This window comes from Medicago sativa, chromosome 7 (genome assembly GCF_051527215.1).
Source record: "Medicago sativa cultivar Bolivia chromosome 7, Bolivia_mono, whole genome shotgun sequence".
NCBI lineage: Eukaryota > Viridiplantae > Streptophyta > Magnoliopsida > Fabales > Fabaceae > Medicago > Medicago sativa.
Genome location: NC_140755.1, coordinates 33985228 through 34129406, shown reverse-complemented (window position 1 = coordinate 34129406; position 144179 = coordinate 33985228). Strand labels below are relative to the sequence as shown.

The window sequence follows — 144179 nt, the reverse complement described above, 5'->3', positions numbered from 1 at the left end:
CTTTGAAAATGGAATTCTTTTTGAAAAATGATAAAGTGAGACGAACTTTGCGTACTTTGTGATTTTGTCGCATTTGATCGGTGAAACGCACATGTATACACTACTGCACTCATATGTGATTTATGTGTATACATAGTTGAGGCAATTGAGCTTGTTTACTTCGTTTTGAAGATTTAATTGGAAAATGGACTTTTTATGAAAATGAGACGTACTTAGCATGATTTCGTAATTTCTTGAAGTTGACCTAGGATACTCATATGCCTAAGCTACTATGAACATATGTGAGTAGTGCATATGCTTTTTTTGAGGCAATTGAACATGTTTGCTTAGTTTTGGTTGAATTTCTAGAATTGTTTTAAAGTTGTGAACAATAGACGAACTTTGTCGAATTGTGTCCTAATGGTATGATAACTTAAGGAATGTCTTGTAATCGTGTTTATATGATTAGAGTAGAATGAAATGAGGGTGGGTTGATGTTTGTTGTGTTGAATTCCTTAATGTTGACTTTTTGGTCAAGGTGTTGACATTCTTTGAAGATGTTGAACTTCATGACGGTATTTTACGCCGTTGTTTATGTCGATGAATTATAGCATGATAATTACGTTGTTGGTTATTGATGTGTTGAATTTATACATGCTAAATGTTGATGATTGGATGTGGTGATTTCATGTATTGAATTATATCGTTAAATTATTACATGTAAATGATGGTGATATTGATGGTGAATGCATGTATGCAAGATGAAGGTGATTTAGGATATTATATCCAATGAAGGTGAAAATGATGGTTATTTTGTTTTGAACATATGCATGGTGTGTCATATGTTCATGCATCATAAGTCATAGGATATTTATATCGAATGAAGGTGATCGAACACTTTGTATTCAAAATGAAGATGATTATGATGTTGGTGAATGGTACCACATGCATATAGGAATCGTGTCTAGGTGCATTGCATCATTTGGCATGAGTCCTATTTGATTATGTGCTTGATGAACCTTGGTGATGATAATTGTGTATTGGTGAGCTTGGTGAATTTTTGCATTGGTGAAATTTGGTGAATGTTGTGATTTATGTGGATTGGTGTATATGTGCATTGGTGGATTTTGTTGATGGTTGTGAATAATTGAACCAGGCTATAATTGTGTGTCTTACTTGCTTGTTCTTATATGACTTATCGGAGGTTTATTGAAGGATTCTCTAAGTTGACGTTGCCATTGATGCAGTTGACTCAGAAGGGGCAAGCTTATGTTTGGGATGCTAAGTGCAAGAAGAGTTTCCAAAAGTTGAAGAAGAGGTTTACTTTAGCTCCAATGTTGATTTTGCCGAATCCGAAGTAATAGTTTGTTGTGTATTGTGATCCGTCTAAGATGTGTCTTGGTGGAGTGTTAATGCAGAATCTTCAGGTTGTGGCTTATTCGTCGAGGTAGTTAAAAGTGCATGAGAAGAATTATCCAACTCAAGATTTGAAGTTAGCGGCGTTGTGTTTGTGTTGAAGATTTGGAGGCATTATTTGTATGGTTCTAAGTTTGAAGTGTTCAATGATAAGTCAATAATTAGTGTTTTTAATGGGTTATTTGAGTCTATTTTATTTAGATTTTATGTTTTTTTATTTACTTTCTAGAACTATTTTACTTCAATTGCAAGTTATATAATTTAAGGAACAAATATATGAAAGATTGAGTCTTGGAGCAAAAGAAAGGGGATTTGGAGCTGATTGAGGCACAAAATATGAAGATCTTGTGCAAAAGTATCAGGCACGACTGTGCCTAGCAATGGTGTGGTCGTGCCTTCAATGTATCAAAGGAGGCCACAAACCAGAAGGACAAGCACGACCATAGCCTCCAGAGGCCCGGCGGTGCACGACAGTTTCCCCCCTTTTAGTTGTTTTGCCAGTCAAGATGGCATGGCCCGTGCCTGTGGTGGCACGACCGTGCCAAGGTTCCAGCTACCTTTTTTAGTTTATTTCTGACCTAAAATCCCATGGATTTCTTGTGGAACATTCTAGTGATGTATTTCTTGGGGCTGAAGCTAGTTTTAGGCTATAAATAGAGCAACTGGCAGACATATCTATTCATCTTTTGTTGGATATTTGTATGTTGGCTTCAGTTTTGCCTAAAACAAATATTCAAGTGTGATGTTGGTTACGATGTTCCAACATCCAGGCAAGGTTCAGCGTGACCTGTTCCTGTGCCTTGATTTACGCACGCGTTTTATATTTAAGGAATCCACGCCTTTATTCTTGTTGGTCAAGCTGCATGTTTTTGGTACAGAATCAGTGGTTTGTTATTTCCTAAAGTTGTGACAACAATTTAGGAAACTTTGGATGTGTTTGGATTGTTCCTAATAATGTGCCTACATAATAGGAGTTTCCTTTTATGGTTATGTTGTTCGTGATATGGATCACCGGATTGTTCTGAAGTCCAACAAGTTTACTAGACTACAAGACCTAATTCATGTTCGAAGCCGTCATTACAAGATTAGATCATTTTTAGGGTTTTGAGTCATTGTTTTTGTGAGCCTTTCTTGTATCACCCTGATACATGTTAAGGACTGTTTTTTATTGAGTTGTAATTTGTTCACTCCTCTGAAGCTTTGAATCAAAGAGGTAGGTAGTTTGTTCACTACTCCAAAGCTGTGAAGCACGAAGTTAGGTAGATTGTTTTGAAGGTAACTTCATCTTTTGTTGTGTCTGTAAACTGAGAATCACAGGGGCTGTGATCATCTGTTAGGGAGTGAGATGGGATCTCAGATCTAGGAGTTCCTAGGTTGAAGTCAATACGGGTAGGTCCTAGGTCTTTAGTGTAAACTAGGAGTTTGCTGAGAGCTAAAGAATAAGGACTACACTAGTGGATTTCCTCCTGGCTTGGTAGCCCCCAGAGTAGGTGACGTTGCACCGAATTGGGTTAACAACTCACTGTGCAATTTACTTTCTTGTCTTTTATTTTGTTGTTTTATTTATGTCCACTGCTAGCACGATGTTCTAAACATCTCATTCAACATCCGTAATCTGTGCTGAGTGTTGGAACATCTCATAGAACATTTTGTTGCTAGCCAGCCAGAATTTCAATTGGCATCAGAGCAGGCACCCTTCCTGTTTTAGGGTGAGATCCAGAGAAGATACTTTCTGGCATAATCGACAAGGCAGGAGGATTTGTTAACAGACCACCTTTATTGGATGGCTCCGACTATGATTATTGGAAGTCACGCATGAGTGTTTTTCTCAAATCCATTGATAGCAAGACATGGAAGGCAGTGCTGAAAGGTTGGGAGCATCCTGTTGCTCTTGATAAAAATGGCAACAAGACAGCTGTTCTGAAATCAGAAGAAGAATGGACTACAGCTGAAGATGAATCATCGCTTGCAAACTCTAGAGCCTTGAATGTCATTTTGAATGGAGTAGACAAGAACATGTTCAGAATGATCCAGCAATGCACTGTGGCTAAGGATGCTTGGGAAATTCTCAAAACTGCTCGTGAAGGTACATCTAAAGTAAAAAGTTTAAAACTTCAAATTCTTACCACAAAATTTGAAAATTTAAAGATGATGGAGGATGAGAACATACATGATTATTACTTGAACATTCTTGATATTGCTAATTCTTTTAACTCGCTTGGAGAGAAAATTTCTGATGAAAAGCTTGTTAGAAAAATTCTCATATCTTTACCCAAGAGATTTGATATGAAGGTGATTGTGATTGAAGAAGCACAAGACATCTCCAGTATGAAGGTTGATGAGCTAATATGATCACTTCAAACTTTTGAATTAGCTAACGGATTTAAGAAGAAAAACATAGCCTTCGTTTCTAACCCCGATGAGGAAGATGTTCAATGTGAAATGGTGGCTGATGAAATTATTTTAGATGCAATTATGCGTCCTGGTAGTGAATTTAACAAAGTGTTGGAGATGATTGACAAAAAGTCAAGGTCAAATGTTCAGAAGATCTCGTCTAACATCAGCAGAATCAGAGAGTCTCAAAGAAGGGATAGAAACAATGGTGAATATTTCAATCATGTAACAACTTTGACAGGAAGATGTAAGTCTGATAAAGATGTCCCAGAAAGCGATAATGAAAGTGAATCTACTAAGCATGCGACTGCCATGACTGGTAGAGTTGTTTCTGACACTGGTTCATATGATGAAGAGTTAGCTTAAGATGAGTTAGCTGCTTCCTATGAAGGTTTATATGCTAGAAGTGCTGAGGTATCCCAGATGCTAGTAGATCAGAAGAAGATAAATAGTCAACTGCTAGCTGAAAGAAGTAATCATCTGGCAAAAATCTCTGAACTCAATGATGAGGTAACACTTCTGAACTCACAACTTGAACATGTTAAGAAACAAGTAAGGATGATGACAACTGGTACTAATTGTGTTATGGATAAAATTTTAGAAGGTCAAGTTAAAGGAAAACCAAATGGAATAGGTTTTGATTATGAACCTCTAAACCAGAAACAACAGAACATGAATTTTGCCTATGCCATAGAAGACCATGGGTTGATAAGAAAGCAAAAGCAGGACAAAAATATCAAATTTGTAGGTGCTGTAGGAACAGATTCTGCTTCTACTAGCAAGCCAATTTTGGAGAGGATACTTGTGCCTGCAGATGTTTTGTGTTCTGGACCGGCCAAAGAGATTCGTGGCCCATTTACTTAGGCCCAATATCATTCAAAGCCCAAACCCCACGTTTGGCATTATTGCTCACAACAGACCCCCTCGCCTGAAGGGGGTGCACGAAGCAAAGAGACCGGTTCAAACGAACCCCAACGTCTCTCTTGCACGTTGTGCACGTTCCTGCAATAAAATCTCTGGAGGTTACACATCCCACGATTTCGTAACCGCCAGAGCCAGGTGTGCCTCCTTAACGGCTCTGCAGCCCTCCACCTCTATAAATAGGGGACTCACCGCAGTCCCCAAGGTAGAACTCTATCTCCTTCTAAAACCCTCACTCTCTGATCTCTACTGACTTGAGCGTCGGAGTGCCTGCAGGTACACACCCCCCATCCGCTCCAAGAAGCATCCTCACACATTCCACCACCGTCACAACCACCGCATTCAAAGCACCGGCAGTCTCCTTCTGATCAGGTACGATCATTGGCGCCGTCTGTGGGAAATCACAAGCTTCCCCGTTTTTATCCCTAAAAACCAAAGCTTTCACAAAAAACTACCATGGCTGCCAACGGTGCCAAATCCCAGCTACAAAGTGAGGTGCGTATTCCTCAACAGGTTGGCGTAACATCCTCACCTTCACCTGTGGATACACCCAGGGAGGACTTAACTCAGGTACTTCCTATCCAACAAAGGCCTCTGCTAGATCCCATCCGCCCTACAGAGACGCCAGAAGACGCAGCGTCAACCGGCGTACTCATCAGCAACCTGATCCGCACGGTTCAACGACAAACGTCGTTAATCGAGGAACAGAACCGCCGGCTGATGGATCTGAAACAAGCATGTTCGACAGTCCAAACCCGCCGATCTCTCTCCCCAATGCGTAACAGAAGAGGAGGGAGCCCCGGCTGGTCACGTTCCAGATCCCCTCGACATTTGGCGAGCATCAGATCTCCATCCTACTCCCGGAGGTCGACAAGAAGGTCCCCCCGACGGTCTCCACCAAGGAGATCCCCTCCCAGAAGGGCCCCGTCGCGAAGATCCCCTATGCGCCGCACTCCACCCAGGAGGTCTCCACCTAGGCGCAATAGATTCTCCCGGTCACCTTCCAGTTCACTGGACACCCGTGATACCCGAACCGATCATAATGCTTACGGTCCGTTCACACGGCATATCCGGGAAGCTCCTATCCCTCGCGGACTGGAAAATCCGCCGCAAATGGACTCGTACGACGGAACTACCGATCCGGATGAGCACATTGAAAACATCGAAGCAGTTCTCACTTACCGATCGGTGCGGGGCGCCGTTAAATGCAAGCTCTTCGTCACTACTCTGAGGCGAGGAGCCGTTGCGTGGTTCAAGAACTTGAGGAGAAACTCCATCGACTCTTGGAGTGACCTCTGCAACGAGTTCACCACCCAATTCACCGCGTCAAGGACGTAACCAAAAACGGTGGCTTCTCTCGAAGCCATCGTCCAAGGAAGAAGCGAACCTCTCCGAGACTACATCGAGAGGTTCAATAAAGAAGCCGTCCAAGTCCGGGGCGCAAATGAGACAATGAAGCTATACCTCATTGCCAAAGCCCTACGCGACGAGACGGACGTCAAGAAAGCCGTCCTCCTGGATCGCCCAAGGACTCTCAACGAGTTCCTAGCGATCGCCAAGATCTACATCGCCTACGAAGAGGCTTTGTACGCGGACAGCCTCAACAAGGTCAGAAAGGAGGAACCTGCTGCTGAATCCTCCAAAAAGCCCTTCCATGAGAAAAAGAGGGAAGGCAAAGCTGCTCGCGAAAGCAAGAGACCAAACGGTCACTTCACCGAGTACACTCCACTGGCTATGTCAAGGGAGAAAATCCTCTCCGAGATCGTTGTAGCCGATCTAACAGAAGTCGGCATTAAGCCGCCAAAGGCTCCAACTCAGGAGAGGAAGGGAGTCCACAAAACAAAATACTGCCGGTTCCACAGGTGCCATGGACACACAACCGACGACTGCATCCATCTGAAGGACGCCATCGAACTCCTCATCCAAATGGGTCGACTCAAACAATACGTGAAAAATCCAGAATCAGAAAGGAAAACTGTCGATCTCGTCGGTGACAGTTCTGAACCTGGCCGGACCATCGCCATGTCCGTGGAACATCTAGGGGATTTCCTAGACAACGTGGAAATCACCCCATATTCATGCACCTGGGAACAGTTTCCTACCGCCAACATCGTCACTGGAGGGACGCTGAACATTTCCATGGGCAGCATGAAGAGCAAGTTCCAGGAGCTCATGGACGTCAACACCATGACCCCATCCATCCGAGGAGGAAGGCCACCCTTGGCTTTCTATGACTCCGAACTGCCTGGTGGAGCTTCAAATTCTGCCATCCCTTTGCTCGTGCGAGCATCGATGGCCAATGCAGATGTCCGACGAGTCCTGATAGACACAGGGGCCTCATGCGACATCATGTACACCAGCCTGTTCAGAACTCTCCAACTGACGAAGAAAAACCTCTCTCCCTATGTTGGGGATGAACTCTATGGCTTCAACGGCTCATCCACTCAACCATGGGGGTACGTGGAGCTACTGGTCACCTTCGGCGAAGAGGAGGCCAAAAAGACAATAAAGATCCCATTCCTGGTGATCGACTGCCAGTCTCTCTACAATTGCATTATAGGGAGAACTAGGCTCGCCCAGCTAGGGGCCGCATGTTCAACCGCTCATCTGAAGTTGAAATACCATGCGAAAGACGGCATCATCGCCTCACTCAGCGGAGACATCGAAGCTGCAAGAAGATGTTTCCTCGAAGCCAACAAAACCCAGAACTCGGTTTCCCAACCCAGCAAACCTGCTGAGGGCAAAGGGAAAGCTGCTGCGAGTACCCTGGACGCCAACTTGGTCGAACTTGACCCCAGGTTCACCAAGGAGGACCTGAAGGAACAAAAACGGGAGAAGAAGGATCCGCGCAACGTGAAACTTCTTCGACCTGTTCCTGATGGTGAATTCGAATTGGTCCCGTTCGGCAACAACCCCTCGAAGAACTTCAAGATTGGAAAGGATCTCCCCGAACTTGTCAAGAACCAGCTGGTCGCCTGCCTCAGGAAAAACGCTGACCTGTTCGCCTGGAGCGCAGCTGACATGCCCGAAATCGACCCTAGCGTCGCCTGTCACCAACTTACGGTGGATCCCGGAGTTACTGTTGTAGCCCAGCGTCGTAGGAAGCAGTCTCCTGAGAAGTCAGAGGCTGCAGAAAAAGCTGTAAAAGACCTCCTAGAGGCAAAGTTTATTTTCGAGGCTAAATACACTACCTGGCTCTCCAATGTTGTACTTGTCAAAAAATCTAATGGAAAATGGCGTATGTGTGTCGACTATACCGATCTTAATAGGGCCTGCCCTAAAGACGCATATCCTCTTCCTAACATCAACAAACTCGTTGATAATTCCTCTGGCTATAAACTTTTATCCTTCATGGACGCCTATTCTGGGTACAACCAGATACCCATGGCTGAAGAAGATAAAATGAAAACAGCCTTCATGACCGAATCAGGGAACTATTACTACAACGTAATGCCCTTCGGTCTATGAAACGCGGGGGCTACTTATCAACGGATGATGAACAGAGTTTACGACAAGGCACTTCTGGGCGACATTCTAGAGGTTTACATGGACGACATGATCGTAAAATCCCAACAAGAGGTGGATCATGCCGCTCATCTCAAAAGAGTGTTCGAGCAAACTCGGAAATACAACATGAGACTCAACCCAGAAAAATGCACGTTCGGAGTCCAAGCGGGTAAATTCCTCGGTTTCTATCTTACAGAAAGGGGAATTGAAGCAAATCCAGACAAATGCCGCGCATTTACTGAGCTTCCAACGCCCCACTCCAAAAAGTGCATCCAAACACTCAACGGAATGCTGACCGCTCTCTAGGTTCGTGGCCAAGTCCGCTCAACACGCACTTCCTTTCTTCAAACTCTTGAGGAAAGAAACGAAGTTCGAATGGACTGACGAGTGCGAAGCTGCCTTACATCACCTCAAAGAAACGCTTTCTGCGCCACCAGTGCTATCACGACCAGATCAAGGTGAAGTACTGTACCTATATCTCTCTGTTTCCTCTGACACTGCAGAGTACGAAGCCTTCCTAGCTGGCTTGCGAACCGCCAAAGACATGGGGGCCAGAAGGGTGAAAATCTTTACCGACTCGCAACTAGTGGCTTCCCAAGTCACAGGAGAGTTCCAGGTAAAAGAAGACCACCTCCAAAAGTATGTCCAGTTAGTACTAGAGAAAATGAAAGAATTCGACGCCGTAGAAGTAAATCACGTTCCCCGCGAACAGAAATCTCGGGCAGATATTCTTTCGAAACTCGCAAGTACACGAACTGCGAACAGAAACAAGACAGTAATACAAGAGGTCCTCGGCGAGCCAAGCATCCGGAATAGAGGGACTCTGCATAAAGAGGTCAACTCGGTCATCGAATTGGAAGATTGGAGGGGACCCATCTCTCGATACATAGAGAATGGCGAGCTCCCGACCGATCAGCAAGAACAAACAAGCTTGAAACGGAGGACCTGCTCATTCACTTTAGTGGAAGGAACCTTGTACAAAAGAGGTTTCAATATTCCACTAATCAAGTGCCTAGGACCCAATGAGACCCAAGAAGTCCTCGCCGACATCCACGACGGCGTCTGTGGACAACATCTTGGTGCAAAAGCTCTCGCAAAAAAGGCCCTACGAGCAGGATACTATTGGTCTACCATGCTGAAAGACGCCCAAGACTACGTGAACCTCTGCGATAAATGCCAGCAACACGAGGACATGCACCTAGCACCCCCTGCTGAGCTAACGTCCTTGGTCTCACCTTGGCCTTTCGCATGGTGGGGCATCGACCTTCTGGGACCATTCCCCAAAGCCGCTGGGCAACTAAAATATCTGGTCGTCGCAATCGACTACTCAACCAAATGGATCGAAGCAGAACCATTAGCCAAAATCACAGCTAAAAACATACTCCGCTTCTTCAAGAGAAACATCTTAGCAAGATTCGGAGTGCCAACATTAGTGATATCCGACAATGGTACACAGTTCACGGACCAACGGTTCCAGGACTACCTAAGGAATATCGGCATCGAGCAAAGCTTCACCTCCGTCGAACACCCTCAAGCCAACGGCCTCGCTGAGGCTGCAAACATGGTTGTTCTGCGAGGAATACGACGGAGGCTAGACGCGACCAAAACACAGTGGGCGGAGGAATTACACGCAGTCCTCTGGGCCTACAGAACTACTCTCCATTCCACAACTGGCGAGTCACCTTTTCGACTCACGTACGGGACGGAAGCGGTCTTACCCATTCAGCTAACCGAACTCACATGGCATACGGACGCTAGCACTAACTTCCCGGCCAACACGACAAATCTACGTGAAGAACTCGAATTCGTCGACGAAGTCAGGATAGGGGCAACCTTGCGAGAGGCAGCACTAAAACAGAAAATAGCTGCTCGCCACAACAAGAAAGTCATCAAAAGAGAATTCGAAGTAGGCGACCTCGTCCTCCGGCGAAACCAGAAGGACTCCGAAGAAGTGAAGCTCGCTGCCAACTGGGACGACCCCTTCAGGATCCGGATGAAGACCGGGACAGGAGATTACGAACTCGAAGACCTCTATCAAAATGCAATTCCAAGGACTTAGAATGCAGAAAAACTCAAAAAGTACTAAACTTAGATGCCAAACAACGCCAACTCACTCTAATGTATGTACTTAGTTCGATACAACGAACTCATCGCTCCCCGTCGAGCCAATAAACGGAAGAGGAAAGTCGTGTCACTCCGAATCCAAAAAGAAAAAGGATGAGAGGATTTTACATAACAAATTCTCTTACAACTCAGTATGTACGCTTACCGCTGCGGCATCACTGCTCGGCATGTTAGGTAGAACCCCAGCTCGTGATGGGTGTTTCACGCCTCAGTGGAGGGAACTTAGAAAAATTTCTCTCGTTCATCTGCTGTTACACGTCCATAACTTTGGACACATATTCAGATAAACAATCTCTTGGATGTGCAAACACTTCTAACTAATACTCCGCGTAAACGGTTAGAAAACTTCTTGCCTGAGCTCTTCCTTGCAAAACTACGCAAAGGTAAAAACTTTCCAAGCAAAGTCAATTATTACCTGGAAAGCAAAAGACACAACTTTGATTTCATCAAGTCAAAGCTACCAAACGCCGGGCTGGCGTACAAGACTCTCCAGTCATTAAGTCACTTCGTCGAAATAATGACTGTAGGGGGGGGGGGGGGGTAGCCCGCCCCGCTCTACTTAACTTAAAGAGCTTTGTGATCCAAAAGCAGACAAGTTCGAAAGTTGAACAACTAAGAGCACACGAATTATTGCAATCTGTCAAAAACACAAGGCAGATAGATAATCCGCTCTCGACAGCAGCTAAGAGCGTACGAATTATTACAGTCTGTCAAACATACAAGATAGATAGATAATTCGCTCTCAACAAATACTTTAAACAGTAGTAAAGCCTCACGCAACGACCATGCAAAATTTAGAACATTGTACTTGAAAGTAAAACATACAGAAACAAGTATAATTGAGAATGAAACAATCATATTATAAGGTGCTAAGGGCGCACAATGTCATTACAAGTTGGTTGTTGAACAAGAGATTAATTACAAGGCCTCATCAGGCCTGGGCTTCATCAACACGCCCGTCTTCTTCCTCAGGATCGGGAGGCGGAACGATCACCCCGCCTTTCACCTCGCTAAGAGGGTGAATTCCTTCGACATTCAGCTCAATGCCAGGGTTCGTCACCTTCAACTGGGCCACCGCCCGATCAAAGCCAAGCTGGAGGGTCTCCACCAAGCTTCCTTCCAGCTCACCAATCCTGTCCACAAGGCCAGCGTGCTGCAGGACAGCAAGGTCTTCTGCCTCATCATCCCCAGGGAGGTCTGCCTTCTCCAGAGTCTCTTCCAAGGAAGCTTTCTCCTCAGCCAGCTTCCGAGAAGATGTGGTCGCCTGCTCGAGAGCAGTATGAGCTCCGGACAACTGCTCCTTCAAAGAAGCAAGCTCACGGTCACGCTCTTCAGCGACGGACCTCTCGCTCCTTTGATCTTCCTCAAGAGCAGCGAACTTGGCGGTCAAAACATCCCTCTCCCGCACCAGAGCGTCGACCCGAACCTCACTGTCCAGAGAAGCGTTGTTTAGAGCAGCAACTACCTCCAAAGCCTTCATAGTGGCAATAACCCCATCAGTTATTGCCTTACTCCGGCCAGCTGGACCCAGATCCTGGATAATCCTCAGCTCAGAATCATCCAAGAAAAGGGTCGACTGGGGACCACACAACTCCGGCTCGGACCACACCTTCGGCAACTGAAGGAAGTCTCCCTTCTCAGAACGGACGGGAACGGCCTTGATCGGCGTGATTGGATCCTCAGAGGACACCCTCACCCTCTACCTATTGGCAGGATCCTGCACCAGCTCCTCAGATGGCTCCTCCCAGTCCAAATCCACCACAGGACTAGGGGTTGAGCTAGGACCAGACCCAGAAATCAGATGCTCCAGAGACTGGACATTTTTACGCTTTTTCTAGGCCGAGAGCTTCTTGCTGGCCGCATTCACGAGGTCTCCCAAGTCTTTCTTCATTTTCTCTGCAAACACAAGACAAAAGAAACTTATCAGTTAGGAGAAACAGAACAAAAGGACAGCAAGAAGACAAGACAAGAAAATAAGCTACCAAGACAGGCATCAGAATTATCAGAGGTCAACAACTCATAAGCATTGATGAAGCAGGGTTCTGTTACTGGGGTCCCGTCCGCATTCATCAAAGGGTCCCCCCATCGGTCAGTCTTAACCCTTTGGGGAAGGGACTCAATGAAAGCCCAGAGATGTTGACGAAGGCTTTTCTCTTCATCAGGCAAAGTGGCAGCGGTTTGACCGAAGTCCTTTGGTTCATAAGCAAAATGGTCCTGAGACCAGCATAGGTGGAAGTAAGAACGACGCTCCTGCCCGCCTTCCTTAGCAGCCTCCAAGAGATTTTCCAAGGCGGCCGCACTCTTAGGCCGAACCAGAAAGAAACGCTCTTTAAAACTCCGGATCTTCCCGGCACAGGCCTCAAACATCTTCTGGGTCTGGCAGAAAGAAACCCAGTCCGTACCCCGCTGTACGGTGAAGAAGGAGAAAAAGACATTCTTGGAGGCAGGGATGCGAAGATAATCGCACAACAGCTCAAAAGCCCTCATAAAGGCATAAGAATTTGGATGAATCTGGGTAGGTGACAGCTTGGTCCAGCGAAGCACCTCCCGCTGGAAGTTAGAGAAAGGGAGCCAAAAATCCATGTCCTTGAAAATCACTTCACACATGGGAAATACGTAATTTTCATACTCCGAACACACCCAGTTGGACGTGCTCGGCAGAATCAGCTCCCAATCTCTACCCTCACCGATGAGGTCAAAAGGTGCTTCGTTCACACCATCAATGGCAAACACCGATTAAGTCTCTAAAGGCTCCTCTTCGGGCCTCATAATGACGGACGCATCAACTCCCTCGTCAGCCATGACTGATCTGGAAAAAGCAAAGGGAAAAGTGAATCTAACAGTCAGATCCACCCTTCCTTCACCTATCAGGTCGGCCATGGCAAGGAAGGGATCAAATCGCTACCATAAAAAAGCTAAGAGGTCTAGAAAATCAACTCACGCATCGAAGGGATCTACCCTCAACGAACAGACCCAAAGCTTATGGAAGAAGCACAAGTCTGTCGCCAATGTTTCTCTAAACACTAACCAGAAAACAGACAGCATACCTACAAACTCTTTGATGCACGGTGGAAAACGCCTGAACCAACGGCGGAAACCACCGAGTCAAACTACTCCTGCCCTAAGAAGCATGCATTCCTACGGTTTCTAAAAGCAGAACAGAAACTAAAATACAAAAGTAAAAGAAACGAGTCTCAGAACTCTACCTATGAGGAAGAAGAGATTGAAGTTGCGGTTGGGATGCGAAAACTCGAAAGAACTTTGCCTATGGAAACTGTGAGAAATCTCTAAGTCTCTGAGAAATTTGAAAATACAGTGACTCTCCAAAACAACAATGGAGCTATTTATACTCGTTGCACGAACCACCCAAAAGTCACAAAGTCTATTCGGTGCATCCCTTCACTCGCTACTCCTCCTTTAAAGCACTGCTTCGACGGTCCTGATTCAATCATACCCTTCATCCAAGGGCTATGATCCTTCACTACGTTTCTCCAAACGTCAGGATCCAATCAACGGTGATGATGGCACCTCGGAAATACAACCCGAGAACATGCTGGAAACTATAGGCACTCAAGTGCTACTAACAGCCTGAACACGTGTCACTCAGAAACCAAAGGTCATGTTTCCTCAACTTCTTCCTCGAGATGCAGGCATTAATTACGGAATGACATCCGACCAAACTGCCTGACGAGGGAATCTTTCCATCCGATCTCACCGCCGGACATACGTATATCGGACTCCGCCACATTGACAGGCGAACTTACATCGTTAGAGGGAGAACAAGCGCTTCGAGACAGGCGAGCCTATCTGGCCCAAAGCCTCAGCATTCTCAATCCGCCTCGCTAACGAGATCCATCTCTACCTCTAGCACGGGGGTACATACCAACTGAATTTCCTTTGAGATCGGCTCCTTACGAGCAAAACGCCCGCACTTAAGTCATCACTCTTTATCAAGAGCAACGACTTGGGAGGCTACTGTTCTGGACTGGCCAAAGAGATTCTTGGCCCATTTACTTAGGCCCAATATCATTCAAAGCCCAAACCCCACGTTTGGCATTATTGCTCACAACCGATCCCCTCGCCTGAAGGGGGTGCACGAAGCAAAGAGACCGGTTCAAACGAACCCCAACGTCTCTCTTGCACGTTGTGCACGTTCCCGCAATAAAATCTCTGGCGGTTACACTTTTGACGATTTCGTAACCGCCAGAGCCAGGTGTGCCTCCTTAACGGCTCTGCAGCCCTCCACCTCTATAAATAGGGGACTCACCGCAGTCCCCAAGGTAGAACTCTATCTCCTTCTAAAACCCTCACTCTCTGATCTCTACTGACTTGAGCGTCGGAGTGCCTGCAGGTACACACCCCCCATCCGCTCCAAGAAGCATCCTGACACATTCCACCACCGTCACAACCACCACATTCAAAGCACCGACAGTCTCCTTCTGATCAGGTACGATCATTTTGGTAGGGAGAAAGGAGATGATGTGGCAGATAACAGAGTCCGGCAGGTTGCTGATTATGTCGACGATTGGAATGGAACGCTGAGAAGACATCACAATTCAGATATGGAAGGATGAGGGCATGAGGAGAGTAAGGGTTTGCAGAGAGGGTTTTTGTGTGTTTTGTTTACGGGAATAAAAAATGCTTCACGGTGCGATCAAATTTTTCACTCTGATGAGTCATGACCGATAAGTGGTGCGAAGTGAGGTTAAATTTTTTTTTTTTTAGGGGAAGTGAGGTTAAATTTTGTTGGGGGTTTGAGAATATTTGATTGCGAAATAAGAGCAAAACAAAATAAAAATAAAATTAAAACAAAATCTTTTTAATTTTTTTTAGAATATTTGACTCAAAGTCAACAACATAAACTAAAAACAAATCTTTTTTATATTTTGATAATATTTTACTTCAAAATAAAACAAAAAACAAATCTTATATAATATATTTTTTTCTATGAAGATATAACTAAATGGGTTAAATATGTTATTGATCCCTACATTTTGCCCCTCTTTGGAGAATAGTCCTTACATTTCAATAAATGTTTTTTAAAATCGCCACATTTTTGCTCTGTTAGCACAAATTGTCCCTACTGTCTATTTTATTAACAGAACACTGATGTGGCATAAGGGTGGACCCATTTTGTGTCTTGTGTGATAGGCATATTACAAAAATAAAAACTAATAAGCCAAATGATCTTCATCTTTCACTTATTCATCTTCATCAAGGTTAACGGTGTTGTGCACATGATTTGTACTCATTGACCTTCCTGGTCGGGTTGTCGTCCAGCTGATCGGATTTGAACTCCCCGTCAGGGGTAGGGCGCTCGAAAGGTAACTTCGCTTCCAAAGGGAAAGACATCTTTTTCCCTTTCTCGCGTTCATGTCTGCGTAAATTGTGGCCACGTCTCCGTTATTATTGTCATATTTCATCTTTAAATGGATCGTCGGCGTGACTACGTCGAGCGCTACTAAGACCGGTATGACCAGGAATGGTGTGTCGACCGTTCATTCATCCATTTCTCCTCCAATTGTCACGCTCAATATGAAATATCCCCACGAGCGCGTGCTCATCTCATTGAGGCCGTGAAGATCGGTGCCAGTGTAGGGCTTTAAATCTCTTATTTTCAGGCCCAACTTTTCAAAGGTGTCTTGATCCATGATGTCGACGGAGCTGCCTTCGTCCACCAAACATCTTACGACGTCGTGGTCTTGAATGGTCACGACGATGACAAGCAGTAACTCTTCGTTCGACACTTCATTCACTTTTTTGTTTTCGGTGAAACTCAGCAATGGTCTCTTCCTAGCTGCCTTTAGGGGTGTCCCATGTGTCTCCCTTACTTTGACTATTTTCCTTTTGGCCGTCCCCATCGATGTGTCATTTGGTGCTGAGAATCCGTTCATTATTGCCTCGAGAAAGATCTTGCTTCCATCTTTTTCGGCCCCACTATCGCTTTCAACGTCTGTTTGTTCTCTGTCAGCAGCACTCCACATCTTTCTTGGTTGTGATTCGCCTCCTTCAAAGGATCGTTTCTTTTTCGGAGACTTTCTCGATGAGTTTTTCCGGTGTCCCTTATCAATGAAGCAGCCTAGTTTTCCTTTCTCTATCAAATCTTCAATTGCTTCTTGGAGCTGGAAGCACTCTTCCGTGTCGTGGCCCCGACTTCAATGGTAGCGGCAGTACTTTGCTTTGTCGGTTCTTGCCGATTCCTTTAGGGACTGTGGTGCTTTGATGCCTGCTTCTATGAATTCCGTAGCGTAGCATTCTCGTAAGATAATTTCGCGAGACGCGTTGAGTGGAGTGTAGTCTCTGGTGTGTGGGTGTGAGCCTTTAGTTTTCTCTTCAAGTATTTTATATCATTTTATGCAGTTTGATTTTTTAACAGGAGGATCTAAAGTTCGACGATTTTTTATGTATATTATTTGGTTTTCATGTGCTTGAGTAGTTTGGAAGAGAGAAATAATAGAGTATTTAGCCAAAAGGACATATCTATTCATCATCTTTTAGATATAATTAAGTTACTTTCCTATTATTGACCGAAGACAAAATATGTTAACTTAGCTTTCGGTTATCATGGCTGGTGGCTCAGCTCCTTCTCTTATTCGGATATTGAGTAATAACACATTTTCTTTTATCGGTCGTTTGTGTCCTCTATTTGTAAGACTGCGATGTTTCTCTTTAATAATTCTTGTGTTATAAGAAACACTTTAATCGTTAATATAATTCATTTTGCCTTGATAATAAAGAGGGTAGTGCTCCCAGCGCAGTTATCAAGGATTCAAAACAAGAAATTATTATATAAAAAAATCAAATATTTTGATTTCGAGTACTTTTCCGGGAACTCGTTAACATTTTCTAAAAAAATCTTGTAAAAAAAACATTTCCAAAAAAATAAATACAAAGTTAATAATTGAAACGTTTCACTACTCCCTCCGTCCTAACTTATAAGAAGAAAAAAAACTCATTTTCTTTGTCCCAAATTATAAGCAAAAAGACCAACTTTTATCATATTTAATTATGTTTTTTTTCAAAAAATTGCAAAGTGCTTTCAATTTGCTCTCTTTTTCATTTTCTCTATAATCAACTACCAATGAAAATTGTTTTTACATCTTCCTATAAAACTTATTTCAAAGATAACACAAAAAACTATGTTACAAACTACTATGTTTTAGTTTTCTTAATAAGTGTGATTTTTTTTGTTTTGTTTTGTTTATGGGGTTAATTATGTTTTAGGTCCCTATAAATAGGCGTGTTTCCAACATTAGTCCCTACTTAAATTTTATTAAATTTTTGGTCCATAACATTTTTTTCCGTTAGCAAAATAGATCCTCGCTGTTAATTGTTGCTGATTGAGCAAACGGTGAAGCACGCGTGGATGCCACATCAGACTTTTTTTTGTTGGGTTAAAAATGCTTTTAGTCCCTATAAAATCGAGGCATTTTAAGTTTAGTCCTTACTTAATTTTAATAGTTGTTTTAGTCCTTAAAAAAATACTATGCATTCAGTATTAGTCTCTGCTCAATTCAAATTTGTTTAATTTATGCTTAAACTCTTAAGTTTTTTAACAATTTTTTGTAGACGTGTTAAGAACATTACTAAAAGTTCCTCCGCAAAAAATTATCGCAAAAATTGATTTATATGTCCAGATTTTATTACTTTTATCTTTAACTTTTATCGTTTTCAAAAATTCATATTTAATTCGTTTCATGTTAAAAAATTCTAAATTTTAGTAATTGAACCTTTCATAGTGATCTAAACTTGTCTCAAAAAAATCGTTCAAAAATTTAAGAGTTTAAGGATAATTAAACAAACTTTGTTTTAGTAGGGACTAAAATTAGAACTAATTTTTTTTGTAAGGATTAAAAAGCCTATTAAAATTAAGCAAGGACTAAACTATAACTTGAAAAGGTATTTATAAGTAGGAGGCATCCCTCACAATACAATCTGCTTTTGTAGAATTAAATTAAGCATTACTCTTTGGTTGATCTGTAGGCATCTTGTATACTGCCACTAGTTTTGCATGAAATGGGAGCATATGGGTTGGTTTGAATTAATATGGAATTATTTTCCCACGCTCATTTAATATTTTGAACATGGTTAATGATATTAGGTTCTATTCAAATAATCTATGCCGCTTCAACATCTTTTGTTCAGCGTATTTTTAAAAAAAAGAATAGCTTATTCTTCGGTATCTCACATATGGGTTTCATGATTCTAGGAATTGGTTCTATAAGTGATTCTGGGCTCAACGGGGCCGTTTTACAAATAATATCTCATGGATTTATCGGCACTGCCCTTTTTTCTTGGTAGGAACTAGTTATGATAGAATACATCTTCTTTATCTTGACGAAATAGGCGGAATGGCTATCCCAATGCCAAAAATATTCACGATTTTCACTATCTTATCGATGACTTCTCTTGCATTGTCGGGCATGAGTGGTTTTGTTGCCGAATTGATAGTTCTTTTTGGAATAATTACTAGTCCAAAATATCTTTTCATGATGAAAATACTATCATAACTAGTTTTAGTAGGTTTTTTAATCCCTACAAAAAAAATTACTTCTAATTTTAGTCCCGGCTAAAACAAAGTTTGTTTAATTATCCTTAAAGTCTTAAATTTTTGAACGAGTTTTTTGAGACAAGTTTAGAACACTATGAAAGGTTCAATTACTAAAATTTAAATTTTTTTAACATGAACCGAATTAAATATGAATTTTTGAAAACGATAAAAGTTAAAGATAAAAGTAATAAAATCTGGACATATAAATCAAATCTTGCGATAATTTTTTGCGGAGGAACTTTTAGTAATGTTCTTAACACGTCTACAAAACATTGTTAAAAAACTTAAGAGTTTAAGCATAAATTAAACAAATTTGAATTGAGCAGGGACTAATGCTGAGTGCATAGTATTTTTGTAAGGATTAAAATAACTATTAAAATTAAGTAAGGACTAAACTTAAAATGCCTCAATTTTATAGGGACTAAAAACATAGTTAACCCAACAAAAAAAGTCAAATGTGCCATTCATGTGTGCTTCACCGTTTGCTCAATCAGCAACAATAAACAGCGAGGACCTATTTTGCTAACGGAAAAAAACGTTGGGGACCAAAAATTTAATAAAATTTAAGTAGGGACTAATGTTGGAAACACGCCTATTTATAGGGACCTAAAACATAATTAACCCTTGTTTATATTATGGGACGGAGGGAGTATTTCAAAAGATTTTCAAAGTTTCTTGGAATTCGGAAGGTTTTTGACCAAAGTTACATGTTCGACCGTTCCGTTCTATGCGTACTATGCGTACTAGTTAACACGTTCAAGATGCTCAGACCATTCAAGAAATTTTTAATACTTACCAATCTGCTTCTGGTCAACTTATTAATTTGGACAAATCAGAAATCTCTTTTAGCCGAAATGTACTTGATAATCGTAAAATCTTGTTCCAAGGTTGGATGCAAATTAAGGCTGTTGAGTGTCACTCAAAGTATCTGGGGCTACCTGCTTTTGTTGGTAGGTCTAAGAAACAGGTTTTCAATTTTGTCCAAGGTAGGGTGTGGAAGAAGCTGAAAGGTTGGAAAGAAAAATTTCTATCAACTACTGGGAGAGAAGTTTTGATCAAATCAGTGGTTCAAGCTATCCCTACGTATGTGATGAGTTGTTTTCTACTTCCGATGGGTTTATGTGAGCATATTGAAAGTATGATCAGTAAGTTCTGGTGGGGTAGCAAACAAGGTGAGCGTAAAATTTATTGGATTAAATGGGAGACATTATGTAAGGAAAAAAAGAAAGGTGGAATAGGCTTTCGAATATTTCATGAGTTTAACCTTGCAATGTTGTCTAAACAAGGTTGGCGTATTATGCACAAAGACAACTTATTGATCTCACAATGTTTGAAAGCAAGGTATTCTCCTAGAAGCAATTTCTTGAAAGATTCAATGGGTGACTGCCCAAGTTATACATGGAGAAGTATTTTGCAAGCACGAGTGGATGTTATTGAGAAAGCTGGTATTTGGAGAGTAGGAGACGGTCGTCTAATCAATATATGGCAGGATAATTGGCTTCCTTACCAAAATGGGCGCAAGATATGGTCCCCTAAACCCCCTAATTGTGATATTAAGTTTGTCGCAGATCTCATTCACCATGATATTCGATGTTGGAATGCTCCTTTAATTAATGAAATTTTTCTCCCTTTTGAGGCTCAACAAATTCTTCAATTGCCAATTTCTTTCTCTCAACTTCAAGATGAATTTGAATGGGGTGCTTCACGGTCAGCTACTTTTTATGTGAAGAGTTCATACCATTTATTAAAAGCAAGGCGTGAAACATATGGCTCACATAGCTCAATGCAAGACAATAATCACCAAGTGTGGAAAAAATTATGAAAAATAAAAAGTATTCCAAGACACATCCACTTTTCTTGGAGGATTATACATGAAAAACTACCAGTAAAAAACGATCTTTTTAAAAAAGGAATAAGTAGCGATCCATTGTGTGTTCTTTGTGGGGAGCATAATGAGACAATTTCACACCTCTTTATGGAGTGTCGTTGGTCAAAGTAGGTATGGTTTGCTTCCTCTTTAGGTGTGGTATTTAATTCACATGATTCGAGGTATGTTCCTTTTCATAAGTGGTTGGAAGAAAATATTATTGATGTCGATGAGGATATTATAGTCCATGTTTTGACATTGTGTTATGAGATATGGTTTTCTAGAAATAAGAAATGTTTTGAGGGAATTGATGTTGATGTGGCTGCCATTGTTTAAAAGGCACAAAGATCTATTGTGTATTTTAAGAGTGCTAGTACGGTGTTGGTGGAGACACTAAGTAGAGGTCCAATATTACCAATATCCGATGTTCATTGGACACCTCCTTTTAGTGGTTTCAATAAGCTTAATGTTGATGCAGCAGGTCCGGTAGAGGGTGATAAGTGGGGCATTGGTGTTGTGGTGAGAGATAATGAAGGTGTTGTCGTTGGTGCTAGTTCATGGCAAGTCTTTTCATTACCAGATTCAGAGGTTGCAGAAGCTTTAGCCATGCAGAAGGGTTTGGAATTTGCAAAAAAGACATGTCTTTTCTGAATCTTATAGCAGAATCAGATGCTTCTATTGTGGTTTTAGCATTGAATGCTCACCAACTTTCTTCCAACTATGCTGGCTCTATTATTCGTGATTGTATTAGTTTTAAGGGTAGTTTTCGTAGTTTAAATTTTGTGCATGTTAGACGTGAAGCCAACCAAGCTGCTCATTATTTAGCAAAATATGCTCTTAAGAATTTAGATTGCATATGGATCGAAGAAACCCCGCCTTGTATTTCTGCAGTCTTGACATTTGATTTATTGCCAGACTTTTGTTAATGAAATTGTCTTTAACGTCAAAAAAAAAGGTCGTTATTGCAATGCTGTCTGGAAAGGACTTGCTAAAGTTTGGTGGTAACATTCCGTCGATTAAGGCTTGGTGTGCATAGTGGTTTTGGTAGAGTCAATTTAGAACAATCTCATTATTTACTTCCCAAGAACAAAGTCAATTTGCATGGAAGAAATCGGGTTCATCAAACCATCAATATGAATTTTCATGGAAGAAAGGCTTGGTGTGCTACCAGTTTCGTACTGTATTACTCGGCAGGTGTATGGAAGGAAACCATTGTAGGGAGATTGTATTTTTGGACTTTATGAAGATGCTTTGATAATCACTTGCAAGTATGTAGGACATGAATAACTGAGAGTTGTAAGCTACTAATGTTTTATTAAATGCATGAAGAGGGGATGTGGTAGAAGTGAACTCCAGATAGATAATGTAATTTCCAAGTCTTTTAAAATTTTGTTGGAATTAAAGTGATGGTGCACTTATTTTGAAGTTAATGATAATATGAAATGGAGATGTGTCACGACCCAAAATTCACAATTGTGAGCGGCGCACGAATTAAAACATCCTAGTCCGGCAAGCCTATTGACGACACTTGACAAACTATAATTTAAACAATTTTCAAATTTGTCTTTCACTTAAAATGGTATCCACTGAAATTTCGACAGAGTATCCTCTGTATTTTGAATACTTTCAAAGATATGAATCTTGTCTATATACTTGTATTTTCAGCAGAATCTCAAAGTGACACAACTAGATGTTTGTACAACTCAAAACAAAACATTTCTAGACTACCAATAGCTGCAGATACATTGACCATTTAGTTTATACATATAGGAAACCTACCAAAAGAATGACGTTGAAAGATCTTTAAATCTGCTACAAGCTTTCTACGCACTTGACTTTGAAGAAGAAGGGGTAAGTCACAAAGACTTGGTGAGGAGACAACAATCACCACCAACTAGAAGGGAAACACACAAGAGCACGAATAGTTAACTTTCTCAAATCTCATATCAATTTACAAAATTAGTAACCGTATGAAATTCTATTAATCCAAAATCAAATAATATTTGTGAATCCAATGTCACCAACATAACAAATATATTGCTCTTAGCTTGTTTAACCAAACTATAATAAGATGAACTAAATTTATTAAGGAAATTTTTATAACACCTTTTAAACTGTGAGTTTATCTTTCTGGTATAACCTTACTACAAGCCATCACATATCTAACATTTAGAAGCAACATGAATATCTCTGCTTGCAATTACCTTGTATCATTGTACGTGAAAATCATTATCATGAATAAGAATATTTCTAGTCTCAATGTTGTAAAGATGTGGAAATAAGATTACAAGCCTTTATAAAATATAACGCCGAAAATCATAACAAAAGTCTTTAAAAGTATATTGTCGAAAATCATAATAAAATCCTTTTAATATATATATATATATATATATATATATATATATGTGTGTGTGTGTGTGTGTGTGTGTGTGTGTGTCGAAAATCATGATAAAAGCCTTTAAATAATATATTGTCGAAAATCATAATAAAAGCCTTTAAAGAAAGTATAGAAAAGTCCATTTAGTGAAAATAATTTAAATGGGTGAATCGAGAATTAGCTCCATCTCGTTGATAGCCCTCTCCTCCTAATGGTGGCCTTTCCATTGGGGCGGCTCCATCTAACGGATAGCTCTTTGCTCTCGACTCAAAACAAGTGTAAAACATTTTCAATTAGGGAGTTTACCTATCATTGATAGCCCTCTCCTCCTAATGGCGGACTTTCCATAGGGGCGGCTCCATCTAACGGGGTAACTATAGCTAATTGAAATCACATACTAGGTGCACCTAGGTCGTCATCATTATAACCGTAATTTTCAAAACACCATTCTTAAAATACACGTTTAAAATCATATTTCGCAACATAACAAAACTTATGTCAAAATACGTTCATCAAAACTCAATCGAAAATCTACTACTTATCATCAAAACTCAAACAAAATACGTTAATTTAACTTTCAGTTATCATGGTTGGTGGCTTTCTTTTATTAGGGATTTGCCCAATAACACCTTTTTTGTATGCGTTATAAGAAACACTTTTATCGTTAATATAATTCATTCTGCCTTGCTAAAAAAGAGGGGAGTGCTTCCAGAGCACTTATCAAAGATTCAAAACAAGAAATAATTTTATAAATAAAATTCAAATATTTTAATTTTCAATACTTTCCGGGACACTCGTTAACATTTTTTAAAAAAATCTTGTAAAAAAAAAATCCAAAAAAAATAAATACAAAGCTAATAATTGAAACGTTTCACTATTTCAAAAGATTTTCAAAGTTTCTTGGAATTCGGAAGGTTTTTGACCAAAGTTACATGGTCGGCCGTTCCGTTCTTCTCACATTCCTTCGCGCTTTTACATTGCCCTTTCACTTCCGATTCTTCTTCTACTATTTTTGATTTGTACAAATAGGTGACAATTTATGGATTTTCAGTCCTTCAAATTTTAATGGCGGAAGATATAATAAGCAGTTTACCAGAACCAATTCTCTGTCACATTCTCTCTTTTCTCGAAACCAAAGAATCCGTTGCCACAAGTATTCTTTCTAAGAGATGGAAGTATCTATGGCTCTCAGTCACCACTCTGTATTCACCAACACGATGGGGGCTGACGAAATCACCCATTTTCGCTTTAACGACTTCGTCTACTCTATTTTACTGTCCCGAGATCCCGCACTTCCCATTAAGACATTCTGTCTCGAGGTTCTATACGTTTTTAATCCACATGACCGCCACGACCCCTTTAGCAGTGTTTCCAAATGGATCAACTTTGTGCTACAATGTGGAGTTGAATACCTTCATCTCCATGTGTCTATGGTGACTTTACCCATCAGTATTCTCAATTGCAGAACTCTTGTGGTTCTCAAGCTTTCTTATTTCATCGTGGAAGAGGGTTTTTCTTCTGTTCTGCTTCCTTCTCTCAAAACCCTTCATTTGAAACATATTTCGTTGCCTAAACTTGAAGATTTTATGATCTTTCTAAGGGGATGTCCTAATCTTGAGGATTTACATACAGTTTTTCTGTCTTATGATTCTAACGAATCCGATGGTGAATCCCTAACTGATGAGTGGAAGAGCTTTTTCTTAAGTAACTTGACGACAGCTGATATTGATTGCTTTCCTGATTATTTTCCGTTGAACGTAGTTCACAATGTATCTTCTCTGTGCTTCGAAGTTAAAGAGGTTTGTTTATGATACTTACTGATGTTGGCATTGAAAAGAAAAATGTTGTTGATGTGTATTTGGTTTTTCTTTTTGTTTTCTGTGTGCGATAATTTTTACTTTCATTTCTATTAATTTAGGTTTCTACATATTTGAACTAGGTGTATTACATTGATGATTTGATTCCTACATTTCATAATCTGACCCAACTGGAGCTTATTTGTATGGATTATTACACTTGTGAATTCATAGTGGAAGTTCTCAAGCATTGCCCCAAGCTTCAAAAGCTTGACATTGACCAGGTTTGTTATAGATCGTGTGATTTATTTATTCATTGCATCGGCGTCTGTGTTGGTAAACTTACTTGTCTCATCCAGTGTGGAACATATAAAACACAGTTATGTTTTTTATTTTATGTGCATTATTAACAAGGCGACGTAGACGACGAACATAGAGAAGAAAATTGGGTAGACCCAAATGTTGTTCCGCAATGCCTCTCATTACACCTTAGAACTTGCAATCTCTTCAATTTCTTAGGCCTACAAAGTGAGCTTCTGCTAGCAAGGTATATTTTGAAGAATGCAAGTGTTTTACAAACCATGAAAATCTGGACCTGTGGACGGCCTAAAATTAGAAGAAAATTATCTTCATTCCAAAGGGCCTCTTCAACGTGCAAACTCACAGTTTATCATGGTTCATGATCCATGTAAGTATTAGATACTCTAATCATTCCTGTCATTTAATTAGCTAATTAACTTCTAGTTCTACCATGCAATTCCTAGATTTGGTAGTTCGGACTAGAACTCTGATTGTCATTAACTTTGTCTTTGGTGCTTGAGTCAAGGAAAAGTGTTCCTTAAATCATATAGTACTGGCTTACCTATTTTTGTTTTTATTGTTTTTAAGACTTCATATCCATTTTGTGTGTAGTTTTATGCGTAACTCTGATTCAATGGTCATGGTAAAGTGTTCCTTAAATAATCTTTTATTTGCTTACCTATTTTTATTTTTATCTGTTTATGACTTCAAATCCACAATGATTGATTTTGTAAGTAGTTGTATTCTAAATTCTGATTTGATGCATAAACATATGGTAGGAGGGAGCAATTGTTTCGTCAAAAAAAAAGGAGGAAGGTGCAGTTGTAAATGAGTGTCTCATTTTTGTCATGTACCTTCTTTTTTCTTTTTAATAAGCATGGACAACGATTAAACAAATTAGTTGTATTCTCAAAGGATTCTTTATTTATCTGTCTTTTGATAGTGTATTAATGTTTTGATTGTCACATGAAAAGGACTTGGATAAATGATCTTTTTGAAGACTTCTTGATCCGTGTAGTTGACCTTGACTAACAGGAAAACGTGTTTCTGTTAGTGTTATGTTCCGATTGCATATTTCCGTGTCTTAACCAAATTTGACCAGAAATTAATTTCTTAAATGAGATAGTATTGTATTTACAGTTAATAAAGGATTGTAGACAGTCTAAAATCTTAAATATTATAATTACGAAGAATGAGCCTCATTGCATGTCTAACTGTAGCAATTGACACACGGGCAGGGCACATTGTTTTGGAGAGATCCATGGATTGGTGAGGGTATGGTACTAAAAGATAGCTTTGAGAGATTTTTTCTCATCATAACTGAAAAAGAGGTCAAAGTAGTGGATTTTTGTGGGGAATGAGAGGGTAGGGTGGAGAGAGGTTGAAATTGGAATTAGAGAAGAGAGCCTTTTAATTGTGAGAATTGAGTTTGTTGGTTACATGCCGCATAGTGATAAAAGAAGAGCGTTTCAATGGGGCTGAACATGAATACTGGAGCTGGAATGGTGTTGCTGGAGGAGTATTTTCTATGTGAAGAGCATATACGGTGTTCAAAAGGGGAAGCCGCACACCCAAAACCCTTTTAGGATAAGTTTGTTCGGCACAAAGATGTTCCTCCAAAAATGTCTTTATGTTGCGGAAGTTGTTTTAAAACAGGTTACCAATAAAAGACAGTCTAGATAATGGGGAGCTGTTCTGCAAGATATGAACTTGTGTATTTGCGAGAGTGGGGCCGTTGAAAACCTCGTATGTGTAATCTCTAGCATAGAATCTCAAAATCATAATCAGTCGATTTTTATAGAGTTTAGAGTCCTTAGAGTATTGTTAAATAGCCAAATTAAGCATGGAACGTATCCTTTCATTTCACTGTGCTACGAGGAAGGAGATAGTTCTCCAAAAGAACTTGCACGTTATGATTTGTAGTGATCCATGTTTCATTGCAAACATTCTGTTAAACTCATATTATATGATGGATCAAAGAAAAGGTTGTAATGAACCTAAATTAGGAAAGGCAGAAAGTCACCAAAGCTTTTCTGCTAATATTTAGACCATAAGGGGAAAAAACACATCTATTTCTTTTGCACTATCTTTTGCACTGTAGTCATTTGTTCTTGTTATTGTTTTATGTATCTTGCATTATATTCTATTTTCAGATTTTATCAGCCACGGAGATAAGCCATAGCATTAGCACTATTGTTTCCCTAACTAAGATACTTGAGCACTGATTTATTGTTAATACAGTTGGTTGTCTGCATGATAGGTTCTGTGAAAATGGTAAATACACTTTATTTTGGTTTGTATAAAATGGTATTGTTGCAGCAATGAATTAATTTCCCAGTCTGTGTGCAACAAAGCAAGCTATTGCAATAATGGTTTAATTTTCCTTACCTCCATTGTTCATAAACAAGATTATGTTAGATTTTCACTTGTCTTTTTCCATGACTAAAGTCATTATGATTCTTGATATGAAGAACAATGATTGAAGAAATTTCTATTAGATTTTGACTTGTTTTTTCTTACCTATTGATTTCAGAGAACATGTAGAAATATGGAAGGAAACCATCTTTTGTAGGGAGAATGATTTTGGACATGGTGGCTATATGCACTTTATGAAGATGCCTTGATAATCTATTGAATGAGTTGTATGGAGAATTATATAACTTCAGGTCTATTGAATTAATCTTGTATGCATATTTTCTTTTTTGCTTGTAGAAGTTAAAGTGATGTTGTACTGATTATTTTGATGTTACTGATATATGAAAACGATATGCTCGGTCTTTACTTATGCTTTTCAATAGTTAATTTTATTTTATGCCGTTTGCTTGAAATCGAGACTTCAAGTAGTTTCACATGAACTCACTCAAAATTTTGAATGAATATAAAACATGACCAAATTTGATAGTTCTTTCAACAATTTTTTTTCACTTTATCTTTTCAAGATTTGGTCTCTGTCCACTTCATTTATTACAAGAGTGATTTCACAAATTAAAATGAGTACATGTTAGCACAATGATCATACTTTGATGGATGTTTATTTCAAAAGACTTGTGGATACCAAATTACTTGCAAAGGTTCTAAATTGCGGTTGTAGTTACGCTATAAACCTTATACTATGGCGAAATGCGGTGGACGTGGCCGCACTTGTGGTTGTGATAGTGTGTGGGGACCACTAAAACATTTACATCACCGCCGTAATTAAGGTTTGATTGTGGTTTTGGTGAAGTCAATTTAGAACAAGCTCATTATTTATTCCCCAAGAACAAAGTCAATTTTCATGGAAGAAATCGGGTTCATTAAACCTTCGATAAGAATTTAGTTAGTGGTGGGGCATCATAGGTAGCACAATAAATAATAGGTTAAATTTACGTGTATTAGCTTAGGTGCTTTTCATATGGCTCTTAACTAAATTAACATGATTTTCTCAAATCTATAATTTTCTCAAAGTTTCTTATAACAAAAAAAAAAAAATTGTTAAGAATAATACAAAAAACACATGATGCCCTAAACTGTAATGCATGTGATATCATGCTAGCTAGACAATTGGTCAGAAAATTTTGAATTTGGATACTCTCATGTGTGATTTACACACGGGAGATTAATGTGTAATTTTCCACGATTCAAGATGAGATAGAAACATATTTAAATTTTTTGTATGTTTCTCAATTTGAATGGTAGGAGAATAAGTATTACCCTCTCATGTGTAAATCTCATACACATATTAGAGGATCCAAATCCTAATATTTTTCATCATTTCCTCTTGAATGCACCATAGTCAGAGAGAAAGAAAAAAAAACAATAGTAGTTTTTGCTTTCAAGTTATTTCATGTATGAAAGTTGAAACAAGTACCAATTCATTGCACCCTCTGGTTGTTTCTTTACTTTCCTTGTTTCATCAAATTGTGGCAAATATTTTGAATTAGATTTATAAGAAATTAGCAGTAACTGAGAAATACCAAGTAAATTTGCTTGTTAACTTTTAAATAACACAAATTAGAAACTGAGAAGAGGCTATGGCTTATCAGGAAACAATTGAATGCACACAAGTAGTGCTCGTCGAGATAGAACAAAAAATCTAAAAACCATAATACAGTAAAACATTAGCAATCCAACTGCAGAATTATGAACTAAGTGATGATACACAAAGATGAACAATTCTCCTACTCAACAGAAATGATTGAAACAGAAATCATGAATTATGCACAAAGATGAACAAAACTCCTAGCCACACCCACAGATGCAATCGTAATTCACACAAAAAACCAAGACCTCCGTTCTACCATAGCTTCAACTGAAATTTGTTGAATTTTTTTGAGATTTCTTGCTTTGCAAATGGATAAAATACTTGCAAACTGTTTTCCCTCGAAGAATAAATGGTTGATTGACTGATTTCACTACTACAAAATATATATTTAACATCACAGGGGTTTTAGTTTTCACATCAGCAGAGAAAATACCTGAGAGAAAAGATACATACGGTGGCAATTTTGAAATTTTAGTAAACTTTGGAGAAGGTTTACACATCAGTGGAGAAAATGCCTGAGGGAAAAAATACATGTCAAAGAGTTTTCCCATCAGTGAAATAATGCATGAGGGGAAATATAAACGCGGTGGCAATTTTGTAATATTAATAAACTTTACATCTAATGTTTTTTCCATCAGTGGATACAATTAACTGAAGGGGAAAACAAATAATAATAATAAAATTAAATAAATCCCAATTTCTCTGTCTCGCGTTTTTCATTCTTTCATTCTAGATCTTCTCCACTCACCCAAACCTTAAATTCTCCTTTGTTAGTCCCAAATTTGTTCCATCACCAACCACTAATATCCCTCAATTTTTCCGTTCTATCCACCATGGATGAGTTTGGTGTTTTGACCGAGCGATATGGATTGAAACCCCAAGGTAAATCAGCTCCAATGGCTTCCATAAAGCGACCCACACCCACACCTCCCGCCGATTCTCACTTCCGATCCTTCCAATCCCAAAATGGATCCAGATCTCCTCAACATTCAACTTTCGATTTTGATATCGGCGTTAAAACGCAGCAGTCAGGGGGTTTTGCGATGCAATTGATGAGATCTTCGGTGAAAACGCCAAATCAAAGGTCCGCAACGGAGTTTCGTTTGACGATGATCCGATATTCGGATCGGTTTCAACATGTTCTTTGTCGTCGCAGGTTTATGTGTATGATATATTCGGTGGAGTCAGTCAAAAAAATGTCGGTGTTGATGATTTACTTGGTGGATTGCATGCAACAAACTCTAAAAATTTGATAAAAAAATCTCATGATTTTGATGACTTCATGTCTGGGTTTGGTGGAAGCAGCGTTTCCAATAATGGGTACAGTTTTTTGTCTTCACTTCCTGTTTTTTTGTCTTTATATTTAGAATTGAATTGATGTTGCAGCGAATTTATTCTAAAATTTATGGTAATTCACATGATTACATGTTAGTCTTTCTGGAATGTTTCGTTGACTAAGTTAAAAGATTAAAGGAGTAACTTGTACACATGCATAAACTTAGGAATTAATGTGTATCAAGTAAATTGCCTATGTTATTCTACTAACTTATTATGGCAGAAAAGCAAGTGATTATGATCATAAATTTTTAGCTATTGATTTATCTGCATATAGATATAGATAAAGTACTATGTACTGTTGTAAAATTAGGCATAATATTATATCTATAAATAATAAACAATATATAAATATAATAATCAATTTATATTGATCAGAATAAACAAAAGAGAAAGATCAATTAAACTTATCTGTCTTGATATTGTTGTAGAATTGACCATCTACATAATTCATCAGCATCTTTAAACATCAATTTGATAAGAGGACTGCAAGATGAACAAACGATGGACGTAGTCTGAGACGTGCTGATCGCACTGTCCTTAAGGATTTTCCGCGTAATTATACGCTAATCCCCCAGGATTTAACAGACCCTTCTCGATGTAAAATCGAGGAAACAGAACTGACAAGAAAAATAATTTCAGGAAGATGTAACCCAAAAGACAATAGAAAGTGAGGGACAAGTTTCTTGTTTTTGATAAAGCTCAAAGCCAAGTGATAAAAGCCATCCTTCATACAATACGTGAATTGCCTTTTATGTGCACCATATCTTTGTTAAGTCAAGCAAGAATAATTCCTTCTAAATGGCTATTAAAAGAAACGTTATGCATTGACTTAGTAATAAGTGCTCAAATAAAATAGTTAAGAAAGAAACAATATTATTCCCATATTCAAGAGATGTAAATGAATGACAGTTACAAAAAATTGGAATTAAAAACATGTCTCAAAACCAAGTCAAACCTTATAATTAAATATAATATGATAATAGTTTTCTATTAAAATATTTTTCTATATTTCTCAATTAAAAATATGGGACACAAAATATTTGAAACTTTTGAAATATATTCAAAATTTACAACAATCCCCCACATATTTCAAAAGTTTAAAATAAGTTAGAAAAAGGACTTCTTGGGTTAACATCCTAGATGTGATGCATCAAACTGGTGTAGCAAGCTATATGAACCAGCCCTAGAATGATAATACTTAACACACAGCGAAGTTGGTGTAGCAAGCTATATGAACCAAAATCACTTGATGTATGTTAGCGGTATACCATTCGCATCACACCCCCACAATTCTTGTCGTTGGCGCTGTGGTGCGCGAATAGGCCGTGCGCGTGCCTGGATTATTTCATGAGTGCTCCAGAGATTTCGCCAAGATCTCATACAAGCGGCCCCACTTGACACTCACATAGGTGATTTCATCAAGTGTATGCTGCAAATCATACACCACCCATAAGGGATATGAAATTCATTAAAAGCTTTATAGGCTTATCCTCTCAGTAATGCAGTGTCTAGCACATCTCACACACACCATAGGAAAGGGACGAGAGCAAAAATTAATTAACTAATTTTTGGTGCTAGCAGAACTAATAAGTGACTTGTTCTTACCCATATGAACCTTATTCATGGGATCTCCAATCACAAAGGTTGGGTTCCCATCACTTATTAATTTCGAGTGGCTTAAGTCCCAATCCCCTCGATGTACACAATTTATTTCATCCCAAGGGGCTTTGTTTAGTAGCTACTTTATACACAAATGATGAAGACAATTTTCTTTCATCATATAAGATTGACTAAGACGTCTCTAAGTCAATCAGTCTCATATATTTATCAAAATCTATAACAATAAACTTGATCTCTATAATTATTTATATACATGTCTGCTTACATTATTATTAAGCGACATCACTATCAATGTAGATAAATATAAATCTATTTGTAGATTTATTATACAGGTCTGCTTGAATGACTTCAAGTGACAACATCCCCACAATAAGTAAAGTAAGTTTACATTTTAATTTATTCTCATTGGATTTCAGTTTCAATTAACATCATTGCATTATTTTGATGCAATGGTTCATCGACTCTAAACAATATTTCATATATTGTCAAGCTGACTTTCTTGATATAGTTCATCAGGTTTACTTAGATAAAATCTAAGCGACAAACCCCCACATTGAGAAAATATAACTCTATATATAAATTTATCATACAGGTCTACTTGAATAATTTTCAAGTGACAACAGTTCCACAATGGAAAATAAATCTCATAATATATATATATATATATATATATATATATATATATATATTCTCGTAAACAAATTTCATTAAACATCATTGTATTATTCTAATACAATGGATAACCCATACAGTATTTTTCATAATTTTCTCAATACAATATCTCATGTCAATTCACTTGTATAAGGTAAAATTTTCAAAACACTAAACTCATACATACACATGTCAAGGAGTGCTCTCAATATAAACATATATGACATATACCCAATCAAAGTCAATTTTATAGAGAATTAACAAGTACCATATTACATTAAAAGAGACAACTTTATAAACACCTTGACCACTAAGCATAGACAATAGCATTCTCAAACCATGGTACTAATATACACAACACAGATTCTTACGATATGAACAAAATATGCCCCCACAATGAAATATATTTCACAAAAAATTAAAGTGGACATCAATTTAATTTATACCCACAAAATTCAAGTCTTATCTTTTAATACAGGGTCACAAAAATATTCAGTTAACAAGCATATCAAACCTGTACACATTATGAATAGAATTTATATCACTTCTCACCTACTCATGCTTAATGGATTCATTCTATATGGCAAACATCACATGAAATATTTTCAAAGGAAAATTACTTGCACACAATATAGACAAGTACACAGCCAATATATATTCGACATGTAATACTTCATAGCAATTTTCAGCAAGGATAAATCAATATATCTATATGGATCAATCAGAACAAAAAATAATACAATATAACACTATGAAACCTTTTAGAAAATCAAAGTTAAGAAATGCAAGTGATTAGTCTCAAAGGAAAAAGGTGCTTCAAAATTTTCAATCTTAGACATGCATCTTGAATCAACATAAGACTTTATTTCCAATCAAGCAAGTCATCAATTTTTAACATGATTAAGAATATCATATGCAACGGGATCAAAATTTAGTCATTATAAAAATTGAACTCAATTACAGATGTAGTTGGCCTAATGAAAGCCGGAGCACAATTTTGAAAAGTCATACAATTTTTTTTTTTCCTTTCTTCCCTTTTCAAACATATTCAATACACTCTCACAATTTCAAAACACAGAAATAAAGATTTATGAGGCATAAGATTTGAATGTGTACCTGACCCCTTGTAGATGATTTCAAGGAGATACGAGTTTAAAACTTACACCGAAATCGATCACACTATACTCTCGTTCATTTACCAGCCACGCTAAATTGATGATTTGAAGTTCACTGTCTTCTTTCTCTTATGAAACATCAACTTGCTGGGTGACACATCCATAATATTATTTTTAGCAACTTATTTGACATTCAATTCCCCGTAAATCATAGCTTCACCACCACCGAAAATTTACAAATTAATAGGCAGCTCTCAATTCTACAAATAAAATGAAATTAGATGTTGAGAGTAAATATAATCAGACTTATGTGAGAGAATATTAGAGGTCACGGTAAACAAACATCTCATTGCCAATAACTTTTCATTGACAACAATATAAACAAATCTAAAATAGATTTTATAACAATTTATACTTTATATCAATAATTCTATGCCAAAAAGAAAATCCTTAAGATTGTTGTAAAATTAGGCATAATATTATATCTATAAATAATAAACAATATATAAATATAATAATCAATTTATATTGATGAGAATAAACAAAAGAGAAAGATCAATTAAACTTATCTGTCTTGATATTGTTGTAGAATTGACCATCTACATAATTCATCAGCATCTTTAAACATCAATTTGATAAGAGGACTGCAAGATGAACAAACGATGGACGTAGTCTGAGACGTGCTGATCGCACTGTCCTTAAGGATTTTCCGCGTAATTATACGCTAATCCCCCAGGATTTAACAGACCCTTCTCGATGTAAAATCGAGGAAACAGAACTGACAAGAAAAATAATTTCAGGAAGATGTAACCCAAAAGACAATAGAAAGTGAGGGACAAGTTTCTTGTTTTTGATAAAGCTCAAAGCCAAGTGATAAAAGCCATCCTTCATACAATACGTGAATTGCCTTTTATGTGCACCATATCTTTGTTAAGTCAAGCAAGAATAATTCCTTCTAAATGGCTATTAAAAGAAACGTTATGCATTGACTTAGTAATAAGTGCTCAAATAAAATAGTTAAGAAAGAAACAATATTATTCCCATATTCAAGAGATGTAAATGAATGACAGTTACAAAAAATTGGAATTAAAAACATGTCTCAAAACCAAGTCAAACCTTATAATTAAATATAATATGATAATAGTTTTCTATTAAAATATTTTTCTATATTTCTCAATTAAAAATATGGGACACAAAATATTTGAAACTTTTGAAATATATTCAAAATTTACAACATGTACATGCTCCATTTCTCCTAATAAGCTTCCGATGGCGCTACTTTTCTATCTCCCTTTCAACCCAAAGGTATGATACCTGATACAACACTGACAAGAATGATTATTTGAGAAAATAGTATAGAATTGATTGTTTGTAATTAAATTGGTCGAAATATGCCTTTGAGGTGAAGGATTGTTATTACATACCGTCTGTTTGGATTGGTTTATTTGAGTTTATGTGTTGATGTGAGTTTTGCGAGACTGTTTAGAAGAATTTTTTAAAACAGCTTATGACATTGTTCGCAAGCTATTTTCTACTTATTTTCATAAGTTCTCCAAAATAGCTTATGAAAATTAGAATATAATTGTTTGTATGTAATTAAATTTGTCGAAATCTGTCTTCAATCTGAAGTATCGTTAATTAAATTCTCATCGATATATTTTAGATTCTGATTGAATTGATATATTATGGATGCAAGTTCTGTTCATGTCACATGGCTGTGTGGGTGTTATTTTTGTAGGTGTACGTGGCTGTTTCAGTGTTCTAATATTTGGTCCTTTGGTCCCATTTTGTTTGTTTGGTTGGGTGAATGCATATTGTGTGGTTGGGTGAGTAGATATTATGGGGCGTAAAAAAGAAATGTAGGAATATCGGGAGAAATGAGGTAGCCCATACAAACCATTGAATCATATGTTTACATTAAAATGCATGTGTTTTATTAGCCACTTTGAACATCATGATTTTGTGTGATGTTGATTTTTACAGCCATGTATTGTAAGAATGATGAGATATTTGGTCTTGGTTTTCTTCATTGTCCTATTATTCATTAACTCGTGACTATATCTAATGACAAGAAATATTCATTTGTGCTTGAAATTAAGAAAAAAATAATGTCAAGTATTATTATCTAATCACTAATTATCGAAATTCATGGTGACAGCCCCATTTTGAGCATTGTTGTCTTTGTAATTATTATCTAACCATCTAAACTCATTCATTGATTAATGAGTAGTAAATCAATTAACCATTATTGTTTGATGCAGGTTATTTTTGTGGCTTTGACGAACCGAAAGCTATCACTACAAGCATACTTTTAGATAATAAAAGGATCACTACATGCATACTTTTATAATCAAAAGGACTTTTAGGTATGAATAAAAGGATCCTTTGAGATCCCAGTTGAAGTTGAGGGTCCATCTCATCATTGTTATCATGTGAGAAGATAACTGGTTCTGTTTCTTCTATGCTGACGCGAGATTCAATCAAGAAGATAACTCTAGCTTTAGGCAAAAACAGTTCATTTTGTCGAGGGTTTGATAAGATTTTTCACACGCTTTTGGTCAGTTGATATTTTCCCTTACCCTTGCTTTTTAAAATAATCCAAATTGTGTCGTAATCTTTCATATGTTGTACAGGTAAGTTTGAAGGAGAACTCTCCAGTTATTAGGGCTAAAGCTTTACGAGCAGTAAGTTTATTATCTTAGTTTTCTGTTTTCAAGTGAAAAGGGGATTTAATATAGTTTCTTTGCCCTGGTTTTATCTTTTGTCTTTCATTTAATATATTAATATGATGAACAGGTTAGTATTATTGTAGAGGCTGATCCAGAGGTATTGGGTGATAAATTTGTACAACAACCCGTTGAAGGTAGGTTCTGTGACACTGCAATATCTGTTAGAGAAGCAGCATTGGAATTTGTATTGCTTCACATCCAGGTGTGGGTTTTAACGTATGTGTCAAAGGCATCTGTTCATGCCTTGCAAACTTCATGGCTGTTACGGAGACACTCACGCTTAGGGTTGGATTGTTAAAACAAACTTTCAAATTTGTACTACAGTATTTTGAGAAGATTACCGAGAGAATCAAAGAGCCTGCACAGAGATAATTTCACGTGTTACTGATGATGAATCGAGTATCCAGGTACTTTGAAGTTCCTGCTTGAACCTCTAAATTATGTATCTAAGTATTTCAAAAACGTTGTAGATAAGTGTTACTGATGATGAATCAAGTATTCAGGTACTTTTATGTTCCTGCTTGAACCTCTGAATCATGTATCCAAATTTATCAGAAACGTTGTATCTAGCTGTCAAGTATAATTTATGCCATTAAGTATTTGGGGATTTACATGCTTCCTCCCCCATCGTGGTATTCTTTTAGTGGGTGTTTGTTTCAAAGTTATATGAATTTATTCCTGGAAATTCGAGCTCGGGAATGCAACATTCCTATATTTGGTACAAGTTTGTTGAAAAAAATACTTTGTATTACTTATTCCCACTAGCGTAGATCAGACATGCTTTTCCCAGGTTCTATTCTCCTGTCCTAATAACTTCAGATTTCACTGGTTTGTAGCTGCTCATTGGTCTGACAGATTCATGATGTGACAATTATTCATTATGGAGTAATTGACCAGAATGAGATGTATAATAGATGGAAAGTGTCATATAATCAAATAAATTTTTGGTTTCATGTATAGTAGCTGCTCACTGTCACATCTGATTTCTCATGTTCGATCTTGAATTTTAGCTTGACCTTATGAGATTTCATGCATTTTCTAGTCATTTTATATTTTTGTTAGATGACCCTTTTCAAAACCATATTATTTGCTTTGTTTTAATTTCATGTTGATGTTATTGTTATTTGGTAAAGTATGTTTCGTCATAGAATAACTAAGTGATTAGTTTGATGTCTTTGCCATATGATACAGTGGGACGATTAGTTTGATGGGATTTTATTTTCTAAGTGATATTCAAAGCTTGCCACTTGCATGGGATTTTATTTTGTGAAACAGTTCTTTACTTTACTTTTTCTGTAGGAAGGATCCAAAGAGAATAGCTGACATCTTTAATTCAACAGAGAATGAAGAATCTTGCACAACTTACAATATGTTGAAGGTACAATCAAATCACTCGTCATTCTTTTAGTTCTTCATCTAATCTTAGGGAAGTTAAAAATGCGCATCTGCTACATTTATTATCATATGGTAGTTCATTGGACTTGAAAAAAAAGGTAGTTTATTGGTATTATGTTTATGATTTATTGTTGAATATGTGTTCCTATGTCAGTGTGATACATTACTTGGTATTCAGAGATGATTCTTAGTTTATTCTGTTGAAGTATTTATGTTGCAAGATAATGATTTCAGGTTTCGCGGCACCTGTTTAGATGGACAAAAGAAGTCTCATACGCAGATTATTATGAACGTGCCTTAACGAATGGTGTACTCAGTATACAAAGAGGAACAGATCATGGGGTGATGATTTATATGCTTCCTTTAGGTATTGGGGTTTCCAAAGCTAAAACTGGACATAGTTGGGGAAATCCAATAATGATTCTGCTGTGGATTTTTTTTTTGTTTGAAATTTCTGCCTAAAGTTGTTTTATTGGATTATATCTAGCTATATTGTATACTTATGCCTCTTTTATAGATTGGAATATTGAGGATTGATTATGTAATATCCAATTAGATAATATAACTTTTTTTTTGCATTAAAATTATCCATAATTTGTTTTTATTTTATTACTATAAAAAAAAGCAGGGTCAAACTTATTTGATAAGCCATTTAAAAAAAATATTTAGAAAAAAAATTATTTCACTTCAGTGATTTAGAAAACTGATGTGAAAACTGTTGGGTTAAATTTCAAAGTGAGTCTATTACAACAGTGCAAGCGGACCTGATGTAAAAATTCAAGATTTCACATCAGTCGCAACCTGATGTGAAAGGATGTGGACTTACCACATCATATCACTTTACATCGGTTACAAACTGATGTAAAAAGTCATTTCCAACTGATGTAAAAAATCATTTTTGTAGTAGTGTTTGCACCACACCCTCATATACACTCATGAATGTCACTCCCAATAATATCCCATACACAAGAAGGTTATCTTTGGTTGGAATCCGATGTTGAATTAATTGCCAAACAAACATAACCACTTTCAGTGGCATGATATTATGCCACACTGAAGTGTTAAATTGCTCTAAACGCTCATTTGCCTCCCTCATCAAACTCCTATATGCCAACCTAATAGTATAAAAACCTGACAAATCGTCCTTCCAAACCACTTTATCTCTAACACCGTCTCTAAATCTCACCTTTCAATCTCCACCAGTAACTGAGATACCGACTCTCTCAACTCCCACCTCCAGTCTACCACCTTCTAAAGTTCGACACTCTCGCCTTTATATCAAAAGATAAAGAGAACAACATACTAAACCTATTTCTTCATGCTCCTCTACCTACCCATTTTTCCTCCCAAAAAGTGTATCTCATCTACCACTCCCAATTTTGTTTGAACCCCCAACATTCTTTGTCCAACTTTCCCAAATTACCCCACCATGCTGATACCCCTCAACCTCCCTCTCGAATTTCACCTTGGAACTCACCATATTCGAATTTTTCACCTTGGAACCTCCATTCTTCTCAGTCTTCAATCTCCAAACCAAATTTTGTAATAAAGCTAGATTAAAAGCCCTTAAATTTTGACTACCCATCCCCCTTAATACACTCAAGAAACACCAATTCAAATTTAAACCCTTTGTCAGTTGTGGTTATGTATCATATCAATATTTTTGAATAAACGCAAGACAATGATTTGATAAGCATCAATATAGTGAATTTCAAACCTTAAACAATTATCAGTAAGAAAGGAAAGTTCACAAGGGTTTTGAGGAGCAATAATCAAAATATATATTTGAAAATATATGACATAAAGGACCTAATAAAACAGAGTTCTTGAATTTCAAACCATCTCATGCTACTATTGCATGTATTTAGAATCTAATGTAACTAATGTAGACATGCCCTAACCTTCGCAATAAAATGAAAATTTGCACGTCGGAGAGCCCCTTGGACAAGAAGATAATTTCAGTAGCATTTGGTGCTTTATATTTATATCTACCACCGAAGTACTAATTGCCATGATGCACATTACTTTTGCATTCTTCATAATATACTTTGCAAATTGAAGCTTGCACTTCATGCCTCTATAAGATGTAAGTGAGCATGCTCTAAGTTGAGAGGAAATGCATTCCGGAACAATTTCTGATTTCTTCCAATCATCCTCGTCCTTTCCATATCCATAAAGCTATCAAAATCCACAGACAAAAATCAGAAAAGAAATACCTAAAATATAGTTAAAACTACAATTTAAAAAATATGATGGCATAAGTACAACCTGATCAAGAGTAAGATTTTGAAGCTTAGGACAATTTTCGAGCACTTCTACCAGCCACTTCCATTTCGTATGCCAATTTGACGCAAATACAAGCTCCATGTGGGTTAAGTTATGAAGAGTGTGAACTTTTAGCTCATTACCCTGCATGAATTACAAAGATAACACTATAAATCATTCAAATCATGTTTGTTCACGTATGTAAACATGAATTACAATAGATGATATATTCAGTGGAGCTGCCTATGAGGAGCTCCAAGAATACTCTAAAATGACTAAGGTGAAAATATAATGTGTAGGCTAGAATGAATGAATCCCTCTTGCTTTCTAAGTGTCATCTTTTATAGTCATCACTTTCTTGACCTAATGGGCCTCTATATGGATGTCCAGGCCCATTAGCAGAATTGGTTACTCCTTCTCTGTGCACCTCATCCGTACATGACACATGGAGCTGGAGCATGTGCATCTTACGTCACTTGTCCGTGCAGGACGCGTGGCACACCATGAAACACTTCTTATGAGGACCACAACTTTCACAGTAACGTGAGGAAGAAGTGGAGCTCTAGTTGACCTGAAGAGTAGAGTTGAGCTAGGCATGCTGAAGGGTCGAGCTGAGCTGGGCATGCTGAAGGGTCGAGCTGAGCATGCTGAAGAGCTGGTCAAGCTGAAGGGACGAGCTGAGCTGAGCATGCTGAAGGGATGAGCTGAGCTGGTCATGCTGAAGAGGCGAGCTAAGCTGAGCATGCTGAAGGGACGAGCTGAGTTGAGCTTGCTGAAGGGACAAGCTGAGCTGAGCATGTTGAAGGGTGGAGCTTTCGTGACCTGAACACTCAAGTTGAGCTGGATATGTTAAATAGTCAATGTATAGTAAAGTTCATGTTGTATGGTCCTCTATACCAGTCCACAGCCCACCAAGCGTCAAGCCTGTTTAGGCGTAGACGTTTGTTCTTCATAAAGTAAACCTGCATCAGTCCATAGTCCACCAAGCGTCAAGCCTATCAAGGCATAGACATTTGTTCTTCATAAAGTCGACCTGCTTCAGTCCACAGTCCACCAAGCGTCAAGCCTGTCAAGGAGTAGACGTTTGTTCTTCATAGGGTCGACATGTATCAGTCCACAGTCCACCAAGTGTCAAGCCTGTCAAAGAGCTGACATTTGTTCTTCACAAGGTCGACCTATTCAGTCCATATAAAGTAGGGTTCTTAAATAACAATTCTATCTTCATTGCCAGCTTGGCCTTTATTGTCACCATGGCTAGATCCACCACTCTTTTCTCCTTCTCCATGATAGCATAGCATAAAACCTTGATAAATTTTTAACGGCCAAAACATGAACTTTGCTTATGTAAGTTGAGTACACCTGCTTTGCTCATACACACTTAAACGCATCCCAAATAAATCATGTGATAAATAAAGTTCACAACGAATATGAAACTGCATCTCTACTATATTGAGTTTGATATTTTATCTTCATGTTCAGCTCGGCAACTCTGCACTTCCTCTATGTTTAGCACCTCGGCAGCTATGCACTTCTCATCTGCTTGACAGCTCGACACTCTTCATGTGCTCAACATTTCAGCAGCTCTGCGCTTCCCCTCAGTTCAACACCTCAGTACCTACTCAGTTCTCATCTGCTCGACAACTTGGCAACTCTCATCTTCTCGACACCTCTCTTTATTCAACTTCTCGATCCCTTGATGCTTCCACCCACTCTCTCCTTGACTCCTTAGATTTAAATAGCGTGTAACTTTCCTCTTAAGACATCAAGGACCCTTATGAATAGTTTGAAATGCTGTTCGTCACTCTTCTTCTAGCGCCATCTGCTAGACACTCTTCATCTGCTCGACAGCTCAGCAGCTTTGCATTTCCTCTGCTCGATAGCACGACATTACTCCCCTGCTTGGCACCATCAACTATTCGGTCCCTTGTTGCTTCCACACTCTCTCTCCTTGACTCCTTAGATTTTTACATAGTCTATAACGGTTCCCTCTCACCTCTATATCCTTGACCCTTTGGCCTCACCCCTTCTTCATGTCGTACTCTCATCCACCCTCATCTCTGCAGCTCCTCGACCTCACACAAGGTCTGCTCGGCCACTATTTTTGCTTAATCACTCTTTTAGCACTGTTTCACTTTGCTTCATTTACATTGTTGCTTGGCCTTTAGATATGCTCGGACACATATCTGCCTGATAGCTCAACAGCTCGACACTTCTCTTCTACTCGGCACCACACTCTCTCGTAGACACTTGACATCCTTGTTTGAAACTCAGGTAAGTGTGTTATGTTTGGGTACTTCCTCTACCTCTTCTTTATAACTTATTTTTCAATTGATTTGCTCTTCATCACCCACTTCTATCAATATTGTACAAACACATAGCACAATAGTTTGTCTCTTTCTGTTTGAAATGTTGCTTGACACCTCTCATCTACTTGGCATCTCTCCCTGTTCAGCTGCTCAATCCCTTGGCTCCTACCTTCTCTCTTCTTGCTCGCCGACAAAACTCTAGCTTCACCAAACAACACTTTTTGGCCTTCATTTATTCTCTATTATGCGCAGATCTGCTTGGCTAACATTTCCTCTTTTCTCGGCTCCTCGGACTCGCATATTTACGTAATATATCTACTTAGCCTTACGAATACACTCGAAGATGCACATTGAGGTGTACATTTACTAGGCATCTTTCTCCTCTGCTCCACCTAGCCATTTGTTCAGCTGCTTAGTCCCATGTTCATAAATATTCTCTCCTTAGCTCCTCCGCCCAAACTAACCTAACCCAGATCTGCTAAAAACAACCTCTCTCCTCTCCCCCTCAGCTCAATGTATACTTCTCGGTCTTTGACCTCTATGTAGCTCGGTCATTCCTTCACCTTGGCATTTTGCGAGTGAGTGTGTTAAGGTCGATCTCTATATAGCTTAGTCTTTGAATCCCACAGTGAGTGTGTAAATCTTGATTCTTTTCTCTACCGCATATCCTCTTTAGTATTTTGCTATTGTTGAGATTCATTCAAGTGTTTGATTAGATGCTCCACAAACTTTCCTTCTTCACAATTTATATATAGGCCTATTTAATTAGACCAACATTCATCTATGCCGCACTGCGTCACGACTAGCTCGACCTTCATGGTGTGTGTCATTTGAAGTGGCCAGCTCAGCCTCCGTGAGCTTGTCATCATATTTTTGTATACCCCCCTTTTCTTCTTTCTTTTCTATTTTTTTAGTTTAGCTCAGCCTCCACAAACCTTTTCGCACAACTCGACTTTTGCATTTTTTATCACAGCTCGGCTGCATCTTATTAAGACGTTAAGGAAAGTCTCTAACAGATCAATCCCTATAACATATTTTTCTAAGGATCGGGTCTATATTGATACTCGCTCAGGTCTTGAAGGCGTAGCTCTACTCGGCTACCTTTATTAGGACGTCAAGGAAAGTCTCTAACGGATCAATCCCTATAACGTAAATTTCCCCAAGGGTCGGGTCTATACCGATACTCGCCTAGGTCTTGAAGGCGTAGCTCTGCACGGCTACCCTTATTAGGACGTCAAGGAAAGTCTCTAACGGATCAATCCCTATAACGTAAATTTGCCCAGGGATCGGGTCTATACCGATACTCGCTCAGGTCTTGAAGGCGTAGCTCTGCTCGGCTACCCTTATTAGGACGTCAAGGAAAGTCTCTAACGGATCAATCCCTATAACGTAAATTTTCCCAAGGGTCGGGTCTATACCGATACTCGCTCAGGTCTTGAAGGCGTAGCTCTGCTCGGCTACCCTTATTAGGTCGTCAAGGGAAGTCTCTAACGGATCAATCCCTATAACGTAAATTTTCCCAAGGGTCGGGTCTATACCGATACTCGCTCAGGTCTTGAAGGCGCAGCTCTGCTCGGCTACCCTTATTAGGACGTCAAGGAAAGTCTCTAACGGATCAATCCCTATAACGTAAATTTGAATATATCCTGCAGAAAATGGCTTTGATTCAATATTAGAAAAGTAGAAGAAAATTACAAAGGTAAGAGGACTATTGGCATTATAAAAATAAACATAAGACTTGGTCGTTTTCAAAGGAGTGAAGTTTTCTTCTTGTGGATTTTGTCTGGTCGGACATTTCTCAGCAACCCTTCTCCTCATAGCCTTTTCACCACCCCTTCTCGGCGATCTTCATTTGTTCGTTCTTTGCTTCATATCTCCTTAAATCCTTTATCTCGGGCAATCTCCTTGGATTTGAAATGCTTCTCCTCCCTAGTTCGAATCTCATTCATGAAGTTAGCTTTGCACAGAGATAAAGCTTCATGGAAAGTTCGAGTGCCCAGACCTTTCTCAAAATCCATGACAAAATTATATTCATTAGGCTTCATCACCTTGAGCTAGATAGCTCTTCAACAATTGTTTTGCAGCTCAATGCATAATCTGCTCCGCTTATGAACATATGAGTTTGGAAGATTGAGACATGACCGTGCGGATCACTAATCCCATCGTATGAATCAATGGTGAGCAACCGAAAGTGATGAGGGATAACCACCTCTTCAATTTATTCTGATAATGGTTGGAAAACCTTAGGCATTAGTCAGGTAGTTTCAGCAACGGTGACATAGTTTCTTAAGACCTCGATCTGCTCCCTAAACTCCTTCATAGCTCTTCATTTAATGTCTGAGCTCACGCTCTCGATCCTCCAGTTGTTGTTTCAGCCCGACCTTCTGAGCTCAAGATCAGCTTGTTGACGTTGATGTTCATCATTTGGTTTTTGTTGTTCAACGTTTTTCTCTTGAAGCTCACAATGTGCCTCAAGCAGGTGAGCAAGTTGTGGGTTGGCATTGTCTTCCAGCTCGGATCTGGATGAATTTATGTTTGGTCTTCATCCTACAATGGGGGTAGGTTTTTTGAAAATGGAGCTAGGTCGTTGGAAAGTTTTACCGTAGCCCCACGGTGGGCGCCAATGTTCACGTATGTAAACATGAATTACAATATATGATATATTCAGTGGAGCTGCCTATGAGGAGCTCCAAGAATACTCTAAAATGACTAAGGTGAAAATATAATGTGTAGGCTAGAATGAATGAATCCCTCTTGCTTTCTAAGTGTCATCTTTTATAGTCATCACTTTCTTGACCTAATGGGCCTCTATATGGATGTCCAGGCCCATTAGCAGAATTGGCTACTCCTTCTCTGTGCACCTCATCCGTACATGACACATGGAGCTGGAGCATGTGCATCTTACGTCACTTGTCCGTGCAGGACGCGTGGCACACCATGAAACACTTCTTATGAGGACCACAACTTTCACAGTAACGTGAGGAAGAAGTGGAGCTCTAGTTGACCTGAAGAGTAGAGTTGAGCTAGGCATACTGAAGGGTCGAGCTGAGCTGGGCATGCTGAAGGGTCGAGCTGAGCATGCTGAAGAGCTGGTCAAGCTGAAGGGACGAGCTGAGCTGAGCATGCTGAAGGGATGAGCTGAGCTGGTCATGCTGAAGAGGCGAGCTAAGCTGAGCATGCTGAAGGGACGAGCTGAGTTGAGCTTGCTGAAGGGACAAGCTGAGCTGAGCATGTTGAAGGGTGGAGCTTTCGTGACCTGAACACTCAAGTTGAGCTGGATATGTTAAATAGTCAATGTATAGTAAAGTTCATGTTGTATGGTCCTCTATACCAGTCCACAGCCCACCAAGCGTCAAGCCTGTTTAGGCGTAGACGTTTGTTCTTCATAAAGTAAACCTGCATCAGTCCATAGTCCACCAAGCGTCAAGCCTATCAAGGCATAGACATTTGTTCTTCATAAAGTCGACCTGCTTCAGTCCACAGTCCACCAAGCGTCAAGCCTGTCAAGGAGTAGACGTTTGTTCTTCATAGGGTCGACATGTATCAGTCCACAGTCCACCAAGTGTCAAGCCTGTCAAAGAGCTGACATTTGTTCTTCACAAGGTCGACCTATTCAGTCCATATAAAGTAGGGTTCTTAAATAACAATTCTATCTTCATTGCCAGCTTGGCCTTTATTGTCACCATGGCTAGATCCACCACTCTTTTCTCCTTCTCCATGATAGCATAGCATAAAACCTTGATAAATTTTTAACGGCCAAAACATGAACTTTGCTTATGTAAGTTGAGTACACCTGCTTTGCTCATACACACTTAAACTCATCCCAAATAAATCATGTGATAAATAAAGTTCACAACGAATATGAAACTGCATCTCTACTATATTGAGTTTGATATTTTATCTTCATGTTCAGCTCGGCAACTCTGCACTTCCTCTATGTTTAGCACCTCGGCAGCTATGCACTTCTCATCTGCGTGACAGCTCGACACTCTTCATGTGCTCAACATTTCAGCAGCTCTGCGCTTCCCCTCAGTTCAACACCTCAGTACCTACTCAGTTCTCATCTGCTCGACAACTTGGCAACTCTCATCTTCTCGACACCTCTCTTTATTCAACTTCTCGATCCCTTGATGCTTCCACCCACTCTCTCCTTGACTCCTTAGATTTAAATAGCGTGTAACTTTCCTCTTAAGACATCAAGGACCCTTATGAATAGTTTGAAATGCTGTTCGTCACTCTTCTTCTAGCGCCATCTGCTAGACACTCTTCATCTGCTCGACAGCTCAGCAGCTTTGCATTTCCTCTGCTCGATAGCACGACATTACTCCCCTGCTTGGCACCATCAACTATTCGGTCCCTTGTTGCTTCCACACTCTCTCTCCTTGACTCCTTAGATTTTTACATAGTCTATAACGGTTCCCTCTCACCTCTATATCCTTGACCCTTTGGCCTCACCCCTTCTTCATGTCGTACTCTCATCCACCCTCATCTCTGCAGCTCCTCGACCTCACACAAGGTCTGCTCGGCCACTATTTTTGCTTAATCACTCTTTTAGCACTGTTTCACTTTGCTTCATTTACATTGTTGCTTGGCCTTTAGATATGCTCGGACACATATCTGCCTGATAGCTCAACAGCTCGACACTTCTCTTCTACTCGGCACCACACTCTCTCGTAGACACTTGACATCCTTGTTTGAAACTCAGGTAAGTGTGTTATGTTTGGGTACTTCCTCTACCTCTTCTTTATAACTTATTTTTCAATTGATTTGCTCTTCATCACCCACTTCTATCAATATTGTACAAACACATAGCACAATAGTTTGTCTCTTTCTGTTTGAAATGTTGCTTGACACCTCTCATCTACTTGGCATCTCTCCCTGTTCAGCTGCTCAATCCCTTGGCTCCTACCTTCTCTCTTCTTGCTCGCCGACAAAACTCTAGCTTCACCAAACAACACTTTTTGGCCTTCATTTATTCTCTATTATGCGCAGATCTGCTTGGCTAACATTTCCTCTTTTCTCGGCTCCTCGGACTCGCATATTTACGTAATATATCTACTTAGCCTTACGAATACACTCGAAGATGCACATTGAGGTGTACATTTACTAGGCATCTTTCTCCTCTGCTCCACCTAGCCATTTGTTCAGCTGCTTAGTCCCATGTTCATAAATATTCTCTCCTTAGCTCCTCCGCCCAAACTAACCTAACCCAGATCTGCTAAAAACAACCTCTCTCCTCTCCCCCTCAGCTCAATGTATACTTCTCGGTCTTTGACCTCTATGTAGCTCGGTCATTCCTTCACCTTGGCATTTTGCGAGTGAGTGTGTTAAGGTCGACCTCTATATAGCTTAGTCTTTGAATCCCACAGTGAGTGTGTAAATCTTGATTCTTTTCTCTACCGCATATCCTCTTTAGTATTTTGCTATTGTTGAGATTCATTCAAGTGTTTGATTAGATGCTCCACAAACTTTCCTTCTTCACAATTTATATATAGGCCTATTTAATTAGACCAACATTCATCTATGCCGCACTGCGTCACGACTAGCTCGACCTTCATGGTGTGTGTCATTTGAAGTGGCCAGCTCAGCCTCCGTGAGCTTGTCATCATATTTTTGTATACCCCCCCTTTTCTTCTTTCTTTTCTATTTTTTTAGTTTAGCTCAGCCTCCACAAACCTTTTCGCACAACTCGACTTTTGCATTTTTTATCACAGCTCGGTTGCATCTTATTAAGACGTTAAGGAAAGTCTCTAACGGATCAATCCCTATAACATATTTTTCTAAGGATCGGGTCTATATTGATACTCGCTCAGGTCTTGAAGGCGTAGCTCTACTCGGCTACCTTTATTAGGACGTCAAGGAAAGTCTCTAACGGATCAATCCCTATAACGTAAATTTCCCCAAGGGTCGGGTCTATACCGATACTCGCCTAGGTCTTGAAGGCGTAGCTCTGCACGGCTACCCTTATTAGGACGTCAAGGAAAGTCTCTAACGGATCAATCCCTATAACGTAAATTTGCCCAGGGATCGGATCTATACCGATACTCGCTCAGGTCTTGAAGGCGTAGCTCTGCTCGGCTACCCTTATTAGGACGTCAAGGAAAGTCTCTAACGGATCAATCCCTATAACGTAAATTTTCCCAAGGGTCGGGTCTATACCGATACTCGCTCAGGTCTTGAAGGCGTAGCTCTGCTCGGCTACCCTTATTAGGACGTCAAGGAAAGTCTCTAACGGATCAATCCCTATAACGTAAATTTGAATATATCCCGCAGAAAATGGCTTTGATTCAATATTAGAAAAGTAGAAGAAAATTACAAAGGTAAGAGGACTATTGGCATTATAAAAATAAACATAAGACTTGGTCGTTTTCAAAGGAGTGAAGTTTTCTTCTTGTGGATTTTGTCTGGTCGGACATTTCTCAGCAACCCTTCTCCTCATAGCCTTTTCACCACCCCTTCTCGGCGATCTTCATTTGTTCGTTCTTTGCTTCATATCTCCTTAAATCCTTTATCTCGGGCAATCTCCTTGGATTTGAAATGCTTCTCCTCCCTTGTTCGAATCTCATTCATGAAGTTAGCTTTGCACAGAGATAAAGCTTCATGGAAAGTTCGAGTGCCCAGACCTTTCTCAAAATCCATGACAAAATTATATTCATTAGGCTTCATCACCTTGAGCTAGATAGCTCTTCAACAATTGTTTTGCAGCTCAATGCATAATCTGCTCCGCTTATGAACATATGAGTTTGGAAGATTGAGACATGACCGTGCGGATCACTAATCCCATCGTATGAATCAATGGTGAGCAACCGAAAGTGATGAGGGATAACCACCTCTTCAATTTATTCTGATAATGGTTGGAAAACCTTAGGCATTAGTCAGGTAGTTTCAGCAACGGTGACATAGTTTCTTAAGACCTCGATCTGCTCCCTAAACTCCTTCATAGCTCTTCATTTGATGTCTGAGCTCACGCTCTCGATCCTCCAGTTGTTGTTTCAGCCCGACCTTCTGAGCTCAAGATCAGCTTGTTGACGTTGATGTTCATCATTTGGTTTTTGTTGTTCAACGTTTTTCTCTTGAAGCTCACAATGTGCCTCAAGCAGGTGAGCAAGTTGTGGGTTGGCATTGTCTTCCAGCTCGGATCTGGATGAATTTATGTTTGGTCTTCATCCTACAATGGGGGTAGGTTTTTTGAAAATGGAGCTAGGTCGTTGGAAAGTTTTACCGTAGCCCCACGGTGGGCGCCAATGTTCACGTATGTAAACATGAATTACAATATATGATATATTCAGTGGAGCTGCCTATGAGGAGCTCCAAGAATACTCTAAAATGACTAAGGTGAAAATATAATGTGTAGGCTAGAATGAATGAATCCCTCTTGCTTTCTAAGTGTCATCTTTTATAGTCATCACTTTCTTGACCTAATGGGCCTCTATATGGATGTCCAGGCCCATTAGCAGAATTGGCTACTCCTTCTCTGTGCACCTCATCCGTACATGACACATGGAGCTGGAGCATGTGCATCTTACGTCACTTGTCCGTGCAGGACGCGTGGCACACCATGAAACACTTCTTATGAGGACCACAACTTTCACAGTAACGTGAGGAAGAAGTGGAGCTCTAGTTGACCTGAAGAGTAGAGTTGAGCTAGGCATACTGAAGGGTCGAGCTGAGTTGGGCATGCTGAAGGGTCGAGCTGAGCATGCTGAAGAGCTGGTCAAGCTGAAGGGACGAGCTGAGCTGAGCATGCTGAAGGGATGAGCTGAGCTGGTCATGCTGAAGAGGCGAGCTAAGCTGAGCATGCTGAAGGGACGAGCTGAGTTGAGCTTGCTGAAGGGACAAGCTGAGCTGAGCATGTTGAAGGGTGGAGCTTTCGTGACCTGAACACTCAAGTTGAGCTGGATATGTTAAATAGTCAATGTATAGTAAAGTTCATGTTGTATGGTCCTCTATACCAGTCCACAGCCCACCAAGCGTCAAGCCTGTTTAGGCGTAGACGTTTGTTCTTCATAAAGTAAACCTGCATCAGTCCATAGTCCACCAAGCGTCAAGCCTATCAAGGCATAGACATTTGTTCTTCATAAAGTCGACCTGCTTCAGTCCACAGTCCACCAAGCGTCAAGCCTGTCAAGGAGTAGACGTTTGTTCTTCATAGGGTCGACATGTATCAGTCCACAGTCCACCAAGTGTCAAGCCTGTCAAAGAGCTGACATTTGTTCTTCACAAGGTCGACCTATTCAGTCCATATAAAGTAGGGTTCTTAAATAACAATTCTATCTTCATTGCCAGCTTGGCCTTTATTGTCACCATGGCTAGATCCACCACTCTTTTCTCCTTCTCCATGATAGCATAGCATAAAACCTTGACAAATTTTTAATGGCCAAAACATGAACTTTGCTTATGTAAGTTGAGTACACCTGCTTTGCTCATACACACTTAAACTCATCCCAAATAAATCATGTGATAAATAAAGTTCACAACGAATATGAAACTGCATCTCTACTATATTGAGTTTGATATTTTATCTTCATGTTCAGCTCGGCAACTCTGCACTTCCTCTATGTTTAGCACCTCGGCAGCTATGCACTTCTCATCTGCTTGACAGCTCGACACTCTTCATGTGCTCAACATTTCAGCAGCTCTGCGCTTCCCCTCAGTTCAACACCTCAGTACCTACTCAGTTATCATCTGCTCGACAACTTGGCAACTCTCATCTTCTCGACACCTCTCTTTATTCAACTTCTCGATCCCTTGATGTTTTATCTTGGTTTTCGGGTGTCAAACATTGATTACGTTTGAACCTTTTTAACCGGTGATATCTTATTTTTTCTTGGGAAGGGAAAAAGTAAGCAAAACCCTTGAGAATCGAGGTCCGGGAGTTGTTTTCGCTACGGGAAGGTGTTAGGCACCCATAACGACTATAGTATCCTATAGGAACCGTCTTTAATTTCTACGCGCGCGCTTTATTTTTAAATGCTATTTTGAAAGAAAATATTAAGCCTAAGAGTTTTTCTAAATGAAGAATTGGAGGGAGAAGAATGCGTTTGAATTTTTGTTTTATTTGAATTGAAGGAATTTTGTTCCTTGCCTACGTACCCGATTAAGGGATCAAATCCACCGTAGTTCTTTTCCAAAAATGTTTTTTGTTTTTGTTGGTTGATTTTAAGTTTGAAAATGGGATTTTGAAGAATGGAGATTGAGAGGCCTTAAAGGCATGAGAATTTATGAAATTGTGAGGTTGGATTAGTCATTTAGCAAAATGTGGTCTAAACATGATTAGAGTTCATTGAAATTTGATTAAGAAAATAAAGGGAAAATTACAATGGGATTTTGATCCCAAGGTTTATTATGAAAAAGAGTTTGAATGATGTTGTTCACATTTTTTGGAAATTGATTTTTCTAGGTTTAAAGCCTAAACCTACACCTAAACATACAATCCTAAACATACATCTAAACATGCATATTCTAGCTATATACCTAAAGTGGTGTGTGTGCATGTGTCGGTGCTTGTGTCGGTGTACATCATTAGAGTCCATTGTCCTTATTACATCACACCCTAGATACATTCTATGGCCCCTTTGCCAAGAAATTAAAATTGCATAAAGGGAAATATTACAAAACTCCTAAGTGTTTACATTCTAACTTTGGTACAAATTAAATTGCAAGAAAAAAAATAGAGATGAATATGGGATGAAATGGAGATGCTTATGAAATGATGAAACATGAAATGAAAGGAGTTAGTAGCACATGACAATATCAAAGGAAATAAAGCAAGAGAAACACCAGAACATAATGGATGGAAAATGAGTGCAAACATGGCTAAAATTTGTTCATAGAATGCAAGAACCATATGACCTATAATCCTCACATTCCAATACATTTTTAAAGGTTTAGAATCAAGTCTTGGAATGGGAATTAAGGCAACATGATCTACTTGGCATTTTAAAACAAATTTTAAGCATATGTGCATTATTTAACTACACAACTAACTTGTAAGCTAAGTAACCTACCAAAATTCACAATCATGCAGCAATATTAAACACAAACAGTGGCTAAAACCCCATAGAATCAAATGGCATAGGTCGCAAGTGTTCATCAAGAAAGTTGGGATTGGAATCAAGCAAATTTCCATCAATTTTAGCATAAAATGTCACAAAATAGCAAGAAAATTAGCCACATTATGTTCACCAATCTTTAATATGCAAAATTATCACAAGAACACCACAAAGTTGTCAAGAAATGTGTATGGAAATTTTTAGAATTTTTTAAAGGACTTTTAAGCTCAAAAATGTACAAAGCTCTTCACAAATTTGACACAAATACATCACATAAGCAAGATTTTTTATTACACATTTTTTATCAATGTTTCTCATGCAAAACCACTACACAAACATTACATATGCATCAAAAAAAACTTAGAAATTTTTATAGAATTTTTGCAAGAATTTAAAGCAAGGCAGGGGTGTATATAGCAAGGAAATCAGTAGAACATGCAAGAAATAGGGGGTGCAAGCAGCAACATGGACACAGGCCAGGCAGAATGGGCTCCAGGACGGGCCAGGATGGAACCATGGGTTGGACCATGGGTGAACCGGTTCGTTGGCCTATATAAGGCCTTGAACCGGTCCATCCTCCATTTCTCTTCTCCACTTCTCTCTCTAAGACCAAAACTAGAGAGAGAGAGTCTGCAAATGACTCTCTCTTCTCCGACGAGACACTCCACTTCCGACGTGGTGGCCCATGGTGGCGCCGCCGCGTCGGAGCTTCAATCTTCTCCGATCTAAAAACTGAACGCATCTTCTTGAAGCTCTTTCTCTCCTCTTTATGATTATGAAAACGTTTTCTTGAAAACGAGCTTAGATCGGAGTAGATCTAGGATTGCATCGTTCGGTTCTATGTTCTCAGTTTTCATGAAACGAAACCCTAACATGCTCTATTTTCTTCTCTGATTATGAAATTGAACTCGTATTTGAAAAACAACGGTGAATCTTCATGACTTTTCAAATTAGGGTTTCGTTTCGAATTTTCTTTGAATTTCTTCGAAGTTTTCACTTCGATTCACCGTTTATTTTCAATCTTGAGTCTTCGATGATGATTTAAAGTGCAAACGAGAGGATTCTTTTGAATATACCTGGATTTAGTGGAGATTCGAACTAAAATCTTTGAGAAAATTTCTGATCCTTCTTCTTCTCACTTTCTTCGTCCCTGTGATCGTGTGAATCCACTGGATTTGCACTTGAATTGCAGGGACCAGTTCGATGATGAAGGTTCTCGCGAAGAACCTCTGAGAACTTCAAAAAAAAAATCCAATTCGAAGTGAATTTTGCTGCGTGATTACTGGATTGAAACTTGTGTGACGAAATTGATGAAAACTTGTGGTGATTTGGCGTGGATTTTGTTCTGGTTTTATACTAGTTTGGATATTCTGGACAGTTAGGGTTTGAAGATGATGAACTTGTTCATCATTGTTCTTGAGCTTTTCTGGGTTTCTTGAGAGTTTTGATCGAAATGTTTGGGAGAGAGAAAGTGAAGATGTGTTTATGCTGAGTTGTAAAAATCTGTGTGGCATGGCAATGATTGGGGGCCTTTTATAGGCTGCCAAGTGTATTGCTGGACCAATAGGAATTGGACACCTGGATTTGGACTTGAAATGGCTCGGCCTTGGCTTATTTTGGATTTTGGGCTCTTTTGCAATTTTGAAACTTTGGAGGACTGATCTGTAAATGTAAAGAAGGACTAATCTGCAATTGTAAAAAAAAGATAAAATTTTGAAATAAAAAGGACTTAAAAAAGTAAAAATTCAAAACAAAAAGACTTGGACACAAATTTGGAAGTTTTGAGGACTTTAAAAAATAAAATAAAAAAGAAATAAAACAAAAATGGACTAAAAAATGGTAATTTGACTAAACGTAAAGTGAAACGATTTAAAACTGACAAAACGGACTAAAATGAACCAATGGCTTAAATGAGGTACTTTAAAGTAACCTCTCTCTGCCGAAATTTCGTGTGAAATGACCAAAATGCCCCTGGGGCTAAAACGACTGAAAATGATTCGGACACAATTTAAAAATGGACTTTTAACAGGGAATTGAAACTAAGACTCATACAAGTAAAATTAAAAGACTCAGAGACAATTTTAGAGTTTAAACTGGGTTTTAGCACATGAAAAGACTAAAATGCCCCTAGGGGCAAAACTGACTCAAAATGACTTCAAATGCAATTCTTGAAATGGATTTTGACATAGAATTGAAATGAAGCCTTATTCTAACCAAATGAAAAGACTCAAACAAAATTTTGAAGGACTGAGAGAAATTTGACATAGGAAATGACTGAAATACCCTTACATGTGAATTTTGCAAATAACATTGAAATAAAATGCAGAGAGAGATGCAATTGATCAGAGATAGTTCACATGACTTATAATGCAAGAAAAGAAGGATTGAATAAGTATTTTTAGGTCCAAAATTAGGGTATAACAGCTGCCCCTATTTAAGTTTCTTTGTCCGGAGAGTCAAGAGACGAAGTCTTAGAGTTGACGGGACGAAGATACTTAAATATTAACATTTGCACTGCTTTTGGACATAAAAATACGTTTTCAAATTTTCAAAGACATGAATGTTATGCAATACTTTGATTATGAATGCAAGACAAACAACTGGAGTCTATGGAACCTGTCATGCCACTGGGGATTCAGGTGGACACTGACAGGGTAGACAAACCAGGGAGTAGAAAATAGGGTACAAGTTGTTCTTTGGGTCGAACTAGCCACTTGACCGAGGGATACAAAACAAGGGATAGGTGCAAGCTGTTCTTGGAATCGAACTTGACACTTGACCGGAAACATAGACATATAGGCAGACGCAAGCTGTTCTTTGGATCGAACTTGACACTTGATTGAGGATACAAACAGATAGACAGACACAAACTGTTCTTTTTGGATCGAACTGGCCGTTTGGCTGGAGACATAGACAAAAGGGTTGATACAAGTTGTTCCTTTGGATCGAACTTGCTTGTTGGATTATCACCACGTCATGTGGGAAGGTGCAAACTGTTCTTTTAGATCGAACTTGCCGTTTGACCGATATCAAAGCATAAGCTGGGTACAAACTGTTCTTTTTAGATCGAACTTGTCGTTTGTCCGGAATCATAGGCATATAAGCAGGTACAAGTGGTTCTTTTTTGGATCGAACCTGGCACTTGACCAGTAACAAGATACAAATTGAAAGTCTGCTTTAACAAGATACCAATTGAGGGTAAATTGTCATTGACCTGATTTGAAAACAGACATGACCATTTTTGTTGGCCCAAGAGTAAATTGAGGGTGAATTGACATTGATTTGAGTTGAAAATTGACATTGAAAGAGAGATTGAAAGTTGAGATTGAATCAGAGACATAGACATTGGATTGAGAGTTGAAATTGAAAGAGTCATTGGAAATTGGAATTGGATTGAGATATAGACATTGACATTGCATTTGACATTGAGATTGGATTGGAATTGAATTGAAAATTGGAATTGACATTGACATTGACATTGGATATTGACATTGGATATTGACATTGAAATTGAAATTGGAGATTGACATTGAAATTGAAATTGAAATTGAAGATTGGAAATTGCTTCGAGTTGACTTTGAATTGAAATTGAAATTGAGATTGCTTCGAATTTGACAGTTGACATGGTTTGGATTTGAGATTGGAAAGTGGAGATTGCATCGAATTTGACAGTTGAAATTGAATTTGAATTTGGCATTGGAATTGGAATTGAAATTGAAATTGAATTTGACAGTTGACAGTTGGATATGCAACATGTATGTATGATATAGCAAGATTATTGGATGTATGAGCACATAAGAATGCATGATTATGCATGTATGAATGCTTGAAATGCATGATTGATTGGCAGTTGGACAGAGAAGCTTCACAAAGGCAGATGAGACATTGGAAGATTGGGCACGTAGTGGCTCGTGCTGCAACATATTCACAGGGGAAAACCTCTTTTGGAGAGACCGTCGTTGAGAGACGTGTCAAAACCATAGCTGAGGGCAATAAAACTTGTAAAGGAGGGATCCTTGGAAAATTCTTGGATACAGGTCGCCGTTGCTAGGCGTGTCAGTGCTGGGTAAACATTGGATGTTCGCATCTGTGGTCAATGCCTTTCAATTTTTCATTTTTCATTTTCAAACCCCACTTTTGCCTGAACCGCCCTTTCGGGTTTTCGATTCACCGGGGAGTAAAGATTCTTTTCATTGCCCCATTTTTGCCTGAATTGCCTTCATAGGTTGTCAATCAGCGGGGTGCTCATTTTTGCCTAAGCCGCCCTTTCGGGTTTTCAACTTAGCGAGCTTTTCATTTTCATTTTTTCCAATTTTTTCATTTTCATTCTGTTTTTTCATTCTTGCCATCGACCACAGATCATCCTGGGGAGTAACCTGCTTGTAACATGTATTGAAATAGACATTGACACTCATTTATTCATGCATGTTTCATTGAAATGTACCCTGTTGCTCAGGTTTGCTTTCAAAATAGACAGAAAAAGATTTTTTTTTAATTTTCAAAAAATGTTTGTTTCAGACATTAACATTACCAAATAGAAAGAAAATATTTTGTATATAGCATTGAAAAATGGAAAGATGAATAGAGTTTCAAACAATAGAAAGGCCCAAATTGATGTAGAAGAGTGAGAGTCAGCCAAAGGCATAACTTCACAGATTTACAAAGCTTGGAAAATGGTAATTTTATTGGTTGGTGATACATTGAACACGATGGCCGCTACATTTCATAGAAATTTTGAATTCACAAGTACAGAAGCTTCTGATGAAGATGATCATTGACGGTTGCAGATGCCCCAAGGGGTGATGGTGATTTGCCAGATACAGTTACTTGTCTTTTATCGTCAACCTCATTTTTGCATGAACCGCCCTTTCGGGTTTTCGGCTCATCGAGGCGCTCATTCTTGCCTGAGTTGCGTACAATCTCAGCGAGCTCTTTCATATTCATTTTTTTGTCCCTAACTTTTGCCTGGATCGCCCTTTCGGGTTTTCGACCCACCGGGAAGCGCATTTTTGCCTAGGCCGCCCTTTCGGGTTTTCGACCTACCACGCTGTTCTTTTCTTTTTAGACAAAGTATTTCTTGACTATATCGGCATTAACAGGATTTGGAAGCTCAACACCATCCATGTGTGTAAGAATCAAAGCACCACCAGAGAAGGCCTTCTTGACAACATAAGGTCCTTCATAGTTAGGTGTCCACTTGCCCCTTGGGTCGGGTTGCTGGCTTATCCTTCTTTTCAATACAAGTTCGCCTTCCTTGAATTCTCGAGGTCGGACTTTCTTGTCAAAAGCATTCTTCATCCGCACTTGATACAACTGTCCACGAGTCATAGCATCCATACGTTTCTCTTCAATCAGATTCAATTGATCATACCGACTTTGACACCATTCAGCCTCAGTTAATTTTGCTTCCATGATCACTCGAAGAGATGGAATCTCCACTTCCAAAGGGAGAACTGCTTCCATGCCATATACCAGAGAGAAGGGAGTTGCCCCGGTTGAACTACGCACTGTAGTACGGTAACCATGCAAGGCAAACGGTAGCATTTCATGCCAGTCTTTGTAAGTAATGACCATCTTCTGAACAATCTTCTTGATGTTCTTGTTAGCGGCCTCAACTGCACCATTCATCTGAGGTCTATAAGGAGAAGAGTTGTGATGTTCAATTTTGAATTCTTCACATAAAGCTTGCATCATACTATTGTTCAGATTGGAACCATTGTCAGTGATGATTTTGTTGGGAACACCATATCGACAGATGATGTTATTCTTGATAAACTTGACAACCACTTGCTTGGTCACATTGGCATAGGAGGCAGCTTCAACCCACTTGGTGAAATAGTCAATTGCCACTAGAATGAAACGATGTCCATTGGAAGCCTTCGGTTCGATTCTTCCGATCATGTCAATGCCCCACATAGAGAAAGGCCATGGGGAAGATATAACATTGAGAGCATGTGGAGGCACATGGATCTTGTCAGCATAGATTTGACATTTGTGGCATCTCTTAGCATGTTTGTGGCAATCACGTTCCATAGTTATCCAGTAATAGCCGGCTCTTAACAGTTTTCTTGACATGGCATGGCCCGAAGCATGGGTCCCAAAAGTACCATCATGTACATCATGCATCAACTTCTCAGCTTCTTGTTTGTCAACACATCTCAGTAAGACCATGTCATAATTCCTCTTGTATAGGATTTCTCCGTCCAGAAGGAATTTGCTAGCCCATCTTCTCAAAGTCTTTTTATTCCTGTTGGAAGCACCAGTTGGATATTCACGATTCTGCAAGAATTGTTTGATGTTGAAATACCAAGGCTTTTTGCCATTCACATCTTCATCAGCTTGATCTGGCATATTTTCAATAGTAAACACATGAGCGGGTCTATCAAGACGCTGCACTTTGATTACAGGAACATCATTCCAGTGATTGACACGAAACATGGAAGACAGAGTAGCAAGAGCATCAGCCATCTGATTTTCATCCCGAGGGATGTGGTGCAGCTCGACCTTTGTAAAGTACGTCAACAGACGTCTTGCATAATCACGGTATGGGATCAGCTTCTCATGATGAGTCTCCCATTCACCCTTTATCTGATTAATAACAAGTGCAGAATCTCCATAGATGTCAAGGTGCTTAATTCTCAGATCAAGGGCTTCTTCAATGCCCAAGATGCATGCTTCATATTCAGCTATGTTGTTCGTGCATTCAAAAGTTATTCGAGCGGTGAAAGGAATATGGTGCCCCTGCGGTGTTACAATGATGGCCCCAATTCCTTTACCATAAGCATTAACAGCACCATCAAACACCAATCCCCACTTGCTATTGGGATCCGGCCCTTCGTTGATCAGTGGTTCTTCACAGTCTTTCGCTTTCAAATACATAATCTCTTCATCAGGGAAGTCAAACTTAATTGGCTGGTAATCATCAAGAGGTTGACAAGCAAGATGCTCAGCAAGGACACTTCCTTTGATTGCTTTCTGAGCTTTGTACACAATATCATATTCAGACAACAACATTTGCCATCGTGCAATCTTTCCAGTAACAGCAGGCTTTTCAAAGATGTACTTGATTGGATCCATTCGGGATATCAACCAAGTTGTATGATTCACCATATAATGACGCAGGCGTTTGGCAGCCCAAACTAAAGCACAACAAGTCTTTTCAAGCATTGTATACCGAGTCTCACAGTCGGTGAATTTCTTGCTCAGATAGTAGATAGCATGTTCTTTCTTTCCAGTCTCATCTTGTTGACCGAGAACACAGCCCACTGAATCATCTAACACTGACAGATACATAATCAAAGGCCTTCCTTCCACCGGCGGGACAAGGATAGGTGGCTCCAACAGGTATTCTTTAATGCTATCAAAAGCTTCCTGACATTCATCATTCCATACAACGGGCTGATTCTTTCTGACCAATTTGAAAATTGGACCACAAGTAGTAGTCATATGAGATATGAATCTTGAAATATAATTCAGACGTCCGAGGAAACCTCTGACTTGCTTTTCAGTTTGAGGGGCTGGCATCTCTCTGATGGCTCGGACTTTGTCTGGATCAACTTCAATGCCTCTTTGGCTGACAATGAAGCCTAGCAACTTTCCAGATCTTACACCAAAAGTGCACTTGTTAGGATTCAAACGCAGCTTGTACTTTCTCAATCTTTCAAACATCTTTTTCAAATACACAACATGCTGCTCTTCATCACTTGACTTCACAATCATATCATCAACATATACTTCAATCTCTTTATGAATCATATCATGAAACAGAGTTGTCATACCTCTTTGATAGGTAGCACCAGCATTTATCAAACCAAACGGCATCACTTTATAACAGAATGTTCCCCATGGAGTGATGAAGGACGTCTTTTCCCTATCTTCAGGTGACATTCGTATCTGATTATAACCAGAGAAACCATCCATGAAAGAGAACACTTTGGATTGAGCAGTACTGTCAACAAGCACATCAATATGAGGCAATGGGAAGTTATCCTTTGGATTGGCTTTATTCAGATCTCTGTAATCAACACACATTCGAACTTTCCCATCTTTCTTTGGTACTGGTACGATGTTGGCAATCCACTCAGGGTATTCAGCTGTCATGAGGAAACCCGCATCAATTTGCTTTTGTACTTCAGCCTTGATTTTAAGAGCCATGTCTGGACGAGACCTTCTCAATTTCTGCTTGACAGGAGGACATTCAGGTCTTGTCGGTATCCGATGTTCCGCAATCTTGGGATCTAGACCCGGCATATCTTCATAGGACCATGCAAAGACATCTGGATAATCATGGAGAAGTTGAATGATCTTCTTTTTCACTTCTGGCTCAAGTGCAGCACCGATCTTGATCTCTCGTTTGTTCTCTTCAGTACCCAGGTTGATAAGTTCAATCTCTTCCTGGTGAGGCTGAATGGCTCTTCTTTCTTGCTCAAGCAGTCGAGTGATCTCATACGGTATCTCTTCATCATCATCCTCATCTTCAGCTTCGTATACAGGGAATTCAAAATTTGGAGGAACCATAGGGTCACTGTGTTCAACGGGTTTATTATGGTTCAATCTGCATAATATGATTGGGATGATTTTAGAAAAATGTTTTTTTATGCAGATTTTTGAAATTAATAAGAAAATACAAGATGTTTTGGTTTTTTCTGGCATTACCATTATTTCCAAGAAAAAGGCACTAAAAAGTAAAAAACAAAGAGTCGTGAGAAAGACGACAACTTTTATTGATAACGGCAATGCCGAAACAAACACGCCCTTACAATGATATCACTTTCGCCTTGGGCAGAGCGAAAGGATTGTTATTTTGAAAACAAAGAAAAACATGAGCAACAAGACACATTACATGGAAGCATGCATGACTAAAGGAACATCAATGGCCTCCCAATTTCTCACAGTGCCTCCTGGTATAACAAATGTAGGCACGTAACTACTTCCAGCAGTATCTTCAGCAATAGCATTGATGAACCCAGCACTGTAGAAAGTTCCTTTTGAAACACCAGAGGTCGGGGAGAATCCAAGGCCCTCTTTACGCTTGTTTTCCAAGATCTGAATTACCTTGCCCCAGCCAGCAGCTTGCCCTGCTTGAACAGCCTTCTGGGCGTCTTTTAGTGAAGCCTTAGCCCTCCGGGGCTCTGCACCTTCAACAGTTAAGCCTTGAAATGACGTCCCTTCGGCGGACCCTGCTTCAACACAAGAGAAAGATGATACTTGGCTAACCAGAAATGCCTCTTCACCATGTACAGTGACAATCTTACCGTTCTTCACAAACTTGAGCTTTTGATGCAAAGTAGAAGTGACTGCTCCAGCGTCGTGAATCCATGGTCTTCCGAGGAGACAACTGTAAGAAGCATTGATGTCCATGACTTGGAAAGTAATCTGAAATGTCTCAGGACCAATGGTGATTGGCAAGTCTACCTCCCCGAGAACATTCTTGAGGGATCCATCAAAAGCCTTAACCAGATAGCTGCTACCCCTCAGAGAAATTCCGTGATGGCTCAATTGCCTTAGTGTGGATTACATTCAGAGACGATCCAGTGTCCACCAACACATTGGATATCATGTCAGATCTACAATGTACTGAGATATGCAGAGCCAAGTTGTGGTGTTTCCCTGCTTCGGGGAGTTCATCGTCACCAAACCCCAAGTTGTTGCAGGCAGTAATATTACTCACTATCCCATCAAACTGATCCACAGAGACTTCGTGGTCAACATAAGCTTGCTCCAGTATCTTCATCAACACCTTCCTGTGAGCTTCTGAGCTCATGAGCAGGGACAAGATAGATATCTTTGATGGGGTTTGCAGCAGCTGGTCAACAATCTTATAGTCACTTTTCTTGATAAGCCTCAGGATTTCGTCCAGATTGGACTCTTCAATGGACTGGCCTGCTGGGCCGGTGTTCTTGTCAACAGGAGGAGCAACTGGTGGAGTTACCGTGGCAATAGGTGTCACCACCTTCTTTTGAAACAAGGGTGGACGGACTTTCCCGCTTCTCAGAGCTGTAATTTCACCGGCAACATTGTCAACTGTAGCTGGGGATACCAGAGGCACCTCCACTCCGTTCTCAATCATGGTTGCATTGTATTTGTAAGGAATTGCTCTTGTAGAGGCATAAGACACCGGACCAGGTAACCTGATCACCAAAGGCTCAACATTCCTTGTCTGAGATACACTTTCAACAGGAGAGTCATGGAACACTGGCACAATCACACATACATCACTAACGATCAAGTGTTTGTCATCCATCAGACTCTGGATATCATCTTGCACCACCCGACAGCCCATAGGATTTTGGAGACATTCTGAACAGGAAGCATGATCATGATTAAACAAAGAGGCTTGGCAGAGCTTGACATGTAATGGCACCAAGGGAGTGACAACATTGCGGACATCCAACATGGGATCTTCTTGAGGAACAAGGACTCTTTCAAAAGCCTCAATCATGTTAACAGCAGCATGGTTTGGAAGCGGGTTGTCAAGAACATGAGGAACACTATTCTCAAAACTCAACCGTCCCTTTTCTATCAGGTCTTTCACAATATATTTCAGAGCAAAGCAACCTTCAACATCATGACCTTGAGCACCCTGATGGAATTCACATGTTAGGTCCTGACGGAACCTGGGCGGCAATGGATTAGGCGGAGGCTTGCCTGGTCTGGTGACGCAGTTTCCCTTAGCAAGTAGGGTTGGGAGCAGCTCACCATACCGCATTGGTATTGGTGGAAAAAAAGGTTTGGGTCGGGGACCCTGTTGTTGCTGCCGTTGCTGTTGAGCAGGAGGCTGTTGTTGTGCCTGCTGAGGGATGGCATTGACGGGCATTGGTGGTTGACCCGGCGACAGAGGATAATGTTGATAAAATGGCGGGAAGAAAGGATGTTGAGAGTATTGCATGTATTAATAAGGCAGAGGTAATTGTGTAGCAGCTGCAGATGGGTTACCAGACACCATCCCTACCTCAGATTCTTTCCTCTTATGGTGGCCATTACCGTACTTCTTTGGTGCACTGGCTGAAGATTCACCCTTCTCAAGGACAATAATACCCTCTCGGACGGCCTCCTCTAGACGAGTTCCCATTGTGACCATATCAGAGAAGTTGTTTGGAGCAGAGACTATCATTCTTTCCTTATATTCCTTCTTCAGAGTCTTCAGGAATGTCTGCGTTAATTCTTCCTCATCAAGTCGGGGAGAAACACGGGCAGCTGCCCCTCTCCACCTCTGAGCATATTCACGGAAGGTTTCATCTGATTTTTGAGATAGGGCTTTAAGAGAGTCCCTATTTGGCTTCAGACGGGTATTGAACTCATATTGACCTTCAAAAGCAGCAGCGAGTTCCTCAAAAGTATGGATGTTGTCTTTGCTCAAACTAGTGTACCAATCTGCCGCGTCATCTGTCAAGCTACTCTGGAAGCAGTGGATCATCAGTGCATCATTATCTGCGTAATTAGCCATCTTTCGGACATACCGGATGACATGGTTGTGTGGGCAAGAAGTCTCATTGTATTTGTCAAATTCTGGCTCTTTGAATTTCTTAGGAACCTCAAACCGGGATACCAAGCATAGATCACGAGTTTTAGCAGGAGCACCATTGCTTCCCCGGCTAGCCTTGACCTCACGGAGTTCTCCAGCCAACTCCCTTAACTGTCTCTTCATAGTTTCCATCGCGGGATCTTGTCCACGCGGAGTATCGACATCAATCACTTGTTGCACAGTGTGTACAATAGGGTCGGTAACAACAGTGGTTACTTGAGGCATAGCAGTGGATACAGGAATCTATCCTTGACCAGCAAAACCAGAGACACCAGCAGCAGTATTAGGAGAGTAGTAAGCTGAGAGGCCATAGGGACGGCCGTTGGGCATAACAAAACGAGCATCAGTAGCCACAGTAGATAGTGGGATAGAGGGAATCACCTCAGCAGTAACTGGAATAGAAGTGGCTGGTTGTTCCTGTGCAGCCATCAGAGCAGACATAGTGTCATGAGCCTTAGCCAAGTCTTCTTTCATAGCAGCCAATTCGGCACGGAGCTGAGCATTTTCTTCTTCAAAGTTAGCCATCATTCTTCTCTTGTGAAATCTTGTTTGATGAATTCTATCTGGTTGGTAGACTTTGCGAACACGAGCCACTTTTCAGGCTGCGGCGGACAAAACCAGGAGGCAATGAGCACGAGAGAAGTTTTTGTGACCAATGGATGCATATGATGCATGAAATGTGTTGATGCATATGCAAAAAGACTCTTTTTTGTGTTATCGAAGGGTTTTCAGACAAATTATAAGCTTGTAAACATCACTAAACAACAATAATCATAAACGGGAAACAAACAACCAACATATAGTTTTACAAGACAATTTCAACATAAACAAATGGAAATAACAACAGGAAAAAGAAATCCTCAAGCATAGGAAGTGGAAGCGTCATCCTCAGACTCAGACTCATAGCTGCAGCATCGTGCGAAGAAGTCACGGGCCCCCCTAGCCCTCTTAGAGTCTCTCATAAGCAACCTATCTTTCTCTTCAATCTCCCTCTTAGCCTCAGCTAACTCTTTCTTCAGTGTCAAGACCTCATGAGTCTTCTGCTCATCCTTTCCATCCAAAGTCATGATCAAGTTCTCAGCCTCATAGTATCTAGCCCTCCACTGATGCTTCTCCCGATTCTCCATAGCTAGATGCTCCTGATACATCTCTTGGGTAGGTGGGAGTAGAGGCAAAGGCATGGTAGGAACAGATGCAGACACATATCTCATAGAGGGGTAAGGCATACCAATCTCCTCAGCTTGGTTTATTACCCACTGTGTATAGGCCTCATGAGCAACACCGGACCTTACACCCATATGCTTCACCTCTTTCTTCCGAAGCTTAGACCAAGCTTCCATGAAATCCTCTCTTATTCCTGTGGGAGCATTGAAGTAGTGGAAGAAGTAAGGAGCTGTAGCAAGATTGATGGGCTTATCTTTCATCGGAAAACCAAATTGTCGCAAAGCAAGCTCCGGGTTATAGTTGATTCCACCCCGGGTACCAAGAAGAGGTACATTAAGAAACTTACCACCACCAAAGATAATTTCCTTAACCCTAGAAGCGGGAGTGAGCCAAACCACTTCATTAGGAGTGAGAGCCATAATCCTCTGTGAAACAGACCAATTCTCCGGATTGGCGTGGAAAGACTCCGGAAGGTGCGAAATAAACCACCTATAGAGGAGAGGCACACAACAAAGAATATAACCACGACCCTTGCCGGAACGATCATGAATAGCATGGTATGTGTCAGCTAGCAAAGTAGGGACCGGATTCTTGGAGTGGAAGATCATAATAGCATTCATGTCCACGAAGCCATCAAGATTCGGAAAGAGAATAAGCCCATAGATGAGAAGTGCAAGAATAGCCTCGAGAGTGTCCTGACAAGTGGTATTGAGGTTGGCTTTCCCAAGAAGATACTCTGAAGTGAACCCTCGGATGCGTGCCTTAGTGACAAGATTCTTGGAGACATCGGTGGTCTTGAGATAGAGATCTTTAGCAATAACCAATGGAGTAAGAGGATGCTCAAGTCCTGAGAAAGGTACCCCCTTAGCAATAGATAGACCCATCAAATGAGAATAAGCCTCTAGAGTAGGCACCAACTGAAAGTCCGGAAAAGTGAAGCACCGATAGTCCCGATCATAGAATTGCACTAGAGTGTGCACAAGCTTCTCATCCACGTTAGTATGAAGAATAGGAAGTAAAGCCCCGTAGCGACGTCGGAAACCAGTCGGATCCTCAATCTTGAGTGCCAAATCTCTCAAACTAGCCAAATCCACTTCCTTGAACTTGTAGGAATTAGTCCTCTTCATTCCTACAATGTTTACAAATTCAACTTGTCTAAGCCCTTCGATAACAATGCATGGAAAAAGTTTATGCATGTATGCATGTATGCATGAATGCATGTTTATGTTCAAGTTCGGAGAAAACATGGTGGGTTGAAGTTCAAAGTCGAGGAGTCATGGGTGGACACGGTGTCCGGTGAAACTAGGGCTTTAGGATAATAGTAACCGGGTTCTAAAAAGGTTCCCAAGTTGCAACCTCTCCGACGTATATCACGGTGTCACGAGACAACACTCGCTCCATGATTATCCGTGGAAGGTCTAACTTGAGTGTAGTATCGCGTGACGACTAAAACTCGAGACAACACTCAGTTTAGCCTCTGCACTACGTCCTAGAAAAATGGCCATAGATGGGTTTGGTTATCTACGGTTCATAGCGTCATAGAACAATTAGAAGTAAAGTGCCTAAACGCGACAACACGCGCCGACAACATCACCCCCAAAATGCCTCAGCTATGTGGGATTGATCGCATAATCCAAAACACGAGGCGACCCCCGGAATGAATTGTCGATTATATCCCTCCTAAATCCTAAGTTCACTCAGCCCGGGTGCAGGACTTTTGATATTCTCACCCCACACGTTTGCAAGAAATTAAACATTTATTCACATAGGAAAGCAAATAAAAGAAACAAGTAAAAAAGAGCGCAAGCGTGGAAATAAAGACTAGGCGTAACTCTCGAATGTCCCCAGTGAAGTCGCCAGCTGTTTTATCTTGGTTTTCGGGTGTCAAACATTGATTATGTTTGAACCTTTTTAACCGGTGATATCTTATTTTTTCTTGGGAAGGGAAAAAGTAAGCAAAACCCTTGAGAATCGAGGTCCGGGAGTTGTTTTCGCTACGGGAAGGTGTTAGGCACCCATAACGACTATAGTATCCTATAGGAACTGTCTTTAATTTCTACGTGCGCGCTTTATTTTTAAATGCTATTTTGAAAGAAAATATTAAGCCTAAGAGTTTTTCTAAATGAAGAATTGGAGGGAGAAGAATGTGTTTGAATTTTTGTTTTATTTGAATTGAAGGAATTTTGTTCCTTGCCTACGTACCCGATTAAGGGATCAAATCCACCGTAGTTCTTTTCCAAAAATGTTTTTTGTTTTTGTTGGTTGATTTTAAGTTTGAAAATGGGATTTTGAAGAATGGAGATTGAGAGGCCTTAAAGGCATGAGAATTTATGAAATTGTGAGGTTGGATTAGTCATTTGGCAAAATGTGGTCTAAACATGATTAGAGTTCATTGAAATTTGATTAAGAAAATAAAGGGAAAATTACAATGGGATTTTGATCCCAAGGTTTATTATGAAAAAGAGTTTGAATGATGTTGTTCACATTTTTTGGAAATTGATTTTTCTAGGTTTAAAGCCTAAACCTACACCTAAACATACAATCCTAAACATACATCTAAACATGCATATTCTAGCTATATACCTAAAGTGGTGTGTGTGCATGTGTCGGTGCTTGTGTCGGTGTACATCATTAGAGTCCATTGTCCTTATTACATCACACCCTAGATACATTCTATGGCCCCTTTGCCAAGAAATTAAAATTGCATAAAGGGAAATATTACAAAACTCCTAAGTGTTTACATTCTAACTTTGGTACAAATTAAATTGCAAGAAAAAAAATAGAGATGAATATGGGATGAAATGGAGATGCTTATGAAATGATGAAACATGAAATGAAAGGAGTTAGTAGCACATGACAATATCAAAGGAAATAAAGCAAGAGAAACACCAGAACATAATGGATGGAAAATGAGTGCAAACATGGCTAAAATTTGTTCATAGAATGCAAGAACCATATGACCTATAATCCTCACATTCCAATACATTTTTAAAGGTTTAGAATCAAGTCTTGGAATGGGAATTAAGGCAACATGATCTACTTGGCATTTTAAAACAAATTTTAAGCATATGTGCATTATTTAACTACACAACTAACTTGTAAGCTAAGTAACCTACCAAAATTCACAATCATGCAGCAATATTAAACACAAACAGTGGCTAAAACCCCATAGAATCAAATGGCATAGGTCGCAAGTGTTCATCAAGAAAGTTGGGATTGGAATCAAGCAAATTTCCATCAATTTTAGCATAAAATGTCACAAAATAGCAAGAAAATTAGCCACATATTATGTTCACCAATCTTTAATATGCAAAATTATCACAAGAACACCACAAAGTTGTCAAGAAATGTGTATGGAAATTTTTAGAATTTTTTAAAGGACTTTTAAGCTCAAAAATGTACAAAGCTCTTCACAAATTTGACACAAATACATCACATAAGCAAGATTTTTTATTACACATTTTTTATCAATGTTTCTCATGCAAAACCACTACACAAACATTACATATGCATCAAAAAAAACTTAGAAATTTTTATAGAATTTTTGCAAGAATTTAAAGCAAGGCAGGGGTGTATATAGCAAGGAAATCAGTAGAACATGCAAGAAATAGGGGGTGCAAGCAGCAACATGGACACAGGCCAGGCAGAATGGGCTCCAGGACGGGCCAGGATGGAACCATGGGTTGGACCATGGGTGAACCGGTTCGTTGGCCTATATAAGGCCTTGAACCGGTCCATCCTCCATTTCTCTTCTCCACTTCTCTCTCTAAGACCAAAACTAGAGAGAGAGAGTCTGCAAATGACTCTCTCTTCTCCGACGAGACACTCCACTTCCGACGTGGTGGCCCATGGTGGCGCCGCCGCGTCGGAGCTTCAATCTTCTCCGATCTAAAAACTGAACGCATCTTCTTGAAGCTCTTTCTCTCCTCTTTATGATTATGAAAACGTTTTCTTGAAAACGAGCTTAGATCGGAGTAGATCTAGGATTGCATCGTTCGGTTCTATGTTCTCAGTTTTCATGAAACGAAACCCTAACATGCTCTATTTTCTTCTCTGATTATGAAATTGAACTCGTATTTGAAAAACAACGGTGAATCTTCATGACTTTTCAAATTAGGGTTTCGTTTCGAATTTTCTTTGAATTTCTTCGAAGTTTTCACTTCGATTCACCGTTTATTTTCAATCTTGAGTCTTCGATGATGATTTAAAGTGCAAACGAGAGGATTCTTTTGAATATACCTGGATTTAGTGGAGATTCGAACGAAAATCTTTGAGAAAATTTCTGATCCTTCTTCTTCTCACTTTCTTCGTCCCTGTGATCGTGTGAATCCACTGGATTTGCACTTGAATTGCAGGGACCAGTTCGATGATGAAGGTTCTCGCGAAGAACCTCTGAGAACTTCAAAAAAAAAATCCAATTCGAAGTGAATTTTGCTGCGTGATTACTGGATTGAAACTTGTGTGACGAAATTGATGAAAACTTGTGGTGATTTGGCGTGGATTTTGTTCTGGTTTTATACTAGTTTGGATATTCTGGACAGTTAGGGTTTGAAGATGATGAACTTGTTCATCATTGTTCTTGAGCTTTTCTGGGTTTCTTGAGAGTTTTGATCGAAATGTTTGGGAGAGAGAAAGTGAAGATGTGTTTATGCTGAGTTGTAAAAATCTGTGTGGCATGGCAATGATTGGGGGCCTTTTATAGGCTGCCAAGTGTATTGCTGGACCAATAGGAATTGGACACCTGGATTTGGACTTGAAATGGCTCGGCCTTGGCTTATTTTGGATTTTGGGCTCTTTTGCAATTTTGAAACTTTGGAGGACTGATCTGTAAATGTAAAGAAGGACTAATCTGCAATTGTAAAAAAAAGATAAAATTTTGAAATAAAAAGGACTTAAAAAAGTAAAAATTCAAAACAAAAAGACTTGGACACAAATTTGGAAGTTTTGAGGACTTTAAAAAATAAAATAAAAAAGAAATAAAACAAAAATGGACTAAAAAATGGTAATTTGACTAAACGTAAAGTGAAACGATTTAAAACTGACAAAACGGACTAAAACGAACCAATGGCTTAAATGAGGTACTTTAAAGTAACCTCTCTCTGCCGAAATTTCGTGTGAAATGACCAAAATGCCCCTGGGGCTAAAACGACTGAAAATGATTCGGACACAATTTAAAAATGGACTTTTAACAGGGAATTGAAACTAAGACTCATACAAGTAAAATTAAAAGACTCAGAGACAATTTTAGAGTTTAAACTGGGTTTTAGCACATGAAAAGACTAAAATGCCCCTAGGGGCAAAACTGACTCAAAATGACTTCAAATGCAATTCTTGAAATGGATTTTGACATAGAATTGAAATGAAGCCTTATTCTAACCAAATGAAAAGACTCAAACAAAATTTTGAAGGACTGAGAGAAATTTGACATAGGAAATGACTGAAATACCCTTACATGTGAATTTTGCAAATAACATTGAAATAAAATGCAGAGAGAGATGCAATTGATCAGAGATAGTTCACATGACTTATAATGCAAGAAAAGAAGGATTGAATAAGTATTTTTAGGTCCAAAATTAGGGTATAACACTTGATGCTTCCACCCACTCTCTCCTTGACTCCTTAGATTTAAATAGCGTGTAACTTTCCTCTTAAGACATCAAGGACCCTTATGAATAGTTTGAAATGCTGTTCGTCACTCTTCTTCTAGTGCCATCTGCTAGACACTCTTCATCTGCTCGACTGCTCAGCAGCTTTGCGTTTCCTCTGCTCGATAGCACGACATTACTCCCCTGCTTGGCACCATCAACTATTCGGTCCCTTGTTGCTTCCACACTCTCTCTCCTTGACTCCTTAGATTTTTACATAGTCTATAACGGTTCCCTCTCACCTCTATATCCTTGACCCTTTGGCCTCACCCCTTCTTCATGTCGTACTCTCATCCACCCTCATCTCTGCAGCTCCTCGACCTCACACAAGGTCTGCTCGGCCACTATTTTTGCTTAATCACTCTTTTAGCACTGTTTCACTTTGCTTCATTTACATTGTTGCTTGGCCTTTAGATATGCTCGGACACATATCTGCCTGATAGCTCAACAGCTCGACACTTCTCTTCTACTCGGCACCACACTCTCTCGTAGACACTTGACATCCTTGTTTGAAACTCAGGTAAGTGTGTTATGTTTGGGTACTTCCTCTACCTCTTCTTTATAACTTATTTTTCAATTGATTTGCTCTTCATCACCCACTTCTATCAATATTGTACAAACACATAGCACAATAGTTTGTCTCTTTCTGTTTGAAATGTTGCTTGACACCTCTCATCTACTTGGCATCTCTCCCTGTTCAGCTGCTCAATCCCTTGGCTCCTACCTTCTCTCTTCTTGCTCGCCGACAAAACTCTAGCTTCACCAAACAACACTTTTTGGCCTTCATTTATTCTCTATTATGCGCAGATCTGCTTGGCTAACATTTCCTCTTTTCTCGGCTCCTCGGACTCGCATATTTACGTAATATATCTACTTAGCCTTACGAATACACTCGAAGATGCACATTGAGGTGTACATTTACTAGGCATCTTTCTCCTCTGCTCCACCTAGCCATTTGTTCAGCTGCTTAGTCCCATGTTCATAAATATTCTCTCCTTAGCTCCTCCGCCCAAACTAACCTAACCCAGATCTGCTCAAAACAACCTCTCTCCTCTCCCCCTCAGCTCAATGTATACTTCTCGGTCTTTGACCTCTATGTAGCTCGGTCATTCCTTCACCTTGGCATTTTGCGAGTGAGTGTGTTAAGCTCGACCTCTATATAGCTTAGTCTTTGAATCCCACAGTGAGTGTGTAAATCTTGATTCTTTTCTCTACCGCATATCCTCTTTAGTATTTTGCTATTGTTGAGATTCATTCAAGTGTTTGATTAGATTCTCCACAAACTTTCATTCTTCACAATTTATATATAGGCCTATTTAATTAGACCAACATTCATCTATGCCGCACTGCGTCGCGACTAGCTCGACCTTCATGGTGTGTGTCATTTGAAGTGGCCAGCTCAGCCTCCGTGAGCTTGTCATCATATTTTTGTATACCCCCCTTTTCTTCTTTCTTTTCTATTTTTTTAGTTTAGCTCAGCCTCCACAAACCTTTTCGCACAACTCGACTTTTGCATTTTTTATCACAGCTCGGTTACATCTTATTAAGACGTTAAGGAAAGTCTCTAACGGATCAATCCCTATAACATATTTTTCTAAGGATCGGGTCTATATTGATACTCGCTCAGGTCTTGAAGGCGTATCTCTACTCGGCTACCTTTATTAGGACGTCAAGGAAAGTCTCTAACGGATCAATCCCTATAACGTAAATTTCCCCAAGGGTCGGGTCTATACCGATACTCGCCTAGGTCTTGAAGGCGTAGCTCTGCTCGGCTACCCTTATTAGGACGTCAAGGAAAGTCTCTAATGGATCAATCCCTATAACGTAAATTTGCCCAGGGATCGGGTCTATACCGATACTCGCTCAGGTCTTGAAGGCGTAGCTCTGCCCGGCTACCCTTATTAGGACGTCAAGGAAAGTCTCTAACGGATCAATCCCTATAACGTAAATTTTCCCAAGGGTCGGGTCTATACCGATACTCGCTCAGGTCTTGAAGGCGTAGCTCTGCTCGGCGACCCTTATTAGGTCGTCAAGGGAAGTCTCTAACGGATCAATCCCTATAACGTAAATTTTCCCAAGGGTCGGGTCTATACCGATACTCGCTCAGGTCTTGAAGGCGTAGCTCTGCTCGGCTACCCTTATTAGGACGTCAAGGAAAGTCTCCAACGGATCAATCCCTATAACGTAAATTTGAATATATCCTGCAGAAAATGGCTTTGATTCAATATTAGAAAAGTAGAAGAAAATTACAAAGGTAAGAGGACTATTGGCATTATAAAAATAAACATAAGACTTGGTCGTTTTCAAAGGAGTGAAGTTTTCTTCTTGTGGATTTTGTCTGGTCGGACATTTCTCAGCAACCCTTCTCCTCATAGCCTTTTCACCACCCCTTCTCGGCGATCTTCATTTGTTCGTTCTTTGCTTCATATCTCCTTAAATCCTTTATCTCGGGCAATCTCCTTGGATTTGAAATGCTTCTCCTCCCTAGTTCGAATCTCATTCATGAAGTTAGCTTTGCACAGAGATAAAGCTTCATGGAAAGTTCGAGTGCCCAGACCTTTCTCAAAATCCATGACAAAATTATATTCATTAGGCTTCATCACCTTGAGCTAGATAGCTCTTCAACAATTGTTTTGCAGCTCAATGCATAATCTGCTCCGCTTATGAACATATGAGTTTGGAAGATTGAGACATGACCGTGCGGATCACTAATCCCATCGTATGAATCAATGGTGAGCAACCGAAAGTGATGAGGGATAACCACCTCTTCAATTTATTCTGATAATGGTTGGAAAACCTTAGGCATTAGTCAGGTAGTTTCAGCTCCGGTGACATAGTTTCTTAAGACCTCGATCTGCTCCCTAAACTCCTTCATAGCTCTTCATTTGATGTCTGAGCTCACGCTCTCGATCCTCCAGTTGTTGTTTCAGCCCGACCTTCTGAGCTCAAGATCAGCTTGTTGACGTTGATGTTCATCATTTGGTTTTTGTTGTTCAACGTTTTTCTCTTGAAGCTCACACAGTGCCTCAAGCAGGTGAGCAAGTTGTGGGTTGGCATTGTCTTCCAGCTCGGATCTGGATGAATTTATGTTTGGTCTTCATCCTACAATGGGGGTAGGTTTGTTGAAAATGGAGCTAGGTCGTTGGAAAGTTTTACCGTAGCCCCACGGTGGGCGCCAATGTTCACGTATGTAAACATGAATTACAATAGATGATATATTCAGTGGAGCTGCCTATGAGGAGCTCCAAGAATACTCTAAAATGACTAAGGTGAAAATATAATGTGTAGGCTAGAATGAATGAATCCCTCTTGCTTTCTAAGTGTCATCTTTTATAGTCATCACTTTCTTGACCTAATGGGCCTCTATATGGATGTCCAGGCCCATTAGCAGAATTGGCTACTCCTTCTCTGTGCACCTCATCCGTACATGACACATGGAGCTGGAGCATGTGCATCTTACGTCACTTGTCCGTGCAGGACGCGTGGCACACCATGAAACACTTCTTATGAGGACCACAACTTTCACAGTAACGTGAGGAAGAAGTGGAGCTCTAGTTGACCTGAAGAGTAGAGTTGAGCTAGGCATGCTGAAGGGTCGAGCTGAGCTGGGCATGCTGAAGGGTCGAGCTGAGCATGCTGAAGAGCTGGTCAAGCTGAAGGGACGAGCTGAGCTGAGCATGCTGAAGGGATGAGCTGAGCTGGTCATGCTGAAGAGGCGAGCTAAGCTGAGCATGCTGAAGGGACGAGCTGAGTTGAGCTTGCTGAAGGGACAAGTTGAGCTGAGCATGTTGAAGGGTGGAGCTTTCGTGACCTGAACACTCAAGTTGAGCTGGATATGTTAAATAGTCAATGTATAGTAAAGTTCATGTTGTATGGTCCTCTATACCAGTCCAATGTTCAACAATTCTTTTAACTTTCGCTGGTCATAGTCATACCAGTTTTAGATGCAGAAAATCTGCACTACAAATCCAAGCAAATGGAGTATTCCAATTAGAATTAGAAATATTAGCTCTAACCAACTTGGAAAAGCGAATCCTTAATTGAAATTGTACGGTTGTTGTCTGTAATTCCTCTAGAACGGGACATCCTTCGACAATCTTGTTGAAACATTCATTATTATCTCCCAAATGGTAAATGTTATCCAAATGGAGAGTTTTGAGCAGTGGAAAATCCAATTGAGGAACAACATTGAGTGTTAGTCTCTTCAACTTAAGAACCACAAGGTTCTTGCAACTGAAAACACTGGAATGTGTAGGACCTAATCTGGTTTGAAAATCATAATCAGTGTTAGAAAAGTCTAAAAAGAGACTCTCAACTCCTTTTTGCACAGCAACAGGAACAAATCTATTGATATCTTGTGGATCACATCCCGGGGAGGTACCACATTTGAGGCGGAACGATTGTAGGGGCAAGGCGGTGTTACGGGTGAGCATGACAGAGTAGACAAAATGTCGAAAAGTGGCAAAGTCTGTAAAGCTTTGGTCATCGAAGTCGAGAGTGAGAACTGAACGCCATAATGGTTTCCATCTTTTGGAGAGGATGCTTGTGGCTGCAGATGTTTTGGTAGGGAGAAAGGAGAGAATATGGCAGATAACGGAGTCCGGCAGGTTGCTGATTCTATCGACAGATGGAATTGAACGCTGGGAGGACATCGCAATTGAGATATGGAAGGATGAGAGTGTGAGAATAATGAAAAGTAAGGGTTTGGAGACAAAAGCGTTTCAGCTTTAGCCGAGTGAGGTTAAATTTTGTTTGCGGGGTTTGAAAAGAAATAAGAGTAAAACAAATTTCCCTAAAAAAAACAAAAAAAGAGTAAAACAAAATTCCCTCAAAAAAACAAATTAAAAATAAAAATTAAACCATAATCTTTTTGAGAAATTTTAGAATATTGGACTCAAAGATAACAACATAAACATTTTTTTTTAGTAAATAACAACATAAACTAAAAACAAGTATATTTGTTATTTTGAAAATATCTATTGACATCGACAATGTATAAAAATCGTACTCCAACAAAATTTCATAATTATTTATTTAAAATTCATGATTTTTTTGATTTTAAATGCCTAATGGTTTTTGCAAAATATAAAACCAATTTGTTTAATTTTTCTTCTCCCTGTTATCCAATTCCCTTAAATATAGAAAAAAAAAACAATATATTTTGGCATAAATATAAGAAAAAGTTTATTCTACTATTTTATGAAATAACTATAGAAAAATAGTTTATTTCCATCAATTTCAATCTCTTAATTTCACTAATTTTCATTTTTCCTTCAAAGAAAACAAACTAATTTTCATTTAAAAAAAAGGCTTAATTGCAGTTTTGGTCCCCTTATTTTCAAAACTTCTCAATTTTGGTCCCCCTATTTCTAAATCAGCAATTTTAGTCCCCCTATTTTGTTAAATTCAGAAATTAAACTCATCCCTTGCCACTTGTGCTGATATGGCACATTAATATATTATGTGGCATTTTCTATTTTAAATAATCAGTCCCACATCATAATATATTTAAAATAAAAAACAGTATTATATTGTTAATTATAATATTATATTTTTAATAATTGTTAAGCAGATAATTAAAAGAATGGACAAGTGTTATTGAAAAAGGCAAACAGTGTTAAAACGCAGAAACATGAAAACGCATAACCGCTCAAGAACCCTAGAATGCCAACACTCAATTCTTGCGATTCTGGAAACTAAATCACGTTTCTGATGCTTCGATTTTGAAACCCAAAACTTACATTCTTCATCATCGAATTGTTTTTCTCAAGCTGTTCTTAGTCGATCACTTTCATTTTTCTGTGAATAACCATCAACTCATTAACCGTGATGAATTCATCTATGAAGGCGAAGGTGCTGGAGAAAGGAGAAGGGGGTCGAGATGCATCTCTGTATTCAAGGTATGTGTATATTTTCTCTTTTGCCTAATGTTTTTTCATTACGTGATTTTTAACAAAAGCCAAAGACTACCTAGGTTAATCGCTGATCATGAATATTAGTGGTTTGTTCAAACTGTGGCATGCTACAGTGCTGCAGCTGATATTTGACAATACTCTGTAATAAATAGTGTATCACGGAGTAATGGTGATATTTTTAAAATAATCATTACTTTTAATGTTGATATTTTAAAATAATCATTACTTTTAAAAATTAAATATCAACTTTCTATAGCGGTAGATATAAAATTTGATTTTTGAGATATAAACGCATAAAATCTGCAACAATTGCGGTGCAAATATTTTATGACATTTTTATTTAAAATAAAAAATATTTAATAGAAATTTTATATTAATGTTGATATTTTGAAAATAATCAACAGTTTTCAAAATTTTATTATCGACTATTGCATATTGATGCATAATATTTTTTCCCTACATATACAAGCATATGAAATCCTTAACGAGCGAGGTTGAAATATTTAACGGTGCTAATATTTATTATCTATCAATGACATCGATAATATAACAAAAAAATTATATTATATTTTTTTGTTATATTTTTCCCTCAAAAAATATAACAAAAAAATATAATCTAATTTTTTTTAATGACACCAACAACAATCTTTATTATAGAAAAAGTTGTTTAAAAGTAGAATTGGGATAACGAAAAAGTAAGTATAAATATATTCATTTTTGAGGGAAAATATACTCATTTAATTTGTTACACTTTTTAAATGATAAATGAAGAAAAAATTAGACACATATATATTCACATCGTGTTTGGTACATTTTTTAATATTTTAATTTATTCTTATCCATCTGTTAAATGAGTTATTTATTTGTATTGAAAATTGAGAGCATTTTTGAAAAGAGAAAAAGTTAATTAGCCCAAAAAATACTGAAAGAGGTTATTTTCTTATCTATACTGTATATAAAGAAAAGTACAAAGAAAAGTACCCATTTCAGCTCTTTTGGGCTGTCTTTTTCTTTTCAAGAATGCTCTTTTGGGCTGCCTTTTTCTTTCCAAGAATGCCAGATTTTTTTTTCCTTTATCATTTAAAAAGTGTAACAAACTAAATGAATATATTTTTACTTACTTTTCCATTGTCCTGATTATACCCTTAAACAACTTTTTCTATAATAAAAATTGTTGGTGTCATTAAAAAAAGAATTTAAATTATATTTTTTTAATATTGTTGGTGTCATCGAAATATATAATCATTGTTAGTTTGATTTGTTATAACTTGAAAGCAACAAACATTTATATTTTAAGTTTTAATCAAAATTAAAATTTCATAAATAAAAAGAAGATCGTTCATAATTTTCAAACATAAGCATAATAAAAAGAGCGGAAAGACGAGCACGTTAGTGCTCGTCTTTTCGCTAGTATAGTATAGATGTACATAAAAATTTATTTTCACATATACTCCATCCATTTTACAATATATGTCGCTTTTGAAGAATTATTTTGTTTCACTTTACTTGTCACTTTCAAGTTTCAATGCAACATTAGTTATCTGTTTGTCAATAATACTCTTATCTATTTATTGTAAAGAGAGAAATAATAGAAATAATAAATGAGTAATAGTATTATAGAAAAAACACAAAGGATTTCATCAAAAATAACAAAATTTATTTAATTTCTTGGTATGTGTAATTTCCTCAAAAACGATAAGTATTATGAGACAGATGGAATATAAGTAAAATTCCCAACCCAACAGAGTTAATTATGGGTTCATCAAAGACTTCTGGTTGATATGAAGGATGATCTAATGTGGTTTGTGTCTGAGTTCCACCGCAATGGTAAGCCTTCGAAAGGTATAAACAACACTTTTATCACCTTGATTCCTAAGAAAGAGTGTCTGCGGCGATTGAATGATTACCGACCTGTTTCCTTGGTCGGAAGCTTGTATAAGGTGCTGGCCAAACTCTTAGCAAATCGACTGAAGTGTGTTATTGGCAGTGTTGTGTCTGATTCTCAGTCTGCTTTTGTGAGAGGAAGACACTTCCTTGATGGTATTTTAGTAGCTAATGAGGTGGTAGACGAAGCGAAAAAAATTAAATAGAGACCTTCTTCTTTTTAAAGTAGATTTCGAGAAGGCCTACGATTCGGTGGATTGGAATTATTTGGATGATGTGTTGTGTAAAATGTCTTTTTCGGTTCTATGGAGAAAGTGGATGAGAGAATGTGTTACAACGGCAACAGTGGCTGTTCTTTTTAATGGCTCACCTACGCAAGAGTTTTCCTTGGCACGTGGGTTACATCAGGGGGACCCCTTGTCTCCTTTTCTGTTTCTTGTGGCGGTGGAGGGGTTTCATGTTATGATGGAGACTATGGTTAATAATAATATGTTCACGGGTTATAAGGTGGGGCGTGAGCAATCTTTGACGGTTTCTCATCTTCAATTTGCAGATGATACCTTAATTGTGGGAAACAAGAGTAGGGCGAATGTCAGAGCCATGCATGCCGTTCTATTTTTGTTTGAGGCGATGTCTGGATTGAAAGTTAATTTTCTGAAAAGTGAATCAGTTGGTGTAAATGTTAGTAATTCTTGGTTATTGGAGGCGGCAACTGTTTTAAATTGTAAAGTGTCAACTTTGCCAATTATGTATCTTGGTCTACCTGTGGGTGGGGATTCCCGTCGGTTGCATTTTGGGATCCTACAGTGAATTATATTAAATCCCGTCTGTCTAGTTGGAAGAGTAAATATTTATCGTTTAGTGGTCGTCTTGTTCTCCTAAAGTCTGTCATGACCTCGCTCCATGTCTATGATCTTTCCTTCTTCAAAGCTCCCTCAGGTATAATCTCCTCTATCGATTGTCTTTTAATTCGTTTTTTTTGGGGGGGGGGGGGGGGTGGGTGTGAGGATAATAGGAAAATATCTTAGATTGACTGGAAAATGGTGCTGGAGGCAGGTAACAGATCATGAGGGAGGGCATGTGGTTTAGATTGTTGGCGGCCATATACAGTCTGGAGGTGTGGCCGCTTGCAGGCAGGAGACAGAGAGGGGTCTGGTTGGTGGAGGGATTATGTAGGATCTGTGGTGGTTTTGGGTCGGCATTGGCCAATTGGTATGCTAACAATGTTGGAATTAAAACTGGAAACGGATTACATGCTTTGTTTTGATTGGATAGCTGGCTTAGTGATGTGTCTCTCCGTGCGTGTTACCCTAGGTTGTATGATTTATCTGACAATAAATTATCAACTGTCGCGCATATGTACGCAATGGGGTGGGGTGAGGGTGGAGAGGCGTAAAAGTGGAGAAGGAGGTTATGGGCGTGGGAGGAGGAGTTAGTAGCGGAGTGTAGGACTTTATTACTGACAGTTTCTTTGCAGGATGATAGTAATGATGTTTGGACCTGGATTCCTGATCCTTCCAATGGTTATACAGTTAGAGGGACGTATCATACTCTTACTGACGTTACGCCTCTCAACATTGGTGCTTCTTTGATTTCTAATGACATTCTTTGGAGGAAGGACGTTCCGCAAAAGGTCTCGATTTTTGCTTGGCGGCTCTTTCGGAATAGGTTGCCTACAAAGGGTAATTTGTTTCGTTGGGGGATTATACAACAGGATGATCAGATGTGTGTAGGTGGGTGCGGAGTGCAAGAGACTATTGTTCCTTTATTTTTAAACTGCGGTATCTTTGGCCAGATTTGGCAAATGGTGCTGAATTGGTTAGGGGTTTACACAACTTTACCGACAACTACTATGGATCATTTCTTGCAGTTTAGTTCAGCTTCAGGATATGGAAAAGGGAGGAAATCTTTTATGTCTCTGAATTGGTTTGCGACATCATGGGTCCTCTGGAAAGAAAGAAATAACAGAATTTTTCGGGGTGAGGAGAACATTCTTCTTAAACTTCTGGAAAACATAAAACTTCTTTCCTTCTAGTGGCATAAGTCAAAATTTATAAATTTCCCTTATCAGTTTCATGATTGGTGCCAAAGCCTTATGTTATGCTTGGATGGTGCTTAATCTCTGTTATTATTTTGTTTAAACTCTCATTGTAATTTGTGGTCTATTTACTCTGGTACACCTTGTGCTGGAGGGATATTTTGTTGTTATTATAATTCATTTTGATTTCTTAAAAAAAAAAAAATTATTTTACAGATTTTTGTCCATATAATAGGAACAACTCTACTATATTAAAAACGAAGAAGGAATTAGCAATATTTTTTCCCAAATTATAAAATGATGAGATTGTGACCTAATCTCATCTCGCCCTCACTTCTCAAATGGACAAATTCACTCATTTCTTCCGTTCACGCTGCCACCACGCCCTTCGCTTCTGATTTTTTCTTGTCAAAGGTAGCAGCATATCCCTCTATCTTCGCCATCTTTGATTCTCACAAAACAAACAACTTTGCTTGCTTTTTCTGTACTGCAATTACAGTTTACAGTTTTGATTTTTCAGTCCTTCAAATTTCAATGGCGGAAGATATAATAAGCACTTTACCAGACCCAATTCTGTGTCACATTCTCTCTTTTATGCAAACCAAACATGCCGTTGCCACAAGCATTCTTTCCAAGAGGTGGAACTGTTGGAACACTAGTTAATTCTAGTGAAGAAAATTGGAAAGAAAAACACTATGAAAGAACTAGTGTGTGGGTGTGACTTAAAAATGTCCCACATTGAAGGGTCACCACAACTAGTAAGTGTTTATATATGGGCAAAGTGACCTCCAAGGGTGTGCCCTTGGGGTACCTAATTTTGTGAACGGGTGAACGCTTACAAAATATATATATATCGCGCGTGACGACGCCGTCGTCCGACCCGGCCGGGTCGGGTCGGGTTTGGGTCGTGGAATAAAAAAATGATATATATATTTTTTTGTCACTTGAAAATGTTAAATTAATTAATTAATTTAATCATTATCTGTAAGCGCTACGCGTAACAAATAAATTTGTTACGATCCGACCCGATCCATAACGAATATCCAGAAACTTCCGGATATATCCAATTAAGAAACAAAACGCGTTTGCTTAAGGATTAAGCAGACTTAATCCCCAAGTCACTCGTTTTTTGTTACAAACTCTCCCTATAAAAGGAGAAGTTCGCCCCACTCATTCTTCACACCGAAAAGAATTTCATTGAGTTGTCGGGAATTCTTTTCTTCTCTTCTCCCTTTAACTTGTGTTAACAAGTTTCTTCTGCTTCTACTCCTTTCTGTCCCTTTCGGTTTCAAATAGAGCGGTTACGTACCGTATCAAGTGGCTTCGATCAATCGATTGAACCATATTTTAAGAGTGTTCTTAAGACCATAGTCCCTTCTTCGGTTTAATGTCCCTTCGGAATTAAGAGTGGTCTTAAGTTCACAGTCCCTTCGGAATATAGAGTACTATTAAGATCGTAGTCCCTTTTTGCAATACTGATGTCCCGTCAGAATTAAGAATGATCTTAAGAGTATATAAATTATTTCAATAATTTTCTATTTAATGAGAAATGGTAGTATCACCATATTTGAGTGGTCGTAGTGCCATATTGATGTTTTGGAGAAGTTAAAGTTAGAATGATGGTAACACCATATTTGAGTGGTCTCAGCACCATAATAGAATGGTAATAATACCATATTAATTTGAGTGGTTTCAATATTAAAGAGTGGTCTTAGAACCATATTTGAGGGTGTAATTCTCGAACGATTTTCTACAGTGCAGTAGTTAATCGAACAGTTGTAGCTGGACTTGTTTTATCCTGGAGGCGGCGTGGTTGATAGTCTACCTTGCACAACTTTGGGTAGTGCCACGAAACATCTTAAAGAGAGCGACCTGGTCGTGACTCAACCTAGTAACAATTTCGGTAGAAAACAGAATTTGGAAATCCAAATTTAACAGTTTGGAAATCCAAAAACAACAATTTTAAGACGTTTCGATCTGCTATGTCTACTGAAGAAGTTACTTATTGAGGTTAAGTTGTCCTTAAATACATTAAGGATAAATCAAGCTATAGATTTACATCTTTTGACTGAAATGATGAAGTGATTGTTGTTTCAATCAACAACGCTAAAAATTTATTTGATGAAAACAATAATTTATTACAAAACAAATTATTAGTTACAGAACCAAACAAGTTTTGATTGTTACAAAACATGAGAAAAACGTTTGGAGCTCATAATGCGAGCGTCGCGTATTTTTTGTTACAAAATAGTAACAAGATAAAATAATTTAGTTCCATTTGTTACAAAATAGTAACAAAGAATGGAAAATGATAAAGTTTTATTTTATATAAAACTTAATGTCCCTTACGTGTTATTTTAAAACAATAACAAGAATTGCCATAAAATGGCATACTGGATGTATAGACATGTTGGATGCTCTAAATATTAGAAAGAATCTGAATTTCAGATTTTATTGAATAAGACTGAGTTGACTCAGACTTAAAGAGAGATTTGTGTATCATGCATTCTTGTGGGAAAAGGTTGTGCCTTTGATGATATGTTCAAAATTAAATTCCCTTTCTATATAAGTTGGGTAATTTTAATATTTGACATATCAAAATTGATCATGAACAAGAGTTTAATTTTTGAGTAACTTGGACTTAATTCCAACGTTATATATGAACCAAAAAGTTCATATAAATCAGAATTTAGAGAATTTGAATCTCTAAACATAATAAATTATGATATGTGTTAAATTGATGACACATAAATTAGAAATGATAAAATGATATTTTTATCATATTTATTGATGACTGTGAACTTTGGAAAAATAAAATTGATATGCTTGAATGTTCAATTTTTTATAACGAAAATTGAAATTTATAGAGTACCCAAGTCTAAGAACAAAAATTCTAATTAAGAAATTTTTGAAGAAAAGACAATCCAACTTGTCTTATTTTTGAACTTGGTATTGTCTGGACTATATTTAGATCCTGGACCCCAAGAGAGTTGAACTCACTAGTAGAGCCTATGAATATGTATTCATCGGGTATGCGATAAATAACGAAACATATAGATTTTATGACCTAAATGTTAAAGTGATCATAGAATTTAAAAGATGTCGAATTCTATGTAAATATTTACCCCTTTAACTATAGAATAGTCGGGGCAGTAGTGGGGGCTCTAATGGGAGCACGACATTAGTGGGGGCAAAATAAATTCCCTTCTAAAAATTAAGAACTAGTGGGGGCATTATATCTAATCACATTCATGTAATTAGAAATAGTTATGAAAACATCATACGAGATGTTATAGAACCTCAAGGAGGTAAGAAAACTAAAATTGCTAAAGAGTATGAACTTGGTTTATACATTGGAAGAAGATTCATTAAGCCTTAAAGAAGTTATATCCTCATTGGATGCTGAATTATGGCAAAAACAATAAATGATGAAATGAATTTTCTAGAGTCTAACAAAAACATGACACCTGGTTGACTTGTCTCATAGTTGCAAAACCAATCGGTTGTATTTGGATTTTGGAAAAAGGAACTAAAACCTGATGGTACGGTTGATGAATACAAGGCTCTCCTTGTAGTCAAAGGTTTTAGACAGAGAAAAATATAGACTTCTTCGACATTCATTCACCAGTCACGAAAATCATATCCATAAGAGTAATAGTCCCTTTAGCCGCCGTTCATAACTTGATAGTACTTCAAATGGATGTGAAAGTTGCCTTTTTTATGGTGAACTATAAGAAGAAATCTATATGGAACATGTTGGAACAAAATGTGTTTAACAATGAACCTTAAAAAGTTTTGATGATAACAAGGTATTAAAAATTGTAAATTGGACTAGCTAATATTTGTTCAAGTGTACAGGACCACAGTTAAAAAAGTTACATCATTAATTGGTTCTGAATGAGCAAATAAAGAGCAAAAGAAAATGAAGCTTAGATGATTCTGAAGGCAATACGCTCCTGAAAGTAAAAGCGCTCCTGAAGTCAAGCTGCTCCTGAAGAATAGTGCTCCTGAAGACAAGAGGTCCAGAAGCCACATCATCAGAAGCTGCACCATCAGAAGCTGCAGAAGCTGCACCATCAGAAGCTGCAGAAGCTGCATCATCAGAAGCTGCCTCATCAGAAGTCATTTCACCAGAAGCTGAAGATCAACTGGATTTGCAAAACATTCAAAGATTGAAGAATCTACATTGCAAAAGCTGTCTATTGGTTTCGAAAACACAGCAGAAAATCAGTGGAACATTGCAACGGTCATTTCAAAGGTGTTTGAAGGCATGTGCTTGCAATTTGGACGAAAGCGTTGACATTGTACTTTGTACGAATTGTACAACCACGTTCTCCACTACTCTGTTTTGTGTCCACGCTACAAGACAAGAAAACAGCTCCAGAATACGGTCTCGCCTGCATATATGTTCCTTTGGATAAGGAATGGATTTCAAATTGGTTCTTCATGGGACAACAACCAAATCAGGCAAAAGATCATTGGTGAAAGATCAAGCTTCAACAACGACTCTTTGGTGTGCTGGCAATTTCACAACGTCTCTTTCACACCTCTATATAAAGGAGTGAAGACTTAGAGTTTTTGTAATTCAAGAACGTTGAACGATAGACTCATAACATTTTTACAAGTGCCAAACCTCTGCTGAAATTGTTCTGCATTCACTTAGAATTTCTGTGTCTCAAAGTCATATCTTAGAAATTCTTAAGTTCATTGAGTCTGTATCTGATTTGTATTGTGAGCACCTCTGATTGTATATCAAGTGTTCAACCTTAAACAATTTTCTGTGTAATTTTGTTTAGTTAGGAAGTCTCTTGTAGTTGTGCTTGAGCAGGAAGTCTCTTGATTGTGTTCTTGAGCAAAGGAAGTCTCTAGCTTGTGTGCTTGAGCAAAGGAAGTCTCTTGCTTGTGTGCTTGAGCAATTGTAATCATATATTACTCTTAGTGAAATCTCCTTGGAAGTGCAAGGGGGACTGGACTACTTCCGGATTGTGGAAGGAACCAGTATAATTGCTTTGTGTCGTTCTTCTTCTCTCTCTCTGTTTTATTCCGCTGCATTTAGATTCTGATTATCACTTCAGAAGCTGTCTCACTTAGCTTCTGATCAGTGTGTTCAGTTTTTAGGAGAAAGTAAGAATTTTTCAAAACACAATTCAACCCCCCCTTCTTGTGTTTTTCTCACCTTCAGAACAACTTGAAAGTTTTGCGATTCATGGACAAGAAAACAAGACATGTAAGTTAGATAATTCTTTGTGAGGTCTAAAATAAAGTCTTAAGGATTGACATGAAAAATTTGACATTCTAATGTTATCGAATGAGTATAAAGTGAATGAAAGTGACAAATAATATTTGCACGATCATATGTCTCTATGAAGACAACTTGCTCATATTTGGTTTATAGATTCATGATATGAATTATGTGAAATCATTGTTTATCAATAACATTGATAAGAAAGACCTAGACAAAGTTGAAGCAATTCTTGGTTTCAAGATTACTAGATCAGAAAAGATAACTTTTTTGATAAATCTCACAAAGTTGAGAAGATCTTAAGGAAATGTAATTATTTCACCGTAAACTTGCAAACATATATTATGGTCCAAGTGTAAGAACACTTGAGATGGAGCTAGAAAAAAAAGAATATACGAGCATCATTGGCAGCACTTAGGTATGCCACTGAATGTATTAGATCCGACATTGTCGATGTCGTGAAACTCTTGTGCAAGTTTACTAGTAGACGGATGAGAAGCATTGCCATGCTATAGAAAGAGTCATGAGGTGCCATAAGAAGACTATGACTCTAAGATTACTTCACTAGGAGTAACATATTGTACTTAAATGGTACAAGATATAAAATAGAACATCTTTCAGATGAATATTTAGCGACTAGTTTTTGCACATTGAGCATCAATAGAGGAGTTGTTTGTTAAAACAAATGATATTGACTCAGTCCACTATGGAAAGAATCTGAGATGAAAACACTAGAGAAAAACTAGTGAAGAAGCAAGTTGGCTAAGATCCTTGCTAGCAGAAATCCCTTTATGGGAGAAACCGTTACCGGCTGTGTTAATTCATTGTGATAGTACCGCGGCTATTGCAAAGATTAAGAATCGTTATTACAATGGTAAGAGACGACAGATAAGGTGAAAACATAGCACGATTAGAGAGTGTATCTCTAATGGAGCGGTTAGAGTTGATTTTGTACGTACAAATGAAAACTTAGCTGATCCTTTGACGAAAGGACTTAATAGAGAGAAAGTCCGAGAATCATCCAGTAGGATGGGACTAATGTCTATAGCCCACTGAATGATGGTAACCCGACCTATATGACTGGAGATCCCAAGATTTAGGTTCAATGGGTGAAAACAAGTCATGAAGTGGTAGAACATGCTATGAGAGAAAGAATATAGAAAGCATGATCCTGCAGCGAAAGAAGGATGAGGTAATAATAACTCTTAATGAGATCTATACTCTATGTTGAGTGGGGTACACGGCTACAGGAGTACCCTTGATAGAGTCACCTATACGAATGTGGAACTTAGGTCGGTCCTATGGAATTTTGAGGCAGAATTCCTAGAGCATTCGCTAAAACCGGGATACACGTGCATGGCCTTAAAACGGACGGGCTTTTAGAATACACCTATGAAAAGGTTTGTGTGTGGATTCTATGTCAGAGATAGAGTTCAATGCTGTAAGCAACTCTTGTTAAATCAGAATACCTTCCACTATGCAAAGGTTCAAGTTGTTGGCGACACCTTTGTATATTAGCAAATCTTATGGAAACGATTTACGAAACCATTTTGAAGTCAAGTGGGGGATTGTTGGAACACTAGTTAATTCTAGTGAAGAAAATTGGAAAGAAAAACACTATGAAAGAACTAGTGTGTGGGTGTGACTTAAAAATGTCCCACATTGGAGGGTCACCCCAACTAGTAAGTGTTTATATATGGGCAAAGTGACCTCCAAGGGTGTGCCCTTGGGGTACCCAATTTTGTGAACGGGTGAACGCTTACAAATTATATATATATATATATATATATATATATATATATATATATATATATATATATATCGCGCGCGACGACGCCGTCGTCCGACCCGGCCGGGTCGGGTCGGGCTTGGGTCGTGGAATAAAAAAATGATATATATATATATATATTTTTGTCACTTGAAAATGTTAAATTAATTAATTAATTTAATCATTATCTGTAAGCGCTACGCGTAACAAATAAATTTGTTACGATCCGACCCGATCCATAACGCGTATCCAGAAACTTCCGGATATATCCAATTAAGAAACAAAACGCGTTTGCTTAAGGATTAAGCAGGCTTAATCCCCAAGTCACTCGTTTTTTGTTACAAACTCTCCCTATAAAAGGAGAAGTTCGCCCCACTCATTCTTCACACCGAAAAGAATTTCATTGAGTTGTCGGGAATTCTTTTCTTCTCTTCTCCCTCCGACTTGTGTTAACAAGTTTCTTCTGCTTCTACTCCTTTCTGTCCCTTTCGGTTTCAAATAGAGCGGTTACGTACCGTATCGAGTGGCTTCGATCAATCGATTGAACCATATTTTAAGAGTGTTCTTAAGACCATAGTCCCTTCTTCGGTTTAATGTCCCTTCAGAATTAAGAGTGGTCTTAAGTTCACAGTCCCTTCGGAATATAGAGTACTATTAAGATCATAGTCCCTTTTCGCAATACTAATGTCCCGTCGGAATTAAGAATGATCTTAATAGTATATAAATTATTTCAATAATTTTCTATTTAATGAGAAATGGTAGTATCACCATATTTGAGTGATCGTAGTGTCATATTGATGTTTTGGAGAAGGTAAAGTTAGAATGGTGGTAACACCATATTTGCGTGGTCTCAGCACCATAATAGAATGGTAATAATACCATATTAATTTGAGTGGTTTCAATATTAAAGAGTGGTCTTAGAACCATATTTGAGGGTGTAATTCTCGAACGATTTTCTACAGTGCAGTAGTTAATCGAACAGTTGTAGATGGGCTTGTTTTATCCTGGAGGCGGCGTGGTTGATAGTCTACCTTGCACAACTTTGGGTAGTGCCACGAAACGTCTTAAAGAGAGCGACCTGGTCGTGACTCAACCTAGTAACAACTTCGGTAGAAAACAGAATTTGGAAATCCAAATTTAACAGTTTGAAAATCCAAAAACAACATGAACAACATATGGCGACATTACAATAAAATACCAAAATTCCTATGTTGGTTTTATTAATTTTGTATACTCCGTTTTGCTCTCTCGAGATCCTGCACTTCCCATTAAGACTTTCCACCTTGATGTTACTTATCCTTCTGATCTTGATCTTATTCTCGATCCCCACGGCCCCGCAACTTTGTTGATATTGATCTTTTGCTTAAGTAACTTGATCTATGCTGATATTGATTGCTATCATTTTCATTTTCTATTGAAAGCGGTTCACAATGTACCTTCTTTGCGATTGGAAATTGACAAGGTTTGTTCATGATACTCACTTATGTAATGTAATTCACCAGTTTATTTCCTGAGAATTTTACCAACCATGATGTGTGACAATTTGTCTTTCTAAATGTTATAGGGTTATTGTCGTAATGATTCCATTCCTACTTTTCATAACTTGACCCATTTGGAGTTTATTTGCGCTTCTCTCCATCATAGTTGGAAGTTCTTAATACAAGTTCTCAATCACTGCCCTAAGCTTCAAAAACTTGACCTCAATGAGGTTTGTTAACTATATTTATCTTTTCATTGCACACTTTTAGAATTTGGGTTTCGTCAAATGAAACTTCCCATTTAATAAAGTCATTTTCAGGCAATATCTCATCAAATTTTGGATACTTTAACACACACCTTTATGTTTTATCTTAAGTGCATTATTGACAGATCAAGCAGGATGAGGATGAATAATTCTGGACTAAAAACATTGACAAAGAACATTGGGTGGACCCAAAATTTGTTCCGCAATGCCTTTCATTACACCTAAGAACTTGCAGTTTTTTTAGTTTCTCAGGCCGACGGGGTCAAATTATGCTAGCAAGGTATATTTTGAAGAATGCAAATGTTTTACAGACGATGACAATCTGGAACAGTGGACAATCCAAAATAAAAAGACATTTGTCCTCAAGTCCAAAGGCCTCTGTATCGTGTAAACTTATAGTTTATCATGTTCCATGTAAGTAATAGTTACATTATCATGTAAGTAGCAGTGGTTTGCGCTCGAACTTTGATGATCATGAACTTTGTCCTGGGTGTACAACTACTTGTAAGTAGTAGTGGTTAGTCCATTTTAATGAGTAACTGTACCCTAATTTCTGATTTGATGCATAACCATATGGCATGAGGGTGCAATTGTAAATTAGTGAAGATGGACAAAACATAAACAAAGTAGCTGTATTTTCAAAGAAATCCTTATTTATCAGTCTTTTGATAGAGTATGTTATGACTATCACATTCAAAAAAACTTGGTTCCTAAATCATCATTTTGAAGACTTTGTTCAAGACATTATGGGATTGTTTGATCCATATAGTTGGCCATGACTAATAGGATAAGGTTTTTCTATTAGTGTCATGCTCTGATTGTAGAAGTTTACACAGGACAACAATTAATGACTTGTAAGGACATTGTGGGGAAGTGTTATGCTTTTATTTGTGTTAGGTTCAGTTTATCAAATATTCCCCTGTCTTCAATGGTTGATGAGGTATGGTTTCATATGGTTTCATCCAATAAAAAAATTAGTGTTGAAAAGGGAGGGTACTTAGCATTCCTCATTTAACTTATTTATTTCAAAATAAGGTGATTTTTACAGTGTTCAAAAGCTTCAGCACATTCTCTGGTGAGTTTGTATTAGCTCCATTATCTTCAATTCAACAAAATGTGAAACAAATCTTTCTTCCTGTCACTTCCAGAGCCTTCATTTGCTCTTGCCTCTTCTTGTTCCTTCAACACTTTCTCCATCTTTACATTCATCTTATGATGTGTCACTCTTCCCAATTTCCCTAATCATTTATCTCAATTGACAAACTTCATCATTCACACCATTACTATCATTCTATATATGATATTATCAGTATGCCTAAAGTACATTTCAATTGGTTTACCACTTTTAGATATTTCCAGAATTGTTCCCAAAAAACACATTTCATCCTCTCGAATACTAACAAAGTGTCCTACAGTTTTTCCCCCAAGGAGCTTTGTCATACAAAAATTCATAAGGAATGAAAAAATAATCAACAGTACATAAGTTAAATTCTAATTTGCAATTATGACATGTTTTGAGCCAGGCATGAAAGTTTGTAAAGTGCTTGATGATGGAGTGATCTAAGATAAGGTGCACAACTCTTCAAGAGTAGGTTGATCTCATTAAACATTTATTGGTTCAAGGGAAGAATTTAGATATACCTTTTACATCTTATCTGACGAAGAGTCAGAGACAGTATTTTTAGGGAATTCAAATGTTTTTTATCGGTGAATTTCATTGTTTGTATAATAATATGAAGAAGTTTTAAAATGATAGAAATTTATGAAGTATACTGTTCAAGTTAAATTTAAAAAATTTCAAATGACATCTAAAAGTTAAGAATTTCAATTTTTTTTTATTGTTATCTTTTTCAAAGTTTGGATTTTGGTCCATAAATTTTCAATTTTTTTGGGATAAGTAACTTGGTAGCTGAAAATTTAAGGTCTACGGGGTTCAAACTCCAACCCCTACATATATTATACAATTTCCTAACTGGTTGGGCTAATTCATTGGACAAATCAAAAACTTATAGTGATTTAAGTTTCCATACAATTTTTTTTTATTTGAGTTTTAGAATTTTATTTTAACATAATATATTTTAGACTTTTTATTTGACTTTTTCTAGTCTCACCCCATATAATTATAGTTACACCCAAATTTACTTAAAAAGTTTAATATAATATCGATAGCCGTAAATTGATTGTTGGTGATTCGGTTTTGTGCGCCACTGCAATATCACGGTTGTATTTGGTGTTGTCAGTGTCTGATGTGTGGTCATGCCTTTGATTTCTCTGATTATTATCTAGAGTTGTTGAGTTCTGCGAGTTTCAAAGATATGGTGACGCGTCGGTGCTGTTTGAATATATGTCGTAGTCGTTGTGGCTGACTTTAGACTGCTTTGGAAGCCTAGTTATTCGTATGATTGACATTGGACTAATTGGAGTCGAAAGAGTCGGTGTTGCTTGTTGCCTCGCTGCAGGGAGTTGTTGGTTCTTGGACTATTTTGTGTTGACAGATGGTTCATACACCAGATAGCCGACCTTTGTTTATTTAGGATTAATCATTGGATGTTGGATCATATTGTTTTATCTTGGTTTTCGGGTGTCAAACATTGATTACGTTTGAACCTTTTTAACCGTTGATATCTCATTTTTTTCTTGGGAAGGGAAAAAATAAGCAAAACCCTTGAGAATCGAGGTCCGGGAGTTGTTTTCGCTACGGGAAGGTGTTAGGCACCCATAACGACTATAGTATCATATAGGAACCGTCTTTACTTTCTACGCGCGCGCTTTATTTTTAAATGCTATTTGAAAAATGATATTTACACCTAAGAGTTTACTAAGTCAAGAATTGGAGGGAGAAGAAAGTGTTTGAATTTTTATTTTATTTGAATTGAAGGAATTTTGATTCCTTGCCTACGTACCCTTTTAAGGGATCAAATCCACCGTAGTTCTCTTCCAAAAATGTTTTTGTTTTTGTTGGTTGATTTTAAGTTTGAAAATTTGAATTTGAAGAATGAGAGAGAGAGAGAGGCCTCAGGGGCATAAGATTGTGAAAAATGTGAGGTTGAATTAGTCATTTTGCGAAAAAGGTCTAAGTATTATTAAAATTCATTAAGGTTTTATTTAAGAAAAGAAAGGGAAAATCAATGGGATTTTGGATCCCAAGGTTTATTAGGAAAAAGATTTGAATGATGTTGTTCATGTTTTTTGGAAAAGAGAGTTTTTTCTAAGTTTCAAAGTTCCTAGACATACATCTAAGCATACATATCCTAAACATACATCTAAAGTATCTATGTGTCGGTGCTTGTGTCGGTGTACATCATTAGAGTCCATTGTCCTTTACATCATTGGCCTAGATACATGCTATGGTCTTGCAAGAACTTAAAAGCATAAAGAAAATTACAAAATACCTAAATTTTTACATACTAAGTATTGCATGAATTTAAATGGCAAGAAGTGGGATGGAGATGGGATGTTTATGTATGAAACCAGTAGATGAAATTGTTAGTAATGTAAGGCATAAAAGAATAGAGATATAGGCAAGTAAAGCTATCATAACAAAAGGTAAGAAAAATTGACATGAAACAAGCAAGAACAATGTGTAATAGACCTAGAATTCATCACCAAGGCAAGGCTTAAATATGACTTGTAATTCTCATGATCCAACATGTTTTCAAGACATGAAATCCAGGGTTTAAAATGAGGATCTAAGAGTTATGGTAAGCCTTACATTTTAATGTGAATTTAGACCTATTTACACTATTTATTCACAAACATAACTTGCAAAGCAAGCAATTAACCAACACATGCACATATTCAATACAAACACACATTCAAACAGTAACAAAATTCCACAAGATCATATACCATGAATCACAAACATCCATCAAGAAAAGAAATCAAATCATGCAATTTTCGAAGACTTTTTAATATGAAACTTAAGTAATAGAGCAAGAAATTGTCCTAATATTTTTCATCAAGTTTTTTAGTAACCAAGTAACACAAAAACATCACAAAATTATCAAGAAAATATATGTATATTTCATGGAATTTTCTAAAACAAATTAGTCATGACAGGGGTGCAATTATCAAAGAAATACTGTGGAAATAGCAAAAAAAACAAGTGACAAATGAAAATCTGCAAAGGAACAGGTCCAGGCCCAAAGGAGAGTGGATCCTGGATCATCCAAACGTACCAGGGACGTTGGATTGATCCAGTTCCTGAAACCCTAGATCAAACGGTGCAAGCACATGGTCCAGGAGTGAACCAGACTGGTTCAGGTGAACCGGTCTGGTTCACACTCCTTTAAATACTTAGGAGGCCGGTCCAATCTCATTCTTCACCTCTCTTTCTCTCTCTTCTCTCAAACCTAGTGAGAGAAGCTCTCACTTCTCTCTAAAATTCCGTCGTCTTCTCCGACGAGCACAACGGTGCAGGTACGGTGGCCCACCGGTGGCGCCGCCGTACCTGAGTGTTTTTCTGAAAATTTTAACACCGTTATGTTCGTCCTTGCCTCCTCTTTATGATTCTAAAACTGATTTTTTGAAACGAGGCTTTGATAGGAGCAGATCTACGTTTGAATCCTTCGGTTTCTAGGTTTTCGAATCTCTTCGTAACTTCTTGAAATGAAACCCTAATCTACACTATTTTCTTCACTGATGATGATTATGAGCCTGGATTTACGAAATAAACGGTGAATCTTTGAAGATTTACATTTTTAGGGTTTCGTTTCGAAGTTTTTCGAATCTTTGCAAAGTTCTTCTTTGATTCACCGTTTATTTGTGTTTGTGGATCTTCGTTGAGCTTTTGCGATGAAAAACGAAGGAGTTTTGAGGAATACCTGGTTTTAATTCAGAGATTCGAACAAAAGATCCTTGTGAGTGCTTCTGGTAAGTTCTTGAACTGAAAATAAATCAGTTATTCTCTTCTTCTTCTTCACTGATGTGATTCTGCTTCGATTCTCTCTTCTTCTCACCTCCCCGAACTGTGATCGTACGAATTCTTCGAATTCGTGCTTGAATTGCAGTTTCTAAAGTTCGATGATGATGATTCAGTGGTGAATCTCTGAGAACTGTGAAGAAATTGCTTCAATTTGAGCTTAATTGGATTCTGGTAAAGTTAGGGTTTGATGAATGTTCTTCATGTTCTTGGTTATTTCTGGATTTTGATCTAACTGTCAAGAGAGAGAAAGTGGCTACGTGTTTGTATGATGTGGCTTCTGATTATTGATTGATTCTGACACTTGTGATGAGTTGGCTTGTATTTATAGGCCAGCTTGTGATTTCTGATCCAATGAACATACGACACCTGTGCTTGGACTTGAGAAATTCGGCCTTGCTGAGTTTTTGCTTCGGGGACCCCTTTGCAATTTTTGAAAATTTGGGACCAATCTATAAATTTGAAAAAAAAAGGACTGGATTGCAAACTTTTGGACTAAAATCTGGACCTTGAGGACTTCTCTGCAATTTTTAAGAACTTGGGACTAATCTGCAATTATTTAGAAACAAAGGACCAAAATGCAAAAGACAAAAGGGACTAAAAAGCAAAAAAAAACAGAATTATTAAAAATGGACCTAAATGAAAATAACTAAAATTGAATTAAAATTGAATTAAAAATGAGTAAAATGGAAAAAACTTAAAGTGAAATGAAATAAAAAACACCAAAAGGACTAAAATGAACTAATTACTTAAATGAGGTACTTCAAAGTAACCTCTCTCTGTCGAAATTTTGTGTGAAATGACTAAAATTCCCCTGGGGACTAAATTGACTCAAAACGTCTCAGATACAATTTTAAAATGAATTTTAACATAGGAGATGACTAAAATGCCCCTAGGGGCTAAACTGACTCAAAATGACTTCAAATGTGATTTTTTGTAATGGACTTTAACATGAAATTGAAATGAGGATTTATACAAACCAATTGAAAAGACTCAAACAATTTTCAAGGATTAAAATGAGTTTGAATGCAGGAAATGACTAAAATACCCTTTTTCATGAATTTTGAAAATAACATTGAAATAAAATGCAGAGAAAGATGCAATTGATCAAGGACACATTCAAATGACTTGAAATGCAAGAAAACATAGACAAAGTAACAATTGAAAGTATTTTCAAACATAGACAGTAGAAATATGCAAATACATCAGAGTAAAATATCAGGGTAAATAGTAACAAATAGGCAATCTTTCAAAGGTCCAAAGACACATATCAGAGATAGAAAACATCTTGAGAAAATATTTTTAGGTCCAAAATTAGGGTCTAACAGCTGCCCCTCTTTAAGTTTTTTTGTCCGGAGAATCACAAGACGAAGTCTTTGCTTGACGAGACGAAGATACTTAAATATCAGACATGACGCTATTTTGGTCCTAAAAATATGCTTTCACATTTTCAAACACTATGAATGCCATGCAACATTTCATTTATGAATGCAAGACAATCGAACCGGAATCTACGGGCTGTGTCACACCACCAAGGGATTTATAGACATCAAGGTAGAAAGAACGGGCAACAAATAGACAGGTACAAGCTGTTCTTTGGATCGAACTTGCTACTTGACCGGGAATACAAACAAAAGACAGGTAGATACAAGCTGTTCTTTGGATCGAACTTGCTACTTGATTGAAAACACAAACAGATAGGCAGGTACAAGCTGTTCTTTGGATCGAACTCGCCACTTGATCTGGAGACATAGACAAAAGGCTGATACAAGCTGTTCTTTGGATCGAACTTGCTGCTTGACTGGGAATAGAAATACAAGATAGGTACAAGCTGTTCTTTGAATCGAACTTGCTACTTGACCAGAAACATAGACATATAAGGAGATACAAGCTGTTCTTTGGATCGAACTTGCCACTTGATTGAAAACACAAACAGATAGGTAGGTACAAACTGTTTTTTGGATCGAACTTGCTGTTTGACCTAGAAATTTAGACAAAAGACTGATACAAGCTGTTCTTTGGATCGAACTTGCCGCTTGATCAGTATCACATAATGTAGGTAGGGACAAACTGTTCTTTGGATCGAACTTGCCGTTTGACCGATAACCAAACATAAGCAGGGTACAAACTGTTCTTTGGATCGAACTTGCTATTTGACCTGGAGACATAGACATATAGGCAGATACAAGCTGTTCTTTGGATCGAACTTGCCGCTTGATTGATGATACAAACAGATAAACAGGTACAAACTGTTCTTTGGATCGAACTTGCTGTTTGACCGGAGATATAGACAAAAGGATAGATACAAGCTGTTCTTTGGATCGAACTTGCTGCCTGATCAATATCACAACATTTAGGCAGGTGCAAACTGTTCTTTGGATCGAACTTTCCGTTTGACCGATAACAAAACATAAGCGAGGGTACAAACTGTTCTTTGGATCGAACTTGCCGTTTGACCGGAAACGTAGGCATATAAACAGGTGCAAGCTGTTCTTTGGATCGAACTAGCCACTTGACCCATAACAAGATATGTAGCAAGATACAAATTGAGGGTAGACTGAGATTGACTTGATTTGAAGATAGACATGACCATTATTGTTGGCCCAAAAGTAAATTGAGAGTGAATTAGCATTGATTGAGACATTGAATTGAATTGAAAGTTGATATCGAAAGAGACATTGGAAGTTGAAAATAGTCAGAGACATAGACATTGAATAGGAGAGTTGAAATTGAGTTGAATTGGAGATTGAAATTGAGTTGAATTGAGAATTGAAATTGAATTGAATTGAAAGTTGAGATTGAACTGAATTGGAAGTGGAAATTGAGTTGAATTGAAAGTTGAGGTTGGAAATGCAACATGTATGTATGGTATAACAAGATTATTAAATGTATGAGCACATAAAATGCATGATTATGCATGTATGAATGCTTAAAATGCATGATTGGTTTGTAGTTTGACAGAGAAATTTCACAGAGACAGACGAAACATTAGAAGATTGGGCACGTAGTGGCTCGTGCTATAACATATTCATATGGAAATCCTCTTTGGAGAGACCGTCGTTGAAAGACGTATCAAAACCATGGCTGAGGGCAATAGAAACTTGTAGAGGAGGGACCTTTGGAAGATTCTTGGATACAGGTCGCCATTGCTAGGCGTGTCAGTGCTGGGTAAACATTGGATGTTCGCATCTGTGGTCAATGCTTTTCATTCTTTTGTTCTTTCATTCTTCAATCCCATTTTTGCCTGAACCGCCCTTTCGGGTTTTCGATTCACCGGAAATAAATTCTTTTCATTGCCCCATTTTTGCCTGAATTGCCTACATAGGTTGTCAATCAGCGGGGTGCCCATTTTTGCCTAAGCCGCCCTTCCGGGTTTTCAACTTAGCGAGCTTTTTCATTTGTATTTCTTCAATTTTTTCATTTTCATTCTGTTTTTCATTCTTGCCATTGACCAAAGATCATCCTGGGGAATAACCTGCTTGTAATATGTATTGGAATAGACATTGACACATATTTATTCATGCATGTTTCACTGGAATGTACCATATTGCTCAGGTTTGTTTTCAAAATAGACGGAAAAGATTTTTCAATTTTCAAAAATGTTTGTTTCAGACATTGACATTATCAAATAGAAAGAAAATATTTTGTATATAGCATTGAAGGTAGAAAGAGAGTAGAGTTTCAAACAAAAGCACAGGCTCAAATTGATGTAATAGAGTGAGAGTCAGCCAAGGGCATAACTTCACGGATTTACAAAGCTTGGAAAATGGTAATTTTATTGGTGGTGGTACATTGAACACGATGACCGCTACATTTCATGGAAATTTTGAATTCACAAGTACAGAAGCTTCTGATGAAGATGATCATTGACAGTCGCAGATGCCCCAAGGAGTGATGGTGATTTGCCAGATATAGTTACTTGTCTTTTATTGTCAATCTCATTTTTGCATGAACCGCCCTTTCGGGTTTTTGGCTCATCGAGACGCTCATTCTTGCCTGAGTTGCGTACAATGTCAGCGAGCTTTTTCATATTCATTTTCTTTTGTCCCTAACTTTTGCCTGGATCGCCCTTTCGGGTTTTCGATCCACCGGGAAGCGCATTTTTGCCTAGGCCGCCCTTTCGGGTTTTCGACCTACCACGCTGTTCTTTTCTTTTTAGACAAAGTATTTCTTGACTATATCGGCATTAACGGGATTTGGAAGTTCGACACCATCCATGTGTGTAAGAATCAAAGCACCACCAGAGAAAGCCTTCTTAACAACATAAGGACCTTCATAGTTAGGTGTCCACTTGCCCCTTGGGTCGGGTTGCTGGCTTATCCTCCTTTTCAATACAAGTTCGCCTTCCTTGAATTCTCGAGGTCGGACTTTCTTGTCAAACGCATTCTTCATTCGCACTTGATACAACTGTCCATGAGCCATAGCATCCATACGTTTTTCTTCAATCAAATTCAACTGATCATACCGACTTTGACACCATTCAGCCTCAGTCAATTTTGCTTCCATGATCACTCGAAGAGATGGAATCTCCACTTCCAGAGGGAGAACTGCTTCCATGCCATATACCAGAGAGAAAGGAGTTGCCCCGGTTGAACTGCGCACCGTAGTACGGTAACCATGCAAGGCAAACGGCAGTATCTCATGTCAGTCCTTGTAAGTAGTGACCTTCTTCTGAACAATCTTCTTGATATTCTTGTTAGCGGCCTCAACTACACCATTCATCTGAGGTTTATAAGGAGAAGAGTTGTGATGTTCGATTTTGAATTATTCACAAAAAGCCTGCATCATGCTATTGTTCAGATTGGAACCATTGTCAGTGATGATTTTGTTAGGAACACCATATCGATAGATGATGTTATTCTTGATAAACTTCACTACCACTTGCTTGGTCACATTTGCGTAGGAAGCAGCTTCAACCCACTTGGTGAAGTAATCAATTGCCACTAGAATGAAACGATGTCCATTGGAAGCCTTTGGTTCAATTCTCCCGATCATGTCAATGCCCCACATAGAGAAAGGCCATGGGGAAGAGATAACATTGAGGGCATGTGGAGGCACATGAATCTTGTCAGCATAAATTTGACATTTGTGGCATCTCTTGGCATGTCTGTGACAGTCACGCTCCATGATTATCCAGTAATAGCCGGCTCTTAACAATTTTCTTGACATAGTGTGACCTGTACCATGGGTCCCAAAGGTGCCGTCATGTACATCATGCATCAATTTCTCAGCTTCTTGTTTATCAACACATCTCAACAAGACCATGTCATAGTTCCTTTTGTATAGGATTTCCCCGTCCAGAAGGAATCTGCTAGCCCATCGTCTCAAGGTCTTTTTATCCCTGTTGGAAGCACCAGGTGGATATTCATGATTCTGCAAGAACTGTTTGATATTATAATACCAAGGTTCTCCATTATTCACATCTTTATCAGCTTGATCTGGCATATTTTCAATAGTAAACACATGAGCGGGCCTATCAAGACGTTGTACTTTGATTACGGGCACGTCATTCCAATGGTTCACACGAAACATGGAAGACAAAGTAGCAAGAGCGTCAGCCATCTGGTTTTCATCCCGAGGGATATGGTGCAGCTCAACCTTTGTAAAGTACGTCAACAGACGTCTTGCATAGTCACGGTAAGGGATCAGCTTCTCATGATGAGTCTCCCATTCACCCTTTATCTGATTAATAACAAGTGCAGAATCTCCATAGATGTCAAGGTGCTTAATTCTCAAATCAATGGTCTCTTCAATGCCCAAGATGCATGCTTCATATTCAGCTATGTTGTTTGTGCATTCAAAAGTTACTCGTGCAGTGAAAGGAATGTGGTGCCCCTGCGGAGTTACAATAATGGCCCCAATTCCTTTACCATAAGCATTGACAGCACCATCAAAGACTAATCCCCATTTGCTATTGGGATCTGGCCCTTCACTGATCAGTGGCTCTTCACAGTCTTTTGCTTTCAGATACATAATCTCTTCATCAGGGAAATCAAACTTAATTGGCTGGTAATCATCAAGAGGTTGACAAGAAAGATGCTCAGCAAGGATGCTTCCTTTGATTGCTTTCTGAGCTTTGTACACAATATCATATTCAGACAACAACATTTGCCAACGTGCAATCTTTCCAGTAACAGCAGGCTTCTCAAAGATGTACTTGATTGGATCCATTCAGGATATCAACCAAGTTGTGTGATTCACCATATAATGACGCAGGCTTTTGGCAGCCCAAGCTAAAGCACAGCAAGTCTTTTCAAGCATTGTATACCGAGTCTCACAGTCAGTGAACTTCTTGCTCAGATAATAGATAGCATGTTCTTTCTTTCCAGTCTCGTCTTGTTGACCGAGAACACAACCCACGAAATCATCCAACACTGCCAGGTACATGATCAAAGGCCTTCCTTCCACTGGTGGGACAAGGATAGGTGGTTCCAACAAGTATTCTTTAATGCTATCAAAAGCTTCCTGACATTCATCATTCCATACAACGGGCTGATTTTTTTTGAGCAATTGGAAAATTGGTCCGCATGTAGTAGTCATGTGAGATATAAATCTTGAAATATAGTTCAGGCGTCTGAGGAAACCTCTGACTTGATTTTCAGTTTGAGGGGCCGGCATCTCTCTGATGGCTCGGACTTTGTCAGGATCAACTTCAATGCCTCTTTGACTGACAATGAAGCCTAGCAACTTTCCAGATCTTACACCAAATGTGCACTTGTTAGGATTCAACCGCAGCTTGTACTTTCTCAGTCTTTCAAACATCTTTTTCAAATACACAACATGCAGCTCTTCATCACTTGATTTCACAATCATGTCATCAACATATACTTCAATCTCTTTGTGAATCATATCATGAAATAGAGTAGTCATACCCCTTTGATAGGTAGCACCGGCATTTATCAAACCAAACGGCATCACTTTATAACAAAATGTTCCCCATGGAGTAATGAAGGACGTCTTTTCTCTATCCTCAGGTGACATCCGTATCTGGTTATAACTAGACAAACCATCCATAAAAGAGAATACTTTAGACTGAGCAGTACTGTCAACAAGCACATCAATATGAGGCAGTGGGAAGTTATCTTTCGGGCTGGCTTTATTCAAATCTCTGTAATCAACACACATTCGAACTTTCCCATCTTTCTTCGGTACTGGTACAATGTTGGCAATCCACTCAGGATATTCAGCTGTCATGAGGAAACCCGCATCAATTTGCTTCTGCACCTCAGCCTTGATCTTAAGAGCCATGTCTGGACGAGACCTTCTCAATTTCTGTTTGACAGGAGGACATTCAGGTCTTGTCGGTATCCGATGCTCCACAATCTTGGGATCTAGACCTGGCATATCTTCATAGGACCATGCAAAGACATCTGGATAATCATGGAGAAGCTGAGTGATCTTCTTTTTCACTTCTGGCTCAAGTGCAGCACCAATCTTGATCTCTCGCTTATTCTCTTCAGTACCCAGGTTGACAAGCTCAATCTCTTCCTGGTGAGGCTGAATGGCTCTTCTTTCTTGCTCAAGCAGTCGAGTCATCTCATATGGTATCTCTTCATCATCTTCCTCATCTTCAGCTTCGTATACAGGGAATTCAAAATTTGGAGGAACCATAGGGTCACTGTGTTCAACGGGTTTATTGTGGTTCAATCTGCATAATATGATTGGGATGATTTTAGAAAAAAATGTTTTTCATGCAGATTTTTGAAATTAATAAGAAAATACAAATGTTTTGGTTTTTTCTGGCATTACCATTATTTCCAAGAAAAAAGCACTAAAAAGTATAAAAACAAAGAGTCGCGGAAAAGACGACAACTTTTATTGATAACGGCAATGCCGAAACAAACATGCCCTTACAATGATATCATTTTTGCCTTGGGCAGAGCGAAAGGATTGTTATTTTGAAAACAAAGAAAAACATGATCAACAAGACACATTACATGGAAGCATGCATGACTAAAGGAACATCAATGGCCTCCCAATTTCTCACAGTGCCTCCTGGTACAACAAACGTAGGCACCTAACTACTTTCAGCAGCATCTTCAACAATAGCATTGATAAACCCAGCACTGTAGAAAGTTCATGTTGAAACACCCGAGGCCATAGCTACCTTACAATGCCTTCTTTGCGCTTGTTTTCCAAAATCTGTATCACTTTGCCCCAGCCGGCAGCTTGCCCTTCTTGAACAGCTTTCTGGGCGTCTTTCAATGAGGCCATAGTAATACTAGCTCTCCAGGGTTCTGCACCTTCAACAGTCAAGCCTTGAAAGGACGTCCCTTCCGCGGACCCTGCTTCAACACAAGAGAAAGATGATACTTGGCTAACCAGATACGCTTCTTCACCATGTACAGTGACAAGCTTACCATTCCTCACAAACTTGAGTTTCTGATGTAGAGTAGAGGTTACTGCCCCAGCATCGTGAATCCATGGTCTTCCGAGGAGACAACTGTAAGAAGCATTGATGTCCATGACCTGGAAAGTGATCTGAAATGTCTCAGGACCAATGGTAATTGGTAGATCTACCTCCCCAAGAACATCCTTGCGAGATCCGTCAAAAGCCTTAACCAAATAGCTACTTCCCCTTAGGGAGAGTCCATGATGACTCAACTGCTTCAGTGTAGACTCAGGAATTACATTTAAGGATGATCCAGTGTCCACCAGCACATTGGATATCATGTCAGACTTGCAGTGCACTGAGATGTGTAGAGCCAAGTTGTGGTGCTTTCCTGTTTCGGGGAGTTCATCGTCACCAAACCCCAAGTTATTGCAAGCGGTAATGTTACCCACTATTCCATTGAACTGATCCACGGAGACTTCATGATCAACATAGGCCTGTTCCAATACCTTCATTAACACTTTCCTGTGAGCTTCTGAGCTCAAGAGCAGAGACAAGATGGATATTTTTGACGGAGTTTGCAGCAGCTGGTCTACAATCTTATAATTGCTCTTTTTAATAAGCCTCAGAATTTCGTCCAGATTAGACTCGTCAATAGATTGGCCCGATGGGCTGGCATTCTTGTCAACAGGAGGAGCAACTGGCGGAGTTATTGTAGCAACAGGTGTAACCACCTTCTTTTGGAACAAGGGTGGACGGACTTTTCCACTTCTCAGAGCTGTAATTTCTCCGGCGACGTTATCAACCGTAGCTGGAGATACCAGAGGTACTTCCACCCCATTCTCCATCATGGTTGCGTCATACTTGTAAGGGATTGCCTTAGTAGAAGCATAAGATACCGGACCAGGTAATCTGATCACTAAGGGTTCAACATTCCTTGTCTGAGGCACATTCCTAGCAGGAGAGTCATGAAATACTGGCACAATCACACAAAAATCACTGACAATCAAGTGTTTGCTATCCATTAGGCTTTGTATATCACCTTGCACCACACAACAACCCATAGGATTTTGAAGACATTCCGAACAAGAAGCATGATCGTGATTAAACAAAGAAGCCTGGCAAAGTTTGACATGTAGTGGTACCAAAGGAGTAGCAACATTATGGACATCTAAAGTGGGAGTCTCTCGAGGAACACGAACTCCTTCGAAAGCCTCAATCATGTTAACAGCAGCATGGTTTGGAAGTGGGTTGTCAAGAACATGAGGAACACTATTTTCAAAAGTTAACCGTCCTATGTCTATCAGATCCTTTACCACGTATTTCAGAGCGTAGCAACCCTCAACATCGTGGCCTTGAACACCTTGATGGAATTCACATGTGAGATCCTGTCGGAACCTGGGAGGCAATGGTGTAGGCAGAGGCTTGCCTGGTCTGGTGACGCAGTGGCCCTTAGCGAGTAAAGTTGGGAGCAGATCAGCGCACCGCATCGGATCGAGCACGAGCCACTTTTCAGACTGCGGCAGAGGAACTAGAAGACAATGAGCACGGGAAGCCATTTGTGACCGATGAATGATGCATATCATGCATGATATGCAAATGCAAAAAGACTCTTTTTTTTTGTCAGAAGACTTGTCAAAGTGGTTGTGAACATCACGGAGAAACACGGTTTTATTTGATCTTGAGCAAAACTAGAAGTTTAGTTGAGATGGTATCACTTGGTGTTCACATCCGTGATGTTCAAAAGATGACTTGTCTAAGTCCTCCGATAAATGCATGAAAAAAAAATTTATGCATGTATGCATGATTATGTTCAAGTACGGAGAAAACATGGTGGGTCGAAATTCAAAGTCAAGGAGTCATGGGTGGACACGGTGTCCGGTGAAACTAGGGCTTTGGATAATAGTAACCGGGTTCTAAAAAGTTCCCAAGTTGCAACCTCTTCGACGCATATCATGGTGCCACGAGACAAACACTCGCTCCATGATTATACGTAAGAAGGTCTAACTTGAGCGTAGTATCGCGTGACGACTAAAATTCGAGACAACACTCGGTTTAGCCTCCGCACTACATCCTAGAAAATGGCCATGGATGGGTTTGGTTATCTACGGTTCATAGCGTCATAGAACAATTAGAAGTAAAGTGCCTAAACGCGACAACACGCGCCGACAACATCACCCCCAAAATGCCTCAGCTATGTGGGATTGATCGCATAATCCAATACACGAGGCAACCCTCGGAATGAATTGTCGATTATATCCCTCCTAAATCCTAAGTTCACTCAGCCCGGGTGTAGGACTTTTGATATTCTCACCCCACACGTTTGCAAGAATTTAAACATTTATACACATAAGAAAGCAAGTAAAAGAAGCAAGAAAAAACGAAAGCGCAGGCGTGGAAATAAAGACTAGGCGTAACTCTCGAAAATCCCCAGTGAAGTCGCCAGTTGTTTTATCTTGGTTTTCGGGTGTCAAACATTGATTACGTTTGAACCTTTTTAACCGTTGATATCTCATTTTTTCTTGGGAAGGGAAAAAATAAGCAAAACCCTTGAGAATCGAGGTCCGGGAGTTGTTTTCGCTACGGGAAGGTGTTAGGCACCCATAACGACTACAGTATCCTATAGGAACCGTCTTTACTTTCTACGCGCGCGCTTTATTTTTAAATGCTATTTGAAAAATGATATTTACACCTAAGAGTTTACTAAGTCAAGAATTGGAGGGAGAAGAAAGTGTTTGAATTTTTATTTTATTTGAATTGAAGGAATTTTGATTCCTTGCCTACGTACCCTTTTAAGGGATCAAATCCACCGTAGTTCTCTTCCAAAAATGTTTTTGTTTTTGTTGGTTGATTTTAAGTTTGAAAATTGGAATTTGAAGAATGACAGAGAGAGGCCTCAGGGGCATAAGATTGTGAAAAATGTAAGGTTGAATTAGTCATTTTGCGAAAAAGGTCTAAGTATGATTAAAATTCATTAAGGTTTTATTTAAGAAAAGAAAGGGAAAATCAATGGGATTTTGGATCCCAAGGTTTATTAGGAAAAAGATTTGAATGATGTTGTTCATGTTTTTTGGAAAAGAGAGTTTTTTCTAAGTTTCAAAGTTCCTAGACATACATCTAAGCATACATATCCTAAACATACATCTAAAGTATCTATGTGATGTGTGTGTGCATGTGTCGGTGCTTGTGTCGGTGTACATCATTAGAGTCCATTGTCCTTTACATCATTGGCCTAGATACATGATAAAGCCAAACCGCAAGCGCACGGCCTATCGAAGTGATAGTAGTAAGTAGAGTATCGTTCCGCTAGGGAGTTGGTCAATTTAATTAACTTTTAATGAATGATTAGAGGAGAGAAAGTTGATTAGAAAGGGTTTGATTGCTGAAGGTAAAAACAATAATAATAAAGGGGGCCTTAGGATCATTGGTTCATCTTAATAACTAATCCTTCACTAGACAAAACCTAAACTTCTAATTTCATGGTTTACACACTAATTTCTAAAGACCGGTTTCCCTTAGCCCCTCACCTTTCCGATGAAAGTCCGGTGAGAGTTTACTTCTAGCAACCAAGCCTATTTCACTGACATGATTACTAGAAGATGCATAGAGGATTGAAACTACTCTTTGTCTCAATAGTTGCAAAGACTATTTCACTGTTTTGCAACTATTGTCTAGATTCACTTGTTCCAACATCAAAGCTCCGCTCTCGCTTTATGAATTGATGTTTGGGATGATGGATTAACGATTATCAAACCCTCCGCTTTCGCTTCCACAGTTTGATAATTGTTAATCCACGTTAAGACGGTGAATCTAGATTAGAAATTAGGGTTACATGGAAATTAGGGTTTAGACATGTTTTGTTTAGGATTGAGTCATTAGACTCCCCAATAATCCTAAGACTAAGAAGTCTACTCACTCATGTTCATCGTAGACATGGAGGAAGAAGAGAGAAATACGGTAAAATAAATTGCAAGGAAAGTAAAAGGAAAATAAAGACTTTTATTAAAATAGCAATTGAAATAAACAAAGTAAAGCATCCTTGTTCATGGTGGAGAGCTACTCTATTTATAGCTTTACAATCGACTTAGAAACTAAGCAACTAAAAGGGTAAAACAGTAAAGCTGCAACAGGGTAACTTGGCCTTGAAGAAAAAGCAGCAAAAGTGGCTTCTGGAGGTGGCACGGCCGTGCCACATGTTGGCACTGGCCGTGCCAAGCTTCTGACTTGGTGGGAACATATTTTTGTCCCGTATCTTCGTATTCTTGTGCTGTATTTGCTCCAGTCCTCTTTCTTTTGCTCCAAGACACCTTCCACCATATATTTATTCCTAAAATAAAATAAAACATAATTTGAAGTAAAATATTCTAATATAAAATAAAATGCAATAAAACTAAATCAAATCTAAAATAAAACTAAACTAAATAAGGCAATAATTAATACTATCTATGACTCATCAAACTCCCCCACACTTGAATCTTTGCTTGTCCTCAAGCAGAAGGCAATGGACATAGCAGCAACAAAAGATTTGGTTATGGCAATATTAAGAACAAATGTCTCAAAAGGAAGGCTTTGCTTCAAGTACACTAATTACAACTTCAAACACTTCTCATGAACCTATTCTACCCAACATCAAGTCTCAAGTGAGTGTGTGTGTGCAGTCCAACCCTTTTCTTGCTCCTGTATAAGACAGATATTATGAGGAATAGGTTCTATCCTTAGTGCTAAAGTAACCGAGAAAAGTCCTTTCTTCATTTCATATAAGAGTGATGGGAATTAAAGTTAGGATTGAATTAATTTAACAATTAAGCACAAGGGGCTGTAGATGCTTAGGGGCTATCTATCCTCGTAGGAAGTCTTCTCGGATGTAATTGTCCTTTCCCCCTAGATTCAAAATCACCCTAAGCAGTGCTGCAGAATTATTATTTGTTTCATCTCCGCGTAGGAAGTCTTTTTGGATGTAATTGTCCTTTCCCCCTAGCATTGACGAATTTGTTTTACTTTAAGTTCAAATTAAGGAGTCACCACCACAATTAGGAAGTTAGGATGTAATTGTCCTTTCCCCCACATGTTGGTGCCATTCTCCCGCCCCATTTAACATTAACAAATTAAAAAGAATATAACAATTAAGAACAATTTGATTAATTTTCCCACACAAACTTATACTACTTTTACTCTTAAGACTTTAAAGGGTCTAAGTTAACACTAAAGATAGAACGTGTTCCTTAAAATACCTATTCATACATTTGCTCAAGGATTGCAACCGGGTGCTTTTCTCATTGGAGAATTTTCACATTAAAACAAGATATGGGTATAGCAAGAACATAAGAAACACAAGAAACTACTTTTATGTACAAGAAGCAACCTAAGGAAGAGACAAAACAAAAATTTTTCATGCCATTTCTACATTAAAAACAAGCTACTAGTCATGCCTCTTGCTATAAAAACAAAACAAAAGAATAAAGTTCAAGGGAGTTTGGACACTACGACTCTAGACACTTTATTAGGCCCCCCCACACTTAGGGGAAGCATTGTCCTCAATGATTCAAAGAAAAAGAAATTAAAAAGAAGAAGAAGAAGTAGAAGGAGAAGAAAAAGAAGAAGAAGGAGTAGAAGTAGAAGAAGAGGAGGAAGAAGAAAGAGTAAAGGAAGAGGAAAGCTCACAATTTTATTGAAGTTCATAAAGTAGACCTTTGGAGGTGAAGGTGTTGTATCATATTGTGGAGCATTTGATTGTTTTCTTCATTTATTCGATTGCTTCTTTGGACATTGTTCCTTTCAACACCTTATCTTTGTTGCTCGGTGCTTATTCTTTGAACTTTGGTTTGCATCCATGCCCGCCGTTCATCATTATAGCTTCCACCGGTTTCTTGTTCATGGTGCAAGTTTGCACCTTCCTCCTCTTCATTACCATCATCATCACCATCATTATGTACCTGTGGGTTAGTACCAACATAAAGCAAATTTTCCACCACCTCCGGATTAGTTATGTCCGAATTAGATAGAATAATCAAACAAATTCTCCATTCATATTGGTAATTGTGAGTAGGGTCATGGGTTCTAAGGAAGGACAAAATAGTATATAAGTCTAGATAATAATTCCCCTCTATCCTCTTGATCCCTTGATTCACACTCACCCCAAACTTTCTAACAAGCAAAGTGATGATTCCACCTACCATTATATCACCCTTATCATTTGGTTTCTTTTTAACAATTGAAACAAGATAATCAAGCAAATAATAGTAAATGTTAATATGATGGTTAAAAAGCATATTCCACAATATAAACAACTCATTAATCCTCATCATTCCTACCTCTTTCCTACTCTATTATGCATCCATGCCCATCTTTGATTTTCATCGAGCTTACCGGTTTCATAGTCATGGTGCTCTTCCTCTTGGTGCAATTAGCACCTTCTCCTACATCATGGTGCAAGTTAGCATCGTCTCCCTCATCATCATCTTGCTCACTAAGAACCTGCACATCATCAACATACAACAAATTTGCTTCCACCTCGGTGCTAGTCCAAGATGGGTTAGGAAGTAAAAACATAATAGGCACATTAAGCTTTGAGTTGGTGATGGAGTGAGGTTTGATGAAATTTATAGCAATGAGGGTGTCCATGTTAAGTCTATTGTTTCCCTCAATTTGTTTGATCCCCTCATCCTCACCAATGCCAAAATGCCTAGCTATGTATGTAATGATGCCACCCACTACTATATCTCCTTTACCGGCCGATCTAGTACCGACAAAGTCTAGGTAATTAATCAAATAAAAGCAAGTGTTGACCGGGTGGTTGTAGAGCATTGCCTATAACATGAACAGCTCATCGGTTCTAGTGTTTCCAAGCTCGGTTCTACCCCAAATAGTGCAAGCCATTACCCTTTGAAGGTACCTAAGTACAGGGTTGTGAATGTTGCTAGCTTTATTGGCTCTAGTGACAAAAGAGCTAAGGTCGGTGATACATTCCTAAAAGACAACGGTTTGATAGTCAACCGTCTTAAGGCTAGGATCTCAAGAATCATGGATATACCCCTCGTTTGCAAAACCTAAGGTATCACAAAAGTGCTGAAGAGACATATCATAATCAATATTCATTAGCCTAAAAGAAACTCTATGGTTAGGGTTATCATAATTCAACCTATCTTTAGTAAAATCAATGGAACTCAAAAATTCATAGGTGAAATTCTCATAATCCCTCATAGGTTCTAACATATCAGTCCAACCTAGCCTTCTTATCAACCTATAGGCATCATTTCTAAGCTCTAGCATATTCAAAGTATGAGAATCATGATATCGAGAAGGATGCAAGGGTTTAAAGATTAGAATTTTATACCTATCCCTTTGTGAGTTGTCCATAAACTTGATCCCATGATTCTTGACTTGTGCTTGCCTCTTTGAGGGAGGTCCTTCTTGAGACCTTGCTGGTTTCTTACCACTTCTTCTTGAAGCCATTTGACCCTTGTTTGAATTGGTTTGAAGGTTTAGGGTTTGGGAAGATTTTTGGTGGAAAGGATTGGTTTGGGGTTGGGTTTTGTGTTTGAATAAGGTTTTGGTGAATTATTGGTTTGGGTGGATGAAAGTTGTTTTTGATTGGTGGTTTGTGTTTGGAATAGAATTTGTGGTTGATTTGTGGAAGAATTGAATTGGTTTGATGAAGTTTTGATGAAGATATGAAGGTTTGAGTTTTGATGGTTATGGAGGTTTTAGAGAGAAGTTTGAAGTTAGAGAGAGGTTTGTGTTTGAGAAGGAATGGAGAAGAAGAGAAAAATTGAAGTTATTGATGTGTAGGAGTCGGGCACGGCCGTGCCAACCTTGGCACGGGCCGTGCCAACATTCTGTGGCTTTGGCATTGTTTTGGCTTCAAACACTGGCACGGCCGTGCCAACCTTAGCACGGGCCGTGCCACCTTTCTGGTCACAGGGCTTCAAAAAATTTCATTTTCTTGAATCGTACTTGGACAATTACCTACAAAACAACTTAAAACAAAGAAAAACAAAACAAAAGCAATTAAATGCGTGGGTTGCCTCCCACGAAGCGCTCTTTTAGTGTCATTAGCTTGACGGTCAATAGGTTTCTCTATCCTATACCCAATCTTTCACGAAGGGACAATGGCAGCAAACTGACACTATCTCCTAAGTCACACATGGCTCTTTCTATTTTCTTTGATCCTATGACACATGGTATGGAATAACGCTCTGGATCCTTAAGTTTAGACGGCAACTTATTTTGAATTATTTCAATTAGTTTCCTAAACTGCTCATCTAACTTAGACTCATCAAACCCTTGTGGTAGAGGAGTGTTTGGATTATAAGGTGATAGAATGTTAAGCTTTTCACTCTCTACTACAACTTTCTCACTGTTTGGTTTTTCACTCTCTACCCCAACCTCAATTGTCTTGGTTTCTACAACAGGGTCCTCTAATTTCTTATCATCCCTAAGTGTAATAGAATTTATCGGGCCTTTGTGGTTGGTTTCAGTTTGGCTCGGGAAGACTCCGGAGGGTTGTGGGGAAGAGGTTACTTGTTGGGCTACTTGAGGGATTTGAGCCTCAAGCACTTTGTTGTGAGTAAAAAGAGAACCCACTCTATTGAGAGAGTCATTCAAAATTCCAGCTTTGACTTTAAACTCTTGGTTATGCCTGATGTTATCTAATTCAAAATTTTCTATCAAAAGTTCCAAGTCGGATTTTTGAGGGACTCCTCGGTTGTTTGTAAAACAGGGTGGTGTTGTTTGTTGTCCAAAAAATTTTTGAGGGTCTTGAAAAAAAAATTGACTATTCCTAAACCCTTGGTTAAATTGAGCAGCTTGCTCAGGATTTCTAACAACACTACCTAGTTGACATTCAACTCCGGTATGACCAAATATTCCATAAACTCTTGAAGGAGGTAAAATAGGGGTAGAAGTCCATTGATAGTAGTTTTGAGCCATGCCTGAAATCAAAACCGTTAAAATATAGAAAAAAAGAAATAAATAAATTAAGAGAGAGAGAGAAAGAAAGATATATATATATATATATATTTTTTTATTTAGGAAAGAAATATAAACAAAATATAGAATAAAATAAAATAAAGCAAAAGATTTTTTTTTTAATATATATATAAAATCAAATAAAATAAGGAAAAAGATTTTTTTTTTTTCAGTCTAATCACTATTAAAAAGTTAATCAAATTACAACAACTCCCCGGCAACGGCGCCAAAAACTTGATAAAGCCAAACCGCAAGCGCACGGCCTATCGAAGTGATAGTAGTAAGTAGAGTATCGTTCCGCTAGGGAGTTGGTCAATTTAATTAACTTTTAATGAATGATTAGAGGAGAGAAAGTTGATTAGAAAGGGTTTGATTGCTGAAGGTAAAAACAATAATAATAAAGGGGGCCTTAGGATCATTGGTTCATCTTAATAACTAATCCTTCACTAGACAAAACCTAAACTTCTAATTTCATGGTTTACACACTAATTTCTAAAGACCGGTTTCCCTTAGCCCCTCACCTTTCCGATGAAAGTCCGGTGAGAGTTTACTTCTAGCAACCAAGCCTATTTCACTGACATGATTACTAGAAGATGCATAGAGGATTGAAACTACTCTTTGTCTCAATAGTTGCAAAGACTATTTCACTGTTTTGCAACTATTGTCTAGATTCACTTGTTCCAACATCAAAGCTCCGCTCTCGCTTTATGAATTGATGTTTGGGATGATGGATTAACGATTATCAAACCCTCCGCTTTCGCTTCCACAGTTTGATAATTGTTAATCCACGTTAAGACGGTGAATCTAGATTAGAAATTAGGGTTACATGGAAATTAGGGTTTAGACATGTTTTGTTTAGGATTGAGTCATTAGACTCCCCAATAATCCTAAGACTAAGAAGTCTACTCACTCATGTTCATCGTAGACATGGAGGAAGAAGAGAAAAATACGGTAAAATAAATTGCAAGGAAAGTAAAAGGAAAATAAAGACTTTTATTAAAATAGCAATTGAAATAAACAAAGTAAAGCATCCTTGTTCATGGTGGAGAGTTACTCTATTTATAGCTTTACAATCGACTTAGAAACTAAGCAACTAAAAGGGTAAAACAGTAAAGCTGCAACAGGGTAACTTGGCCTTGAAGAAAAAGCAGCAAAAGTGGCTTCTGGAGGTGGCACGGCCGTGCCACATGTTGGCACTGGCCGTGCCAAGCTTCTGACTTGGTGGGAACATATTTTTGTCCCGTATCTTCGTATTCTTGTGCTGTATTTGCTCCAGTCCTCTTTCTTTTGCTCCAAGACACCTTCCACCATATATTTATTCCTAAAATAAAATAAAACATAATTTGAAGTAAAATATTCTAATATAAAATAAAATGCAATAAAACTAAATCAAATCTAAAATAAAACTAAACTAAATAAGGCAATAATTAATACTATCTATGACTCATCAATACATGCTATGGTCTTGCAAGAACTTAAAAGCATAAAGAAAATTACAAAATACCTAAATTTTTACATACTAAGTATTGCATGAATTTAAATGGCAAGAAGTGGGATGGAGATGGGATGCTTATGTATGAAACCAGTAGATGAAATTGTTAGTAATGTAAGGCATAAAAGAATAGAGATATAGGCAAGTAAAGCTATCATAACAAAAGGTAAGAAAAATTCACATGAAACAAGCAAGAACAATGTGTAATAGACCTAGAATTCATCACCAAGGCAAGGCTTAAATATGACTTGTAATTCTCATGATCCAACATGTTTTCAAGACATGAAATCCAGGGATTAAAATGAGGATCTAAGAGTTATGGTAAGCCTTACATTTTAATGTGAATTTAGACCTATTTACACTATTTATTCACAAACATAACTTGCAAAGCAAGCAATTAACCAACACATGCACATATTCAATACAAACACACATTCAAACAGTAACAAAATTCCACAAGATCATATACCATGAATCACAAACATCCATCAAGAAAAGAAATCAAATCATGCAATTTTCAAAGACTTTTTAATATGAAACTTAAGTAATAGAGCAAGAAATTGTCCTAATATTTTTCATCAAGTTTTTTAGTAACCAAGTAACACAAAAACATCACAAAATTATCAAGAAAATATATGTATATTTCAGGGAATTTTCTAAAACAAATTAGTCATGACAGGGGTGCAATTATCAAAGAAATACTGTGGAAATAGCAAAAAAAACAAGTGACAAACGAAAATCTGCAAAGGAACAGGTCCAGGCCCAAAGGAGAGTGGATCCTGGATCATCCAAACGTACCAGGGACGTTGGATTGATCCAGTTCCTGAAACCCTAGATCAAACGGTGCAAGCACATGGTCCAGGAGTGAACCAGACTGGTTCAGGTGAACCGGTCTGGTTCACACTCCTTTAAATACTTAGGAGGCCGGTCCAATCTCATTCTTCACCTCTCTTTCTCTCTCTTCTCTCAAACCTAGTGAGAGAAGCTCTCACTTCTCTCTAAAATTCCGTCGTCTTCTCCGACGAGCACAACGGTGCAGGTACGGTGGCCCACCGGTGGCGCCGCCGTACCTGAGTGTTTTTCTGAAAATTTTAACACCGTTATGTTCGTCCTTGCCTCCTCTTTATGATTCTAAAACTGATTTTTTGAAACGAGGCTTTGATAGGAGCAGATCTACGTTTGAATCCTTCGGTTTCTAGGTTTTCGAATCTCTTCGTAACTTCTTGAAAAGAAACCCTAATCTACACTTTTTTCTTCACTGATGATGATTATGAGCCTGGATTTATGAAATAAACGGTGAATCTTTGAAGATTTACATTTTTAGGGTTTCGTTTCGAAGTTTTTCGAATCTTTGCAAAGTTCTTCTTCGATTCACCGTTTATTTGTGTTTGTGGATCTTCGTTGAGCTTTTGCGATGAAAAACGAAGGAGTTTTGAGGAATACCTGGTTTTAATTCGGAGATTCGAATAAATGATCCTTGTGAGTGCTTCTGGTAAGTTCTTGAACTGAAAATAAATCAGTTATTCTCTTCTTCTTCTTCACTGATGTGATTCTGCTTCGATTCTCTCTTCTTCTCACCTCCCCGAACTGTGATCGTACGAATTCTTCGAATTCGTGCTTGAATTGCAGTTTCTAAAGTTCGATGATGATGATTCAGTGGTGAATCTCTGAGAACTGTGAAGAAATTGCTTCAATTTGAGCTTAATTGGATTCTGGTAAAGTTAGGGTTTGATGAATGTTCTTCATGTTCTTGGTTATTTCTGGATTTTGATCTAACTGTCAAGAGAGAGAAAGTGGCTACGTGTTTGTATGATGTGGCTTCTGATTATTGATTGATTCTGACACTTGTGATGAGTTGGCTTGTATTTATAGGCCAGCTTGTGATTTCTGATCCAATGAACATACGACACCTGTGCTTGGACTTGAGAAATTCGGCCTTGCTGAGTTTTTGCTTCGGGGACCCCTTTGCAATTTTTGAAAATTTGGGACCAATCTGTAAATTTGAAAAAAAAGGACTGGACTGCAAACTTTTGGACTAAAATCTGGACCTTGAGGACTTCTCTGCAATTTTTAAGAACTTGGGACTAATCTGCAATTATTTAGAAACAAAGGACCAAAATGCACAAGACAAAAGGGACTAAAAAGCAACAAAAAAAAACAGAATTATTAAAAAAGGACCAAAATGAAAATAACTAAAATTGAATTAAAATTGAATTAAAAATGAGTAAAATGGAAAAAACTTAAAGTGAAATGAAATAAAAAACACCAAAAGGACTAAAATGAACCAATTACTTAAATGAGGTACTTCAAAGTAACCTCTCTCTGTCGAAATTTTGTGTGAAATGACTAAAATGCCCCTGGGGACTAAATTGACTCAAAACGTCTCAGATACAATTTTAAAATGGATTTTATCATGAAATTAAAGCAAGAGTTTATTCAAACCAATTGAAAAGACTCAGAGACAATTTTTAGAGATTAAAATGAATTTTAACATAGGAGATGACTAAAATGCCCCTAGGGGCTAAACTGACTCAAAATGACTTCAAATGTGATTTTTTGAAATGGACTTTAACATGAAATTGAAATGAGGATTTATACAAACCAATTGAAAAGACTCAAACAATTTTCAAGGATTAAAATGAGTTTGAATGCAGGAAATGACTAAAATACCCTTTTTCATGAATTTTGCAAATAACATTGAAATAAAATGCAGAGAAAGATGCAATTGATCAAGGACACATTCAAATGACTTGAAATGCAAGAAAACATAGACAAAGTCACAATTGAAAGTATTTTCAAACATAGACAGTAGAAATATGCAAATACAGCGGAGTAAAATATCAGGGTAAACAGTAACAAATAGGCAATCTTTCAAAGGTCCAAATACACATATCAGAGATAGAAAACATCTTGAGAAAATATTTTTAGGTCCAAAATTAGGGTATAACACATATGTGTGGCTTAAAATTGTAATGCCCGTTTGGGTTGTCCAACACATTTGTGTGTTTTTACTGGATTAGGTTTATGTCCCGCAATTTTTTTTTTGTATTTTTTTCCTTTTTTTAATAATATATATGAGCTTTTGACACAAGATTAGAGTATAGTTGAGAAAGCATCTATTCTCTTTCTTTATGTTATTATCCTCTGGCTTTTTTTTAAAAAAAAAAAAAAAAGTGAACTCAATTAAAGGATATATCGGTAATTTTGTGATGTAACTTAGATTTTTTGGGTGTGAGTAGTATCTGTCTTTTTATTTAGGTGCTTGTGGCTGAGGCTGAAAATGAGTCTAAGTCGAGTCGAACGAAAGCACCTATTCTCTTTCTTGGTGTTATTATGCTCTGGCTATATTTTTTAAAAAAAAAAAGTGAACTCAATTAAAGGATATATCAGTGATTTTAGGATGTAACTTAGATTTTTTGGGTGTGAGTAGTATCCGTCTTTTTATTTAGGTGCTTGTGGCTGAAGCTGAAAATGAGTCAAGTCGAGTCGAACTCGTCTGAGTTCGATTCAACTCGATAAGAATTGGTCCAGCTTGAAACTTGGTTCGAGTTCGACACAAACTCTATTTTAAGCTCAAGTTTGGCTCGTTTAAAGTTCACGAACAGTTCGGTTCGATTCTGCTAATACCAAAAATAAATATTTGGTTGAAAACCTGATTATATGTTCGGCAGGTTGGATGAGTTATTTCGACATGCTGCAAAGTGCAAAGGGATTTCGACCAAGAGCATACAGACTTCGACATACCGCAATTTCGACCAAGTGTTTTGATGTGTTGCATGCATAAGTTTTCGACCAAAGATAAGGAGAAATAATCTGAAGTTATAATTGGAGTGCAATAAGACAAAGTGGAGCATGGCAACAAACAAGGTTGAAGTGCATCGAAGTTATTCTAGTGTTTTAAGAAGTTATTTCTACTTTTAATTTAGACTGTAGGATTTAGTGGTAGTTTTTCCTACAAGGTCTATATATATCAGTTTGTAATAAGAACAAAAGGTTAGATCCTATTTTCTGAAAGCCTTGTAACACCCACGCCGAGTTGGCAGACGGGTTTAGGGGCAGAAAGAGATGGATTCCAATCACCCTTTACATTCTCTGCAATTTAATATTTTTCTTTTTCTTTTAAAATTTGCATTTCTTTTCATCTTTCTTTATTTTTATTTCTTTTGAATATGCTCGCGTTTTTCTACTGTATTGTCATGAGACAACTTGTTATTAAAAGATGTTGGATGCAATTCTAACATTAATAAGAAAAATAACTTTGTTCTTAAAGAATGCATGAAATGATATCAATAATCGTGAGACTTGAACAAACACTATAAAAAAATATTTATCCAGTCCTAAAGCGTTGATAAATAATAAAGTTTATTTTACCAAAATCAGTGTAAACAGATTCATTAGGTTCAGTTCGTAAAAAAGAGTTAATGTCTTTTGTTCAATACAAATGAAGCATAACATTAACATCTACCATGGTAGGACACATTAAGTTATCAATGAGCCACACAAGAGTTAACTGCAATATTTTCTGTTTACGCATCAAATAAGTCATAAGTGTGATGAAATAATAATTTTTGGAATATAACGTTACATTTCAATGAAAGCCTTAAGGAAGGTGTTGTTTTTTCAATGACTTCTATACTAACAGGGACTACAATTGCAATGGGAATCATAAAAAGAAAAATAATGTAAGAAATAAGAAGTAAACAACATTACAAGGCTCCTTAGTCCTTATTGAGAGTGAAACATATGGTATAGTCATGTTATGTGAGTTAGGGGTGTTGGCGGTCTACTTTAGATCGATTTTGAAGCAAAAACTCATCCGATCTAAAGATAAAATTATATGCGGTTCGGTTCGGTTTTGGATGATTAATTTTAAATAATCGATCCGATCCAATCCAATCCAATTTAATGAGGTTTAGTTTGGATCGGTTTTTGGATATCCAAATTACAAATTGTAACTGTTTTTATTAATAATAATCTTATAAAAACATGCTAAAATAATGAGTTTGATACAAAATATAACATATGATTTATAAAAATGATTGATTATCGTTGAAACATATGAAATAGAAACAAAATTGATTAAGGTAAATTCATATGTACTATTAAAACAATTAAAAAGAAAAATAAAAATTGCTTAATATAATATATTACACTTATAAAAATGGACATATATATTAAAATGTATGTATGCGGTTCGGTTCGGTTTTGAAAAATCAATCTAAAATCCGATCTAATCCGATCGGTTTTCATAAAATGATATCCAAACACATCCAATATTATTTGGTTTTGTGCAATTTTTGATTTTTTGGATCAATTTATGGTTTTAATTTGGATTGATTTGAATTTGAACGCATGTGAGTATATGTTGTGGGATTGCCCGATCTATTTTTTCTTCTTAGACTAGAGAGTGTGTTTTTGCATCGTAAACAGCTAGTGAGATAATGGAAATTGCAACCAAAATTAATACAGTAATAATGGAAATTGGAGATGAAAAGGAAAAGAAATTGGAATTTGCAAAGGTAAAAAAGGCATTAATAACGTTAAAGTTCCTCCTTCCTAGGCTTTTTATGAAAAGGAACCGAAACATTTAAAGTCATTTTTTTTTAAATACTTATTTAATTTACTCATTCTCATTATTTTTCTCCTTTTCTCTTTCATTCTTTCACCCTTCTTCTCTGTCCCGTCACCTTCTTCTCTATCATTTTCTTTTTCTCATTTCAAATCACCAAATTTCTTGCATAAGTCATCTAATTTCACATCTAAGTAAAGTTATCTCATAGTACTCTAAGAAAGGAGAATGATACCCATTTCTTGAAAGTTGCTCGTTGAGACTCTTTGAGGTAAAACTTTATGATTCATGAAATTTAGAGAAGATGTCTAGCTTGGATGAGTAGTTAAACTAGTATATATAGTAAAATCTTACATTTTCATGAGTCAATTTCAAACCTTAAGTTTAACAAATTGGGGTTTTGTCTACAACTCTTAACAAATTGGGATTTGAAATTGAGGTTTGATTGCACATATTTTGGCAATAGTTTTGATATGTTCCTGAAATTCGTTGCAGTGATGATCATTTATATTTTTGATATGTTTGTCACGACCCAAAATTCAATATCGTGACCGGCGCACGAACTAGAGCATCCTAGCCCGGCAAGCCTATTGACGACACTCGACAAACTATAATTTAAACAATTTCAAACTGACTTTCACTTAAAATGACATTCACTGAAATTTCGACAGAGCATCCTCTGTATTTTGAACACTTTCCAAGATATGAATCATGTATATATACATGTATTATCACCAGAATCTCAAAGTGACATAACTAGATGTTTGTACATCTCAAAACAAAACATTTCTAGACTACCAATAGCTGCAGATACATCGACCATTCAGTTTATTCATATAGGAGACCTACCAAAAGAATGACATTGATAGATCTTTAACTCTGCTACGAGCTTTCTACGCACTTGAGTTTGAATCTGAAAAAAAAATGTAAGAAGAAGGAGTAAGTCACAAAGACTTAGTGAGGAGACAACAATCACCACCAACTAGAAGGGAAACACACATGGGCACAAGTAATTAAGTTTCTCAAAATCAAATGTTCATTTACAAAACTAGTAACCGTATAAAATTCTATTAATCCAAAATCAAATAGGAATATTTCTGAATCCAATGTCGCCGACATGACAAATATGTTGCTCTTAGCTTGTTTAACCAAAAGGTAATAAAATGAATTAAATTATTAGGGAAATTTTATAACACATTTTAAACTGTGAGTTTATCCTTCTAGTATAACCTTACTACAAGCCATCAAATATCTAACATTTAGAAGCAACATGAATATATCATTGTACATGAAAATCAATATCATGAATTAGAATATTTCTAATCTCAAGGTTGTAAATGGGTGAAAATAAGATTACAAGCCTTTAGAAAATATATCGCCGAAAATCATATAAAAGCCTTTAAAAACATATTGTCGAAAATCTTGATAAAAGTCTTTAAAGAAAATATAGAAAACTCCATTTAGTAAAAATAATCAAAATGGGTGAATCGAGAACTAGCTCCATCTCGTTGATAGCCCTCTCCTCCTAATGGTGGCCTTTCCATAGGGGCGGCTCCATCTAACGGATAGCTCTTTTCTCTCGACTCAAAACAAAGTGTAAAACATCTTCAATTAGGTAGTTTACCTCTCATTGATAGCCCTCTCCTCCTAATGGCGGCCTTTCCATAGGGGCGGCTCCATCTAACGGAGTAACTCTACCTAATTGAAATCACATACTAGGTGCACCTAGGTCGTCGTCACTAAAACCATAATTTTCAAAACAACTTCTCAAAACGTCTCACAAACCATATTTTTCAACGTATCGGATCAAAATATGTACCATCAAAACTCTACCACTTGTAGTCATAAGTAAATCCAAATCAAATACACATCGAGTACATATTAATACCAAAATCTTCGAAAAAAAAAAACACAATTTCGAAACCATGCTTTAGAACATATCAAAACTAGTTTTTAGGAACATATCGAAACTAGTGCACAAAATATATGCAATCAAATCTCCATTTAACTCCAAAACTTTATAAATCATAAGTAGCGTCAAAGTGAGTATATTTTAATATCGAAAATTCCCAAAAACATATCTCTCAAAACCGTATTTCTCCATATCTCAAAACTCATGTCATAGTATATGCAATCAAAACTCTATTTTCAAATCATTTGCTCAATAAGTCATGGATAAATCCAAATAGAGACCATAATAATATCGATGACTTTAAACATAAGTATCAATGAGAGGAAAAATGTTCAAAGGGTGTGTTCCCCATTTTTGTAAACACTTTAACATATAAAATCATAAAAATATCAATAATAATTATAATGAAATAAGTGATAATGATCGTCATCAACTCACAGTTATAACGAATCAACTAGCGTGTTCTCCTAGCACTCCTGGAGAAGCATTCGAAGCATCCAGTGTCATATCTGAGCATCAATAATATTTTCTCATTAATTAGAAACCCATTCTATGACTTTAGTAACCATAGATAACCATAAAATCCTCTAACACATACTATCGTCTTAAAAATTAATTTCGAACTCACTAATCATGCCTAAATATGCACTAATTGAAATGTAAGTTGATAAATATACCTCAAAAAGTCTCAATATGAGCAATCACTAACAGTGGGTACCCTTCTCTTTCCTTAGAACATTAACCCCCAATTTGTTAGACTTAGGGTTTGAGATAGACTCATGAAAATCTAAGATTTCACTATCTATACTAGTTCACTACTCATCTAAGCTAGATATCAATTCTAAATTTCATGATTAATAAAGTTTTACCTCCAAAATCACCAAAGATAACACTTGCCATGAGTGTGTATTCTTCTCCTTTCTTAGAGCAAAAATCTTAACTCACAATCCTATCCAAGAGTACTTGTGGAACTAACTAAGATAATCTTGCGTAGGTTTGTCTCATTAGTTTTTTTTTTTTTTTCACTTGAATTGATAAGAAGATGGGGAATATGAGAAATTGAGGAAGAAGGGTCTAGAACAGAGGAGAACGAGAAAGATAAGGAAAAAGTAGAAAGAAATAAACAAAAGAAGGTTAGGTGGGTTATGTTTGTTTTTGTTTTTCCTTATCGGGTCCAATTAGTTTATATTTATTTAATTTTTTTGTTCTTTCCAATTTTATAAAACAGTGTGTTACATTCTTCCCCCCTTAAAAAAATTCGTCCTCGAATTTACACTAATAACCTTGATTTCAAATAAGTGTGAGTACTTTGCAAGCATGACTTATTCAAATACCTACTTGTTTCTTCACCGGACTATCCTTACTATAGAACTTTTATCGGAACAATATCCTTTGAGTATTAACATATTACTTCCTTATCTATCATAGCAATCAAATGATTGATGCAAGATAAATTCTCGTCTAACTGCGCACCTTCATAAAGGTACTTTTGAAGCATAGATGTATGAAAGACATGACGAACTCTCCGATGGAAGTACCAAATGATAAGCTACAAGTTTGACTTTCCAATTTCAAACTCTCGATGTCTAACTAGCTAGTCCCTTGTTGCCAAATCATAAAACACTCCACATTACTGAAACACGTAAGAATACCTCTTGTCCCACCGTCCTCTAAGGGATGGCGCCTCTAGTTAGAATAAGAGCTTTCCTACTCTAAGTTGTTACTAAACAAAATAGATCAATTCGACCTTTTCAATGGAACTTTTAATCAACTATAGACTCACTGGTTCAAACTCTCCAATTTCAACCCATCCTATTGACGGCATATATCACCTATCATACAATGCCTCAAAAGGTGCCACCTGGCTACTGAATTGGTAGCTATTTCTATGCAAATTCCATCATAGACAAACGTAGGCCCTACTCTCTCCAATAACCAGACCACAAACACAAAACATATTCTCTATGATTTGTATAACTTTCCTAGATTGACCATCTGTCTTAGGATGAAAGTTGTAGTGAGGTTCACTCGGGTATCAAATTCATATTCGAAAGACTTTCAAAACGTACCAGTGAATCGAGCCTTATAATCACATGTAGTAGAGATCGGCACACCAAATACTTAGAGATAATTATTTTATTTTATTTTACATCCTCATTCATCCTTTCCCATCAATAAAATCTTCGTAAGCCTTTGTATATCTTATTAGAACCTAATATATAACAAGAATAATTATCCTCCTAAAATATTTTTCTCCTTAATTTAGTGAACACACAATCAAGGCTTCAACCACAAAACACCCTCAAAATTAACTAAGAAACTTATAACTTTATCGCTCCACACATTATATACCACCTATACCAAGTCTAAATCAAATAAGAAGTTTGTAACTTTACTATTCCTCCCATTATCTATCAACTTTACCCAGTCTAAATCTTAACCAAGTCTCCCTGACAATGTAAACTATGGCGGAACAAATTTATACATGACCAATAATGCCATTGAATGATCAAACTAAAATTGAATCCCACTTCCAACAAGTTTTTTTTTTTTTTTTTTTGCAACCCTTTAGTTATAGCTCCATTCATTTTGTCTAAATCAGTAAGCCTACCAATGTACTTCCTACTCAAAACATTTACAACAACATTTGACTTTCCAAGGTGATACAAGTATTTGCAATCGAAGTCTTTAAGAGACTTCATCTACCTTATTTCTCTTAAATTTAAGTAATACTAAGACCTTTGTGGTTGTTACAAATCTACGAAAGTCCTTTCATATAGATAATGCCTTTCTTTACTCTTGGAATACACAAGAATGTCATCACTGAACAATATCACCCATCAGTCTAAGAAATGTTGGAAAAATCCAATTCATGAAATCCATAAAAGACGTTGGTGCATTTGTAAGTCTTAAGGGTATAACCAGAATTTTACAATGCTCGTAGCACGTGCGAAAAGTTGTCTTTGATATATGTTCACTCTTAATATCCAACTAGTGACAGCCCTACTTCAATAAATCTTGGAAAACACTAAGCTTCTCGAAGTTAGTCGAACAAATAAATGCATGGTAAATAATATTTATTCCTAACTATCACCTTATTCACTTGTCTATAAACTACACACAGTCACACAGATCTATCTTCCTTACTTATAATAAATTCCATTAATCCTCAAGGAAACGAACTTAGGTCAATAAATCCCTTATTGAAAAGGTCTTGTGGTCAGTTCCTAAACAATGTAAGTTATTCTATGTCATTCGATAAAGAGGTATGGATGTGGGTTGAGTGGTAAGAACCAAGTCTATAGGGAATCTAATCTCACTATCAAGTAAAAAATCAGGACAGCATCAGGAACCTAAATGTTTTTAGAACTTTTTATAATTCTTCACTCACTTGTGTATCCATAATCAAAGCCAATTATTCTTGACAACCTCTTTGCAATAACTTGTTAGCTCCTAAACCCATGGTTACATTATATGCTACCCAACCAGGTATTTCCTCAAAAGTAGAAAAGCGATTACCCAATATCTCAACTCCCGCAACCAATTCTCACTCAAAATCCAATAAATATGTACTAACACGACTATGTTAATGAATGACTAGATAATAGTTGTGTCGTAGCTACCAAGGATGATCCCTCCTAATATAACATACTTAACCACATTGATATCATACCTTTTCATCTTTGAAACAAAATATTTCCAGAGTCGAATCAACTATTGTAGAATCAAAAGTACTCTAAGGAAAAGCGAATTAACTATATGACCCATGATCTAATCAACGACTTTGCAATGTGCCCTAAAGTTTGTCTACAAGAACAATACATTTGTGATATTTATATTTGTTGTTCCTAATAATCAAATACAACTTCATCGCCACGTTAAGAATAATCATTATATAATCAATCAACTTGTTTCTTATGAGAATCCAGTTTACTACCTCCCTTAAGATTTTGTTCCTAAATCTGAATTGTCAAGTTCGAAACCTCCGCAAAGTAACACAATTAGATCTAACAGCAAATCCAATTAAGTATTTCCTTAGTCTTCTATTGAACCACTTGAAATGCATCTCTTCTATAATAGGGGGAGGAAGATAACTTGAAGCTCTGTAAAATGGGATTTTTATTCTAAAATTGACATATCCTCAATTTATTTCGATCTTTCATACTTGTGAGTTAATCCATCTCCAACACTTCTATAGAAGAAAATGAGTCGTAAACAATCAAGTGGTCTCACTTTATTCCAACACAGTGAACCTCATTGTTTTACACATTTAAGTGTATCTAACCTATCATATAACACACCTTTCAACTTAAATTATATCAACTCCCCCATCCTTATATCTAAGAATCAGAATCCTAATGCCCTTTGTAACCTCTCTAGATTGTTAATGAATTTTGTAGATCCTCACTCAAACCTGAATAGCTTCTTGTTGACGGAAAACATTTCTCTGCTCTTGATTACCATGTTGTTATTGTCCAACAACAACAACCTCCAACAACTTGTTACACAAGCCAACAATAATCTCTATCATCATTTGATTTCTTCGTATTTCTCTAGGAACCTCAACATAACTACTACTACAACTCAATCACGTTTGTCAACGTAAATGCTACGTTCTTTATCATTTTTTTTATTATTTATTATTATTATTATTTATTTTAAGTCAACCATGAGAACAGCCCGAATGACAACCTATTTGACTAAGGTTTTACGGTTCGGCTTTAAATTCGCAAGGAACCAATTTCCATTCTAGTGGAGATCTTGTTAATGGGTGACACCCTCTCTAAATGAAACAAAAATGACCGAATATAGGAAAAGAAGACAAACAAAGTAAGACAATTCAATGACCCAAAAGAAATAATAAGATCGGACCACAAATGACACCACCATAGAATGCAAATAGATTTTTGCAAGTAAACGGTGCCGCGGTTCACAATTTACTAGCAAGAATCTATTTTCATTCTATGTCTACAGCTATTAGGACCTACAACCGAGCTCTGATACCAACTTTGTCACGACCCAAAATTCAATATCGTGACCGGCGCACGAACTAGAGCATCCTAGCCCGGCAAGCCTATTGACGACACTCGACAAACTATAATTTAAACAATTTCAAACTGACTTTCACTTAAAATGACATTCACTGAAATTTCGACAGAGCATCCTCTGTATTTTGAACACTTTCCAAGATATGAATCATGTATATATACATGTATTATCACCAGAATCTCAAAGTGACATAACTAGATGTTTGTACATCTCAAAACAAAACATTTCTAGACTACCAATAGCTGCAGATACATCGACCATTCAGTTTATTCATATAGGAGACCTACCAAAAGAATGACATTGATAGATCTTTAACTCTGCTACGAGCTTTCTACGCACTTGAGTTTGAATCTGAAAAAAAAATGTAAGAAGAAGGAGTAAGTCACAAAGACTTAGTGAGGAGACAACAATCACCACCAACTAGAAGGGAAACACACATGGGCACAAGTAATTAAGTTTCTCAAAATCAAATGTTCATTTACAAAACTAGTAACCGTATAAAATTCTATTAATCCAAAATCAAATAGGAATATTTCTGAATCCAATGTCGCCGACATGACAAATATGTTGCTCTTAGCTTGTTTAACCAAAAGGTAATAAAATGAATTAAATTATTAGGGAAATTTTATAACACATTTTAAACTGTGAGTTTATCCTTCTAGTATAACCTTACTACAAGCCATCAAATATCTAACATTTAGAAGCAACATGAATATATCATTGTACATGAAAATCAATATCATGAATTAGAATATTTCTAATCTCAAGGTTGTAAATGGGTGAAAATAAGATTACAAGCCTTTAGAAAATATATCGCCGAAAATCATATAAAAGCCTTTAAAAACATATTGTCGAAAATCTTGATAAAAGTTTTTAAAGAAAATATAGAAAACTCCATTTAGTAAAAATAATCAAAATGGGTGAATCGAGAACTAGCTCCATCTCGTTGATAGCCCTCTCCTCCTAATGGTGGCCTTTCCATAGGGGCGGCTCCATCTAACGGATAGCTCTTTTCTCTCGACTCAAAACAAAGTGTAAAACATCTTCAATTAGGTAGTTTACCTCTCATTGATAGCCCTCTCCTCCTAATGGCGGCCTTTCCATAGGGGCGGCTCCATCTAACGGAGTAACTCTACCTAATTGAAATCACATACTAGGTGCACCTAGGTCGTCGTCACTAAAACCATAATTTTCAAAACAACTTCTCAAAACGTCTCACAAACCATATTTTTCAACGTATCGGATCAAAATATGTACCATCAAAACTCTACCACTTGTAGTCATAAGTAAATCCAAATCAAATACACATCGAGTACATATTAATACCAAAATCTTCGAAAAAAAAAAACACAATTTCGAAACCATGCTTTAGAACATATCAAAACTAGTTTTTAGGAACATATCGAAACTAGTGCACAAAATATATGCAATCAAATCTCCATTTAACTCCAAAACTTTATAAATCATAAGTAGCGTCAAAGTGAGTATATTTTAATATCGAAAATTCCCAAAAACATATCTCTCAAAACCGTATTTCTCCATATCTCAAAACTCATGTCATAGTATATGCAATCAAAACTCTATTTTCAAATCATTTGCTCAATAAGTCATGGATAAATCCAAATAGAGACCATAATAATATCGATGACTTTAAACATAAGTATCAATGAGAGGAAAAATGTTCAAAGGGTGTGTTCCCCATTTTTGTAAACACTTTAACATATAAAATCATAAAAATATCAATAATAATTATAATGAAATAAGTGATAATGATCGTCATCAACTCACAGTTATAACGAATCAACTAGCGTGTTCTCCTAGCACTCCTGGAGAAGCATTCGAAGCATCCAGTGTCATATCTGAGCATCAATAATATTTTCTCATTAATTAGAAACCCATTCTATGACTTTAGTAACCATAGATAACCATAAAATCCTCTAACACATACTATCGTCTTAAAAATTAATTTCGAACTCACTAATCATGCCTAAATATGCACTAATTGAAATGTAAGTTGATAAATATACCTCAAAAAGTCTCAATATGAGCAATCACTAACAGTGGGTACCCTTCTCTTTCCTTAGAACATTAACCCCCAATTTGTTAGACTTAGGGTTTGAGATAGACTCATGAAAATCTAAGATTTCACTATCTATACTAGTTCACTACTCATCTAAGCTAGATATCAATTCTAAATTTCATGATTAATAAAGTTTTACCTCCAAAATCACCAAAGATAACACTTGCCATGAGTGTGTATTCTTCTCCTTTCTTAGAGCAAAAATCTTAACTCACAATCCTATCCAAGAGTACTTGTGGAACTAACTAAGATAATCTTGCGTAGGTTTGTCTCATTAGTTTTTTTTTTTTTTTTCACTTGAATTGATAAGAAGATGGGGAATATGAGAAATTGAGGAAGAAGGGTCTAGAACAGAGGAGAACGAGAAAGATAAGGAAAAAGTAGAAAGAAATAAACAAAAGAAGGTTAGGTGGGTTATGTTTGTTTTTGTTTTTCCTTATCGGGTCCAATTAGTTTATATTTATTTAATTTTTTTGTTCTTTCCAATTTTATAAAACAGTGTGTTACAATGTTCCTGAAACTAATTTTGACTGGTTTTGATATGTTGTAAAGCATGATTTTGAGATGTGTTTTTCGAAGATTTTGATATCAATATGTACTCGATTTGGATTGGATTTGAAATTGGATTTACTTATAATTATAAGTAGTAGATTTTCAATTTAGTTTTCATGGTACATATTTTGATATAAGTTTCGATGTGCTGTGAAATATGGTTTTAAAGACGTTTTGAGAATCACAATGGTTATGACGACGACCTAGGTGTCCCTAGTTATATGATGATTTCAATTAAAGAGGATTACCTGTTAGATGAAGTCACTCCTATAGAAAAGGCCATCATTAGGAGGAGAGGACAATCAACGAGATGTAGACTCCCTAATTGAGAGATTTGTTATGTTTTCTGAGTCGAGAGGAAAGAGCTATCCGTTAGATGGAGCTACCACTGGGAGGCCACTCTTAAGAGGAAAGAGATATCAACGAAATTGAGCTAATTTTCGGTTTTATCATCGTAATTCATTTTTATTATTGCTGGATTTCTATACTTTCTTTAAAGTTGATTATTTTGATCTTATTAGATTGTATCTGATTTCAATATCCTCTTTGAAGTTGATTATTTTGATTTCTTTTAATTATAATCAATTTTTATATTTTCTTTAAAGTTTTTGACTTGGTTTTCACCTCTTTACAATATTGAGAGTTTGAAATGGTCTTTTTTTTGATTGGATAAATTTCCTAATTTGTGAATTTCATGTGTACAATTGATTATGGATTAATTGTATTTTTATTTGGTTACTAGCTTTGTAAGTTGAAATTAGATTTGAGAAAAATATCTAATCGTGCCCTTGAGTGTGTTTTCCTTTTAGTTGGTGGTGGTGGTTGTTGTCTTCTCACTAAGTCCTTCGGATTTACTCCTTCATCTTCAATTTTTTGTTTTCAAATTCAAAAGCAGCTGAGTAGCAAGCTGCTAACAAACTCAGTCCCTGCATTGTTCCTCTTTTGGTAGGCTTCCTTTCGTGGGAGACTATTTTATTTATGTTTATGTTGAGTCGGTATATCTGCAGCTATTTGGAACTATAGAATGTTTTGTTTATAATTGTATTACATATCTAGTTGTATCACTTTGAAATTCTGGCCGGTGATAATACACTACTAAAAAAACAAAAATTAGTGAGAGAAATTTTGTGAGGGAAAATGTGAAATCCCTCTCTAATTCCGTCACTAAATTTTGCGACCAAGAAATTTGTGAGGAATTTTATTTTTTCCGTCACGAATTTCCCTCCCTAATTTTGCTTTTTCTAGTAGTGTTTATGAACAAGATTTACATCTTAGAAATGTTGAAAATACAAAGCTTACTCTTTCGATATTTCAGTAAACATGATTTTGAATCCAAAGTTAGTTTATAAATTGTTTATTTATTATTTGGTCAGCAGGCTTTCCAAACTATGAGGTATTAGTTCGTGCACCAGTCACGATTATATATTTTTTAGGTTGTCACAGTATATTGGTAGTTAGTATTTGTTATTCGGGAGTAGTTATCCTTTAGTAGCAGATTTAAATAGTTGAACATGTAAAAGAATGGGTAAGTAATTATTCAGAGATAATTCTAATCTTCCTCACTATTCTTATGACGCATGTCCCTTCTCTAATTGGGACAATTTTACTATTCTAATTAAGAGAGCTATTCCTTCTTGAATTCGAAAAATTATCGCCCTTATTAATCATATTCTTTCAGTTTGCTTACCTTTGTTGTACTGCAATTTCAGGTAACAGTCTGATTTTCAATGGCGGCGGAGGAGGAGGATATAATAAGCACTTTGCCAGACGAAATCCTGTGTCACATTCTCTCTTTTCTCCAAACCAATCAATCTGTTGCCACTAGCATTCTTTCCAAGAGCTGGAAGAATCTCTGCCTCTCAGTTCCTGTTCTCAACATTATAGTGAGAGACCAAAACACCTTTGTTGGCTTTATCGACTTTGTGTACTCCATTTTCCTCTCCCGAGATTCCGCACTTCCCATTAAGACTTTCCACCTTGATTTTGAATATGATAATGATATGCTCAATCCTCCCCGCCCCATGGACACTATCACTAAATGGGTAAACATTCTAGTACAACGCAATGTTGAATACCTTAATCTTTCAGTGGAACTACCAATGCCCAAATTGCCCACCTCTATTCTCACCTGCAGAACCCTTGTGGTTCTCAAGCTTTTTGGTTTCAGTGTGTTGGAGGGTATTTCTCCTGTTTTACTTCCATCTCTTAAAACCCTTCATTTGAGGAATATTTATTTCCCTAAACTTCGGGATTTTATGTTGTTTCTAATTGGATGCCCAATTCTTGAGGATTTATGCACATTATATGTGGTGTTTGATTCCGATGAGTCTCTTACCTGTGATGAGTGGAAGAGTTTTTACTTAAGTAACTTGACCCGAGCCGATATTGATTGCTTCCTATGTCATTTTCCATTGAAATCAGTTCATAATGTACCTTCGCTGCGCTTAGAAATCGACCAGGTTTGATTACAATACTTTCTAATGGAATCAATATGTGATAATCTATACTTAATTTTACCCTGATGTTTGACAATTTGTCTTTCTAAATATTATAGGAGAATTCCCCTATTGATTCCATCCCTACTTTTCATAACTTGACCCAGTTGGAGTTAATTTGTGTTTCTCTCCATCATAGCTGGAAGTTCTTAATACAAGTTCTCAATCACTGCCCCATGCTTCAAAAGCTTCTCCTTGATGAGGTTTGTTAAAAATCATATCTGATTTATCTTTTCATAGCACACTTTTAGAATTTTGCTTCGACCAAATCTAGCTTCTATCCATTATGTTTTATTTTATGTGCATTATTGACAGGTCAAGCATGATGAGAATGAGGGCATTATTGACAGAGAAAATTCGGTGGACCCAAAATTTGTTCCGCAATGCCTTTCATTACACCTAAGAACTTGCAAATTTTTTAGTTTCTCAGGCCGACGGGGTCAAATTATGCTAGCAAGGTATATTTTGAAGAATGCAGAAGTTTTACAGACAATGACAATCTGGAACAGTGGACAATCCAAAATAGAAAGACATTTGTCCTCAAGTCCAAAGGCCTCTGCATCGTGTAAACTTATATTTTATCTTGTTCCATGTAAGTAGTAGTTACATTATCGTTTATTTCATTTCATTTACATCTACCATGCACCTGCTAGAATTTGATGGTCATAAACTTTGTCCTGGTGCACAACTTGAGGGCAACGGGGTCTTTAAATGATCCATGTACACTAATTTCAGATTTGATGCATAACCATAGGGTATGAGGGTGCAATCGTAATTTCTGATTTGATGCATAACCATAGGGTATGATGGACAAAACATAAACAAAGTAGTTGTATTTTCACAGAAATCCTTATTTATCAGTATTTTCAAAGAAATCCTAAATCATCTTTTTGAAGACTCTGTTCAAGACATTATGGGATTGTTTGATCCATATAGTTGACCTTGACTATTACATGTTATTATCATATATCTGTGCTGGCTAGTGTTTTTGTTTCTCTTGAATGCAGAACTTTTACTTGCGTTGTGATAATATAGAGGCAAGACTGCTTTCACTTGCAGGTTTTGAATGTTATTCTCTATTTATACCATTTTGTGGATGTATTGATAAAACAGGTCTCTTTAGCTGATAATGCATAAAATAGACTATCATGAACGATAAAATGCTTATATGATACAATTGGTTTCTTTTCAATATTGACCAACAACTGACAGACCCAACTTGTGTTGGTTTAGAACACTAGTTACTTGCTATACAATTGAAAATAGTTTATTTAGATGAAAATATTTTCAAATCCCATTACAGACTTTCAATATGCTACAAGATGATGTTTTGACGAATTCAATTCTTAAATTGATATAAATCAAACAAGTTCAATATTATTACTAATTCTTAAATTAGATACGGTGGAATGAAATACAATTTTAGGATCTAATAAGAGAGGCACACTTCATGTAGACCACAGAATTACTTTACATTTTTGGTTGGTTTTTGCTATTTTTGAATAACCTGTGTTTTCTGCTTTAATTTTGTGCATGTATGATACTAATTTTGTTATGGATTTGGCTCGAATGTTTATGAATTGTATAGAACTATGTTAGCCCCAACTAAGATGCTTGAGCTAATACTACAAAAGTATTTTCTTAGTTTAATTTCCTTATCTCATGTTTTGTAAACACATAGATCATACCTTTTTCCTTGAGTTACATGACTCAAATCATTATGGTTCTTGACGTAATAAAGAACACCATGGAAGAAATTTGTGTTAGGTTTTTACCTCACTTTTTTTTTTTTATTGATTTCAGATAACAGAGAAAACTGATGATGACATGATGTGAATTTCAAAGGGAAGGCTGATTTCATCTGGTGTGTTGACTCATAGCACTACTAGAAATAAGATATTTAGCAGCGACTTTTTCTCAACGACAATCAATTTGTTGTCAATAATATGCCTATAGCAACGACTTATTTAAGTCGTTGTATTAAGTTGTTTTTTTCACAGCAATTTCGTTATCGCTGGGAAAAATGACTTATTCCAACAACAATTATTATCGTTGGAAATAATACAATTTTTTGATATGCATATAGCAACGACTTATTTAAGTCGTTGTAATAAGTTAATTTTTGTCACAACAATTTTGTTATCGCTGCGAAAAATGACTTATCCCAACAAAAAATATTATTGTTGGAAATAATACAATTTTTTAATATGCATACAACAACGACTTGTTTAAGTCGTCGTAATAAGTTTTGTTTTTCCTAAAATAAGTATTTTTTTTTTCACAACAATTTCGCTATTGCTGGAAAAAATAACTTATCCCAACAACAATTATTATTGTTGGAAATAATATAATTTTGTAAAGTCTATTAAGTTTATCCGAATTTGTAGACTTTTTTAATTTTTTTTAGGAATCCAAGTTTGTAGACTTGTTCATTGCCACTTAGTTTTAAACTGTAATTTTGTTCTATAAAAAAGGATATGGAGGACACGCATTACATATGTTGCAACTAATTAATATTAAAAAAAAAAAAATCAAAGAACACCAAGTATTAGGAAGAAAAGAAAAAAAAACTAAAATTCACCATTTGGCCAACAAACATTGAGAAAAAAAAGTTTCACGTGACATAAAAACAAAAGAAAAAGAACTAAGACTTCTCCCTCTTTCTCTTCTTTCTCGCCAGCCATCTCTAACCCCAACCCTCAACCCATTCATTCACTCAAATTTCTCCATGTCTTTTATTCAAGCTTCTTCTCCACCTAATTGAAGGAATCAAAGGGTAAGTTGAAGGAATTTTTCTATCCCCTTTTCTTCTCTCATGTGGCAGAGTTTTCTTTCTTCCTTTCTTCTTTAAGTGGTCGAGCCACTTCCCTTCCATATCTCTCTCAACTTTTCCCTCAAAATCTCATGATTTTGTGTTGAATTTTTGTTGGATTAACTGAAAATTGCGATGACATGGATCAGTATAGAAGGAATTGGAAAAGGCAAGGAGGTTTTAGAGAAAAAAGTAGAAGTTGGAGGCCTTATTAGACATCAAGAGAAGCTAATTTGAGGTGAGTTCCTTAATTAGGCTTAAATTTCTTAGTTAGGGGATGTAGATTGGATTATGATGAAGAGATATTAGATTGTGTACGATAACTAAAATCTCATGAGCAAATATTAGATTATGTGAATCCTTACATTTGAAGGCTTGAATCAAAAGTAGACAATTATTAGATAATTGGTGATTGGATTATTAATTTAATTTCCTGGACTATATATGTATATATAGTGAGTTGTTGTGTGCTTTTAGAGGGCTGTTTAAAGGGCTGCTGTTTTGGCTTTTGTGGTTCTGTTTTTCTGTTTTGGCAGCGTAGTGCCCTTGGCAATCATGCTAGAGGTGCATTGTGTTTTCTGGCTGGGCAGCACGGCCTGTTTTCATGAGGCTATATTGTTGGTGTTGGTTTTTTGTCTTGGGCCGCCCTTTAGCTCATACGCTTGGGTGTTGTATTGCGTTTTTTGGACCAAATTATGAGAAATTCTTAGATGGGAACGTAAGTAACATGTCAGCATTTACAAACAACCAACAAAAACATTACACCTCATTTAATTTATTAAAAAAAATTAAAAATAAAATAAAGATGAAACGTGACCTCCTTATTACTACTCTCCTTCCACATTGTTTTGGTGCAAGTATTTTGTCCAAGGATTCATTCCATGTGTGTGAAGAAGAAAAATGAATCAATTTTAAACAAACAAATGATGTATTAATTATGACTGGATTGCCATAATAGAAACTGAATCAGATTAATCACCAAAAAGAAGGAAAAAAACTGAAAAAAAAACTACATCAGATTTGTAACCATGAACTTCCATGTGTGTGAAGGACTTCAGTGATTTTACTTAAAATCAAACCTTATTATGTCGCTAACTTCAGAACCTATTGAATTCAACACGTTAAAATTTGAGAATTAATCTCCTCAAGGTCATATATAAACTCTGCAGTTGGAGAAACAATTCGTCAAGATAATGGCGGAAGAAGAGCAAGCAATACGGAGAACACGTTTCATCTTTATTTTATTTTTAATTTTTTTTAATAAATTAAATGAGGTGTAATGTTTTTATTTTGGTTGTTTGTAAATGCTGACATGTTACTTACGTTCCCATCTAAGATTTTCTCCCAAATTATTTTATGAGAATTAGTTTTGAATATTTTAAGTTAAATTTATGATTTGTTTCCATTAGATTTATAACGCATTGAAATAAAAACAAGCTTTGAATGCATTGAATTTGTCACATATTTTTAATGTTGTGCATATTTTATGATTGAGAATTATATTTTTTTATGGTGAATTTGTCACATTCTTATGAGAATTATATTTTGTATAGTCAATGTTTCATTTGTCACATATTTTTAATGTTGTGCATATTTTATTTTTGAATCGCAGGATCGTGTGATAATGCCTAAACAAAATAAAAGATAGATCAACCTTAAAGATAGAAGTTTACCGGAGTATTTAAAAGGAATGGATGACTTTTTAGACTTTGCTTTTTCTGGGCCCAACCCTCCAAACACTATCAGGTGTCCCTGTTGTAGATGCAATAATATTAAATTTAAGACAAGAAGTGAAGTGGATCGTCATTTACTTGATTTTGGATTTGAACCAAGTTATGATAATTGGGAGTATCATGGAGAATCGTCGGATGATTCATCAAGTGACAGTGATTTGAAGGATGCAGATAACATTGGCTATGATGCTGATCATGAAAGGAGCGATGATGCTCAGACGTTCAACATGCTTTATGACATGCATCAGTCATTTAATGCAAATAGAGAAAATGTGTTTGATCATCCTACATCTAGTAATAGCAATGAAGAGCCAAATAAGGAAGCTAAAAGATTTTATGGATTGGTAAAAGATGCTGAACAAACATTATATCCAGGTTGTAAAAAATTCTCCAAATTATCTTTTATTATACGCCTTTTTCAAATGAAATGTATGTATGGATGGAGCAATACCTCACTTGACTCACTTCTAAAGCTATTGGCTGAAGCTTTTCCCGAAGGTAATGTGCTTCCTGACTCAATGTATGAGGTTAGAAAGATTATCAAGGATCTTGGACTTGATTATGTCAAGATAGATGCTTGTGATAATGATTGTATTTTGTATAGAGGAGAAGACTATGAAAATCTTAATGAGTGTCCTATTTGTAAGAAAAGTAGATGGCAGGAAGATAAGAAGAAAAATGTCCCTAATAAGATACTTCGCTACTTTCCCATAAAACCAAGACTACAAAGGTTATTCATGTCAAAACAAATTGCAGAAGACATGACTTGGCATAAGAAGAAGAAAATTGATGATGGAGTTTTAAGACACCCAGCTGACTCTTTGACTTGGAAAAGATTTGATGATCAACATAGATCTTTCTCTAAAGATGCACGTAATGTGAGACTTGGCCTATCATCAGATGGTTTTAACCCTTTTGGTATGATGAGCACCAATTATAGTATGTGGCCTGTGGTTTTAGTTCCTTACAATTTACCTCCTTGGTTATGCATGAAACAACCCAATCTTATGTTATCGTTACTTATTCCCGGTAAAAATAGTCCTGGAAATGACATTGATGTTTACCTTCAGCCACTAATTGATGACTTAAAAGAGTTATGGGATGTGGGTATTGAAACATATGATGCTTTTTCAAGATGTAATTTTCAATTGCGTGCAGCCTTGTTATTGACCATTAGTGATTTTCCAGGTTATGCGATGCTTTCGGGATGGAGTACTAAAGGAGCACTAGCTTGTCCTTGTTGCAATAAAGAAACTACCTCTTGTCATTTAAAATATAGTTTCAAGCAATGCTACATGGGCCACCGTAAATTTTTACCCAGTGACCACCCTTGGCGTAAAAATAAGAGCTCATTTGATAATACAAGGGAGGTTAGACAGGCACCACAACCATTGACTGGAGAGGAGGTCATAGCACAACATGAAAAAATACAGCCTGTTATCTTTGGTAAAACTATAAAAAAACGAAAGAGAGAGGAAGGGGAAAAGCATAATTGGAAGAAAAAAAGTATATTTTTCGAATTACCTTATTGGAGGACTGTATTGTTAAGACACAATCTAGATGTGATGCACATAGAAAAAAATATTTGTGAAAGTGTTATTGGAACATTGTTGAATATTGAAGGCAAAACAAAAGATACTTTCAAGTCTAGAATGGATTTGAAGCACATGGGATTCAAGAAGCCACTTCATCTTATTAGGAATGGAGATAAGTATACCATGCCCCCAGCACGTTACACAATGTCAGCGGCAGAAAAGATTAAATTTTGTCAAGTGTTGAAAGATACCAGGTTTCCCGATGCTTATGCCTCAAATATTAGTCGTCGTGTAAATGTAAATGAATGCAAGATTTCAGGACTTAAAAGTCATGATTACCATGTCCTTCTTGAGAGAATCATTCCACTTGCCATAAGAGGATTACTTCCAAAAGATGCGTGTGACCCATTAATTGAATTGTCTTTTTTCTTTGGTGAGTTGTGCTCTACAGAGTTAAAAGTGGATGAATTGGAGAGGTTAGAAAAGAATATTGCAGTGACTCTTTGTAAACTAGAGCGCATTTTTCCACCGTCTTTTTTTGATGTTATGGTTCATTTATTGATTCATTTGGCAAATGAAGCAAAGCTCGGAGGTCCAGTTCAATATAGATGGATGTATCCTGTTGAAAGGTTAGTTTACATAACATTTTGATGTCTGCATTTTAATATATCTATGTGTGTGTGTGTGTATGTATGTATAATTATGTATTTACCTGTAAATTTTTACGAGTACTAAAAAATTATGTGCGTAACAAAGCACGTCCAGAAGGTTCCATAGCAGAAGGGTATGTAGCTGAAGAGTGTATGGCATTATTATGTGCAAGATATTTGATTGATATGGATTCTAGATTAAATCGACCAGATAGATATATGGACTATGTAAGTGATGATTGCACAAATTTATCCGTGTTTAAAAACAATGGCCGGCACATTGGAGGAGATTCTTGGGAAAATATGAGCCTTTCTGAAATTCAACAAGCTCATTTTTACATATTACAAAATTGCGAGGAAGTTAGACCTTGGATCGAGTAAGTATGTTTACTCTAATTTTTAATTAATATAAAAATTATAATTAATAGTATTTCTAATTAACTTGTATATTTTAACAACGCTAGGGAGCACATGATGAAGGTAAGAAATGAAAATAATAGAAATGTTGAAAAGAGGCACATGGAGCAATTTCCCAAATGGTTTGAAAATGAGGTAACATTCATCTATTATGAGAATTTGATGGCATTAATGTTATATTGCTAACTTAAACATCCTTTTATCAATTGAATTTTTTTAAACAATATTATGCAGGTTATTCGATTACAACAATTACAAGATGGAAGGATCAATGACCAACTAGTTGCATTATCAAGAGGGCCAGATTCTCGGGTACTAAATCATAATGGGTACATTCTTAATGGTTTCAAATTTCGTACACAGAGTGTTGAACAACACTTGAAAACCCAAAATAGTGGTGTGATGGTGAAAGGTGATGAGTTGACAGGAAATATTGAATATTATGGCATGATTCAAAAAATCACCGAAATAAGATATTTAGATAATAACTTTGTGATATTATTTAAATGTGACTGGTTCGAGGCTCCTTCTCAAGTTCGAAATCAAGGCAGGGGATATAAAAAAGATGAGTATGGATTTATTAGTGTCGATATCACAAAGTTATATTACGCAAATGATCCATTTGTCCTAGGTTCTCAAGCTGAGTTGGTTTATTATGTGAAGGAGAATGCCAATAAAAATTGGTATACAGTGGTAAAAGTCAAACCCAGAAATTTTTTTGATTTTCCACAAGAAGAAGATGGCTCAGATGCATATCAGTTGAATGAGTTCACCAATACAGATATAGCAATAGAAGCATCTTTAATGGACCAAGGAGATGTTTTAAATAGAGATGATATTGGTGGAACATGCTTAGATGAACATATTGTTATCAAAGAAGAAGAGTCCAAAGAATCAGTCAATGCAAATGCAAGTGATTCTGATAGTGATGATTTTGAAGTTGAATATTCCACGGATGAGGATGATTACTCAGAGAATGTAGATTCTGACTCAGAATAAAAAGATATTTTTACGCAATAAAAGAATTTTTTCGGGATTATCTATTTTGTAAATCTTGTATTGCTTAATTACAATTTCAGTTGACATGATTTATGTATTGCTTATTTCATCAAACAAATATTATGAATAGCATAAACCATAAAAACAAAATGAGGTATATTTTCAAATACTAATCGAAGAAATGATTTTTATAATCAGACACTTTGCGTTGGGTATGCCACTCGGCAGTGATACTTTTGGCTTTGCTTTCGAATTTTGTCTCTGTTTTTTAACTCGACTTTGATCCATTCTAGGCACATCTTGGACTTCTTAGGGATTTTTGATTGATATTTAATTTGGGTTCTTAGAAAAAACAGATATATTAAATTCTATTTATAGTTCCTTTAAATATCTTAAATCAAAAATGGTTAAGTAGGTTTTTTTTAAAGGAGGTTAAGTAAGGTTTGCTCCTTATTAATATCTTAAATGCTATCTATAGTTCCTTTAAAAAATTCATTAAGTTTTGGTCATCTAAATGTTTTTCATCACGACTTTTGTTTTCTGTTTTTAAGTAAACTCATGTACGATTCATATTTTTTAAAGAAATTTTATAAAGATGTTTAGAATATTATAACAATTTTTCTAATGAAAATTCATATTTAATCCATCCATTGTTAAAAAAAATTAAACTTGTGAAAAAAATCCAATAATATGGAAAGATCTTTTTACGCAATAATTTTTTTTATCGGGATTATCTGTTTTGTAAATCTTGTATTGCTCAATTACAATTTCAATTGACATGATTTATGTATTACTTATTTCTTCAAACAAATATTATGAATAGCATAAACCATAATAGCAAAATGAGGTATATTTGCAATGACTAAAATCGAAGAAAAGATTTTTGTATTATAAATACTAAAAGCAAAAATTGATATATTAATGAGGGAGTGGGAGCGGTTGACGCTATTTAGTTTTGGGAAGGAATGCGGTGTAAAGTCGGTAACACAGAAAGTATCTCTTTTTGGAGTGTTCCTTGGTTAGTGAAGTTCTTTTGTGGAGTAGATTTAGGCGCCGGAGGGTTAGGAAGTTCTTTTGTGAAGTTCTTTTATGGTAGCTGAAATGAGTAGGTTAGGTTGGAGGGTTGGAAGGGGTTGGAAGTGGAGACGGAGATTGTTCGCTAGGGAAGAGGAGCAGGTGGTGCAGTGTGATTCTCTATTCGATAACATTTTTTTCTTGCATGATAATGTTTTGCATAAGTGGATTCGGAAACATGATCATGATGTTGACTATTGTGTAAATTGTATTTATAGCATTCTGATGAGTCATAATTTAGTCTATTTTTATGCATTATTTAGTATCGTTTTATTTAGATTTGGTTTTATTTTATTTTAATATTATTTCCTTTTTGAATCTTTTACTTCAAATTGCATTTTATTATATTTTAGGAACGAATATATGGTGGAAGGTGTCTTGGAGCAAAAGAAAGAGGACTGGAGCAAATACAATACAAGAATACGAAGATACGAGACAAAAATATGTCTCTACCAAGTCAGAAGCTTGGCACGGCCCGTGCCAACATGTGGCACGGCCGTGCCACCCTCCAGGACCACTTTTGCTGCTTTTCTTCAAGCCCAAGTTACTCCGTTGCAGCTTTACTGTTTTGCCCTTATAGTAGCTTAGTTTCTAAGTCAATTGTAAAGCTATAAATAGAGTAGCACTCCATCATAAACATTCATCTTTTGTTCTTGGAATAAAAGTTCACTTTTATATTATTGTTCTTTTACTGCTTTCTCTCTTCTTCCCCTATGTCTACAATGAACGTTAGTGAGTAGACACTTCTTTGTCTTGGGATTGTTGGTAAGTCTAATGACATAATCCTAAACAAACCAAGCTTAAACCCTAATTTCTATGTAACCCTAATTTCTAATCTAGATTCACCGTCTTAACGTGGATTAACAATTATCAAACTGTGGAAGCGAAAGCGGAGGGTTTGATAATCGTTAATCCATCATCCCAAACATCAATTCATAAAGCGAGAGCGGAGTCTTGATGTTGGAACAAGTGAATCTAGACAATAATTGCAAAACAGTGAAATAGTCCTTGCAATTATTGAGACAAAGAGTAGTTTCAATCCTCTATGCATCTTCTAGTAATCAAGTCAGCGAAATAGGCTTGGTTACTAGAAGTAAACTCTCACCGGACTTTCATCGGAAAGGTGAGGGGCTAAGGGAAACCGGTCTTTAGAAATTAGTGTGTAAACCATGAAATTAGATGTTTAAGTCTTGCCTAGTGAAGGGTTTGTTATTATGACAAACCAATAATCCCAAGGCTCTTTTATTATTATTGTTATTTACCTTCAGCAATTAAACCCCTTTTTATAAGCTTTCTTCTCTTCTAATCATTCTCTAAAAGTTGATTGAATTCACAACTCCCTAGCGGAACGATACTCTTTCTTACTACTATTACTTCGATAGGCCGTGCACTTGCGGTTTGGCCCTATCACATTCTCAATCAGAATGAGGAAATGGGTAACGATTTGCATAACGACATAATAGGAAACAAAGCAGTGCCTCCAAGTGCCGCTTCTTGCTTTTTTTAATAAACAGATTCCCACCATGTGGAATAATTTGACTCATCGGGAAGTTGTTTTGTTAGTCTCGTTGTTGCATTCACGTGGCTATGGGAATGAGTAATCAATTAAATATCTATCTATCTATTTATGGAGTGTAATTTTAATAAAGTATTTGGCATCTTCATATCTTTGATGGTTGTTGATTTATGTAATTCATCCTTATGATATTGGTCGTTGATTTATGCAATTCAAGATGTTTGATGTTTGATTTTCATTATTAGTGGTTTAATAGGTCACTTTGTATTAGGTATATGCCACTTCGGAGTGATGCTTTTGGCTTTGCTTTCGAATTTTGCCTTTGTTTGTTTTTTTACTTGACTTTGATCCATTCTAGGCACATCTTGTACTTCATATGGATTTTTTAATTATTTTAATTTGGGTTCTCAAAAAAACAGATATATTAAATTCTATTTATAGTTCCTATAAATATCTTAAATAAAAAATGGTTAAATAGGTTTTTTTTTAGAGGAGGTTAAGTAAGTTTTGCTCCCTATAAACATCTTAAATTCTATTTATAGTTCCTTTAAAAAATTCAGCAAAGTTTTGGTCCTCTAAATGTTCTTCATCACGGCTTTTGTTGTTTGTTTTTAAGTAAACTCTTATGTACCATTCACATATTATAAAGATGTTTTATAAAAATGTTGAATATCATAATAATTGCTCCGATAAAATCATATTTAATTCATCCATTGTTAAAAAAAATTAAATTTATGCAAAAAAAATCTATAATATCCAAAACAAAACTCCAGAAAATAATTTAAAATTTCAAAAAATATATATGATTTTATTTAAAAGTAGGGAGTAAGAAAAAATTGTGATAAAAAACATTTGGGAGCCAATATATATATTTATGTAACCAAAATATCATCTATGGAAAAAGTTAACGATTGCTCCCGGGACACTTTTTAAACACTTAAAGTGGTAAGATTTTATGAAAGTTTGTGCATTTATTATATTGGAAATTAAAGCCTTTTTTTTAATAATTTCTTTAATAAAAATGCTTAAAAAGTGTCCTGGGACTATGAGAAATGTTTTTTTTTTTTTTTTTTTTAAGAAAGGACTATGAGAAATGTTAAGGAGTGTCCCAGACACTTTTTAAACACCTAATAGCCATAAACTTATTTAACAAAAAAAACTTAATAGAATTATAATTTTTAACAAAAAATTGGCGGCATTGTTTAGCGCTAAAATAATTGAGCACTTTCTCAAACTCTTCGGTAACTGATACCCATTATCTCCTTCTACTCAAACATATACCCACTAACGTTTCTTCAATGAAAGCAAGAAACTCTGCACAATATGGAGGTAATGAGAGAGACCAAGCAACGCTAAAGTATTTTGCAGATTCAGATAAATAGCCTTCAAATCTCTTTCAATTTCTTGCAGATTCATAGTTCCCATTTGAATTTCTTTCACATTCAGAATTCAAATTTCTTCCCCAGGTAAGTATTTTGTTGCCTCTGAAATATAGTTTGATTTCTTGAATCATTTACATGCTACGTTTTTCCTTTGATCAATTTTGGTAAAATGTTTGACTGCATGAATGGGTTGTTTATGGGTTTGTCAATGATTTGTTTCCGCTGGCTTTCTCTCTCAATCAAAATCTAGGGTTATTTTTGTTTGACCATGAATGTTGCTAAAAGGGGTAGAATTGGGGATATGAATGAATTGTGGGATCCGGGGGATTGCCTTTAAGGTAGTGGAGTCCGAAGGATTGCCTATTGCGGTTATTTAAGTGTAGTGGGGTTTGTTTGGTTCAAGGGATTGGGGGCTGTTGCTGTTTTATTTCTGCAGGGTCTGTTAGCAGTTTCTGTTGTTTGCTGCTACTGCTTTTGTTAACTTAATGCGGTAAATCGGCAAGGCCTGCGGTTTTTTGCTCCTTCTGGTGGAATGTTCAGCTGTTACTAGGCTGCAATCCTGGGTTTCAGCTACTGTTCTGTTATTTAAGTGGTGGCTAATGATTAGTTTTAGCTATGGTTGTGTATTTTAGTGGGTTTCATCAGATTACAAGGCCATAACTTGCTACTGTCACAGTTTCACTTATTTGGGGGATTGTTTTCTGCCCCTGTTGTTTCTCTATTACCACTGCTTGTATTTTTCATTACTTGGATGTGCTGTTGAATAAATTTTGCAGTTATGAAAAAAAAATTATTGATGTTGCAATATCAACTTTAGTGTTGTGTTCGGTGTCTGTATATCTATGTGTCGTTAATTGCTTCATAGACAAGTTGTGCTGATATGGTTTTGTTCGTGATAATTATTTGATGATTTAATATAATGTTATTTATTTTATTTAGTTATGGCACCCCCAAATCATGATTCAGAGACACAACTTCCAAATTCTTCAAATAACAATACAAGTCAACATCAAGAAGGTACTTAATTGATTTTCTTACTTTAAT

At 37.4% G+C, this 144179-nt stretch overlaps 3 protein-coding genes, 3 long non-coding RNA genes and 3 pseudogenes across 8 annotated transcripts; 6 read left to right on the top strand and 3 right to left on the bottom strand.

Moving 5' to 3' along the window:
- Positions 1–6162: 6162 nt before the first annotated feature.
- Positions 6163–10276, top strand: LOC146905826 (uncharacterized). Its single transcript, XM_085728648.1, has 2 exons — positions 6163–7952; positions 8524–10276. The coding sequence occupies exons 1-2, from the start codon at positions 6163–6165 to the stop codon at positions 10274–10276; spliced, it is 3543 nt and encodes a 1180-aa protein (XP_085584774.1).
- A 13925-nt stretch (positions 10277–24201) lies between these two features.
- Positions 24202–24980, top strand: LOC146905825 (F-box/LRR-repeat protein At4g14096-like; annotated as a pseudogene).
- Positions 24981–37076: 12096 nt separating this feature from the next.
- Positions 37077–38666, top strand: LOC146905824 (uncharacterized). The gene is made up of 3 exons (XR_015018719.1): positions 37077–37113; positions 38006–38084; positions 38336–38666. It is a non-coding gene; the product is annotated as an uncharacterized LOC146905824 (long non-coding RNA).
- Positions 38667–39801: 1135 nt separating this feature from the next.
- On the bottom strand, positions 39802–75785 carry LOC146905823 (FBD-associated F-box protein At5g56370-like). The gene is made up of 3 exons (XM_085727256.1): positions 74993–75785; positions 40370–40510; positions 39802–40279 (listed from the first exon to the last, which is right to left on the bottom strand). The coding sequence occupies exons 1-3, from the start codon at positions 75707–75709 to the stop codon at positions 39998–40000; spliced, it is 1140 nt and encodes a 379-aa protein (XP_085583382.1). The 5' UTR covers positions 75710–75785; the 3' UTR covers positions 39802–39997.
- A 3974-nt stretch (positions 75786–79759) lies between these two features.
- On the top strand, positions 79760–90205 carry LOC146905822 (F-box/FBD/LRR-repeat protein At3g26920-like; annotated as a pseudogene). Its single transcript, XR_015020139.1, has 5 exons — positions 79760–79795; positions 80334–80538; positions 89158–89366; positions 89469–89612; positions 89774–90205. The product of XR_015020139.1 is annotated as an F-box/FBD/LRR-repeat protein At3g26920-like (transcript).
- A 28725-nt stretch (positions 90206–118930) lies between these two features.
- Positions 118931–132897, top strand: LOC146905819 (F-box/FBD/LRR-repeat protein At4g26340-like). Its single transcript, XM_085729739.1, has 5 exons — positions 118931–119200; positions 130232–130981; positions 131077–131220; positions 131333–131609; positions 132821–132897. Exons 2-5 carry the CDS (start codon positions 130250–130252, stop codon positions 132835–132837), a joined length of 1170 nt encoding a protein of 389 aa, XP_085585865.1. The 5' UTR covers positions 118931–119200; positions 130232–130249; the 3' UTR covers positions 132838–132897.
- LOC146905821 (uncharacterized) lies at positions 119544–121587 on the bottom strand. The gene is made up of 3 exons (XR_015020349.1): positions 121519–121587; positions 121280–121350; positions 119544–119842 (listed from the first exon to the last, which is right to left on the bottom strand). It is a non-coding gene; the product is annotated as an uncharacterized LOC146905821 (long non-coding RNA).
- Positions 125943–127990, bottom strand: LOC146905820 (uncharacterized). The gene is made up of 3 exons (XR_015020348.1): positions 127918–127990; positions 127679–127749; positions 125943–126241 (listed from the first exon to the last, which is right to left on the bottom strand). It is a non-coding gene; the product is annotated as an uncharacterized LOC146905820 (long non-coding RNA).
- Positions 132898–135453: 2556 nt separating the features above from the next.
- Positions 135454–139252, top strand: LOC146905818 (uncharacterized; annotated as a pseudogene). Its single transcript, XR_015019663.1, has 3 exons — positions 135454–138124; positions 138212–138299; positions 138399–139252. The product of XR_015019663.1 is annotated as an uncharacterized LOC146905818 (transcript).
- The last annotated feature ends 4927 nt before the right edge of the window (positions 139253–144179 follow it).

Excerpts from the sequence above, each read along its gene's own strand:
- LOC146905826 (XM_085728648.1), top strand. The coding sequence starts at position 6,163 with ATGAAGCTATACCTCATTGCCAAAGCCCTACGCGACGAGACGGACGTC. Across the intron at positions 7,953-8,523 it reads TCTAATGGAAAATGGCGTAT|GTTCGTGGCCAAGTCCGCTC; the intron begins GTGTGTCGACTA and ends ACCGCTCTCTAG.
- LOC146905823 (XM_085727256.1), bottom strand. The coding sequence starts at position 75,709 with ATGTCCTCCCAGCGTTCAATTCCATCTGTCGATAGAATCAGCAACCTG. Across the intron at positions 40,511-74,992 it reads ATTTTCTGCATCTAAAACTG|GGTAATGAGCTAAAAGTTCA; the intron begins GTATGACTATGA and ends TAATTCATGCAG. Across the intron at positions 40,280-40,369 it reads AAAATCTTACTCTTGATCAG|CTTTATGGATATGGAAAGGA; the intron begins GTTGTACTTATG and ends GGATTTTGATAG.
- LOC146905819 (XM_085729739.1), top strand. The coding sequence starts at position 130,250 with ATGGCGGCGGAGGAGGAGGATATAATAAGCACTTTGCCAGACGAAATC. Across the intron at positions 130,982-131,076 it reads TGCGCTTAGAAATCGACCAG|GAGAATTCCCCTATTGATTC; the intron begins GTTTGATTACAA and ends TAAATATTATAG. Across the intron at positions 131,221-131,332 it reads AAAAGCTTCTCCTTGATGAG|GTCAAGCATGATGAGAATGA; the intron begins GTTTGTTAAAAA and ends CATTATTGACAG.